The sequence below is a fragment of the Leopardus geoffroyi genome, chromosome B2 (genome assembly GCF_018350155.1).
Source record: "Leopardus geoffroyi isolate Oge1 chromosome B2, O.geoffroyi_Oge1_pat1.0, whole genome shotgun sequence".
Classification (NCBI taxonomy): domain Eukaryota; kingdom Metazoa; phylum Chordata; class Mammalia; order Carnivora; family Felidae; genus Leopardus; species Leopardus geoffroyi.
The window spans coordinates 114,954,108-115,074,591 of NC_059332.1; the positions used below are offsets into that span (position 1 = coordinate 114,954,108).

Genomic DNA, 120,484 nt, shown 5'->3' on the forward strand with positions numbered 1-120,484 from the left:
TGGCAGCAAGAATGGAGGAAGCAGAGGGGAGAATAAGTGAAATAGAAGATAAAATTATGGAAAAAGATGAAGCCAGGAAAAAGAGAGATAAGAAAATGCTAGACGACGAGCGGAGAATTAGAGAAGTAAGTGATTCAATGAAATGTAATAATATCCAAATCATAGGAGTTCCAGAAGAGGAAGAAGAGAGAGAAAGGGACAGAGGTTTATTTAAACAAATGATAACTGAGAACTTCCCTAATCTGGGAAAGGAAGTAGACATCCAAATTCAGGAGGTACAGAGAACGACCTTCAGATTCAACAAGAATAGGTCTTCACCATGGCATACTGCACGGAAACTGGCAAAATATAAAGATAAAGAGAGAGTTCTGAAAGCAGCTAGGGACAAACGGATCTTAACCTACAAGGGTAGACACATAAGGGTAATAACAGACCTGTCCACTGAAATTTGGCAGTTCAGAAGGGAGTGACAGGAAATATTCAATGTGCTGAATAGGAATCCTTTATCCAACAAGGCTGCCATTCAGAATATAAGCAGAGATAAAAGCTTTCCCAGACAAACAAAAACTGAAGGAGTTCATGACCGTGAAACGAGCCCTGCAAGAGATTCTAAGGAGCACTTTGTGAGTTTTGTGAGTGTTCCACTGCAAAGACTACAAAGGACCAGAGACATCACCACAAGCATGAAACTTACAGATAACACAATGATACTAAATCCATATCTTTCAATCATAACTCTGAATGTAAATGGACTAAATGCCCCAATCAAAAGACACAGGATATCAGAATGGATAAAAAACCAAGATCCATCTATATGTTGTCTACAAGAGACTCATTTTAGACCTGAGGACACCTTCAGATTGAAAGTGAGGGGATGGAGAACCATCTATCATGCTACTGGAAGTCAAAAGGAAGCTGGAGTAGTCATACTTATATCAGACAAACTAGATTTTAAACTAACAGCTGTAATAAGAGATGAAAAAGGGCATTATATCATAATTACAGGGTCTATCCATCAAGAAGAGCTAACAATTATAAATGTTTATACCTCCAACTTGAAAGCACCCAAATATATAAATCAATTAATCACAAACATAAGCAATCTTATTGATAAGAATATGGTAATTGCAGGTGACTTTAATACTCCACTTACAACAATGGACAGATCATCTAAGCAGAAAATCAATTAAGAAACAATGGCCCTGAATGATACACTGGACCAGATGGACTTGACACATATATTCAGAACTTTTCATCCAAAAGCAGCAGAATACACATTCTACTTGAGTGCACATGGAACAATCTCCAAGATAGATCACATACTGGGTCACATAACAGCCCTCAATAAATATAAAAGAATTGAGATTATACCATGCTTGTTTTCAGATCACAATGCTGTGAAACCTGAAATCAACCACAAGAAAGCCTCCAAAAGCATGGAGGTTAAAGAACATTCTACTAAAGAATGAATGGGGTCATCAGGCAATTAAAGGAGAAATTTAAAAATCTATGGAAGCAAATGAAAATGAAAACAAGACAGTCCAAACCTTTTGGGATGCAGCAAAGGCAGTCCTGAGAGGAAAATACATTGCAATCCAGGCCTATCTCAAGAAACAAGAAAAAAACCCAAATACAAAACCTAAAGGAACTAGAAGCAGAACACCTAAAGGAACTAGAAGCAGAATAGCAAAGAAACCCCAAAGCCAGGAGAAGAAGAGAAATAATAAACATCAGAGCAGAAATAAACAATACAGAGTCCCAAAAAACCCAGTAGAACAGATCAATGAATCTAAGAGCTGGTTTTTTGAAGAATAAACAAAGTTGATAAACCCCTGGCCAGACTTCTCAAAAAGAAAAGAGAAGACCCAAACAGATAAAATCACAAATGAAAGCGAACAGATTACAACCAACACCACAGAACTACAAACAATTATCAGAGAGTACTATGAGAAATTATATGCCAACAAACTGGACAGCCTGGAGGAAATGGACAAATTTAGACACCCATACACTACCAAAGCTCAAATGGGAAGAAACAGAAAATTTGGATACAGCCATAACCAGTGAAGAAATTGAATCAGTTATCAAAAATCTCCCAACAAATAAGAGTCCTGGGCCAAATTGCTTACCAGGAGAATTCTACCAGACATTTAAAGCAGAGTTAACACCTATCCTTCTCAAGCTGTTCCAAAAAATAGAAATGGAAGGAAAGTTTCCAGACTCATTCTATGAAGCCAGCATTACCTTGATTCCCAAACCAGAAGAGACCCCACAAAAAAAGGATAATTACAGGCCAATATCTCTGATGAACATGGATGCAAATTTCTCAACAAGGTACTAGCAAATCAAATTCAACAGTATATTAAAATAATTATTCACTATGATCAAGTGGGATTCATTCCTGGGCTGCAGGGTTGGTTTAATATTTGCAAATCAATCAATGTAGTACATCACATTAATAGAAGAAAGGATAAGAACCATATGATCTTGTCAGTAGATGGAGAAAAAGCATTCGACAAAATACAGCATCCTTTCTTAATAAAACCCCCCGAGAAAGTCGGGATAGAAGGAACATAACATCATAAAAGCCAAATATGTAAATCCCACAGCTAATATCATCCTCAGTGGGGAAAAACTGAAAGCTTTCCCCCCAAGATCAGGAACACGACAGGAGTGTCCACTTTCACCACTGTTGTTTAACATAGTGTTGGAAGTCCTAGCCTCAGCAGTCAGACAACAAAATGAAATAAAAGCCATCCAAATTAGTAAAGAAGAAGTCAAACTGTCACATTTGCAGATGACATAATACTCTGCATGTAAAATCCAAAAGACTCCACCAAAAGTCTGCTAGAACTGATACATGAATTCAGCAAAGTCACAGGATATAAAATCAATGTACAGAAACCAGGTGCATTTCTATACACCAATAATGAAGCAACAGAGAGAGAAACCAAGAAATTGATCCTATTTACAATTGCACCAAGAATGATAAAATAACTAGGAATCAACCTAACCAAAAATGTAAAAGATCTGTATGCTGAAAACTATAGAAAACTTATGAAAGGAATTGAAGAAGGCACAAAGAAATTGAAAAATATTCCATGCTCATGGATTGGAAGAATAAATATTGTTAAAATGTCAATACTAACCAAAGAAATCTACACATTCAATGCAATCCCAATAAAAACTGCACCGGCATTCTTCTCAGAGCTAGAACAAACAATCCTAAAATTTGTATGAAACCACAAAAGACACCAAATAGCCAAAGTAATGTTGAAAAAGAGAACCAAAGCAGGAGACATCATAATCCCGGACTTTAGCCTCTACTACAAAACTGTAATCATCAAGACAGCATGGTATTGACACAAAATCAGACACACAGACCAATAGAATAAAATAGAGAACCCAGAATTGGGCCCACAAATGTATGGGCAACTAATCTTTGACAAAGCAGGAAAGAGTATCCAATGGAAAAAAGACAGTCACTTTAGCAAATGGTGTTAAGAGAACTGGACAGCAACATGCAGAAGAATGAAATTGGACCACTTTCTTACACCATACACAAAAATAAACTCAAAATGGATGAAGGACCTAAATGTGAGACAGAAAACCATCAATACCCTAGAGGAGAAAACAAGCAACAACCTCTTTGACCTCAGCTGCAGCAACTTCTTACTCAACATGTCCCCAAAGGCAAGAGAAATAAAATAAAAGAAATAAAAGTGTACTATTGGGACCTCATCAAGATAAAAAGCTTCTGAATTGTAATAGAAACAATCAACAAAACTAAAAGGCAACTGACAGAATGGGAGAAGATATTTGCAAATGACATATTGGATAAAGGGTTAGTATCCAAACTATATAAAGAGCTTATCAAACTCAAACACCCAAGAAACAGAAACAAATAATGCAGTGAAGAAATGGGCAGAAGACATGAATAGACACTTTTCCAAAGAAGACATCCAGATGGCCAACAGACACATGAAAAGATACTCAACATCACTCATCATCAGGGAAACACAAATCAAAACCACAATGAGAGACCACCTCATACTGGTTGGAGTGGCTAAAATTAACAAGTCAGGAAACAACAGATGCTGGCGAGGATGTGGAGAAATGACAACCCACTTGCACTGTTGGTGGGAATGCAAACTGGTGCAGCCACTCTGGAAAATAGTGTGGAAGTTCCTCAAAAAATTAAAAATAGAATTACCCTATGACCCAGCAATATCACTACTAGGAATTTATCCAAAGGATACAGGAGTGCTGACTCACAGGGCACATGTACCCCAATGTTTATAGCAGTGCTATCAACAGTAGTCAAATTATGGAAAGAGCCTAAATGTCCATCAACTGATGAATGGATAAAGAAGATGTGGTTTATATATACAGTGGAATACTACTTGGCAATGAGAAGGAATGAAATCTTGCCATTTTCAACAACATGATTGGAACTGGAGGGTATTATACTAAGTGAAATAAGTCAGCCAGAGAAAGACTGATGTATGTTTTCACTCATATGTGGAATTTAAGAAACTTAACAGAAGACCATGGGGGTAGGGAAGGGGAAAAAGTAGTTTCAAACAGAGAGGGAGGCAAAGCATAAGAGACTCTTAAGTACATACAACAAACTGAGGGTTGATTGGAAGCGTGGGGGAGAGGGGAAAATGGGTGATGGGCTTTGAGGAGGGCACTTGTTGGGTTGAGCACTGGGTGTTGTATGTAAGCGATGAATCATGGGAATCTACTCCCAAAGCCAAGAACACACTGTATACACTGTATGTTAGCTAACTTGACAATACAGTATATTAAAAAAAGAAAAGAGAAGCAAAAGGGTTGGAGGCTAAAAATAAATAAATAAGTAAAATTGATGAGAATGGAAAAAACTAAGTAAATAAAAATAAAGTTATTAGAAAGTCAAGTAACTAAAAAATAAAAATAAAAAAATAAGAGATGAATAATGCTCAGGTTATAACCACTCCCACCCACCCCCCCCCCCGCGCTCATTTCAAGAATTGTAGAAACCATCCCAGACCTTTGGGTACCCATTTCCTTTCTCTGCTATTATAGCATTTTCTGAAACATTCAAGAAACACTGGTCTAGATGCTCTTTTACTTCCTTGAATACCTAGATAGTTAATTTGAGACTCTGACACTCCTTGAGTGTGAGTGGGAAAAGTGAGTTTCGGGTATTGGGGGGCCTTGAAGGATATCTGTGTGGCACAGATCATTCTGGAGGAACCTACTGCTCCCATGACCAGAATAGAATCGGCCATGGCCTGGAATTTCATCTTTTCAGACCCGGGCCTTTTCCACTGGAGGGCAGTGGAACAATACTAAATATTCTTCTCTAGGGCTACCTTTTCTTTGTCTCCATGAAGCCCATGTCTTTTCCATTCAGACAGAGCTTAGAGTAGGTAATTTTTTTTTAATGTTTATTTATTTTTGACACACACACACACACACACACACACACACACACAGCACACAAGTAGGGGAGGGGCAGAGAGAGACACACACACACACAGAATCCAAGGCAGGCTCCAGGCTCTGAGCTGTTAGCACAGAGCCTGACAATGGGCTCAAACCCACGAACTGTGAGATCATGACCTGAGCTGATGTCAGACTTTCAATCAACTTATCCACCCAGGCGCCCCTGGAGTAGTTAAGTTTTATCTTTAGTTTTAATTGCATTGTATTTCTTTTTCTTTGAGACAATATTCTATTCTCAGATGCAATTTGGGTGTTCCCTATGCTTACCCCTATCATGTATACAGACAATTTTTAGTGATTTTCTAAGTTTAAAAAAAGGTCTTACTCTGATTACGTGCCTGTTCTATATTACTATTGGAGAAAAATACCGCTTCCAATTTCTGGGATACCTATTTTGCTCTTATGGTCTATTATATGAAGGTTTAAGTGGCTTATTTTATCAGATTGTCTGGATAAAATTTTTAGATTTTGCTGATACAGTCACAACAATAAAGCAAAGGTGGAGAGTATCAGTCCACACGTAATCATCTTTACCTGTCTTTTTAAATCCCTCATAGTGAGGTCTTCTGATGCCCTCCTATCAATTCTAGTTCCTAAAAATATTCTGGATGAGAGCTCAAGATGCACTGAAACTCCATTTATTTCAGTTCTGCAGCGATTACACTGCTAGTTGTCTGCTAGCAATTACTGGGTCCTTAACTTGCTATCCAAGTCTCCTTGACTCCCAACTTCAGTAAAGATGTGGTGTACTGATGAAGACCTGTCCATTCCTATTTCCAATGGAAATACCCCTCCCTACCTCTAGCAGCATCTCTTCAATTTCTTACATGTTGGTCCCTAGGACAACGCTCTTTGATCTAGAGTCCTGCCTTTGACAGTTTCCTTTCAGGGTCAATTCATTCCTACCTTGGCCCAAGCATCAGTTTTGGGTCTTAGCTGCTTTATGAAGAATCTCCTTGTAGATGACCACTTGCCTGAATCCTAAGCATGGATTAAGCATTGGAATCTTTGATGTTGAGCTTTCCCCAGACCCTCGATTTGTCTGGGAAAGTCTAGTGCTTGCTTTTGCTGAGTTGAGTAACTTATGAATTCATATAGTTTTTGCTCCCTGGGCTGCACCATGACCAGCTTCCTTTTTAACAAGGTGACATGCTTAGTCTCAGCTCCTCTCTCCTTGCCTGGGATCTCCTAGGAAGAATCTTTATTCCCAACAATTTACCTCTTGAATTTTAGCAGGTAGAGACTATATTGCCCACTTTTACTCCAACATGTGACTTCTTTTAAAAAATATTATAAATGGTTCTCTGGCCTTCGTTGCATATTGAATATTTCACTCCAGGTATCAATTCAGAGAATTTTTTACTGGGTTAACTTTAACACAAAATTTTGTGCAAAGATTAAAAAATGTATATAATTCAGGTTAGATAATTTGGCATTATTTTGAGGCTGAACGGCATTATATAGGAAAAAAATCTACAGATCCCAAATAGCTGGACTGAATTTGTTTAATGATTTTTATAAAATTACATAAGTAATTAGAGGATAAAGCCTCAAAATGAAATTGGCAGATACAATTTATTTCAGAGTAAGATTATAAATTGGAAATAACTGCAAGCTTCAAGGGAAAGTTCTCATTTATTTTGGAATACATGTAAGTCCTATAGTATGAAAATTTTTCTATGATTCTTTTGAAGGTTGAGGAGATCAGGATTCACTTGGTACTATAGATGAGGATTGCTTTGGCTACTTATTAGTTTACCTTCAACATTTTGGCCCACATACAAAATGTATACAATATTAGAGGATAGGCATAAAAAAATGAAAAAAAATATTTTGATAAAGTAAGCCTTCTTCATGACTTCTTTAATACTAACTCTTGAAACCATTGAAACCATATAAATCATGAATGATGAACCTTGATTAAGAAAATTGAAAGGCAAAATTAAGAGAAACTCTCAATGAAAGCAAAATAAACAACTTGTTTCATGCATAAAACATAAGTGGAAAAGAACTGCTCTTCCTCTTTTTTTGGGAAAGAGCTTGCATTAGGAGTCTGGGCAACCACCTATATATTTCTCAGTATTATCTTGGGAAATATTTATTCTATTATCTTCATTACTTAATTTCTCCAACTGTAATGAGAAATCACAGAGGCCAGCCTGAAGTTTGTTGTAAGTAAACAAGTCAAGGAATATAAATGTGCTTTGTGAACCACCAAGTCATAGATGCACATAGGTGTACAAGGAAGGCAGGACACTGGTGTTGGAGGCCAGGTTGCTGCCCATCCTTATACCCTTGGCAAGCACACAGACCTCTCTGAGTTTCAAGTTTCTCCCATCTCCACGAGATTGTTCTGCATGACTTTTATGGTCCTTCCCATTCTCGACTCTTCCTTCATTTCTAGATTACATCACAGCTTCATATAAGCATACTATTTTTTTCAGAATTTGCCAAATTGTACATTTTGGATTAATAAGATCATTGCAATATGTATCAGATTTTAAATTTTTTTTTTTCCCTCACTGGAACAAAAATTATTTTCTATGAGAAGAAAAATTCCTACAGTTGAGTAGACACTTGCATGAAAAATGTTGAGTAGACACTTGCATGAAAGCTGCCCCCCAACTTTTTTTTTGTTTTAATTTTTTTACTTTATGAAGCAAATTTTTTTGAAAGACCATATTATGTGCTATATTAAGCATGTCATAGTTGTAAATTCTAATAATGATACTTGCTACTGAAGAAGAAACATGCAGAATTGGAAGCAAAATAGTACTATAATAGAAATCTGAATCTATCTAAAAATAATTAAACTAATTCCATGTGTAAAGGGAAGTTTCAAAGGAGTAATATTTTTCAAACAAAAATTCAATAAGTGGTTAAATGGGCAGAGTGGCTGTCCGGTATAAGAAATCATATGGGGTTTTGTGTGGCCAGGTGCAGGAATTCATACAGACGTGGCTTTTAGATTTTATTATGTAGAGATATTTTAAGAGAAGCTAGGCTGAAGTGTGATTTTAGACTTCATAAAACTTTCGGCTTTACTGGAGATCGCTATAGAAAAGGAGGAAAATCAAAATGTTCTCAATGTAGGCACATGCCACAGCAGGTGTTTCCATATCTATTTTATTTGATAACTTCCAATCACTGAAGGAGATTTTAATGTCAAGTAGTTGTTTGTCAGTAAATGTGCCTATGCCTGGAAATAATTTTAAAAATCTTTGTAAGGAAATAGATTCTTTTTTTAGGTCCAGATATTTTCTCAGAATGACATGGAGTCTGGCTAAATCCTCTATGTAGAGGTAAATCATGCATGATAATATCTGGTCATCTTCATTGTCTACGTAAAAACAAATGAAAGTTAAGGTTAATTTTTGATAAAGTGAATTATGCAAACATAATGTACATATTTATATTTGGCTTTGGTGATAAGGCAATATAGAGAACTCGTGCAAGGATTGTGTGCGCACACACACATGCACAAAAACTCAAGCACTTTTTCTGCCTTGTTCTTATTCCTTTCTGAGAGCAGACTCCTCAGTTGAAATAATGTAAGTTTTCTCCCCAATAGTCTGCTCAGGAAAACTTCTATTAACACAAGTGTTTCTAAGCAAATATTTCTGAAATGTTGACAAATGTCTTAAATCCAGCAATGACAGCATAATGAAGGGTATGTTGTTGGGAAGAACATGCTCATCCAAAGTAGAAAAACTACCAGTTAAAAATCACAATACATAAAAAAATATTTTTCAAGGATAATTGCCATTTACCTGATAGGTTTTTCATAAAAAATTATAAAATATTTTAAAAGAGAAAACAGAATATTTCAATAACTTTTGTTTTAGTTTATCGTTACAATCAAGGAGTTGGACTATATACTAAGTTTTTTGTTTTAAACTCTACCATGCTATGATTTTAGTCAACATAGGAAGGTGTTAAAATATGTCCCACTGTTTCATTCAAATGGTAATAGAAAAGGTGGTTTAAAATTGTATGCCTGATAATATAATCCTTTTCTTTTATAGGTAACAAAAGCAAGTCCCAGGGAAGCAATGTGACTACCCAACAGTACCCATCTATTGGGGCATCAATGTCACTGTTTCCAAATCTCTCTAATCATTAGATATTTTGCTTTCTTGTTGCTGTTGTTGTTGTTATTGTTTTATTAAAGACTCCAGATTCTCACCCTGCACCCTTGGAAATTCTGCTCTAGTAAATATGAAATGAGGTCAGGAATCTAATTTTTTTTTTTAAAGAAATCCTCAATATTCTGACTTGTAGTTAAAGATAGGAACTACAGATCCACATCAGACTACCTGGGATACAGTGATGGAGGGGAGCAGGGATGTTGCCCAGTTCTCGGGCAGTCTTTCCACTGTGGCATAGCAGCACCTTCCTAGCGGGTCTATTATTGTATGCCCAAAACTACCATTGTCCTAGTGTTTCCCCACTTCTAGATGAAAAGCATAAAACATAAATGACATCAGTTGGCATCTAGGTTATTTGTCTCTGATAGGTTTCCTATGGAAAAGGATATTCCTGAAAGAAACAAGAATTAAATGAGTGTATCTAAACACCAACCACAGAAATATAAACAATTATAAGAGAATATTATGAGAAACTATATTCCAACAAATTGGACAACCTAGAAGAAAGGAATAAATTCCTAGAAACATATAACCTACCAAACCTGAAACAGGGAAGAAATGGAAAATTTCAACAGACCAATTACCAACAAAGAAATTGAATTAGTAACCAATAACTCTCAACAAACAAAAGTCCAGGGCCAGATGGTTTCACAGGCAAATTTTACCAAAATCTAAAGAAAAGTTTATACCTGTTCTTCTCAAACTATTCCAAAAAAGAATGGATCTATAGCCCTTACTTACCATCTGCTCCATCCTCACATTCTAGAAGTTTAATTCAGCTCAACTCCTATAAACTCTCCTTATTGGAAAGTACAAATCTGTCCATCATCAAGCAACAGTCTTGAGCATTTTAAGGCAGTCTGGGATTTGGAAATTATTTACTTTACCTCAAGTCATGATGTATAATGAAATGAATTACTCTTAATTGTTAGAATATATCATAAGAAGAAGGTCATGGGTGCTTATGTCACAGGAATTTCTTAACCTTTCTGGTAGTAAAAGAAAAGCTTACATAGAAGTATCTACTAACGAAGTTGGTTTTATAGAGAGACCAGAGAGAGCAAAGGTGCTTCTAAGATCGTCCATGTAGAATTCCAAACACCTCAGCATTCATACTTCTTTCGGTTCTCAACATAGATCTTACATGTTCACTGTGTGTAAACTGTGGCCAAAATACACATTTCTGTTCCTTATCCTACTCATGGATGCCAAAGTTTACTTTAAGGCTTTTTTTTTTTAATGTAGCACACTATAAGAAATATATTATAATTCGGCTCTCAATGAAATATCATTTCTAATCTTCCCTGTTAATAAAAAGATGAATTAGCTTTTTACTACTAATTTTAGAGAAAATTAGAAAAAAAAAAAAAAAAGGAAATGACTTACCTCTAAATATGACTTCAAATGAAGGAGCTTAACTAACAACTTACTACAATTTAACAAAAAAGTAGAATTCAACATAACTGAATTTATTTTCATATCCTATTTAAGGATTATTTGTTACTGAAGTTGACAAAATAAGTTCATTTTTAAGTTCTGTTGTTTCTAAGGCAGTCTCATGATATGGCTCTGGGGATCAAGTACACGGTTAAAGCCATAATAGACTACCAAATGATATACAAAAGATTTTGTGAACATTTTATGTTTGCTTTGGAAGTCTGATCTATTAAACCTGTGACAATTTTATTTATTAAAAGAATAAACAAGGAGATCAATGGCATTAGTCCATCCTTACATTGGTTAAGAAACTATGAGTTGTATATAGAAATCTACCAAGTGTTATTAATGTGCATAATTCTTATTTTTCAATGTAGTTGGGACCAAGAAAGTGGTTAGTTAATATATGTACCTCAAATGCCTTAAGTGGATACCTATTAAAAGGTATACAAAATAGAAATAGTACTGTATATTTTCAAAAATTTTAAATAAACACAAAGAATATATAGGTATACATATTATAATTTCAAAGTCAACACTAGCACAGAAGTTTTTCTTATCTAAGTACATACTAGGATACTTCCTGTTTCAACACATGCACCTACAAACACATGGCCATGCACATAACCTTGCTTTCTGCCACTTGCAAGAAAGATAGAATATACAATATAATACATTGTTTTGACTTAAATCATATTGGCAAATTAATGAAGATGGCATTAAAAAATTCTGATCTAAGAAATCAAAATACAGGAAGATAATTATTCCATAGATTAAAAACACTGAAGACTGATGGGAAGTTAAGATTTAAACTGTCTGTCCCAGTGATCTTGAAAGACAGAGAAGAGACCGGATTGGCTGTAAACACTCAGAATGCTCTGTTTGGCAATTAGGACTTTTGTCATCTAGCAATCCAGGCCAGAGACTCAGACCATCGATGCTGCAGATTGCAGAGAAATGGTATAGCTGGGAGTAGTTCTCTGCAAGGCGGGGGGCGCCGATGGAGATCTCGAGGCCCATCTGGATGGGCGACGGCGATTTGCTGGTCTAGCAGGTCGGGAAAATCCTTTTCCAGGTGAAGATTTCACTGCCATGGATTCCTAGGAGACAAAGGAAGACATTTATCTTACTATACAAGCACAAAAAATGGGCTTAATATGTTATGGATCCCAACTACAGGGTTAATGTATTAGCATATTTATAAGCAAGTAAAAGCATCAATAACTAAAGAGGGTAACTGTCTAATATTTGTGGCCTTAAATGTTTTAATCAAAGCAGCTCATTTTTAATATGGAATATGACATTTGATAATCTTGTAGATCTTTTCACATTGCCAAATTTTAATACAACTGTTTTATAAATATTTTTTTTTCAACGTTTATTTATTTTTGGGGGGACAGAGAGAGACAGAGCATGAACGGGGGAGGGGCAGAGAGAGAGGGAGACACAGAATCGGAAACAGGCTCCAGGCTCTGAGCCATCAGCCCAGAGCCCGACGCGGGGCTCGAACTCACGGACCGCGAGATCGTGACCTGGCTGAAGTCGGATGCTTAACCGACTGCGCCACCCAGGCGCCCCATAATACAACTGTTTTAAAACAACAATTTTTTAAAACGATGAGTTCAGGATTCAAAAGTTTAATACTGTTTAATACAACTGTTTTAATACAACAATTTTTTAAAACGAGTTCAGGATTCAAAAGTTTATGTTAGATAAACTTGATGATGGAGCTCTAAATGTTTCTTAGAAGGATATTAGGATATTTTAGTGTTATTAAAAACAAAAAGATAATAATTTACAGAAGAAACTGTGCTCATTTATGTCAAGTTTTTGGAACTTTCAGAAATCATAAGCAAAATTGCACACAGATCACCAAATGATTTATCTGATGCTATCTTTTTTTCCAAGAGCTGTTGTCACTATTTCTCAAGTTTCAAAATTATCATGAACATATTTTAAAATATAGTTTTATTATAAATGCTAATAAAGAATCACTATATTGGTCATTATCTGAAGACTTAAACCATTTCCTTCCTTTCCCTTTCTTTTCTTTCATTTCTTCCTTGTTTTCTCTCAATTTTAATGGAAGAAAAACATTCTTAGACCCTTGCAATTAAAAAAATTCAAGTGCCTGGGTGCCTCAGTTGGTTAAGCGTCTGACATTGGCTGAGGTCATGATCTCAAGGGTCCTGGTTTTGAGCCCCACTTGGGACTCTGGGCTGACAGCTCAGAGCCTGGATCCTGCTTTGGATTCTGTGTCTCCCCCTCTCTCTGACCCTCTCCCACTCACACTCTGTCTTTCTCTCTCTCAAAAATAAATGAACATTAAAAACTATAAAAAAATATTTAAAAAATTCAAAAGGGGCGCCTGGATGGCTCAAAGTGTCCAGCTGACATCAGTTCAGATCATGATCTCTCAGTTTGTGAGTTTTAGCCCTGCACTGGGCTTGCTGCTGTCAGTGCAGAGCCTGCTTGGGATCCTCTGTCCCTCTCTCTCTCTGCTCTTCCCCCACTTGCACTCTCTGAAATGAACAATCATTAAAAAAAATTTTTTTTTAAAGCTTCCATGACACATATTATACCAGAGTATTATTACTGACCTTCTTAACAAAGCCTGTGCTCTTTCAGCTGAGATGGGTAGTGAGGATGGTCTCTATTCTTATGACAATAATCTGCATTTTCTTTTTCTCTCTTTGGAATCTTATTTTTTTAAAATTTCCACCAGCAGCAGGGTGAGGGAGGGGATGAAGAACTACTCTTAAGAATCTACACTATAGGACCCCTCCCAAATTCTCGGCCAGTGCAAAAATGTAGCGGATCAATATTTGGCTGGTTATTTTACAACACATTTTCTTTTGCCGTCTGAAGCTATAGGGCTTTCCAGGTATTTATGGGCTCAACTGAAACACAGAGAAATACAAAAGCAGGGTAATTATTTGTACCTTGTACAAACAGGCAAGGTTTCTGATAAAATAGATAAAAACTGATGTTTTTATTTATTTTAATTTTATTTCTTAAGTGGGCTTCACGCCCAGCATGAAGGGAGGGCTTGAGCTCACCACCCTGAGATCAAGATCTGAGGTGAGATCAAGGGTCAGATGCTTAACGGACTGAACCACTCAGGCACCCCCAAACTGATATTTTTATGGGGTCTGAAAGCCATATAAAAATAATTTTTTTACACCAGAAGAAGGCAACCTGCATAGCTTAAAACTATGCTGCACACACACTGCACTTTGCAAAACTAGGATTTTTTGAAGCATTAGCAAATGATAACAATATGTCACCATGTAACTTTTTGTAAATTATGCATAAAAAGGGACTGTTGGAGAGCTCTTTTTTGTAAACACCAATCTCTTCAACCTCTTTTTCTCCCATAACTAACAAAGAATATATTCTTTTGCGAACAAATTGGAACAAAGAAAGAATAACAGTTTTTTAAATACTTATTTTGGGGGAGCAGTTTTCATGCTAAGGATTTACACAAATAAGAATGGCCTTAAAAAATTTTAAGCTATAACATAATTTTATTTCCATGTACTCCCTTTCTGCTCCACAAATAAGAGAACTCTATGAGGCACTATTTTATGATGTGTTATACCCATAGTCACATTCATGTGACTAATCCCATGAGAAGGAAAATGAATCAAATGCTGGGAATGACTGCAGTAATCATGGCCAAGAAGTGAAAAGTTATTTTAAAAATATTTCCAATACTCTTTTCTTAAAAATATAAAAACTTTAGAAGAATAAAATTCTATAAACCAATCCATGCATTTTTGGAATGTTTTTTCAAGAAAGAAACTTAAAACAAACATTTCATCTTCTTGAGGTTCTTAAGCCCATTTATTTTACTTATGTTGTCCCATTTCAGAATTTTAAAAGAGTTGTCATGTACTATTCCCAGTCTTAAAAACTGTATTTTAAGAAGTCCATGTTAAGTTACAGTCCTAAGGTTTATGCTTATTCAGAAATAAAGGGTTGAAAAGTTAAGAAGATGCCAAAATATGTGCCTACATTTTATTTATAGAAATGGGCAATTGACTGAACTCTGAGCCACTGCTAAATATGGACACAGTTCTACCAACATGTGTTAATTGCTTTCTCACCTCTGTTATCTTTTTCCAATCTACTCCTCGTTTAACTTGCTGTGCTCCATACATAGCTGTGTTTTGCTGAAGCTCTTGTTCTAATTGAAGTATTTGTAAATGCTGACTTAATGTGGACCCACCACTGACATCAGAATTACATCTGGTCCAATTATCCTGGAAGCATTTAGAATTTTGCAATGCAGGCCCTGTTGACTTCTCATAGGTTTTCAGCAGCTTTTCCACAACACCATAATTTGACTTAGGATCAGCTGATCTTGGCCGGCCAGACAAATTACTTGGTCTCCAGTCGTGCTCTTGGAGCATACTCCGATAACTGCTAGGACTCATGTGTTCCTGCATTTGTCTGACGAGGCCTGTTGTGGATTTTTTGGTGGGATTGTCAGGCACATTTTCTCTGGGCACAGGCACAGGCACGTGGACACTGGTTTTCAGAATATCAGACACATCATCATTTTCTGATATGTTACCTGTATGAGTAATTAAGGTATCACAGGGCTTAGGATCTTCAGATGATTCTGAGTAGCTTTGATTTTGCTGTATTGCCTGACAATTTCTATCTGTTCTAAATACAATTCTGTTAAATTCATCAGTCTTTGCTGCCAGCTTTTCATTCCTAGTTGTCCTCTTAAAGTCACAACTGAAACTTCTAAGTGACCCACTGCTCTCTGTCACTGAAGAGCTACAGTCACTACTTATATGAAGATCAGGATGAGATTTAGCAGAATGATCTGGAATCATCTTTTCACATTTTGGCTTATTGGGAGTAGAGCAGATTTTCTGATACCACAATGTAGAGGGACTATTTTTTGCACTGATCCCTGTGTCATATGACCACATGCCAAGTCCAACACTTTCATCACATGGATGCTGGTTATCTATTTTGGTTTTGGGTGCCAACAAAGGGAACATGATACCATCTTTCAAAGTCTTCCCTTCATTTAGACACAGCCTCAAAAGGAAATCAGGACTGTAGTTCCTTTCACCTTGACCCTCTTGGGCCACGTGGCTGTTGTGGTCTAAACTGTCCTTCAAACTTTCATGAGCTTGTTCAGAAAATGAGCTGGGAAAATTTCGAGATGTGCTTCTTGGAGGAGGAAGTGGTGGAATTTCATTTCTTTGCAGATCAATTGTATCAAATTCATATTTTTTCATAGAATTGCTTTGGAGCGCATTGGAACAGCTCAGATTCTTTCTATTTTTCTGCTTTTCTTTTTCTAAATCAATCGGAAGAATGCCCTGGCCATCGTTGATCATGTGGTCTCTGTGACGCATATGAATTACATTGGGCATTTCCTGAAGAAAAGAATCTGACTTCATTCTAAACAATTATAAAACAAGATATATTAGTGATAACTTTATTTAGGACAAGATCTCAAAAGAAACCATGGCATAAGCAATGAATTTCTGCTATAAGGACTCACAACTTCCCAAACAGCATTTTCATATAAATTCTCTAGTCAAAACCCCCAAGTCCTTTTACTGTAGGATCAAGTCCACCTCTCAGTACTGCCCTCACAGCCTACATGCTCTGACCCAAACTATCTTTCCATTATATTCTCAAATTGTCTCTTACACTTAGACTATACTGTGTAGTCTCCTGAGTGTCTGCTACTGGGATTTCCATTTCTATGGGTTCCTTCCAGCCATTTCCTTACCTCTGCTCTACCTGCCCAATTCCTATTCATTATGTCACGTGAGCTCAAGTTCCTTCTCTTGACTTTGAAATGACATTCTAAGCTAAGTGTGACAGAAATCCGAATAAAAGTTCAGTGAAACATAAGTATTACCAAATGGAAGATGTATTTGGGCATCATGTGGGCAAAGTGAGCCACAATAAAAATAGGGTGGCTCTTCAAGGTATAGGGAGCACTTTGGTATGGACGGATCATAAAGCAGAGGGTGGAGGATGAAAGAAACATTAAGTTACATTGTAATGTACTTGAATTACATACTAAGGATTTTGAACTTTTTTCTAAAGTTTATGGAGTAGCAAGGAGAACTTGTATACCGGGTGTGGTTTGTAAAAGAAAATTGACAGGTGAGTCTTTTCTAAGTTTAATCAAAACAAAAAACCTAAATATAGCAACAATATAAATTCAACAATATCAATTAAAGTTAATTGATCATACTGATAAATATAGATAGTATTTATATTTCTTCAACTTGTAAAGTATTATGAAACAGATTACAATAAAGTATAGATAAATACTCATTAGTAGAGAATGGTAGGCAAAAGTGAAATGGGCAGGTAGAGGGCAAAATTATGTATAAAACATGGTTATATGAGAAAATCTATTGAGGTCAATACAAAAATTCTTTCTGAGCTTTTTTTTTATTTTTTAAAGTTTTATTTATTTTTGAGACAGAGAGAGAGCATGAATGGGGGAGGGGCAGAGAGAGAGGGAGACACAGAATCGGAAGCAGGCTCCAGGCTCTGAGCCATCAGCCCAGAGCCCGATGCGGGGCTCGAACTCACGGACCGCAAGATCGTGACCTGAGCTGAAGTCGGACGCTTAACTGACTGAGCCACCCAGGCGCTTCTCTTTCTGAGCTTCTTAACAGCTAAAGAAAAATATGGGCATACATTGCTGTTGCTTTTTAAGAAAAGCACATTCCCTCACTATGAGATAGATATTGATCCTAGAACAGTCTATCTTTACTTACCTTGTACAGCATACCAATTTATTTTTCAATTTGGTGAAAACTTACAATTATATAGGTGCTTCTAAATTGAAACGGCTTTTTAAAATATCATTATATGTGTGTGTACACATATTTACAATATGTTGTGTTGAGAATTATGTATGCTTCCATTATATACCAAATAAATGTAGAGAAATAAACGACTCTTAGGTACAAAAGACTGCAGTAGAACATCATTATATAATTAAAATTCCACATTGTTAAGTCTGACATGTTTTACAGGTGCATTTAACTGGATTAGCCCAGCTATAGGCTCTTCCACTGGCCAAACACTCAAAATGAAAAAGAACTACATTAGAATATAGTTGTTAATGTATTATGTATAGTATATCTTAACCAAATACCAAAAGAGTACAATATTCTTAACAGTCAAATTACAAAGAATGAGAAGATTTGGTTTAAAAATCAAAAACAGAGATATATTCAATTAAGGTTTTTATTTCCTATCTAAAATAACAGACTTTAATAACTCATTGTTAATTCTCACTTAACAAAGTGTAAGGAAAAGGCAGTTGGGATTCCTTAACTGAAAACAATATTTTTCTTGATTTTCTGATATGAAATAATCATAGATGTACCAGCATACCTTCTGTGGTTAGACTGCTTTCGGATTTCCTCTTGAAAGCTGTATAATTCTTCACTAACTTTTGCAAGTTCTTCCAGAGCCTTTATACACATAAGCAATAGCATGTTAGCACTTTGAAATGTAAATATTTCTTCAGAAACAGTTCTAGGCTAATCACAGTCCTACTTACTGTGTTGAGGGCGCCAGAACAGCTCCTGTCCTCTACCCTGGAAGGCCTCAGGCCAGGGCATGCCCCACATTGTTTTTGGTTATCTGTGGCCAAAGGATCCATAATCCCTACTTTTGACTTTTTTGTTGTTTTTTGTTCCTTACACATTTGATTTCCTTCACGGAGTAAGCTCTGCTCTGTTTTATTTTCTTTTTCCAGATCATCCCCATGATTCATCCCTGTAAATTCGCATTGTCCTGAATTGGGGTAATTTGGAGAAGATTCCACCACTTTATCTTGAATCGCTTTTTCACGATCGTGATCAAGGATCTTAGCACGTTCATTCATGTTGATTTTCCTCCGAAGCTTTACTTCATGGCAAAGCTGTAAGGAAAACAAAGATAAAACTTTTTCTCCCCCTAGTTTACTTTGTCATTTTTTTTTTTTTTTTGATACTAAGCACACCATTCTGAGTTCTCTTTGCCATTTCATGATATACTGCTCTGGGGTATTAATGTTCATGCCTCTGAGTAGTGCTTCTCAAATGTGATTAGCCAGAACAACTTCGATGAACCATAAAGACTAATTTTAGTAGGTCAAGGTATGGATGGTAATTTTTGTATCTTTGTGTAGAAATCAACTCTTCAAAAATTAAAAACAAACAACTTGTATCTATATAAATGTATATAGAGGTACATCATGATGATATAGAAGCACTGTTACCAACTTGAAATGTCCTGAATCAATTACTGGTCATGCTCTCTAACTGCTTTCAGAGAAAAGCAAGAGTTTAACTGATATTAAAGTGATGTTTTAAAAATATATGATTCCACTTGTATGCCAAATAGTTGACAATATCATGTGGATATCATGAAATCAAAAGAAGTTTCCTTTGCAAGTTGTGTTGATGCTACTGAAGTATTACTAGGAATTACTGAGATTTTTTTTAATAGCAACCCTATACACATTCAAAAAGGATTTCTCATCCTGATTAAAACAAATGTGACCCTGTTCTATGTGATATTACAATTCTAAGGCTTTGATCATCTATTAATCTATGTTAGAGTGGATCCCACATTATTTCCCTTTTTTTCCTTTTTTTAAAATTTTTAAATTTTATTTAAATCCAAGTAAGTTAACACATAGTGTAATCATGATCTCAGGAGTAGTATTTCTTTTTTCTTTTTTCTTTTTAATGTTTATTTATTTTGGAGAGAGAGAGCATACAAGTCATGCTCTCTAACTGCTTTTGGAGAAAAGCAAGAGTTTAACTGATATTAATGCTTAAAAAAAATGCATGATTGCACTTGTATGCCAACATTCCAGTGTCTAAATAGTTGACAATATCATATAGTATGTCAGTTCATTTCATTGCCTAAGTAGATATTGCGAAATCAAAAGATGTTTCCTTTGGAAGTTATGTTGGTGTTACTGAGGTATTTACTAGGTGAAAGGGTGGGCCTACGCCGGCCGACTCCATCCTCTTCTGTGTCCTTCACCTTGACCACGCCTCCTCCCCTTGAGTAACCTCCCGCTCACCTGCCTAACAGGACTCTGACCCTTCCCCAGCCAATCGGCTGAAGCCACAGCCATTACCTCACCAACTGCCCCTAGGCCCCAATAAAACCTTTGTCCTTTTGAAACTCGCTCTCTCTGGTATCTCACCATTGCGTCGTTGCAGGTAGGGGACTGAGCTCGAGCTAGCTCGAATAAAGGCTCTTTGCTTTTGCATCGGACTCGGCTCCCCGGTGGTCTTTGGGGATCACAAATTCTGGGCATAACACTAGGTATTACTAAGATTTTTTTAATGGCAGGCCTATACACATTCAAAAAAGATTTCTTACCTTGATTAAAACAAATGTGACCCTGTGCTATGTGATATTAGAATTCTAAGGCTTTATTATCTTTCAGTCTATGTTAGAGTGGATCCCAAATTTGTTCTTTTTTTTTCTTTCTTTCTTTTTTTTTTTAATGTTTCTTTATTTTTGAGAGAGAGAGAGGGGTCACAGAATCCGAAGTGGGCTCTATGTTGACAGCAGGGTGCCTGACGTGGGGCTTGGACTCACGAACCGTGAGATCATGACCTGAGCCAAAGTTGGACACTCAACCAACTGAGTCACCCAGGTGCCCCCATCCCAAATTATTTCTTGATGAAAGTTTCGTTTAATCTGCAGGCATGCACTCAGCTTACCCCTAAATAGAAGAAGTGGCTTTCTCCTCAGGCTTGAGTTGTGGGAAAGCTTGGCAAATTTCAAAGGCTTCTGTCGGATAACTATTGAAGCAAATGACTACATTTTACAGCCACAACCTATATCTACAGACATCTTTTAGTCAAGGAGGATAACAAAAGATTTATTGCTGCTCAATATTTACCCAAATCTCAGATGAAGGAAGCACTAAACATAATTGGTGTCTGAAGGACATACAATATATTTATTTCCACGGATACTTACATATCTATCATTGGATAAACTCAGGATAACATCAAATTACAGCCATGATTCAATTGTTTTAGCCCTCCTAAACTTACTTGTTCTGAGCTATTGTGAGCATTATGATTTGGGCTGATCTTGAGAAATATCATAAGAAGCAACCCACAAAAGTTAGGAATCCTTAGTTGTTGAATCTAAGGATGCTTATCGTGACATTGGTGACATTGTTCTTTTTTTTTGAGGAGCTATGGGTGAAAAACAAAATTGCTTTAGTTTCAAAATCAGGAACAAAAGTGCTATTTCTGGGAAATAGGTTTGCTTGTTCTGAATATTGGGAAATATGTTTCTGACAATTTTTCTGTTAGTTACCAGAAAGGCTAGCTGCATGCATTTCACATAAAATCCTCCTGTCTTCATCTCTTTTTTTTATTTTGAAATACTTTACCTTATATAACATTTTATATCCCACCTTAAATTCTCTTGAGATTTAAGTGAGGTATGGAGAAGCAAATAATATCATGCTATTGATGAAAAACAAATTTATTTTGTATAAGGAAATCTGTGTTATTTCATACCCCAAAAATTGTCAATGGTTATCTGACTATTTGAAACAAGGCAACAAATAGGAAAAATTGCAACATGATTAAAAAAAAATTCCCAGGTATTTAAGAACTCTGTCTAGGGCTTCTACTTGGATTAGTCCAGGTTTCAAATGATCCAAGTATGTACATGTTGGTTCTGCAATAGCAAATGCAATGATTGTGGATAGTGGCTGAGCAAAGAATCATTAGCATCTTAATACACAACACTGGGTCCTCTCACTAGAAGATATCACTTGGAATCACTATGGTTACATGGGCACATTAGGGAATCTAAAATTCTCTAGTACTTGGCTTAATAACTTGTGTCTGAATTAATACACAGAACCTAGTGATATATGGTAAACAAATACAGTCTGTTATGCTTGTGGCATGTTATATAATTTTTTCAAGTGTTGTTTAATTTTAGTTTTAAAAAATGTCTTGATTCTCTGTGACATGTGAGAATACTTTCCTCCTGTCTTCATCAAAATTATTTTACCCCCATTTGTAGCCTGTAAGATGAGTATATATATTTTTGAGTAGGCTGCACTCCTAGCGCAGAGTCCAATGGGGCTCAAACTCATGACCCTGAGATCAAGACCTGAGCCGAGCTCAAGAGCTGACTGCCCAACCGACAGAGCCACCCAGGTACTCCAAGATGGTTGTATTAAAAGTACATTCTCACAGGCTACAAAGTTGGAAGTAGAAAAATATATATTAGAATGATAAGGGGAGCACAATGTTAGTATTCAGGTATTAGAAAGCATTGTCTATCAGTATTCTGGGGTAAGCACATTATCCAAACATATTCTCAGTAATGGAGCTATATATTTCACGCTGCAAGACATAAATAGCTTACAGTTACTATCCAAGATGAAGAAAAAAATATTACAGCCTTCTATCTCCTTGATGCAGAAAGGAATAGTATTTCTACAAACCATCATCCTATTTTTAAAATATGTTTAATGCCTGCTAATCAAAAGGGTAATATTTACCATAGATAGAATTTACAGAGTTTTCAGAATAATTATTTGACCTTAAAATATTTAACCAGACAGCAGATTATTTTAGCTACATGGCTTAAACAATAGGCTAGACTAATCCTGACTCCTTTAAATTTTTTTGCTTTGATGCTAGACTTATCTGAGTGTCACTAACTGACTTTCCAAGCCTTTGGGAACTAATGACCCATGACTTCAGGTTTCTGTTTGGAATTTTGGATTCTTATTTGACTCAGACATCTCCTTGTTGATGCAATTTCAGTCTTTGGGTAAACGAGTTAAGAGAGTAAGCAAAACACATTTTCTAAACTATAGAGGTATGAGCAGTGGAGTCTCCTTTTAATATAATCATGTACTACATACCTGCCTTCTCAGTTCTATGTTAGAGAAACAGTTTAATAGCTACCCCTTTTAATTTTTCCTTGTAGTGTGCCAATTTATATTTTATTCACAACCAATTACATGGCTGTTAATGAGAAAAATATTTGTGCTATAAACACATAAAGCACCAGCTTTGATTGCTTGTGAATAAAGGTCAAAGTGTCTGTTAAAAATAATCACTTAGGCATTGTGCACAAACCATATAATACCATGGATGTCACTAGAAGAAAGCAAGGTAAGTATAAATAATTTTCAGTTGAAACAAGCTTAAAAATACATCAATGTAAACACTTAGAGGAAATATTCCAGGGCCAACAAGCCGAGGGATGGTTAATGGGGATAAAATGGCTGTTTGTATCAGAGTCACGGCACGTCGTTTTTCATAACCCTTTCCTCACAAACGTGCCAATAAATCTGGCACATTTTGCCAGATTAAATATCACTCCCGCTGCCATTTTCTGTTTGATATATGGCACTCCTTTTGACTATACTGACTTATCTAATATGTAATTTCCTTTAGTAGATATCATCCATAAATCATCTCAAGAAAGATCTGTATTTTAATGCCCAATTTGTAATATATGTTCCACCAATTATGCCTTTCTTAGATTTTCCTCCTGGACCCTGTGTTTGAAAACTCATGCAAAATACATACTTCACTTTTGATACCAAGGCACTTCAGTCAGAAAATAATAAATTGATACACTTTAGATTGACATTTTAAGTCCTTAATTTTCATGCAGGGCTATAAAAAAGCATAGTCCTTTGGATACCACTGGATAAGGTTCTGCTATTTTTGATCTAGCAAATATCACTGAGACATGCATCTCTTAGGCGGAATAAGGAAAAAAGAAATAGTTTCCAATACAACACAAATTTGAAACAGAATTTTCATTCTGAGCTTTAAGCTTCAATATATTCAAAACAAATCAACTTGTACCTCTTCTATCTTCTTCTGCATGATTTTCCATTGACTCTCCCATTCTTTCCTTTCATTGTCAAACTGGTCCAGTAACTCCATCTTTTCCTTGTGCCAGTTAGTCTCTGTGTTCTCCCACTGCTTATGCAGGTCCATGGCAACCGTGTGAGTGTTAGTGAAGGGGTATTTCTGCTTGTCTCTGCCTTCTTAACTGTTTCTTGGAAGCTTGGAATTGTTTTATTTGAAGCAGTCCCACTTGCCTTTAAAATAAAGCCTAATATAAACATAACAAGAAAGAGTTCCAAATCCATTTGCTTTTTGAAAACACATTATCATTTTATTAAGAGCCATGACATAAACAAACCATAGGAACACTGCCCTTAAAAGAAGAGAGGAGATGATTAACAATCTGCTTAAGAAGGACTAGCACAGTCAAAAAGTAAGTATTGTCCAAAGGCTTTTTTTCCCCCTTTCTGAAATCAGACAGCAAAATTAAATACATACGTGATATGTAAGCATTCTTTTTAACTATCTAATCTAAAGATGGAATTTTTTCTGTGACTATGAGTGGTAGTATGAAATTCAACTGTATGGCCATATATCTACACAACCGTGGTAAATTCTACTGCAACAGAATTACTCCTTTTCTGTTGCAACCAGAATACATGTTTCTATGAATTAAAGTCCTGAAACTGTTGGACTACAGTTTCAATTTTATATTCAGAGTTAAAGCCCATGCCAAATGGGATTATTGTATTAATAAGAAACCTGAGTTGGCAGTTGATCTGGGACTGATGTATCAGCAAAAAAAGACAAACTAAATCATAAAAATATCTTCTTTTATTTTACTTCTTCAAGGAAAATGTAAAAACAACGAAGTTATCCTGGGAGCCACATGTTAAAACTTATCTCTCATTTTCTTCTAATGGACCATATATTCATATCTGTTTAGGCTACTGAATACAGAGCACTGAAGAAAATGGTTTGCTCATTTTGCAAGGATATCCTTGATCACATTAGACTGTGACTGAAATAGATTTCTAGCTTTTAGGGTATGCGTATTTAGGGTTTGAAGATGAAATTTAAAATATCACATTGGTAGCTTTGTTATAAGTCATCTAAAATTTCTGAGATTTAGTTTATTTATGTTAAAATCGAAGATACTTACAGGGTTGTTATAAAGATTAAATGGCATATGGCATGCAAGATAGTTTGAAAATTTTAAACATTTTCCCTATTTTTTGCTTTAAAAGATATTGGTCTGACTTCTACTAAAAATAATTTTTATTAAGAAAGTCATATAGGGTGCCAGGCTGGGCTGGGTCATTGAGCAAACGACTCTTAATGTTGGGGTCATTAGTTCAAGTTGGGTGTAGAGCGTACTTAAAAAGAAAGAAAGACATAGACATTTATTAGTGGGTAGAAAAGCATATTTAAAATGTTTAAACCATCATCTAAGATAATCATGTCTATTAAAAGTCTATATCTTCAGGTTTCTAGGCCATGACCGAAATGTGTTCATTTACCAGGTAGTGGCTTATGCTAATTATGAGCAAAGTGCCCCCAGGGTCTATAGCTGTTTGGATGTTGGTGCTGTGGAATGAAGCCAACATAACCAGGCAGCAAGCCCCATTTTGTAGTTGCAGAAGATGGCTGCATATTTCGTGTCCCAAATATAAGATAAACATTGAAGATTAATTTAATTTTTATCAGACTGTTCTGAGCATGCATATCCAAGCGGTAAACTGTTCCAAACATAGTTTGAGCTGCAATCTATCAATGAATTATAACAGACTAATAAGGATAAAAAAAGTCAGTGCTATACGAGGGCTCCACCTTCAAAAACAGCCTAAAAATATTGAGATCTACATTGTTATTCTTCTCTTAAACTATTTCCCACAGACACTTTGGTCATTTTTACCTACTTCTTGACACTCCCAATACTATGACTAACCCAGTCAAGAAAAATAAGTAATTTCAGATTTAGCCACTTGAGATGTTATCATGTCTCATTTTATCCACTTAGCCATGCTCTTTTTCTAATCCCATTTTCCATCTTCTCTGTCATCCTTCCTTCCTTTGACTACCTCCCACACCAATGAGCCAGGGACCACATGTACCTGCCATTACCAATGCTAGTTGCCCAAAATAAATACGTCAGTGAAGACCTAACAAAATGAAGATAGTGAAGAATATACATGATTTTGTTTTGTTTGTTTTGGAGACTCCGTCATTAATCTTGATTACCTAGTAATCTTTTAAGTTCATCTAATAATTATTCACAGGAAATGCAGACAGTGCTTATTTTTAGACTGGTAGACTGCTTTAAAACCATATGTAATTAACTGTGAGCTGAAACTATCTTGCTCACTAGCAGGTAGTTAACACTAGGACTTCTTAGGAAGAGTGGAATGAGTGGTTTAAGACCTCAAGAGATAGTTGGAAACGAACCAAGGAAATTATAGGAAAAAAGCATACTTCTTTCAGGCTAGCTGGAAAAGAGGTGCTATGACCATCCATGATTCATCCTGTCTTTAAGCACTGCAAATGTTCAGAAATCATCATAAAGTTTCTCCTATAGTTATGTACAAATGGCCCCAATTTTTCTTTCTATTGCTAACTCTTCTAGAACCACTCCAGACCAGGGTTAAAAGGTTAAAAGATGCCAGACCCTTCCTCTTTTTTTCTTTTCTTTTTTTCTTTTTCCTTTCCTTTCTTTTCTTTTTTCTCTTCTCTTCTTTTCTTTTCTTTTTTCTTTTCTTTACAGTCTAACTCAGTCTAACTCAGGCTTGCTCCTTGTAACAGCACTATATATGAACCCAGGTAATGTTCCCAAAGCAGACAGAATCCTGCACTTAACTGCAAAGACCACTCATCATTTACTATGGACAAGGGCCAATCCACACAGCTTCCCCTCTCCAGGGCCAGACCCCTATCTAGTGCCAGGAAATGTAATGGTTATGGATCAAAACCAAGCCTTTGAAAGAAAATTCCTATAGAGCAGTATCTGTGCCAATTTTTGTGGGAGGATTTACACAAAATCTGTGCTGTGCCTTCCTAGCATCTATGTCTCGTTATAAATGTCAAATATAGTATGACTGAATTTATTACTTTCTCCTTTAAAAGTAAAATGGGGTCCATAGAGTCACTGCAGGGATTACATGAACATAAGAGAGAGAATGCTTAATAAAAGTCTCTCACATCATTCTGAACCATAGTGGGTGCTCAATAAATGCCTGTTCCTTGGTTTCTTCCTTCTGTCCTTCCCTCTTTTTCTTTTCTTCCCTCCCTCCCTCCCTCCTTGCCTTCAATTATCCTTCTTTATGTTTTCTTTCTCCAGAATAAAACTGAAGATTTTCATGTTTTTTTAGTTAGAAAATTAATAGAAGCAAATCTAATTGTGTGAACTCTCATGTTTTCAATGACTTTCGTTTGCCCTCATTTTTCAAGTATTTTAGGATACGTGGCAAGTTGAATATTCAGAAAATTTTGTATTGTTAGCAAAGATTTGGATAGATAAATCTTATATAAAACTTCTTTTATTATAATTCTCCTTAAATATTAAAAAAAATCAACTAATGGGGGCAACTTTGGAGGGACTTAATGTTCTATGATGAGAAGTTATGGGGTAAAGTGGTTCAGCAGATTCTAAAACTCATTTTCACTGCTCTCTACTGATGCAAATACAAAAGTTCTCTTTGTTTCTAGTTGTCACTCTTTTTCGCCCACAGATATTGGCATCTATGTGGGAGAGAAGGAAGGATTACTGCTATCTGCATCCCTCCCTGTGTCTCTATCAATTCACTCCATGCACAATTTCATTCAGAATAAAAATTTATTAGAGCACCTGTAAAAGGGTAGAGTGAGCTGCATTACTCAGTCATGCACACGTTCTTTTCTCAACAACTCCAAGGTAGCATTATACAAGCCATGTAACCTACTTCCGAGTCCCTGAGGCCGAGGCTGGAAGTCAGAATTGTTGGGTTGTGAGTGGGTTGCATGAGTATGGTGATGGGAGGAAAATAGTTCTGCTTACTTAGGCCCCACTAGCAGGCAGCATTTAAGAGCAACTTAGGAGTCTCACAATAAATTATTTTAATTTCTCAAATTAGCCTCCGTGTGGTCATAGGAACACTTTGAGGAGTGTTCCATTCTCACTACACCTGGGTCAGTACCATTTTACCCACCATCTCCCCAACTGGAAACTGGACATTAGCCAAACAAATCAGCATTACGGGAGCTGACTCTCTCGCTACTTCTCTCTTCTGAGATTTTTGTTCAGAGTATTGTTTCTTGCTCTCCCATCTCCTTTTTCTAAACATACTTTTCCTATCATCAAAGATTTTTCATTTGTAGGAGGTTACAAATGAATGTTGGCATGCTACGCATCGTGCTACTCAAAATTCCTAGACGAATCATTGGTCCTAGAGATGCTTTGCTTCTAACTTTGAGGGATTTAGAATTCCCATGCCTATACCCATCAGAGTTATGCATCAAGATTCTCTAGCTCTTCCTCCAGGCTATCAATCATTTGCATCATTTCAGCTAATTAACAGACCTATTCCTCCCCTATTGTTTTACTAGCAAATGCATCTTTCCAAAGACAACAATTTGATTTGATTGCAGGGCAAAAAGGAATATTTTTTTTATTGCTATTTCTTGCTATTTCAACATGTTCCTCATGTTCCAAAAGGGTCAAAGAGATACTACTACATGCAAGTCTGAAGAAATACTTTTGTCTTCTCATTTTATTACCTTCTTCTTCCTTGTTTTTCCCCCAGTTAGACACTCAAACTAGAAAACACCCAAAATATAGGTGTACTGATTTTACATCTCTTAAAAAAGAAAAGCTTTGAAAGAGACTTTAAGTATCTAAAATTAATTCGCTTAAACAATAGAAGATGTAGTGGTAAGGTCCCCTTCTAATTACAGATTAGTTGGTTATGCATGGCACACACTTCCACTAAAATTACAGAAACACGACTCATGTAGTGAGCAAACGCCATCATCTTGAATGAACTACGTTTATTTTTCTTTGTAATTTTCAAATACCAATAACCTCATGGGTTTTGAATTTTACTTGCAAATGTAAGACGTCTTCATCCTAATGAAAAACAACATTCTGATAAATACATTTAGTGAAATCCTACAGTAGGCAAAGTGCTGTTCAAAGTACTGAGAAGCAGTGTTTTAAAAACAGTTTCAGAGGGCGGATGTCATTGTCAGTCCAGAGTTGAGAAATCCACTCACAGCAGCTGGACCTTCTCATCCCTGGGCGTCAGTAAAATCCGTTATGCACCCCGCCCCACTGTTTTTACAGCCCAGACGCAAACACTGGAACAGGCGGATGTTGAAATAATCTTGCACTTAAACAGTGCCCATAGTTTAAAACACATCAGCAGTAGCCCCTCGATATTTTGCCACAATGAATCACTTGATTTCAAACGGTTAGGAAGAAACATACCTTTTAGCTCTGGGGAGAAATCCTATGGATGTTCCACCATTTGGTCAATCTAGCAATGGAAGGATAGCTAGGTTTTTTTTTTAAAGACAAAAGTCTCAGCTCGGTGAATTTTGCTTCTTTGCAGAAAATGGGAATGCAAAATACATCCAACCATGCAAGAGAGCAGTACTGGCAAATCCCTTTTAAACCTTCACTCCTTTCACAAATCAAGAAGCCGCTCAGGTCAGTGTCACAGCAGCAGCTGAGACTCCTGTGACGTCAGATACTTGGAGGCGGCCTTCAAGCCACTCTTCCAACCAGAGCTCTGTAACTTTAGAGCAGCTCATACTCTGGGTAAACAACTCCAGGTCCAGGACATTTTTAGCTTTTATAATGGAGCCCACTATTTTCAAACTTGCCAAAAGGGCTGGTGTTAATATCACACAATGACAATGGCCAATTTTAGAGGTTATTTGAAAAAGTCACCTCCTTTTTTATAGTCAAGAATTATTTCCTTGCATACTTCTCTCTTTCCCTCTTTCAGTGAGAATCAGAATGCACTCTTCAGTGCCTTGAGAAGTTGGTGTCTGGATGTGGCATAACAACATGTGCAACAATTATATATATATATATATATATATATATATATATACACACACACACACACACACATATATATAATGTAATATAATGTAATATATTTAATATATATATACATATATGTATATGTATGTAATATGTTTAATCTCCAAAGATTTGTGAAAACGTATCAAACTTCTGTCTTTAAATAAAGTAGGAGTGGGACATATATAAAGACCAGCCTCATACTCTTTGTGTTTCTATGACAGCTTGCTGTCTGTATGTCTGTATCTACAATAGTGATGTCTTTCTGCCAGAGGAAACCAGAGACCATAGAAAAGAATAACACTTATTATGGGAGGGAAAAAAACCAATGAGATGCCCATGTGTTTGTTTTCAATTGAGGTGTACCACAGCCCAAGTATATGGAGAGGCTCCCTAAACCATGACCAAATTGATCTCTCCTGGAAATGCCAGGGAAGATGCCTCTCTCCAGCATCATTTGCAGGTTGCATGTGAACTTGTACATGCATCCATCTGCTCATGTTTGGTTTAACTGAGTTAAAGAATTCTGTGTCTATTTTAGCAAATAAGCCATTTAAGGGTTTAAATACTAAGATCTTATCCTCAAGTCTGAAGAATTTCCTCTGTGTGGTCATTAAAATGTTACATATTCACTTTCACATTATTTTTGCCTGCTTCCATATGAATATTTCATGGGGACCTCAAAAGTTTAATTATAGTAACCTGCCCATGGTAACACTTTAGTACATATAGTACAATTAAAGGAAATCATGCTCTGTGTTTTGAAAGCCTGGCATCATAATTTCAAAAGCAATAACAGTAATAATAGTTATAGCAATAATAGTGATTACTCATAGAGAGACAGCTCTCTGCAAAACTCTGGGCTAAGTACTTAGAATATATCTTTATCCTAGTTCACCCTCATAGCAAATATATCTGTAGATATTATTACCCTGATCTTACTGATAAAACCATGGCTGAGAGATGTCAAGTATCTTGCTGAAGTTTGTAGAAAAACATCATGTGGAGGAATAGAGCTTCGAACTGGTTTTTCTTTTCTTTTTAAATTTTTTAAAATTTATTTATTTATTTTGAGAGAGAGAGCAAGCACAAGCAGCAGAAAGGCAGAGAGAAGGAGAGACAGAATTCCAAGCATGCTCTGCACGATCAACACAGAGCCCAATGCAGGGCTTGAACTCATGAACTGTGAGATCATGACCCGAGCTGAGATCAAGAGTGAGATGCCTACAGACTGAGCCACCCAGGCTCCCCAGAACTGGTTTTTCTAACTGGAGATGCGAGAATTTTGCCACAGAGGTCTTGGTTTCGATTCTATTGCCACCACTTATCTGTGTGAATTTTCAAGTGTGTTTCGTCTGTAAAGGGATAATTATATTTACTTCATGTGGTTGTTGTAAGAGTATGAGGGGACACTTTTAGTGCCAAGCACACAAAAAAAGTTGGTTTATTTCTGCCTCTAACCTTACCAGGACAGGAGGATAATCCTGGGGTGGGGCAAGGGATTGCCCCAAAGGACCTCTACAGAATTATCTAATAACATCGTTCCCCCTACACTCTCTTCCATTCCAAACCTCTTAATTTCCATGAGTCCTTTGTGAATTGAATCAAGACTTTTCTAAATCCTATCAGAACTTCAGATAATATGCAGCTAAGTATGGGAGAAATGATGTTGGGCTATACTCTATAGTATCACTCAATAGTACCTATTCGAATGCCCCCCTTCCATGGAAGCCCCAATAATTATTTATTGCAGGTGCTTCTATCTGCTTCTTTTCATGGTAAAACCGACCTTAAATTATACAGAATCAAAAACTAGGGAGAGACACTGACAAGAATTTCACTCCAGGTATATCACTTATTCTAGTATTTACCAACCCTTTTGTTGAATAATTTTTTTGTATGTAGTAGCTTCAATTTCCATGCTGTATTATATACCCAGAAGATGAAAGCATACAAAGGCAATGAATATTCAGTGCAGGTGCTTTTGAATCTTTCCACTAAAAACTTTTAAGAAAACTTTGAGAAACATTCCTACTGGTATGTATGTAAAATGAATGGATTAAAAAGACCGATGCTGGTATATTCAGCCCTTTAATGATATTCAGATATCTTGAAGTGCCTGAAATTTTCAAGCAGCTATCAGAATGGCTGAAAACATTATGGCAAAAATGCAATTTGTTGTATACTCTAGATTACTTTAAACCATTTCAATATTTACACCTTCAAATATGAAATTGGCCCAAATAATTGCTCTGTATATTGAAGAGAATTTGGAAGAATCATGCATATCTGGTGACATACTGATCCTAATTCAAAGTATAGCTAAGGGATAAGGACACGTATAACATAATATTTAATGTAAAGTAAACGCAGCAACATGAGCTGCTTCAAGAAACATAAAAGAGAATCCTCAAAAGGATTTGAAAAGGTCTACATGCATAATGATATTAGGCCACAAACTAAAACATTTTGGAAAGGGTGAAAAAGGAATATTGAGTACATAAATGTTTCTAGTTGAAGGTGTTTCTAGATTTAGAGAATTCTAGAGCCAGAAAGAACCTCTGAAATCATCTAGTCAACCCTCTCATTTTATAGCTGAGGAAAGAGGCCCTGATGTTAGGTCATCTGCTTAAGGTCACAGAGCCACTTACTAGCAAAGCCAGGAATAGAATTCTGGTCTTCTCATTCTTGGTGGAGTGCCTTGAAGTTTAAAATTCCATGGAGTTCAAGGGAAGGGAACAGAACCCAGGGATAGGGGGTTGGGGCATGAGAGGTTGAATTCTGGCCTTGTCAACTTTTAAATGCAGTTTTCTGTTAAGTCCATACGAGGGAGATGACATCCCATCTTCCAAGTACAACACAGGAATCAAATAGCAGAGTATTTACCTTGATGACAGCTTGTCTAAAGAGGCTGTGTCTTGAGATAATATAAATCTTGGGTCAAAATGCAAAGACAAATGGATTTTCATTTAGTGGTTGAAGGAAATCTGGAAATAGAGGCTCCAATTTTGCCTTTAGCAGGCCAGTACACATTTAATTTATAGTTTGCATCTAAGTGATGATTTTGAAGCATCACAAAGTAGTTATTTATTTAGTCTCTTTATGCTGTGACAACTATGGTTGTGTATGAGGCTGGGTGGCTTCTGACTTCTTGCTTGTATAGTTTTTCTGTTCCTTTTCTTTTCTTCTTGAACCATATCTACCAGTTGAAAGGGTACTGTGTTTCTACTTTCTTTGGCAAGGAGATGGAAAAAATTGGTAAAGTGATGACTTTGAAAAACTGAACTCGGGGCGCCTGGGTGGCTCAGTCTGTTGAGCGTCCGACTTTGGCTCAGGTCATGATGTTGCAGTCTGTGAGTTCAAGCCCCACGTTGGGCTTTGTGCTGACAGCTCGGAGCCTGGAGCCTGCCTCGGATTCTGTGTTTCCCTCTCTTTCTGCCACTCCCCCCATATGCTTTGTTTCTCTGTCAAAAATAAACATTAAAAAAAAAAAAAAACTGAACCCATTCTAATGCATATTAAAATTGAGATGCTCTTACAGATGTCATATTTAAAATAATCCTTTCCTTTAGAATAATGCACGTTTTGCAATTTTCATAATACTTTATGATATAGGATCTCAGTTGCTTAGCAGGACTCTCTTGACTCTTAAATTATCTTCCATTTCTAGGGAGAGGTCTTGGGCACTCCAATTAGCATTCCGTGTAACAAATATCTGTGAGCACCAACTCTGTGCCAGGCATACTGTCGGACCCTAAGGCCCAGAAGAAGAATAAGATAAATCCTTGTTTGCAGCAAGCTTGGTCAACTCTGAAGATTCCTGAAATGTAACCTGTGGCATTGACTGTCCACATTCTGAGCAGCCCACGACCTTGAAATAAACTTACAAATGAAAGCAAAGAGCCTTTCCTGGTGGTCCCCATTCCATCAAGGTGACCACAAACTTGTGGCACTCCCAGACTTACTGGACACTGCAATCACTCAGAGAATTATATATAAAAAATATTTATGAAAGCTGGAACTTGCCCTCAGATTTTTGGAATCAGGTCATCCAGTGATGAGGCCAAGGTTTCTTAATTTTTATAAAGTTCCACAGCTAATTCTGTCAAATTTGGTCCTGTGTTATTTTAGTCCTAGAATGACAGAGTTTGGATTTTGTGTTAGTGATAGAAATATAATTTTGATACTTATACAAGAGTCTGTTTTGGTTTATAAAATGATGAGAGTCACACACAGAGTATTTATTACCCATGAAAGTTACATATTTAGATTGTTGTGTTTCAGTGAATGTGCTTATTTCCCCAGTGCTGGATGTCTTCCCTCTGGAATCATGGGATGCTGGCTCTCTCTTCTTTCTGAGGGCTGGTGGCATGTCAACAGAGTTTTTAGCCAAGCAGATCTGTCATGGGGCTTATGTACAGGCATTTCCAGATGACAGAAATATTAAAAAAAAAAAAAAACAGTTTTAAACTATCTGTTCTTTTTAAGTACTGGTCTGTATTCTGAAGAAACAAAACACAAAAACATTTTAGAAGTATGGGCTATTTAAAACTAGAGATAGATCTTGCTTACTGTTCTCAAATTAGTTTTTAGCATCTCATTATATTATTTCCAGATTCTTGAGTTAGGAGATTTTGATAATGATAACAACAAAATCTAAATAATAAAAGGACTACCTCTTATTCTAGGGCTACCTCTTATTCTAGAAAAGAACCTTGGGAACGTCGGTCCACCACAAGAGGGCTGCCCTGAGTCACTTCTCTCTGGAAGGAAGTTCTAGCAATACTGTGGGGCTGAGAGAGGCCATTTAGCCAGTATAATTTGAAGATACAGCAATAAGTCCCCCGCCTTCTCCGAGAGTTGCTAGCCCACATATATCTTCTACCACAAATGTTCAATTTATCATCATTAGGTGGTAGCACTATATTTCCCGTTTGTGACTGTCTAATAAAATTTCATTGACAGAAGAAGCAGTTACATCTTGGCTAGTCACATCTTGGCACATAAAAGAAGAGCGAGAACACAGAAGCGACTGGAAGGAACAAATAAATATAGGTAAGCTTTGACTGCAGCCTGGGAAAAGAATCCGTTTCACAAGACATGGAGTGGGGAGACAGAGGGAAGATCAGAACAGGATGCTGTATGGGTGGGTGCCCAGGTGGAAAGAAATGTGACATCATGGTGTGGGAAGGCTACAGTAAAAAAATCTAAAGATAAGGGTATAGACAGGCCATAAGCCCCAGTTCAGTGCAGCCCTGCCCCTACTCAATCAGAGCACTCTCTGGAGCCCCCAGACCCATGGCCCACACCAAGGCCTCTCAATAAGTCCACATGAGACAAAAACACAGTACCCACAAGGCTGTGCTTGCCCTGACACTATATTCTTTTGTTGATGTTGTTGCCATTGAAATATTTTGCACAGGAAAACTCCCATGACTTCATTCTTATCTATTCTGAGTTTACCCTGCTTGTCTGAATCTATCCACTTTCTACAAATATCAGTACTTCAAACAAATAGCTACTTATGAGCAAATTATATTCCCTCTAAGGTGAGGACATGAGTTTGTTCTCTTGAAAAGCTTTCTCACCTCAAGATTTGTGACAGCCAAGGCTGAGGGATCCTTAATTTCCGTCAATACCTCCTTTGGCTGCTTCACTGTGGCTTTTCTCCCTACATGGACTCTAAGCAGTTAGAGTAATGCTAAGACCCTCCATGCAGTGGCCCTGGTGCCTCAGCAGATATGCAATTCCTTTCAGAAGGTATAGGAGCTCAGATTCCTGGGAGTCACCTAAAATCCAGAGTAAATTAGTTTTGCTGACTTGTTAACTTCTCCCTCTGAAGTTCTAAATGACTGACTGAAGCCGACACCTAAGTTGTTCTATTTAAAAAGTTGAGGTATGTGAGGGCGCCTGGGTGGCTCAGTCAGTTAAGCGCCCGACTTCAGCTCAAGTCATGATCTCACAGTTTGTGAGTTCGAGCCCTGCATCAGGCTCTGTGATGACAGCTCAGAGCCCGGAGCCTGCTTTGGATTCTGTGTCTCCCTCTTTCTCTGTGCTCCCCCGACTCATGCTCTCTCTGTCTCTCTCTCAAAAATAAATAAACATTAACAAAAATTTAAAAAGTTGAGGTCTGTTTTCCCTATCCGGGAGTTAATGATACAGAGGAAATGAGATGGATTGTGCAAAAGTTGCACATGTTCATGAAAAACAAGAAAGGGAATTATAAAGTAGATGCTAAGTGGAGTTTTCTGACTTTAAGAAATAATAGACTCTATCAGGTATATTTCAAAAAACAAGCTCTTAAATTCCCTTTCCTTACGAAATCATTTGAGGCCAGTAGGCAAACTGATATGCTTCTTTCTGCCCCTCACACCCTCTTAATTTTCAACGCATAGGTTAAGGCAGGTACTTTCAACATGAACTTAAAAGAGCTGACTTGTGGACTTTCAAGGTACATTATGTTGGACAACCTCAGAGACAAACACATGCTATTTGCCAGCCTTTGACAATCACTTAATGCGTCTTGTTTGTTAATGTACACATTTAAGCAACTCAACTCAAAGAACTCAGAAGGGACTACAGAAAATAAAGAACACACTTTTTTCAGAATCAATCATTTCCAGAGCTCCATCTCTGGCATATGCAGTATAAAAATTCCTGAAATAGTTGCATCATTTCTTCTCTCTCTCTTTTTTTTTTTTTTTAAGTTTATTTATTTTGGGAGAGAGAGAGCAAGAGCAGGGGAGGAGCAGAGAGAGGGAGGGAGAAAAAATCCCAAGTAAGCTCTGAACATCAGCGCAGAGCCCTACACGGGCCTCAAACTCATGAACCACGAGATTACGACCTGAGCAGAAACCAGGAATGAAACGCTTAATTGGCTGAGCTACCCCAGTACCCTGCTGCACCTTTTCTTAATACTGCCAGGACATTTGCATTTTAGGAAGTGAATTAGGGTTCTAAAGTTTTCTAAAAGGTTCTAATTTTTAAATTTATGCTATCCTCCATATTTAATATTTAATATTTATTTTGGTATAAGATAAAAACTATTTATTTAATATATCTAAGAATATACTAACAACTTAAAAGAAAAATAATCAAAACAAAAGCAAAATATTATGAACTGAGCTTGAATTTTGGCTTAGAACATTCTAAAACACAACATGAATACTTTTTACAAGGCTGAATAACTGCTAAAATTCACAATATATTCTTATATCACAGTAAAGTTTATATTTATAAAATTTTGTGATTTTTATTTTCAGATATTGAGTTTTGATGGTACCCTGTTTTGAAAAATAGCTATAGAAAAACTTATACAACTATGAACTAAAAGCGTTTTGTAATTTTAACAATGAAACTGAATAATCAGGAAATGTCAGCATATTTAAGTTTATTAAATATAAACATCTGAGGTATACAATGAAGCTCTTTAGGACGATATAGCCTGGCTTAACAACGGGCAGTGAAAAGTAGAAATTTATGAAATTTCTCTTCTTTTTTTAAAGAGGTGGATGTCACCCCTACTGCTCCTATTCTCTGATCAAGTGAAGTTATAACAGTACTTGAAAGTTGCTCCTGGAAATGTTTAAAATGTTTAAACATTAACTCACAACTTCACTAGGAAAGCCACAGTTATTTAAAAAAAATTTTTTTTTCAACGTTTATTTATTTTTGGGACAGAGAGAGACAGAGCATGAACGGGGGAGGGGCAGAGAGAGAGGGAGACACAGAATCGGAAACAGGCTCCAGGCTCTGAGCCATCAGCCCAGAGCCTGATGCGGGGCTCGAACTCACGGACCGCGAGATCGTGACCTGGCTGAAGTCGGACGCTTAACTGACTGCGCCACCCAGGCGCCCCTAGCCACAGTTATTTTAAAACTGAGAGTGAGTAGTGTAGAGTGAGTGACTGAGTCTCTAAGCAGAGAAGGCATGGATTGAAATGTATTTATTAGGTTCTATGGAAAGGATCTTAAAAGATTCTATGATTCTGAACAGACTGTCAGAAGGACCAACAGCTACCATCACTTCCCCGTGTCCCAACTGATCACACAAAAGTACTACTGAGAAGCATTTGGTATGTTATCACATTTATTATTGCCTCTATAAAGGATTTCCTGTCATGTCCAGGCCATAAAGCTTTCTTACTCTGTATGAGTTTCCCTTTGGAATCCCACAAGCTATTGAGAATACCAGGACGTACTCAAAGGTTAATCTAATCAAAATACGGATGCAATCACTTCCCCTACCAAAGCTAGTTCAAAACTACAGAGAATCAAAATGATCTCTCATTAGACCTGATTGGTTTATAACTAGAGTTTAAGCAGTAGTGTCTTTGTGAATACTCTTTTTGAGTTGTACCAAATGCCAGCAGTTTAACGAGCAGCCAACTTTTCTCACTTTGTGATATCATCCTCCACTACGTTGTCCTCAATCCTTGCATTCAATGAGTGCATCTGACCTGAAGCATGACTCCGAGATGGAAGCAGGCTGTAGTTCTACTGGAAGACAGCTGCGAATGCTGTACCAATATGGAGTTCAGACTTAGTTACCAAGCTGACATTCCCTGGCAGCCGATTAAATAACCATATCCCACTCTACCACACGAATTGAAGTGAAAGTTGGAGAATGCAGGCCAATACACATTCCAGGCTCAGCACTGAATTTTCCTTTGTTTTATGAGTTTGAGTAGTTCTGCTTAAAAATAGCCAACTAAATTTTTTTCTTAAATCGAGGCCAAATTACCAAAGACACTCCTTCCTACGCCCAAGAATGTTCATGCAAGGGAATTTTCTACAACAAGGTTTACTTGTTTGAATTATCTTCAGATCTAAGGATGAGGCTGGTGTTTTGATCAGCCCAGACCTGTCTTGGTTAGCCTCTCCTTTCTTATTCAGGCCACAAGACATGTTGAGGTATATGTAGCACCCCTGTATTTGTTTATTTACAGTATCATTCCATCCAAGAAAGCCTCAGGATTTTATTGTTTTCTTGGGGAAATCTGACATGCTGTCAAGTGTCCAAAATAAATTGCAACCACGAGCCTTTTTGTTTTTACACTGGTTTTACACTTAAACAATTAGCTGTTTACATATCTGTCCTGGTCAGGCAACCAATAAAAAGTGCTAATAGAGTAAAAACCAAATTTTACTTTGTACCTAACAGCCATCACTTTACAATGTTTGTTAAACAGACAAAGGATCTATGTAATCTGCTGCATTATCACATCTCTTGTGTATGCTTTCTCATCTTGGTTTGGATGGTAGAGTCAGTTGGCACTCATCATTCCCGGAGTGTTTGTAGTGCACCACATGGGAAGCTTTGTGGCAGAGATAACTATAAAAATCCACAAAACGGTAGATTGTCAGGGTGTATGTGTGGGGTCATCTTGAGACTTTAATGGAGCGCATGCATGTGCCTATATCGCCAGGTGTGTGCATGACCCTGCACATACACACTGCCCATGTTCATTTTCCTTTCTGTCATATATTATTCCTATTTGTCTACTCTGATTATGTATGTTGATTTTGAGAACCTGTATTATGAGTTTTCTAACACTGCACCACTGTGGAATTAGAACCACTTTGTCATAGTGGCAAGGGCAAATAATGAAACTTTAAGGTCTACTGAAACCTAGACAACTTTTGATTGTATATAGTGGGTATCACATAGCTTACCCTAGCTTTGGTTTAGGCTGTGTGTACATATTTTAGATAACTCAAACATCTCAAGAAATGATTCTTCAGGGTTTAAGAAAATACAAATACCTGGACTCAAAAATTCAGTTTCAGTTAGTGAGGTAGGGCCTCAATTTTAGAAACATACCAGGAATGCTGATGTGCAGATAGGATTGAAAACCACTGATCTAGATACTTAGTTCTTGATCCTTCTTCTCACGATAAAGAAAGTTAAAATTCTCAAGCCTGTTTCTTAAAGCCACACAGTGTAGTTCATATCCATGATACTTCTGAAGTGAACATGTGCACTGCATATCATGCTTCATCAGAGGGACAATATTAACAATTTGGGTGGGACAATTATTTGAGATTATGACTCGTTTCCTCTTACTGCCAATGGAGCTTCTCCATCATTGTCACAACTTATAACACCTCCATTAACCACCAAATGATCCATAAGTACCTGAGAATCATTGCTTTGGTGGATGTATCTGGCTTCAAAGGCAATAAACATTTCAGATACGTTTCAGCCATTAAATATTTACTTTCAGTTCTGTTGACAAAATGGTCTCGCTGAGATGGCAGACTTGAGGCTTATCAAGGATCTAACACACAGACTTTGATTTTTAAAGTGGTTGTTTCCACTGAGATTTTTTTGTAAAGTAAACTTGAATGATTTGATCGAATCAGTGATTGAATGATTGATTAAATAAATATAGCATTTACCTTATTTCATTTCTTTTTGTCATTAAGTTTTTTTTTTTTTAAGTTTACCCATTTATTTTGAGAGAGAGTGCATATGAGCAGGAGAGGGGCAGAGAGAGAGAGAGAGAGAGAGAGAGAGAAAGAACTCCAAGCAGACTCCGTGCTGTCAGTAAAGAGCCATACACAGAGCTTGATCTCGTGGCTGTGAGATCTGAGTTAAGATCAAGAGTCAGATGCTTAACTGACTGAGCCACCCAAGTGGCTCGTGACATTCTACCTAGCCTTTTGAAATTTGTTTTGTTTAATGTTTATCTATTTTTGAGAGACAGAGACAAGACAGAGAGTGAGTGGGGGAGGCACAGAGAGAGAGAGGGAGACACAGAATCTGAAGCAGGCTCCAGGCTCCCAGCTTTCAGCACAGAGTCTGATGCGGGGCTCAAACTCATGAACCATGAGATCATGACCTGAGCCAAAGTCAGGCGCTTAATTGACTGAGCCATCAGGTGTCCCATCTACCTAGCCTTTTGAATCTCTAAGATGAAAAGTCAGAAGTACATAGTGACAGATTCTGTTGAGTAACTACTCCTCACTGCAGATCTCTCTTCCTTCCAGAATAAAACAAAATAAAAACCAAAAAGAAATTTAAAAACATGGAGATTAAGAGCAGTTATTTTTAGTACAATTCTGTGCTTTATAGAATTAAATGAAATTTAACATACAATTTTCAGTTCTCAATAAATGTTAGCTATTCTTTATTATCATCATCTAGTTATTTGATTGTTAAAGTAAGATGTATTTATGTTCTCTTTCAGCATCATGTAGATAAAGGGTTATAGGAGCAGGCTCTGACCAGATCTGGCAAAGCTATTTCATGTAAATGGATTACCTTCACTGTTAGAAAGCTCTCTAGAGGAGGTCCCTTTCTTCAACTTACTATTTACTTTAATTATTAGTAATTTATACATATTGATATTTCCCTTGTAAGTTTAAATATATATATATATATCCATGTATTTTTAAAAGGATGTGGTTTTTCAGTTATTTTTTCTTTTTTTCCCTTTTTTTCGTATTTTTTCTTTTCAAACTTTTATTTAAACCCTAGTGAGTTAACATGCAGGGCAATATTGGTTTGGGGAGTAGAATTCAGTGCTTCATCACTTTCATACAACACCCAGTGCTCATCATCACAAGTGTCCTCCTGAATACCTATCACCTATCTAGACCATCCCCCACTCACCTCCCTTCCTCAACTCTCAGTTTGTTTTCTATCTGTAAGAGTCTCTTATGGTTTATTTCCCTCTTTCTTCCCCCACCCCCCATATGCTCATCTATTATGTTTCTTAAATTCCACAGATGAGTGAAATCATTTGGTATTTGCCTTTCTCTGACAGACTTATTTCACTTAGCATAATACACTCTAGTTCCATCCGTGTCATTGCAAATGGCAAGATTTCATCTTTTTGATGGCTAAGTAATATTCCATTCCATCTTCTTTACTCATTTATCAGTCAGTGGACACTTGCACCCCAAAGTTCAAAAGCAACATTATAAATAATAGCCAAACTATGGAAAGAACCCAAGTGTTCATCAACTGATGACTGAATAAGAGCAGTTATTTTAAACTGAATTGTCAACTATTGTGAAGTTTTTTCCCTTCTTCTTCCTCTTCCTCTTCTTTTTAATTAGTACTCAAAGGGAAATGGAGGTACTGCGGGATGAGGATTCAGGAGATTGTTACTAGAACCAATTTTCGTAGTAGAGCAAAAATTTTCCAATGTTATTCTTGATGCTAAAGTGCAAGATACCTCACTTTACCACAGATTTTCATATTCACCAACCAACCTGCAAACATTTCTGAGTACATAACTTCCACGAATGTTGGTATTTCTGAATCTTGGTGGCAGTGGTGCATTCCAGCTTTCTATTGGGTAAATAGTCAATAAGATGGACAGAATAGGACATTTCAGATATATGGAACCTATCTGGGCCATTTTAAGGATGAGGAGAAAGGGGGATGTTCAGTTTCACCTGAGTTTATACTAGAGATCCACTCCCGCTGGAACTCTGCTACTGGCCTTGGATTGCGATTTAATGAAATTCTAGAGAATGACCATATTTTCCTTACTCAACTGTCTGCTATGGAGGCAGTTCTGTGTGGTAATCTATTTATTATAGAGGACAGAACTCCAGACAACACATCTAATCAGCAATGAATGTCCAAGTATAATAGGTAAAGGCAGAAATGGCTGTTTTGACTGGAACTGGTTAAATGCAGTAGGAGGGCTATAACCATTTTCTCAATGAACTAAGGCCTAATTCACTCTCATGCTTCTGAACACATCTTTTTAGAAAGAATACCACCAGCATTGCAATAAATTATTGAGTTTCTGTGATGGTCACATTTCATTTGTTCACCATAGTTTTCTGATAGAATCTAGTTGGTTGTGTCTAGAGCCCCACCAAGAGGAAAAACTGGAAGCCTCTCCTTTGCCACAAATGGTGGTAACATGATCATTATTTCTAGAAACACATCACTGCCAGCTCTCTAGCTGAGAATCTCAGGACTGGGGAAGGAGTGTTTTACGTTAGCTTTAACGCAATGCTAATTAGTCTGATAGAATCTAGCAAAGTTACTAGTTAGTCTGATAGAATCTAGCAAAGTTACTTTATAAATCTGTCTATATTTTGAAATGTGACACCAACTCGTGAATGTCTAGGTTTTCAGTTATCATAATAGTCAGCTACTGAGAAATAACTGACAGACTTAGTCAATTTTTACAACCATTCTTACGATTATTTATCAAGAAGAGTACAGCTTAACATGCAAAAGAAAAATATTACAATGACTTATATAAAAAAAGTCACAATTACATCCTTACCTGAAATACTTTAATGCTTGGGCTTCTTATTGAATTTGGTAGTGGTAAGAGGTGTCTTTTTAAAGAAATAAGCAGTCTTCAGTGTTTTTATAGCATTGATTACTACAGAAATTATACTTCTTTTACTTCTTGTCTTGAAGGGTGAACAAAATAAACAAACTGAAAATACTACAATGAATGGTAAATGATGAAAGATTTACAGTACAAAAAACAGTGTAAAAAGGAAGACAAGTTTAAATATTGTTGTGTAAGAAAGTGATGAAAATAATACAAGAATGAGAATAAGTAAAATGATAGGCTGGAACATCTGGGAAGGTAAATGCAGAGACAAAGAGAAGAGTTAATTAATAATAATTTTTAAAACTTAAATTTATATTAACTAATCTAAGCATTCATCCGATTAAAGATGAAGAACCCTCCCTTAAGCCTAGACTTACAACATCTGAAACCTCTTATTATTATACACAGTGCTTTCTCCCACTCTGATCTCTACTTTTTCCCCCTGAAGGTATAATTGAAAACCCACATGCTCAACGTGTTCAAAAATCTGCTACAAGGAAACTAAAAACCAACTATTTGACATAATTAGAGAAAAAAAAATAAGCTTTAACATTTCAAAATCCAACAAGTTGTATCATAAAACTTTTTTTTTTTTCATAGCAAAGCAGAGCAACATGCAAGGTAAATAAGCAATAGGGTTGCAATTTTTCTAGTTGTGACTAACAGGCAGTTAATTTAATGTCATGCTTCTGTGTAGAGACTGATTTTTGAGTGTAAATCTCTTGCGTGTCTTAAAAGCCATGCATGCTCTTGTACTTCCGTGGCTTCTCCAATGGATACTGGACAGGAGGCTTGCCAGAAAGGTAGCAGTGCCTATGTTTTACAAATTCTCTTTTATGTGGTTAATTCTGACAAAATGCATGGGTCTTTGGCCACCATACCTGGCTAGAGCAGCTCAGTCCAATTCATCAGTTGTGCCTCTACAAATTAGGATGAAGGAAAAATGCTGGTTTTCCCTGTTCGGGAATAGTTATTACTATTTCTTTGAATTAGCGTTGCGTTAAAGCTAACGTAAAACACTCCTTCCCCAGTCCTGAGATTCTCAGCTAGAGAGCTGGCAGTGATGTGTTTCTAGAAATAATGATCATGTTACCACCATTCGTGGCAAAGGAGAGGCTTCCGGTTTTTCCTCTTGGTGGGGCTCTAGACACAGTATCACCTCTCTTTACTGCAGGTTTGTACATCTGTCAGTAGTTATACAATACTCCTGGATATTTAGTAATGAAAAAAAAAATTACTTTAAACCCAACTTGAATCTTGGGTTTAATCTTGAACCTGCAAAGCTACAACTGAAGATTCCCATTTGGGATCTTCTTGCAGCTTGATCAGTTAGAATCAGTAGAGTAGTACCGAACATGCCGACAAATAATGATGTATCTTCAACATCCTCTAATCTTGACACAAAAACTGAGGGGGTGTGTGCACATTTCCTTTTTAAACACAACAGCGGGGAGGTCGTTACTAAGTGACTGGGTTTTGGAGACCTGAGGCCTGAAGAAGGACAGTGTGAGAAAACAGTGTGCTGTGGGGCCACCAAGCCCAGTGAGGCTCTGAGCGGGGGGAAAGGGGGGGTCCCTAAAGCGGGGCGTGGAGGTCGGTGCGCGGAGACGCCCCGCCAGGGACCACGAATCCGCGGACCTGCCTCGCCATCGCCGTGGCTCGCAATAGGCAGAACTGTACCTGACTCACGGATATGGGCTCCTCGGCGCCGCGGTCTTCCGCAGACTTGGGCACCTCCAGGCGGTCGATGAAGGTCTGCAGCTCCTTGCGGAAGGCTTTCATCTGCGCGTTGATGCGGTAGAGCAGCTCGTGCTCGCGGATGCGGCTGCCGTCGTCCTCCTCATCCATCAGTCCGAACAGGTCCCCGTTGGCCACGTAGATGCGGGCCTCGGTGATGATGGTGCTGGTGTCGGCGATGAGCCGGTCGATGGTCTTGCCCAGGCGCTCGGCCTCCGAGCGGATGTCCTTCATCTGCTGCCGGTCGGAGAAGCTCTTGGGCCAGGGCCCGGGCGCCGGGTAGAAGGAGCGGGTGGGCGTCAGGCAGCGGATGTTGCGCACCTCCTCCGAGTCGCTCTCGCCGCCGATGGGCCCTTCGCGCTTGCGGTGCGGCGGCCGCGAGTCGTCGTCGCTCTCCTTCTTGCCCGCGTCGCTCTCGGCGTCGCTGTCGCGGGGGCTGCCGCGGATGCCCAGGTGCGAGGCCAGGTCGTAGCGCTGCATGTTGGACATGAGCACGCGGTTCTCGTACTGCAGCTGCATGACCTTGCCGCTGAGCTCGTTGATCTGCAGGCGTGCCGCCTTCAGCTCCTCCTGCAGAGCCTCGGTCTTGGCGCTGTCGTGGTGCCGCGCGCTCTCGTGGCCGCCGGACTTGTACTTGTACTTGTTGAGCTCCGCCGTGATGCGTTTGTTCTGCTCCTCCAGGTCGGCCACGTTCCGCCGCAGCAGCTCCGTCTCGTCTTCCACCAGCTGCAGGTGCTGCCGCAGCTCCGACAGGGATTCGCTCTGCTCCCTCATGAGGGGGTTGGCCGAGCCGTTGAAGTCGTCCCCCCTCAGGTCGTCCAGTTCGGCCTTCAGGCCTCTGTTCTCCACCTCCAGCTCGACGATTTTCCTGCCCAGGATGTTGGCTTCTTCCTCCACCAGTCGCAGCCGCAGCTTGAGTTCAGCCTCCCTGGTGCTGGGAGGGCCCCCCGCTTCTCCTTTGGGCAGAGGACTGTCCAGATCCCCATAAAAGGATCTGTACTTCTGAAGCTCGTGTTCGAATCTGTCCTTTTCTTTATCAATCTTGGCCATCTTCTTTCTCATCAAAGCGGCTTCTTCCTTCACGAACTGCAGCTGGCATTTTAGATCTTCATTGTCCTCCTCATTTGAGGAAAAGAAGGGAAGAGGAATAGATCATTTTATGTAAATCGAGAAAACAAAGAGGACACCTGCAAAAATAATGGCTTTTTCTTGTAATTAAGATTCAACGAGAGAGAGACAAAGCGCGAGAGAAAAGTAGATGACGGATACTTTCTACAAATCATTTAAAATTACTTGGCAGATAAAAAATTAGGACAGTAGCACATCCTGGAAACAAAAAGAGAAAGAAATATAAAAAGAGAAACACTGTGGTCATCACTATTCAGCGATTATCATATGTTGTAACTGCACACAACTGTTGGGATGTCATTTCAATAACGTTTGTTTTGTATGTTTTACATGATATGAATTCCCCTGTCTATAAATATACGTGAAACCTATTCCCTGGAAGGAACGTGGACTTAACATGCACTCACTGCCATTTACTGAGCACTGACTCTCAGCCATTTTCTGTAAAGTTCTTTATACATGTGACCTAATTTAATGTTAGTAAACTTACTAAGTGGTATTCATTGAAATACTTGGTTTATCTTTTAAAAATTTTTTTTTCAACGCTTATTTATTTTTGGGACAGAGAGAGACAGAGCATGAATGGGGGAGGTGCAGAGAGAGAGGGAGACACAGAATCGGAAACAGGCTCCAGGCTCTGAGCCATCAGCCCAGAGCCCGACGCGGGGCTCGAACTCACGGACCGCGAGATCGTGACCTGGCTGAAGTCGGACGCTCAACCGACTGCGCCACCCAGGCGCGCCCCAAATACTTGGTTTAAAGATGTTCAATAACTTGTTCAAGGTTACAGAGCTGGTAAGTGGCAGAAGACAAAGGTGAAATTTGAATTCATTTCTGCCTGACTCTCAAGCTTATGATCACCCTAAATGGTCAAAGAAGGTAATCTCTTCTTCCATCTTTATTCAAAGCAGAATTGCCTTTTAAAGGCGTTAAAGTACGGGAATTTTAACACCGGCCTGGCACGTCCAAGGAGAAACTGGACAGTGTTTCATCCAGATCACTTGAAAAGTAAAATGTACTCCCCATCAGCCTGAAATGGATAAAGTTGGTTCTGTCTGGTAAATGGACAGTAGCACAGGCTCAGAACTAATATCAAAACACATTTGTCCATGGACACATCTCCCAGAGACAGTTTCCCAAAACTCTCTTCTAAGTACATACTTTGGGTCACTTATGTAACTTCTGTGGGTTTTGTTTTCCTCATGTTTAAATGGAAATAAAAATGCCTTCCTTTCTCAGCCATGAGTCAGCGGTGTTTGAGATGAGTTGTGCTAAAGTAGCAGCAACCACTGGTGGTGAAGGTGAGAATAATAAGCTTCTGCCAGAGATGCTCATTAAATATGAGATGAAAGAGATGAAAAGATGGAGAGAGCAGGGCACAGGTCTCCTGTCCTCCCATCTGCTAATGAGAATTAGTACGGAAGGGTTGAGAGCTGCTGAGTGTGCAGAGCCTGACCATCCCATTCTTTATATTATTATGCCCTGACATTAGCCCTGTGAGGAAGGTGATCTAGGTCTACTTTATAGAAAAGGGAGATGAGCTTCAGAGAGGTTAGTAAACCAGTAGAGCACAAGTTAATAAGTGACAGAGCACATCTGTATTCTGACTGATTCCAAAACTCTTATTCTTTCCACTGTACATGTTGCCTTTAGAAAAGCAGCCCAAGAAAAGAAAATTAGGATATTGGGGCAAAATTAAAAAAAAAAAAATTAGATGTGTTGGCCTGTATGCTTTCCTCTAGAAGAGGTTTAGAAGAAAGGACAGAAGCACAGAGAAAAGACAAGAGAGAACCTCAGGAGCACAGCAAGAGAGAAGAATGAGAATGTATGTCACAGGAAGAGCTGACATGAGAATCCATTTCACAAGGGAAGAGAGAAGGTGCTTTGCAAGAGACTATGGGTTGGGCCCTCACACTAATTCAGTGAGGATAAAAGCAAGGACACATTACAATGTTTAATAGCACAGCAACAGGAGGAGCAAAGAGAACCCTGATGTTTCCAGCTTAGGTGTCTTGATGGATGAGGCCACTAATAACAGGGATGGAGAATGAGCCAAGAGGAGCAGGTATGAACACAATAGATCTAAGTGTATTAAACTGCTGTCTTTGAGGGATGTCAGTGGAGGGCCATCTAGTGGAAACATCTATCAACAGGCAAGTGGAATTTCAGGCCCAAGATGACAAAGATTATACTCTGACCCTGCAGAGACTTCAGGTCCAAAGGGGAGAACATGAGAATGTGTAGAGGTGATGGTTGAAGCTATGACAATGGCTTTGAAAGCAACCAAAGAGAGGAGGAAAAGAGAGACCCAGAAGAAATGGTTAAAGGTTTGGTTGGGGGCAGGAGTCAAATATCATGTAAGAATTTGAAACGATGTTTGAATAGAAACGTGATGCCGCAGTATGCTTATCAAATATGCTTTTATATAGACTAGGCTTTGTTAGGAAGTAAGAGTAGGGGAGACCTGGGGGTTAGGTTGAGCTACACGTATGATAGAACTCCTTGATTGCAAGGCAAGGCATTTATTTGCTAGTAAAAAAAAAAAAAAAGGTAAAATGCTGCAGTTTGAATCTAACCCAAACAGCAGTGGATGTGATATAAGCCACAGATTGGAGCAGAGTAACACCTTACTAGGCTATGTTAAGCAAGTATAAAAAAGAAGGATATCTGATTTGTGTATATGTAAGCTCTCCTGCCCAAAGGAATGAAAACATAAATATTATTTTAAGACTTGGACATATACTACATGTAACAAAGTCACTATGAGGGAAGGAGAATGATGGGCATGATAGTCACTATTTTTTATTTGTTTAAAAGAAATCTTCTCAAGATACAAAATGATAGTTTCTGCAGTGCTGAGAACTTAAGAACCCTGTACGCTAATGTGCCCTGCAGGCTCAGCCTGTAACCTAACTATTGTAGCTGCATTTACAACTGAGCAGGGAAATACATACTGTATGTAAATGCTGAAAATGTTAAATCAGAGATGGTAGGGAAAGTGTCTGGTTGACAGTAACTGAGCAGTACATGCTTGCTCTCATTTTCCACAGTGAATGCTAGGCAAGAAACATTGTAATGCTTTGAAATGAGAAGCACGTTGCCTCTTATTTTTGTGTATGTTAAAGACATACTCTTGTTTTTAAAGTTGATTTATTTATTTATTTTGAGGCAGGGGGAGGGGCAGAGAGAGAGGGAGAGAAACCCAGAGTTTGCTCTGTCAGCATGGTGCCTGATGCAGGGCTCAATGTCACGAACCATGAGATCATGACATGAGCCGAAATCAAGAATTGGATGCTTAACCAACTGAGCCACCCCAGCACCCAAAGACTCACTCTTAAGAAAGCACAAATGACCTGTGAAGAAGGGGAGCATAAAGATGATGAGGGGCCAAAAGAAGTGAGAGGAGTCTGGCTTTGACTCAGCCACTGTCAGAAGCTACATTACACTCTAAATGAATTACCTGCATTAAACTCATTTAATTTGTACAAGAATGCTCTATTACGATCCCATTTTATAGATGAGGAAACAAAGGCATAGAAAGAATAAGTAACTTATCTAAGGCCATACAGCTGGCATGCTACTGTTCTTAATTGTCATGCAAAACCATTTCTCAGTAAAGTCACTGTGCTGCTGAAGGAGCATGTAAACAATTCATCAGAGAAGCTGAAGCAAATAAAAATGAAGTACAAAGCTGTACAAATAATAGGAGGTTGAACCGTATGAAACTGCTTGGGTCAAAATCACAGCATGTTGACAATTTCATTTGGCATAACCTAGCAAAAGGGGACACAGGAGTATCCAAAAGTGCATATTGAACATGCGGCAGTGTCAGACACTAGATACACTGACAAGTTAAAGATGAATAACATGACCCATGACTACAATCTCCCCTGGCTAAGTATGGGAGCTGAATATGTAAACAAGAATTACAATAGAATGGGATGCTTGCAGTAATCTAAGAATCAATGGTCCTCAACCCTGACTGAGCAATAGAATGATCTGTGACTACTTTATAATTGAAATCTCCCACCCGAGACAGTTCCGACCAATCTGCTGGGGTGGGTTTTTAAAAACCCTACAGGTAATAATCTCTGAAAATAAATGAACCGGAAACACTAGCAGGGACTTCAAAGGCCACGACAGCATACTTAGGAATTTCCAGGCATTTGGGCCGTGACATAACAACTGGTGGACTGCGATGTTTCTTGACTGCTGTAAGATCCCAGGTCCCACTAACAAACTGATGAAAGCTGTGGATGTCTTTTACAGAAAGGTACCGAAGTGCACATGGAGTGGGAGGGTCATAGAGTTAGAAACAAACAAGTTAGAAACAAAAGAGTTAGAAACAGATAAGCATTCCTGGATAAGAGAGTATGGTTGAAAAAAAATAAACTTTAACACAGGAAGTATAAGAATAGGCCACGTGTGGGTTTTTAAAAAAGTAAACTGCTGATTAAAGCTGACTTAGGATTTTAGAACAGGGAGAATATAGTCCCTTCTCCTTCAATGAGATGGAGAGAATTGATGGCAACATGTGAAATGATCCTTAGCAAAATACATGGAGACAGGTGGCTAAAGTTATGGCAAAGACAGAGTGAGAAAGTTGTAGTGATAGAGCATATTTGCATTTATTAAGGAAACCATGAGAAAGATAGAAAGTGGAGTAATGATCTTAATATGAGACTGTCGGGGATTTTTGAACTGCCGAAGTCTATCAATGTCCTTTTGCCAGAACCAGGAGAAATATTAACCAAGAACAGAGCAGGAAGAGAGAAGAAAAGGAAAGATAAACATTCATTATGCTGTGCTTTAAAAAAATGGAGGTAAACTTTTTCAAATTTTGGATATTTAAACATTGCTTCAGGTAAAATTACTATCTAATGAGAAAATGCCTTGTAAGAATTTTTTAAAAAGGTATGCTATAGTATGAGATTCCAACTTATGCAATTAAAAGTCCATGACTAGCCAAGTGTTTTTAGAGAGCCGTAATGCCACTTCTGCCCCCAAATATTTCCTCTTCTGGCTTAAAATCTCCTTCATTACATCCATTAGTACCTTCTGCTCACCCTGAAAGCAGAGCTTTCAGAGTCTTTTCAGAGTCTTTACTGTGGCTATATTTCTAAAGTTCTTAACAAGCCCATGTTGAATACATTTTTTAAAAGATTTTATTTTTAAGTAATCTCAGCGCCCTATGTGGAGTTCAAACCCACAACCCCAAACCCCAAGATCAAGAATCTCATGCCCCACTGACTGAGTCAGCCAGACACCCCCGAATACATCTTTTAAGTTTTATTTTTATTCCTTTGTTTCCTTTTTTTTTTTTGCTTCTCTAATCACCGGCATAGATAATTACTTCCTTCTAGGGCTCTCATCACCAGCCTCTCTCTCCCCTCACCACCTCTTCCTACAACATTCCTTTCTTTACTCACTCCTAATGCTATAGGAACACCCATTCTATTGACTTTATTAATTATGAGTGAACAAGATTAGCCCCATGCGTACATTTCTCAAGCATAGCAATACATAAGGTACAAATGGCATATTGCTATGTGCTTATTGTGTAAAAGCAATAATAGGGATGTTAGTTAGTGTTAACATTACAAGCAATGATACTGAATGCTTTATACTGCCTGTATGTATAGTACATAATGGATGTAAACTTTCCTTTGCATGAGTGCATCTGGCTACCATGTCCACTTACAGACGAAGATCGTTATTATGTACATTTGCATAACACTTGATGTACCAGTTGAAATTTTATCTCCACATACCTCTGTGGGAGTCTGTTGAGTCTTTTTTTCGGATTTTGGCAAATCTTTGCTTCCTCTTCTTTTTAAGGATAGCTGAAACAAAGCACGGATGTATTTAGTTTGGTGAACTATCATTTTAACTCCATTTTATGTTTTTAAGTGTCTAATGTCATGTGACCAAGCCAAGCCAAATAAAAAGTGTTAGTTCAATAATCATAAAGGAGGAAAAAACACCAAACCAGGTAGATTTTTTCTTTGGACTGGGAAATACTTCACAGTAGAAGAGTAAGTGGCAATCATCTAAATAATCTGAGGAAGGGCAGGAAATCTACCGCGGAGCTGCAGAGAACAACCTGGGTAAAATTCAGACTGATGACCCAATATGCGATATATTCCAAATGAAAGCAAATCCTTGTTAGCATTCTACATCACCAAAGGGAGAAAAAAAAGAGGAATAGGGTATTTCCAGTCAAAGGCGGGTTTCTATAAGCTTGTAAAGACAAACTTTTACTGGGTTTGTGTAGAATTGGAACAATTTTACTCTTTCGTCACCACACATCTACGCAAACAAATACAACACACAGATACCCATACAAACGTGTAGTATGTAGGGGACGGTTACAGTGAAATGGAGAGGACATGTTCTTTCTAAAGGAGCAGGCTGACTGGGTGACTCACTCGGTTAGGTGTCTCACTTTGATTTCGGCTCAGGTCGGGATCTCGCGGTTTGTGGGATCAAGCCCTGCATCAGGCTCCACGTTGATGGCACGGAGCCTGCTTGGGATTCTCTGTCCCTCGCTCTCTGCCCCTCGCTCTCATGCCCCACTTGCATGCTCTCTCCCTTCTCTCTCTCAAAATAAATACATAAAGTTAAAAAAATAAATAAAGGAGCAGGCTGGGTGGGAATTAGCTTCAGCTGATTGGTACAATACAGGAATGTGGGCTTTTCCTAGAGTAGCTAGGAATCTGGATTTTGTATTGGTTGGCCGTAACTGAAATTCAGACAAACAACACTTTGTAGGTCAAAAAAATACATATCTAGTGCCAAATCCTTTCACGGAACAGCAATATATGATCTCTGGTACTCTGTTCCATTTCTCAGCACCAATATAATAAGGGTCCTTCTGTATAAATAATAATCCATATGTATGAATACCTACCATATACCTAATATTGTACTGGATATCCAAATATCAATTAAATAGTACACTTATCATCAGGAAGCTCAGAATACACCATGGGAGACAGAGAAGCAAACAATTATACTGGTTGGTAAATGCCATGCTTTAGGTTCTGTGAAGCAGGGGCTTTGTCTTAGTGTGGCATCACCACTATTAGGATGGTACTTCATCACATGACAGAAATTGGGAAAAATATTTGCTGCACTAATGAACAAATATAAAATAGGAGGTTGTGAGGTCAAAGAGGAAGATGGGGATATAGAGCGAATATAAAGGCAGGAAAGGCTTCTCAAAAGAGGAGGCTTCATGAAATTTGCAAAGAACTTCAAATTACATTTTTCCCATGTTCCTTTCTAACCCATATCCAGTGTTCAATGTAGGCATATGTTCAGGCCCAGAAGGCAGAGGCTGCATTGCTGCAACTGTTTTCATTCAGTATGAAATTTAAACTACAGAGCCAAATGAATGGCCTGTGTGCTTATTTCCACTTCTTTACAGAAAGATGCTATGTTGCTTGTATAATCTTAGAAACAAAAGCTGTGGGGACTGATTCGCCATAACCAAAAGTGGTTTACAAACCAATCAGCAAAAACAGTCCCAAGAAAACCCCAGAATATAGCAAGCTGAACTAGGGAATCCTGGAACAGTCTGCGTAGGGGCTACCTACAAAGAAGCACTCAAATTCACTTTATTAAATATTTACTGAATACTTTTATTTCGAATATATTTTTATGCATTTATTAGTGCTTACTAATGCACTTCATAAGGTACCTGTGATACAATAATAATAAAACCAGCATAATCACTGCTTATTATGAGGTTCCTAATTTACCTGGTAAATGGTCTTTTCGGTCTGCAATTTACTACAGTGTGATGAAAGCAATGATAATGTAAAGATAATATTAACTGGCATCGACTGAGCACGAATTCATGTCAAACACTTTACATACATTATCTCAATTAATTCTTTTTTAAAAAAAAATTTTTTTTTTCAACGTTTATTTATTTTTGGGACAGAGAGAGACAGAGCATGAACGGGGGAGGGGCAGAGAGAGAGGGAGACACAGAATCGGAAACAGGCTCCAGGCTCTGAGCCATCAGCCCAGAGCCCGACGCGGGGCTCGAACTCACGGACCGCGAGATCGTGACCTGGCTGAAGTCGGACGCTTAACCGACTGCGCCACCCAGGCGCCCCTATCTCAATTAATTCTTAAAACATCCTTTCAATTTAACAAGCTCTCCAGGTGATCCTGAGGCATGATAATTTTTTTTTTAATTTTTTTAATGTTTATTTATTTTTGAGAGAGAGAGAGACAGAGACAGAGCTCCAGAGGCAGAGGGGCAGAGAGAGAAGGAGACACAGAATCAAAGCAGCTCCAGGTTCTGAGCTGTCAGCACAGAGCCCGACGTGGGGCTCGAACCCATGAATCGTGAGATCATGACCTGAGCTGAAGTCAGCCGCGTAACCGACTGAGCCACCCAGGCGCCCTGAGGCATGATAAAGTTCGAGAAGCATTGGTCTGAAATCATTGCTTGATAAGTAGCAGAATCAGGTTTTGACCCAAGTCATTTTGATCTTTATTATACTAGATCATAAGGAGAAAGGCTTAAGTCATTCTGGGGAGGAGATGGTGTGGGGAGCTAAGGATAATTTCCAGAAAGAAGTAATATCTTATCTTGAATCTGGAAGAAGAGGAGTAAGCCAGTCAAAGAGAAGAGCAGAAAGGGTAGAGCAAAGCCTTCCATGTGGAAAAACCATTTCTGGGAAACAATTCAGTGTGTCTGTAACAAAATGTAAGGAGAATAAATGATGGTGATGGCATGAGTCAGATCTTGAAGGATACTGAATAGGGTTGTTTCAAGAAAAAAGCATCCATAATCAGACTGCCACAGAAGAAACATACACACAAAAGTAGAAGTTCCAATGGCCATGAGGTAAAGGGCCATCATACAAGGGAAATGAGGGGAGGTATGTTCTAATTCTGAGAGCTTTTTGGAGGGGGTCTTTATTTTTCATTCATTCCATAGATATTTGTTGGGTTCTGGCATATAAATGATACTACATAGTTATACAAATATGACTGAGCAATATTTTATTCTCCTCCCCACCAAAGAGCTAACTTTATGATGGTTAAAAGCATGCAGATAATTAACTAAAACAGTAGACAGAATTAACTAAGGGCAATAAATGAAGAACAAAAGATCAAGAGGACAAAGAAGCAGATATGATCCCAGATCTGGAGAAACTAGAGGAAATCATCTAAGATGGCTGATCTTTGAAGGATGTACAAAATGTCGACAAACATAAAACCAAATAAAAGAAGAAGCAAAGAGTCAGGAGAATAGGTGTGTCTTTATACATTCACTGCCTTTCTGACAAAAAGTAATGGAGGCAGAGGCACTACAGAGGTGAGGCAGAAGAAGACACTTACAGGGCTGAGGTCAGCTTGTGGAGCTGAGAAATTTAGACTTTATCCTGTGGGCAATGTTAAAATGAGCCCTCTAAATTAATATAGGAGAAATGCTGAAACCAGGCCATCGTTTCCTAAGAGGCATTTTCTATTTTACTTTTATTTGAATAGCAATCAAGCAAAGTGTCAAACCCACAGCCCTGAAAAAAGATTTCTTCCTGAATAAAGGTACACAGCCTTTAAGGCACCTCTAGTTCAAGTATCTTTAATAATCACATTTAAATGTTCAATAAATATTTCGTCATCTTTTCATATTCCAGCAAGTTTTTATTAACTTTCTGACTCCAATAAAACAAAGATGAGGCTCATCTGGATAGGGAAAGTTGGAGAAATAATGTAAATCCAGTCTCTTTCTTGTGAGTATAAATTTTCATCATCTCCCCCTCGTCATCTGGGCACCTCTTCAGGGAAGCAGTTTGGGATGCTAGAACTAAATCTCACATTTCATCTTTGCTCTCGAAGTAGGCGCTTCCTACTAGAGAAATATGTTGAAAGCATGTCTTGCCCATGTCTTAATTCTTTGCATTCCCTGCCCCAACTAGCCCAAAAGAGACTGCTGTTCTTTTTATCCATGTGAAGGCCAGGAATTCAAGACTTTTTCCCAAAAAGCATGTTTGCACAGCAATTATATAAAATGGGTTGTTTGTGTTCTAAACAAACAATTGTTTGTTTTGAGACTGCCCTTTTCCCTCGGTTGAAATTCGGTCCGCTTCTTAATAGGTAGCATCTTGATGTTCTCAGCGATTAAACAACCTGTCTGAAATGGCACCGAAAGACAGAGTATATGTAAAAGTCTCCTATGTATTTGATAAAATTAAAGAGATCTATTTGTACAGTGATGAAATCAAGAAGGAAACCATAACTGTATTAATATCTAGGATTTATGAGCACTAAATGTCTGCTGTGCACATTTCTAATTGCTTAGTATGTAAGTACTCATTTGATCTTGCAACCGTCTTAGGAGTTTGGCACCATTATCTGAAGCACACCAAGGAAAAATCATCAGCTAGTAAGTGGCTGAATCCCGAGGTAAGTTACCCAGCTTCAGAGCTCTTGTTCTGAACAATGACGTTACAATGTTCCTCCAAAGGAAGAAAAGTACAGGGTTATATTATTTCTGAGCATATTCTTCTCTATGCTATTCCACCACTGCTGCATGGGCTTGGGGCACTAGTTTACATACATTACACACAATCAATGTATTTTTCTATTTTTAACATAGGAGTCACCAGAAGTGACATACACACTCATTGATTCTCACAGTTGTCCTATAAATATTGTGACTTAGGGCAACATTGGGAAGGAGACATGGGGATTACCAACTTAAGACTGGAGGAAAACTGAAAGAAGCAGGAACTTGGCTCTGCTATGGTCTGAATGTTTACGTCCCCCCGCCCTGCCCCCATCCAAATTCCTATCTTGAAATCCTCATGCCCAATGTGATGGCATTTGGAGATGGGGCCTTTGGGAGGTGCTTAGGTCATAAGGGGATGGATGGGTCATGGATGGGATTAGTGCCCTTACCAAAAGAGACTCAGAGAGCACCCCAGGCCTTTCTGTCCAGTGAGTATACAAGTCTGCAACCTAGAAGAAGGCCCTCACCTGGCCATGCAGGCATGCTGATATCAGACTTCCAGGATCCAGAACTGTGAGAAATAAATTTCTGTCGTTTATAAGCCACCCAGTATGTGGTGCTTTGTTATAGCAGCTGAAATGGACTAAAACAGGCTTCATCCCGTTTTGAAGGGGAACAGGAGAGGCTCTAGGAGTCCTCCCTCCTTCCATCCTATTATATCCTGGATGCCTACCAGAGAGTCTGGCAGAGGATAGACTGGCAAGAGTGCCCAGAGATCTTGCTCACAAACATTCTCCACCATCTCCCTTAAAAGGGGGAAGCAGGATCCCAAGCTCTATACGAAGACAGGATCTCGGGGCCCAAAAGGAATGTGGGTGAAGGAAGCGAGCTAGGTCGTGCCATTCTGTACAAAATCTCCCAGCAGTTTTCCACCTCACTCAGTATCAGAGCCATGCTTTACTAAGGCACAGGAGACCTCAATTACACACTGGATTTATCCCGGTAATGTTTTAAAAAGACTTCACCAGACTTCAACCAAGACCAATTAAAATATTTCACTGTTAGGCCCAGGCATTTTTTTTTTTTCCCCAAAGTTCCCACGGTGAGTACAGTGTGCTCTGAGAATCACTGTTCTGCTCCACGCAGACCCTCCGTCACCTCCTCCAAACAAGCTCTTCGGCCTCATCTGCCGCCACTCTCCTCCCCTGTTTTCCTTGCTCTAGTGTCACCAACATCCTGGCGGTTCCTCAGACATGCCGAGCATGCTCCAAAGAGGGGCCTTTCCTCTGCCTACAAGCACTCTTCCTTCCTACACTCCCATATCCACCCCAGCAACTCCTTCGGGGTCCCTAATCAGAGTCCTTCCCCAACCATTTCATACAAAACAACAAATAACTCCATACAAAATACCTCCTCTAGTCTCTTGCTCCATGCACTGCTTGTCGGCCTAACCTCGCTTTATTTTTCTCCATAGCTCCTTTCACCATCTGACTTGTGTATTCGATTCATGCCTATCTCCTCATTCTGCAACATGAGCTCCACCCACGCAGGAACGATGTGTTGTTCCTTACAGCTCCGGCTCTTAGAAATATACCTGGAATGAAGTAGTTGCTCAGACAGTATCAACTGAATGCAGAGACGACCACTTAGACCTGGTTTCTTACACACTTGTTTTCGAAGCATTCGAATCCAAGAAGTTGGTAGAAGGTTAAAACAAAGAAATAAAAGTCCAAAGTTCCATTTAAAGCTTATAAAAATAAAACTTTTCAATAGAAAAAACCTAAAGAGCAAAAATGTATGAGCTGAAAAGTATTTAAAATGGGACATACGATATACCTTCACGGCGCTCTAATATTTTTCTTGATTTTTACCAATCCCACTTTCCCCGGTGTCAAAAATTAAGATTTTGGCTCTCAAATTCATTTTGTAAAGGATACCTGATACCAACATTCTTTGGTTTTGTGGCCGATTTTGTGGTTTCTACTCAGCAGCTCCTCTCACACAGTTTGTCTTCTGGTGCTGACCTTCAAAGTCTCCAGAGCCTTGGCTTCAAGCCCAGGTCACAGAGACTCTTCTCCAAGTTGCTTTCTAAAGTGCCTTCTCTTTGCTCTCACTCATGGAAGGACCAAGTCAATGACTCTCCCACTCTTTCCCTTTTCCTCACCTTGGAGAAACACCAAGGTGAATATTCACCAATATTCACCAATATTCACCAATGTGAATAGTCTGATGTGAACTAAGTTATTTTCCGTGTTATCTAACTCACCAAGGGTTTACAAAAAATAGTCTGGAAATTATCGGCATAAAGGCACCTAACCTTTGGGTTGCAACCACTGTCTATTATACGTTAGACTTAAGACTTACATTAGTGATTAACGTTTTCCACAGTAAGACTGTTCACAAAACTAGTTGTATTTCTCCCTTTCCAGTAGGCAGTCCATTTGCAATGTGCCCCATTAAGAGGCAGAGTCTCTTTCCGTGGCTCTTCAAACAGGGCTGGACTTGGGACTTGTTTGGAGTAATAAAATATGGCGGGAGTAAAATGTGGTAGGAGAGGTGACGCTGACGCTACCCTCAAGAGACGCTTGCACACTCTGCTCACTGTATCTTGGACACATGCTGCCCCATGTGATAAGCCTGGGTGGAACAGTTTGCTGGACGGAAAGAGTCACATGGCTTAGTTATTCCCACTGACCTGGACGATAGGCAGCAAACTTCCAGATGCAGAGCCTCTGAGCTGACAGTCAGCTGGCCAAAAGTCAATGCCAGGACCCAACTGAGAGCACAATAATCCATATAGAGGACCATAGAATTATGTAAATAAATGACTGTTGTTTTAAGACACTAAATTTTGGGATGGTTTGTTACAAAGCAAAAGTGGATACGTTTATCAACTATGTTTCACCATTGGAATTGAAAAAGCCCCAGGTGATATTTATGAAAGAAAAAAAATCCCTTATTCAAATTCCAGAAAAGCAAATGGCCCATGTAAAAGGTCAAGAAAAAGAGAAGTGGATTATCAAACACAGGAACTAATAAAGCTCAATGTACTTTCCTTGTTTTTATTTTTCCCCTGCCTTTGACAATATTTTGATTCCATAGAGTATTTTTTAATAAAACTCAGCTTTAAATAAATTGTTATAAAAGGTCACCTTTCAGTTCTATACTGCAGATGCTTCTTTTAGTAAAAGTAGGTGTTCAATTAGCACCAAAGGTGTGACAGGAGTTAAAAGCTAATAAAGTTCATCTTAACAGTCAAGTTTATTACACAGTCCGTCTCGGCACATTTCTGAAGTATTTTTTCCATTTGAACTTAGCTTTTATTCTTCCTTTTAAGGAAGAAGTGATGTATAACATTGACAGTGCTTCCTTAGATCTAGGTTTCTTAAATATATCTGTCAATTCCACTAAAACTAAAGTTTTATCAAATTGTTTGTTCTTTTGTTTGTATAGCTTTCCCAGGCATGGGAAGAAAAATAACTTTAATTTTAAAAGACTTTCTACTTAAGCCAATTTACAGAATAGAAACATAAAGCATTTAAAGGAAGCTGTACCCAGACAATCCTTAATTGTAACGTAAGGATTAGATTTTGCAAATTTCTAATGATTGTTAGTTAAGAAGACCAGAATTCAGAAAAGAACAGAATGGAGAAGAGAGTAAAAGAAAGAAACCATTAATTCATTTATTCCAAGAAACAACGTTGGAAGATTCAGAAAAGGAAACTGATCAACAGTTTAAATCCGGAATTTGTTCTATAAGATACTAATAAATTTAAAAAGCTGTGCACTTTTCATTCTTAGGAAAGATAGTGATCCCCTTCTGCATGTTGACACAGAGGTACGTGTCACAGAGGTGGAGAGATAGATCTGGCATACAGAAGTGTATATCATGGAGGTGGAGCTCCAGTTCTGCAGGAATAAATCAACCTTCTTCTGCCAGGAAGTCATCTCCTTTTCTATCCTACAAGCCCATTCCTATCTTCCGAGTTATGAAGCTTCCAAACCTTGTGTTTTTTTTGTTGTTGTTGTTTATTTTTTTTTACCTCCAGTGAATGCCTAAATGAACACTTTTAAAAGATGGAAAAGCTCCTTTTCTTGCTGTAAAACCTTAAACCAGTGCCAGATTTGTCTTAGTTATTTTATTTTTAAGTAAAAGAATCCACTAAGTTTTCCTTTCCTTGACTCCTTCACCTTTCTCCCTTTGTGCTAAGGTAGATATCTACAGCAGAGGTCAGGTTGACTAGAGAGTTGTATAAATTCTTTATTCCTAGGGAATACTAATGAGTGAACTTTGTAGAGCATGCTAGGAAGCCAGGCTACCAATGAAAGAGAAACATTTGAATCTTTTTGTCTTTTTAAGAATCAGGATTATCTCAGGGCCACATGGCTTTGAATGGCTCTAGAGCTGCACAGTATCTTTCTTTCATGAAAGTCATGGTTTGGTACGAATAATTACTTTGGAACTCTTCTGTTTTTTTCCTAGCATATTGCTTGCTAATAGCGCTTCAATGTTTTTACATTGGAACTCACTTTCCATGATTAGTAAGTACAGTGAAATTCAGGTAAGCCAGTAACTTGAAGAGCAAAATACTGAATTTAATCCCAGAAAATTAATTTTGAATTTAATCCCAGAAATATTAGAGAGAGAGAAAGAGAGAGAGAGAGAGAGAGAGATGGAGGTTCATTATTTAACGGGATGTGGTTACTATAGAACCAGAGGAAGTGAACTTGGAAGGAAGCTGGAGTTCATATTGTAATAGTTGGGTCTTATAAAAAACTTTTTTATGAAAAATATCCCTTTTAAAAGTTAGGTTTGGACCCAATAAGGGCACCTAGCTGGCTCAGTCGGTAGAGCACATAACGCTTAATCTCAGGGTCGTGAGTTCAAGCCCATGTTGGGCATAGAACCAATAACTGCTTGTTATCCATTGTGTGCTTCATACCATACCATCAAAACAACTCCTGGATCCTTAGGAAGACTTAGTCTTTGTATTCTCTGAGCTACTGTAGGACCCCCAAGGGGCTCAAGGCTACTGTTGAGAGAGTTTCTTTCTTTTCTTTTTTTTTTTTTTAATGTTTATTTATTTTTGAGACAGAGAGAGACAGAGCATGAATGGGGGAGGGTCAGAGAGAGAGGGAGACACATAATCTGAAACAGGCTCCAGGCTCTGAGCAGTCAGCACAGAGCCTGACGTGGGTCTCGAACTCACGGACCGTGAGATCGTGACCTGAGCCGAAGTCAGACGCTCAACCGACTGAGCCACCCAGGCGCCCCAAGAGAGTTTCTCATATAAGAAACTCCCACATCATTGTAGAAACCCTATTTTGGAGCAGGGTATAGGTTGTTAGTGGGTCTTCCAAATTATGATAGTAAATTGATCCCAAAGTAAGACCAGCTTGCTTTTAAAAAGCAGACAACATAATAAGAAATGCTTCTCTGCTATTCATATCATATATTACACTTGGATAGGAGCCATGCAAATGCCTCAGAAAGTCTCACACAAGCAATAGATTTAAGACACAAAGCTTCCCGAGTTGAGTTTATTTTTTTAAATCTGAAAGCCTGGTTAATCACTTTTGAAATAATATTTGTTAAAAAATTATTTTATGCCTTAAACCCTTAATCCACAATATAGTATACTTACTTAGTATACTTACTAAGCTATGAATATCTTCAACAAATACAAAGCTTTATATTCACTTCTAATTTGCTATAGCTCATGAATTGATTTCTAAGCACCATTGCATTTGGCAGCTAAAATGCATTTAGAAAATTATGGCTCTGTAGTGGTAGCAGGTCTTTATGGCCTTTTTCTATAATGACCCGAAGGGGGGAAACCTGCAGCCAGCATTTATAAGTTGAAATGATGATTTGTCCTCTCTTTTTTATATGGCGTCTCAATAGCTTCTACCTTATTAATACAGAAGATTTTGTTCAGAATCTTGTGAGAAATATGCAGAAAGTGCATTACAATTGCCACTGAAGTGGCAGGATGCTAAGGGGTGAGTACTTAGGTACTTTAAAATGATTCTTTCTACACATTTAAGATATTTTATGATGAAATTTTAAAGGTCAGAATTCTCCATCATTCTTGAAATGTACTGAAAAGGAGCAGATGTAAATTTATGGAATAATTCCTACACTAGGTTAAAAGATGACAGCCCATAGTTGTGCCTGAAAAATTTTGGAATTAGTTGCCAATTTTTAAAATGTGGACAATTTACATTTTAAAAATCAAGATCTCCAGTTGTGCTTGAAAAATCTGAAGGTCTGGTAAAGTTAGGTCTGATTATGGCATGACATCCTTGGGTTGGAACTAAATACTAAGACATCCAGTTTGCTCCATCACTCTTAACAAAGCAGCTTCCCTCATTTATATAACCTGCTTGGCCCTCCAGTGGCAGTGGACCTGGACCACTGACGTCACATATGTGAAAGGTGACTAAGAAAAGCAATCTTCCATTCAGCATCCTACAGGAATCCTTTATATACCACCTAGTCTTTTCTTGTGCTTTTCCAGGAGCTGGGCTTCTACATGTGGCAAGTCACCCAATCCCTTTACAAATGGCTCTGATGGATAAAATGTCTGTATTTTGATCCCAAATCTACTTAAAAATCACTTAAAGTGATTCAAAGAATAAATCTACCTTTCCTTCTATATTAAATCCCCTCAAACATTAGAAGAGAGTGATCACATGTCAAGTATTTTCTTCTTCAGGTTATACATATTCAGTAAAACCTTGGTGTGCGAGCATAATTCATTCCAGAAACATGCTTGTAATCCAAAGCACTTGTATATCAAAGTGAATTTCAAGAACCATTGGTTCAGTTGTGATCATGTGACGTTTGGCCTCATGTACTACTCGTATTGAAAGACATGGCTCGTTTATCAAGTTAAAATTTATTAGAAATGTTTGCTAGTTGCAGAACACTCGCAGAACAAGTTACTTGCAATCCATGATTTTACTCTGTGTGTGTCTGTGTGTGTGTATGTATCTATGTATGTGTATATATATATATATATATATATATACATAAATACTGCATGTATATACATATATATACACACACATATATACATTTATATATGTATACATATACATATATAAACACACTCTCCAGTTCTTTTTTTTTTCATGTTTTTTTTTTTTTTTTTTGAGAGAGAGACAGAGTGCGAGCGGGGGAGGGGCAGAGAGAGAGGGAGTCACAGAATCTAAAGTAGGCTCCTGACTCTGAGCTGTCAGCACAGAGCCCCATGTGGGGCTCGAACCCACAAACCACGAGATCATGACCTGAGCCAAAGTTGGACGCTTAACCAACTGAGCCACCCAGGCGCCCCACTCCCCAGTTCTTTTAAGCATTCATCATATGACATGGTCTCACATATAGCTTTTGGTCAATGAAACTCCCTTCGCCTCTTTTTGTGTAAATAGCTATATTTCTATCCTTTTGTATTTGTGTAAATTAAAAAAAAATCACATTATAGGACCTCCACATTTAGTCATATAAATTTCATCTTATTAATATGCACTCTGTTATGTCGACATCATTCTGATTGTCTTTGCCTGTATCTTTTTTTTTTTTTTAACGTTTATTTATTTTTGAGACAGAGAGAGAGCATGAACGGGGGAGGGTCAGAGAGAGGGAGAATCTGAATCTGAAACAGGCTCCAGGCTCTGAGGTGTCAGCACAGAGCCTGACGCAGGGCTCGAACTCACGGACCGCGAGATCATGACCTGAGCCGAGGTCGGCCGCTTAACCAACTGAGCCACCCAGGCGCCCCTGCCTGTATCTTTCTTGATTGCTACTAAGGAGGATTCCACTTAGATATGCTTTAGAGTATAATAGGTATTTATGACATAGTTGAAATAATGTGAAAAGAAATGGCATAAGAAGAAAGACTAAGTTTAAAAAAAAAGAAGACTGAGTTAATTTCTTTTAACGAATTTATGAAAACATGAAAATATTTATGACTAAAGCATGACAATCACAGTCTTTATAGTCTCTCTGATGTGCCAAGAAAATAAAAATCATGAATAAAGTATGATTACACGAGTTTTCTCTGCAACTCTTAAATTGATTAAAAGAAAAATCTTGTTTCCATGGTTTAATTCAGTGACAATGAACTATTTCTGGGAACTGGACCTTTTCCATTTTTAAGGACAGAGAAAGTAAGGGCAGAAGTAATTGGTTTAATAAAAAAAACCACAGAGTATGTTTTAAAAAGCTTCATCCGAAGCCAGACATAATAGACATATATTGTAAGATTCCATTTATATGAAATGCCTAGAAAAGGCAAATCAATAGATATAGGAAAAAACTGAACCCAAGCTCTTAAAATCAAATAATACATCCATGGAGTGTGTTTTGTGTTTATGTGTATGTTCACATTCATAGAGCAAACGAGTATGAGTATGTGTGCATGTCTATGTGCATATGTGAATATATGTATATATGTGTTGGAACATACATGTGTATATACGTATGTGTTTTAGGTCCTGGAAGGAATTTCAGCATATCTTAAACACTGCTCAGTGGATTATAAAACACAGGGACAAACAGAATCTCTGCAACTTCTATCTATATACCATACAATTTGAAACCTATTATAGACATCACTAGAGAACACATACTCATTGAAATGTTACAATCTGCTTTTACTTCATATTAAGAGGTACTGTAATATCCTTTGGAACTGTATTGTATTTGACCAAATTAGTTCATTTTAAAGTAATTTTGGAATAAATGGACAATCACTAGATTTCTGAAATTTGAATTTGAACAAAAACAAGGACCATACTCTAGGCTAAGTAAATCTACTTAGTCCCTTGATATAATCCTAAAGGATATACACATGTGGACATGCATCTTTTTTAGACATGAGAACAACTTAACAGCTACACACATAGTAGTGCCTTTATAAATAATAAATAAGTACTTACCTAGGGGGAATACATGCATGAATAGAAGAGCATGAGATATAAATGGAATAAAAATAAAATATTCCATATATTAAGGAAGTTATGGATAGGAATCACAGATGAACCAGATTCATTTCTTAAGGTATTATTATTTTTTAACTTTCTTTTTTCTCATGTTTATTTCTTTAGTTTTGAGAGAGAGAGACAGCACAAGTGGGGGAGGGGCAGAGAGAGAGAGGGAGACACAGAATCCAAAGCAGGCTCCAGGCTCCGAGCTGTCAGCACAGAGCCCAATGCGGAGCTTGAACCCACGAACTGTGAGATCATGACCTGAGCCACAGGCGGATGCTTAACAGACTAAGTGCTCCCTCAGGTATTATTTTTTAAAGAAAACTTACCATTTACATTGCTGGTCAATTAGAAAGAATTTAGGGTGAATATAAGGGTGCCTGGGTGGCTCAGTTGGTTAAGTGGCTGACTTTGGCTCAGTTCATGATCTTGGGGTTCATGGGTTCAAGCCCATGGGTTTGAGCCCCACATCATGCTATCTGCTGTCAGCATGGGGCCTACTTCAGACCCTCCTCTTCCCTCTCTCTTTCTCTCTCTCTCTCTCTCAAAAATAAATAAAACATTAAAAAAAAGAATTTTGGCCAAATATAACACACATTTATCACTTTCTCTCTACTAAGATATACTTGAACACAAAGATAAAAATATAGATGCAGGAACACTGGTAACTGAGGTTAACAGTCAAGCATTTTCCAGAATCTGAGAAAAATTTCCTTCAACAGTAGCATCAGTGGAATTCAACAAAGAAACATAATGTATCTATGTGTAACCTTTACTGTCTGAAACAGAACTGGAAATGCAGACCAATGAAAACCAAGCATCCCTGTTTCTTAAAAGGTTAAACACAAGTTTGCCATATGACTCAGCAATTCCACTTTCAGGTATATATCCAAGAGGAATGAAAACTTGTATTCACATAAGGCTTTACACAAGAATATTCTAGAAGCATTATTCATAATAGCTCAACCCAAATGTGCACCTACTGGTGAATGGATAAATAAAATATGGTGTCCATACAATACAATACTATTCAGCAAATTTTTTAAAAAAGGAATGGTACGTCTGGGTGGCTCAGTCAGTTAAGCGTCTGACTCTTGGTTTCTGCTCAGGTCATGATCTCACAGTTTTGAGTTCAGGCTCTGTGCTGATAGTGTGGAGGCTGCTTGTGATTCTCTGTCTCCCTCTCCCTCTGCCCTTACCTTTCTCTCTGTCTCACACCTTCTGTCTCTCCCTCAAAGTAAGTAAATAAACTTTAAAAAGTAAAGAGGAATGAACTACTGATACATGATATGACATGGATGAATCTCAAAAACATTACGTGAAGTGAAAGCCAGATGTAATAGGCATGTATTGTATGATTCCATTTATATGAAATGTCTAGAAAGGGCAAATCAATAGATACAGGAAGCAGATTCATGGTTGTCTGGAGTCGCAAGAGGGAGGGAAGGATGGGGTTTAACAGTAAGTGGGTATGAGAGATATTATGAGGTAATGAAAATGTTCTAAAACTAATTTATTGTAGTAATTGCATGCCTTGGAAAATTTACTTAAAGATCACTGAATTGCATAGTTGGAATGGGTTGATTATATGACATGTAAAAAACATGATTATATGACATGTAACAAACATGCCTCAAAAAAGTTATTAAAAAACAGACAACTAGCCAGCCAGCACTTCTATATCCCAACCCTACTTGCCCCAGCACATGCATAGATATTGCACAGGTACTGCTTTATCATGTATCTGGAGAAAGAGCTCGGCTCATTTGCAATCAGCAGCTCTCAGGCTGTTAAAACTGCAATACTCCAATACTCTAGCAGGGAAAGAGCTAGATGATTAATTGGGCAATGAATCATTAGATATATTCTTTTCTTTTTTTTTTTTTTTTTAAATAGTGTTTTTTGTTTTGTTTTGTTTTGTTTTGTTTTTTTTTTGAGAGAGAGACAGAGTGCGAGTGGGGGAGGTGCAGAGAGACAGGGACACACAGAACCTGAAGCAGGCTCCAGGCTCCAGGCTCCAAGCTGTCAGCACTGAGCCCAACTCGGGGCTCGAACTCACGGACCGAGAGGTCATGACCTGAGCTGAGGTCAGCCGCCCAACCAACTGAGCCACCCAGGCGCCCCAGATATATTCTTTTCCTACTCGGGGCTTCACAGGCAGAAACACAGGCAGAAAAGCCTTGGGAACACCCAAATTGGGGTTTGTTATTTTTCACATACTAAAGGTAAGAAAAGAACAACTACAAGATGCTTCAAATTTTTCTAAGATTCAAATTTTCGTCATAACATGCCTGAGCGCTACAGTAGTAGAATTTCTCACATTCCTTCAGAAAAGGCCAGAACTAGATAGATGTCTACCAGCCATCAGACGTTGGGTTAGGGCTGTGCATATCAAGTTGTGCTATAAGCTCTGGGTCTGAAAGCGAGCAGTGAGAGGAACAAAGCAAAAATTGCACAGTGAGTATCTGGAGCCAACACTGAATTTAAAAAGAAAGTTTGACATTCAACGATATTTTCTAAAAGGAAAAAGAAGTGGACAAAGAGATAAAAGTGCATTGGACAAAGGCATTTCAGTGGAGAAAGGATCTTACAACAAACGGTGCTGGGGCGATTGGAGATCCGCATGCAAAAAGATGAATTCAGATGCCTAACTCACACCATACACAAGAGTTAACTCAAAATGGATCATAGGCCTGAGTGTAATAGCCAAAAGCAGTAAAACTTTAGAAAAACAGCTGTCATTTTCCTGCAGGTTAGACAGAGATTTCTTAGATATAACATGAAAAGCATAAATGATATAAGAAAAACATTCATAAGTTGGACTTCATCAAAATAAAAACCTTTTGCACTGCAGATGGCATCATAAAGAAAGTGAAAAGACAAGCGACACAGAAAACATTGCAAATCACACATCCGATAAAAGACTTGTATCCAGAATATATGGAGTTTATATTAAAACTCAAGAATAAGTAGACAAACAATCCAATTAAAATGAACCAAAAATTGAATGGATGTTACACAAAAGATGATACATGAATGGAACATAAGCACAGGAAAAGATGTTCAACATTATTAGAGAAACACAAATTTAAGCCACAATGACATGCCACGTAAATAAACCTCAAAAGAAGAGCTGTAATAAAAAAGATAGACAATAAGAGTTGGCCAGGGTGTTGACAAATTGAACCCTCCTCCTTTGCTGGTAAGAATGTAAAATGATGCAGCCACTTTGGACAACAGTTTGGCAGTTTCTTTAAAAAGTTAAGCATAACTGCATCGTATGACCCATAAATTCTCTTAGATACCTACCCAAGAGAAACCAAAACAGAGGTCCACACAAAAACTTTTATGTGAATGTTCACAGTAGTATTATTCATAAAAATGGGGGGAAAAAACTAATGTCCATCGACTGATGAATGGATAAACAAAATGTGGTGTATGTATACATGTATATTCAAATATTATTTGGAAATAAAAAAGGAATAAAGTACTGATATACATTACAAGGTATGTGTAAGCCTAAAAAACATTAGGCTAAGTGAAAGAAGCCAGATGCAAAAGGCCAAAACTTGTACGATTACAGTTGTATGAAATATTCAGAGAATACAAGCCTATAGATTTAGAAAACAGATTAGTGCTTGATTGCGGTTAGGAGTGAGAACAGGAGGTGACTGCAAGTGAGCACTATAGATCTTTTTGGGAGCAATAGAAATGTTTTAAAATTGTATTATGGAGATGGTTCCACAACCCTGCACATTTGCTAAAAAACATTAAATTCTATACCTAAAATGAATTTATGGTATGTAAATTACATTTCAATAAAGCTGTATACAATAAAATATATTGGGGAAGCTAAGAGAAAGGTATTCAGTTAAAGAGAAAGGGGGGAAAAACCCAAAAAGTAAATGTCTAAAAACTACTCTGGAAAACAGAAGATAGCTTTAGGAATATTGTATCCTTAATAAGATAATGAACATGGCCTCTATAAACTAAAAATAGAAGATGATAGGGGAGATTAAGATCTGAAAAATAGGAAGGTGTTGGGAATAAGAAACCTCACAGAGAACACTCAGCTTCAATGCAAGAATCAAATTTTGCACTGGAGTCTTCAAACAGCACGACTGACATACCAGAAAATTAACTCCCTGATACTGAGAACAAACTTGAGAAATTGTCCAAGGACACAGGTTAAAAGGACAAAAAGAAGGTGAAGGAATGAGAAGATAGTCATAAGGGGCACAAAGTGAAGAAAATGTGAAGGAGAGAAAATAGAGTATGTGTGATTGACAAGCCTATACTACACGAATGCTCCCCTGAGATAATTAATAAATGTTAATTTTCAGATTAAAGAGTCCACAAAAACCATCACCTAGATATGTCCTGGCAATAATTTTGAACTGGTTATTCTCCTTAGCTATCCAGACTCATTCTTGCCCCTTCTCTGTCCTGCTCTGTGCTTCAGGAGGCTGCCCTCTGCATATATTTCTGCCCAGGCTCTCTTCCCTGCCACATGCCTTCTGGTTGAGTTTGGCCAATAGAAGGCACTGGCAGAAATGCTGAGCAATGAGGGTAGGAGGAGAGATAGTTCACAGTATCTCTCCTCACTCCCTCACTTTGTCAACACCATATCGTGCTGAGAACCCTCCAGAGGACAACTCCCACCGGGTAGCCCCTCCTCCACAGTTCCAGCTTACGCCAGCCCCTGTAACATCATTTCCTTGGCAGCATTTTTATATCTAGAGGTGGTGATGGTTTCTATGTGTTGCCAGTCTTCTCTGAATGCCTCACCAGCCCAAATTAAGAGCATGTTCCCTTAATCCTGCCCACACCACTGTGAGTAATCTTATTTACATGATCCATCTACTGGAGGATCCTGATTGATAGAAAGGGTAAAGACAAAATATCCATAAATATGTAGAGAGGAAACAATCTGACCCACAAAGGAATCAAAGTCAGACTAGTCTCGTATTTCTTCACTCCAAAACAAATGCCAGAAGATAATGGAGCAGAGTGTATGATGTGAAAAGAAAAAATTTTGACTCAGTAATGCCATCTTGTCATTCCTGTGTGAGGTCAAAAGTACAAAGGCTCTTTTCAAAAGTACAAAAACTCAGAAAAAGTATAACCTCTACAAACTTTTCCTGTTTAAAAAAAAAAAAAAAGTCAAGATCATTACCTAATCAACTAAAGATTATTTAAAACTGAGGTTTCAGAAATTTAGTTGTAGTTTAAAATCATTGATAGTTAAGTATTGAAACTGAATGTATATTGTTTGAATTACATATGAAGCAAAAGACATTCTTTAAATTCAAACTATATACTGTAACAATAAATAATAGTAACAATCTTATCTTATAATCCTATGTTAACAAAGATCAGACAGTAATCCAAGGGGTTGGGCTAACTGAAATAACTCTTAATTCCTTATTTTATTCTTGATTTTAGTAGTTGAGAAAATTGAGAATCATACATGTATTACCAAAAAAAAAAAAAAAAAAAACAACAACAACAAAAAAAAACCAACCTCAAAAAACTCTTAGGGTTAACACTAGTGGAAGTAAAAACAGAATAACTACCTTCCAAATCATTGTAGAACATAATTATTCTATTTTAAATGTAGCCATGTCTCTAAAGAAATGAACCTGAAAGCTGTATTTTATCCTTGAAAAACAATACTTTACATAAAACAGATCCTCTTGAATACACACAGGTGGCTACCATTTGATAAAGTTCAATGAAAATCTTTTCTTCTATATGCGAGGGCGTGGTGGATACAACCACATACTAGCATATTAGCCACTCATTATGCACTTGAATACAATAATTAATTGGGCTGTCTAGTTATTTCTGCTATTATTCAAGGTTGCTGGCCAATGTAATGGTAAGAACGCTTACTTTGTGAAGGAAAGAAAAAATAATGTAGTTAATTTTATTAACCACTTACCACCATGATTAATTGGCTCGACAAATTGGAAATAACTGAGCTAGCCAGCAGATGAATATAGAATACTTTGAATTTTTAATTTTAAGCAGTTCTGAGTTGAATCACGCTGAATATAAATGACCCCATTAAGTGAAATATATAAGTATAAAATGGAAAATGTCAGGAGAGAAGCTAAATGACATCTTTAAATGTCATCTTCAAATGTCATTTACCATCTGGATAAAGATCAGTTTAACTGACCCTGAAATGTAAAAATGGAATTAGAATGGAGACATCAAATAAGTGACTGTATTTCCATTAAAATGCAATGAAGTCTAAAATCTTCAAGATATAACTGAATTTTCAATTTGGAAAATACTTCCTAATATACAGCGAAATTGCATGGTATATTTACTCCAATGTAACACAAGTATTGGAAAACAAAGGAACCGAGTAAATTCTAATTTAAGAGCTAAAGATGAGCTCCTTTGACAGCAATCATATCTTCCTAAACACCTCTTCTCTTGGGCAAGCATTTACAGTTTTTGTATCTATAGCAGTCTTTGTGTGTGAATTAAATAGAAATACAGTTCTTAAATTCAGAGAGCATAGAATTTAGCTGTGGAGTCACTGAAACACACAAAGCAATCTAAAGTATCTTGAACCTGAATACAATAGCCCTCCTCTCTCTGCTAAGATGTTTCTCTGTAAGAAAAATATTTATAGAGCAGCAAAGGTAGGAGAGGCATTTATCCAGACAAATCAGTGGTCAGTCCCGTTGGCGAGTGCAGGGGCAGACAGTGTAACCGCATTGTTTGCACCTCCCTTGAGACCTCTGCAAATGAAAGGTCCTGGATGGTGAAGCAGTAAGGACTAAGGACATGTCTTGTGGAAGACAGAACAGGAAACATAGAAGTTAGAATGGCTCTACAGTGAAGTGACCTATAAAGAGGAACTTCACGGTCATACACATTCATGGGGAAAGAGAAAGGAAAAGTGTTTCTAAGCCCACTGTAAAAGAATTAAACTCCTGGGTAGATCCAAAATTTCACTCTCATGGATTTAAACATTCTCTCGCAGAGTTAAGTTTTAATCAGCTCATCTAGAACTATGTGATAACAAGAACATCTGATGTCCACACGACCTTACGGTTTATAAAGCACGCCACACATATTATCTTCTGTTGTCCTTGTGAATGGGTTGCCTAGGAAAAATATTTATTTTCCTTTAAGAGGTGATTAAATTGAGAGTCAGCTATTAAGTGACTTATCTGAAATAACACACGTATTAAGTCTATAAAAAGAAGAGACAGCATCAACAGACCTGAAAACACATTTTTTAGACCTATGGTCCCAGTTTCTTTGTTCTCTCCAAAGACTTCCTTTCTTTCGGATAAAATAGAGTTTCCCTTTAGATACCTTGGAAGTCCTTGCTCCATGCATTTTCTAAATGTGTGCTAGAGATTCAGGACTCGGAGATTCTAGGAGAATCGAAGTCTCTAAAGAAGGCATGTCATTTGTGGGTCAGGAGGACATGTCATTTGTGGGTCAGGAAGATAGAAGTGGCTATGCGGAGGGGACTCTGAGTCCCAATAGTGCAGTTGTGCAGCACTGGCCGATGGAGACCATGGGCTTGGAGGCAGGGGGATCAGTATGGACCGTGCCAGCTTACTAGTGCCATTAGCCTTGTTGAGCTTTGAGTGTTTATCTCTAAAATGAAACTGTTAGCAACATAACTATACCTACAACATCTGGCACAGTGATTGGCACTCATCAATGGTAGCGGCGGCCCTGGGGTAATTTTCCTTAGTTCTCCAGTCAAATTAACTGCTAAATTGACTATCCCAACACTGAAGATTTAAAGCAAATAGTTTGGGAATGACAAGACCTGCAGCCTTCTCTTACTCTCTAAAGCAGCATTTCATATTGTCTCACCAAAGGATACAGAAGTCAGATGCAGAGCTGAGGTCTAGGGTGTCAGAGTTGTCCTGTCGTTTTTGAGCCCCTGTACTCATTCCCCATCCTGAGAAGCCTATAAGACCTTGTTTTAGGGAAGACTTGTTGTTTCTGGGGAATTACTGGGGTTTGGGAGAAGCATCGTAGAGGACTAGAAGTTTCTAAGAGATACCAGTATCAAGAGATCTCTAGTTCTGGAAGCAGGGTGAGGCTGGAGCTCCTTTGTAGCGTGTTTGTATTATACTAAGCCCCACAAAAAAAGCCTTGTTTCTGAGCCATAGTTCTTGTTCTCTCCACAAAACATCTCTCCTAACTACATTCTCTCATTCAAAATTATTTAGCGCTTATCAACTTTGTGTCAACAATTTCTGGTTGTTGTGGACACTATGATGAGTAAGACAAGATTCGGTTCTTACTCCCAAGGGATTTGCAGTCTAGAGTGGGAAAAAGATATATAAAAATTAAATATGGAATAACAGTTGTTATAGTATTACAGAAGAATGTGGTCTGATTACATGCCAAGTACTGAAGTGGATGTTGAGGGTGCCACAGTGAACAAAACAGGTGTTGGCCTCATCTACTTATAAGAGTTTCCCCTTCTGAGATCACGAACATCCAAGTATTCAGTACAGTAATGTATATGTGTAAATATTGTCAAAGTACACCTTCTATAAGAAATTAACTTCAGGTAGAGACTACCCTCATAGTTACACTGTTATCTTGTTATACGTAATATATATACACACTCAATATGTTTGCTAAGTTAAAGTCATATCAAAGGTTTGCTGAGACAGACAGCAGACGCTATTTTCTCCACCACTAGAAGCACAGCCCTTATCAGGCAGCCAAGGTTGCGGGGAGTGGTAGGGAATAGTGTTAACCACAGCCCCCAAAACTATAGGCATCACGGGAACCAGTTAGGTCACAGCCACACCCATCAGAGTCCCGTAAGGAAAAGACTAGGTTGTTTAATGGGGATCCGTTCTACATGAGGGTTTTGTCTGTCACACACATACAAAGGCCTAACGATCTCAAAGAGTTTTTTATTATGTTTTTGGAAACATAAAGACTTTCACCTTCAGAAAAATCATATTATTTCAATAATAGCAAAATAAAAACGTTTGGATGTTTCACTGATGACAGTACTCATTTAGTACAAAGTCTGTGTAATGCAACACCCTGATATCTGTATCTTTGTATCCTCTGTGGTGTCTGTAGGCCATACTACAGTGGGTAATACGTTACTATTCAATAAATATCTGTTGGTTGAATAAATGAAAGAAAATAATTATAGTAATAAAATAATAGTAGTGAAACAGACTGGCATACCTGGCTATAAATAAAACTTATGGGGAGAACAGAGATGAGTAAATGACAAATCAGAAAATGACATTTTCACAGGAGCCTTTGAGAGTATTTAGGTTAACTTCAACATTTATGAAAAAAGAAACCGAAGCCTATAAATTTCAAGATATTTGCTCAAAGTCACAGGGTATGGGAAGTGGGCTTCAAAGTCAGTTTCTAGACTTCATGACATATGTGCTTTCTAACAAGCCACACTCAAATTCACAGCTAATGACAAGATGTCTAAATTTTATTTTCTGCAAAACTATAATTCTTAGTTTATTGATTCTATAAATGAAAATTGACAGTTGTTATGAAGGCTCAGCCATCCACTGGTTGTCCTGTGAGGTCTGTTTATGATTAATTTTGTTCATGATTGCTCTGAAAACCTGCTATGAAACTGGGTATTGCCTCATATCCAGTCACAGTTAGGAAAGAATTACTTTCAATATCTCTCTCCCTGCCTTGATTGCTCTCAAACTCAGAGCTGTTTCCCGGCAATGCATACCTCTTGGAGTAAGTGTTTCCTCATCTTCCCAGAATTCTTACTTGACCAAAATTTTAAACCCTGATTGCAACAGTTATGATTTTTTGAGAACCATTTCAAATTCCTTTTTAAGGTAGGTGGGAGAAAGAAGTCAGAGAGGTGAACAACTCTTTAATACGTGTGTAGGTAAAGTAGCCCCATGGAGATATTTAAACATACATAAGCTGCTCATCTCTTACATGCAGATCACTCAAAGTCCAGCCTAGAGCCCCAGGACCCCTGTTAAACTGGCAGAGTCCACGGCTGGAGACTTATCTCTCATCAATATGGTTTATCAGCAAATGCAACAAACATTTCAACATGCATTTATTGAACATTTTCTGTGAAGCCATGCCATTGCAAACATTGAACTTAATAGATATTTGAAATGGGAACCTAATCTGTAACCAAAAGGAGATGCCTAATAAGGTAAGATTTATATTCATACAGTGCCCTACTGTTTCAAGAACATGAAGTGCAAAATTCCAGCCAACACACAAACTGGCTGAGGGAAGAACCTTTACTTTCCAAGCTTTGAAACCCTTGTGCTCTTCACATAAATATACAGAAATTTGAAGTTTACAATAAAAGTTCTGTATGTCACACAAAATACTCCACCAACATTGATTTTCTTATCTGTGTATACTACTTTGCTTTTGCTGGGAGCCTGGCATCTGGGTGAGAGAAAAGAGCCATTTACATAGGACCGAGTCCTGGGAATCACTTCACTGTGCATACAGCTGCATATGCAATTTCATGAAAAAAAAAATCCAACGGAGTTTATGAGTCCTAAATAAATACGACTTTGAAAATACAGTCACGACATACAGTAACCTGGAAAACGAACTTTCCTCTGTTTACCTGGCATATTATTTTTTGCTTTTAATTTAGTCTGTATTATTCATTCCTGTGTTATTCAACAAACTACCACCTCTGAAAAGATGTGACTAAAGTAATAGTGTTTAATTGATACATTTAAAAATATTTATGGTAATTTCATTTAAAAAGGTCAGTGACTGTTCTTCTATTTTTCAAATTATAACTCACAGAACCAGGGGAAAAATATTTGAATACCAAAGAAATTCCCCCTTAAAGGGCTGCGTCTTTGCTGATTTATCACCCAGCTTTTTTTTTTTTTGCACTTTATAACTTAGATAAACATGCCCTATCAAAACCAAGTAAAGTTATACTCAATTCATTATTTTATATAAGAAAATAAATAGGCAATGGTAAATGTGCAAGACAAGCATTTGTTTATTAAAGTGTTCTGTCCATAAAGAGAGTCTGAGCAGACATATTCTTTTCAAAGAGAGAGAGAGAGAGAGAGAGAGAGAGAGAGAGAGAGAGGCTACTGTTGAAATTTATGGTACCAATTATTTTTGTGTTCTAGAATGAGAGTTCATTGTAATAGATAGGATATATTAACCAAGTGCACAGAAAATAAACGTCCCAAGATAGATAGTGCTATTGCAGTAGGCAAGTTAAGAGCCCTCTAGAACAAAGACCAAGAAAAGTTAAGAAGATTATTTTAAGACTTGCATGAGGTTAAGGGACAAAACATTACAAAGAGTATAGATTCTTAAAGTAAAAAGATCAAATAAACATTTGTCATCATTATCTCAGTTAGTTTTTCTTCCTTTCCATCTTCAAAGGTCTCTACTGGTTATTTTTTCCCTCAAATGTCTGTCATCAATGCTTTTCCAAGTGTCAGATCTTAAAGGTGACGTGAGAAGACCCCTCCCTTCTGAAGAGAACAGTGTTTCAAAGCTCTCAAAGCAAAGTTTCTTCCTACAGCAGAAGGACTTCATGAAGGACAGTGACCTCCCATTAACTGTAGCAGAGACCCATGCCACACAGAGCTTTCTCCATATCCTTCCTCAGTTTATGCTATTTGTACATTAACCTGTCCAGGAATTCAAAGTGCAAGCTATTCATAATTTCCATGAAAAAACTTTTGCAAAAACCAGTCTCTGAGTGTTTGTGATGCTGAAAGACCATCATTTTTGCCAGGTTATATAAAAGAAAGGCATTTTTCTACTGCAAGAAAGCATAGAGCTAGTAGCAATCAATGTTTTGTAATCGGATGAAAATACCATTAAGATTCTAAGGCAGCATCCTAAGAGGCCCCTCTTGTTTGCAGTTGGCAGACAACCAACTGTTTCAATACAAGCAATGAGTTGCAGTAGACTCAACTAATTATGTCTATCCTGCCTCTACACAACTCTTCTTACCCCCCAGTGCCTACTCCATACTCTCAGAGGAAGAAGATACGCAGATGGATGTGAGCAGGTGCACAGGACCTTGTGCAACCACTAGCCTTGAGAGCAATTGGTCAAAACCCTTGAAGCCAATTAAATTCTTAGTAAATGGTTTCCAAACTCCAGCAGATGGCCTATTGGTCCCAGTTGCGCAGTTCAACATCTATATGACTCCATATAAGAAACTAAAAACTTGGAGTTAGAGGATTGCTTCTCTCAAGTATATCCTACTTACCATTTTATAATTTACTCCATAACTTTTGTCTTTTCTTCATAATGCAAAGCTTGGCCTGATTCTATTTTCTCCACTGATTAGAATGCCACAAAGGGATGACAGTTGTGTGTTTAACCCTATCCAAGGACTTGAATATGTTTTCATTTTACAACCAAGGAAGCAGATGATTAACTGAAGCTGTCACAGTTATACGAGGCCAAGTTAGGCTTCAAACTCACACCTCCTACCCCACAAAGTGAGCCACTTATTACTGAAACTCAGTTTCAATATTCATCTTCTTGGTAGATAACAAAGTTACCATTACAAACATCTCATTTTAATAAAACATTTTTGATTTCCAAATAAAACTACCTTTTCTATTCCTGACACTTTTCTAGACACTATGAATGTCAACCTCAGATAAATGATTACAGAACTTTCCTGCCAGGATACTTTCCATTTTTCCTTTATTACATTTAGAATCCCCCAGATATTTACCTTCCACTCTCTTGTCCTTCCTCTCTATTTCTATGTTTTCCTGACTGCCACCCACCTTCTCAAACTGGGAATGCTAGTTTAGAGCCCATCTTTTTAATAAAAGGTTACTTTAAATGCTGACATCCCGAATATATGTTCCTACATTCCTTATACTTTTATTGTTGTAGTTTCCAATTAGGGATTGGAGTTTGCTTTTATAACTCCAAGAGAATGTGAGTTTCCTTTTTGGCATGAACTTATACCCACATTGCTTGGTGCTGTAAGACTGTTTTCCCAAATCAGAGTTAGAGCCCTGAAGGAGGAAATAGTTATAGGGAAAAGCGTAGGGAACAGAATCAAGGAAATGTATTTTTATAATGATTTTCCTGAGGACATTCTCAGGTTCCAGCCCTTCTCCTTGGTAGCCAGATTATTTTGGCTTTATTTACAATGGAAGAGGTCCCATCTGTCTGGCTAATGGACAGCAGTCTATAGGCATTTCCCCCTTTTCTGGAAACAGAATAAAATCAGAAAGCTCTTATACCATTCTTAAATCCAACTTTCCAGATCTTCACTAAAAAACATTTACATGATATCAAATCACAAAGTATTTCTCTTTTATACTTAGTAATCAAATGAAGTTTGTTCTGACTTGAAGCCTAATGGAACTGACAATGAACTTTCTCTTTGCTTTCCTATAAGAAGAAAACTTTCTCTTTCCTTTGTTTAATTGCTATGGTTGAATTGTATCTCCTCAATTCACATGCTGAAGCTGTAACCCTAAGTATATCAGAATGTGACCTTATTTGGAGATAGGGTTTTACGGAAGCAATCAATCTACAATGTACAACCTAAAATTAGGTAGGCCATAATCTACAACAACTGGCGTCCAGAAAAGGGGAAATTTGGACATAGATATAGGGAGAATGCAGTGTGAACATAAAGATGACCATCTACAAGGAGACAGGCCTGGAACAGATCCTTTCCACACAGCCTTCAGAAGGAGTAAACCCTACCTACACCTTGATTTTGGACTTTCAGCTTCCAAAACAGTAAGGAAAACAAATTTCTATTGTTTATACCACACAACGTGTCGTGGTGTTTCTTTACGGTAGCCCTAGCAAACTCACATAGTCAGCTACTTCATTTTTTTTTCCTGCAAATTAAACTTTCATTTTTTGACACACTTCAACTCTACATTATTGTTTAAGAAACATATACTTGTACATATATAATTTCATATTTGATCTCTTAACTTCAGGGAAAAAAAATCTATGCTACTCTTTAAAGATAATGTCCTGGATTTGATGATAAAAGTCATGATAGCTTCAGGAGATGTTGAGAATCATTAAGACAACATTTTACAACTGAATAAACTGAGGCAAGTTAGAAACCTTTTAAAATCGCCCCATTGGTTATTGGTGAAGATAGTCATATAGCTCCCAGCTTCCATATTGGAGAATACAGCCATCCTTAGGCATTAACCAAGAATTATATATCATTAAAATAGTTTTTCCCTACTTTGTCATGTTAAAAAATGTTTAAAATCAGGATAATATAACAACAAGTAGAAACTTAGATCACAAAATAGTTTACCCCACTGAAACCATCTTCTACAAATTCCTGAAATATTTTATTTAAGTTTATGTCTTTAGAGAGAGAGATGGGGAAGGAAGGGGTAGTGAGAGAGGGAGAGAGAGAATCTCAAGCAGGCTTCTCACTGTCAGCACAGAGTCTGACTCAGGACTCGATCCCACAAACCCGCGAGATCATGGCTTTAGCCAAGATGATCAAGAGTATGTCATTTAACCGACTGAGCCACGCAGGCATGCCCTTGACACCTTAAGCAGACTTGATTATTTTCACTGTTACATGGTAAATATATATTTATACCATTTTGACATAAGCATAGCAATGAAAGGTGCAATATCTCATTTAGTCCATGGAAAGATTCAGATTTTCATTTAAATTCTTCACAGTTAAGCAGAGGAAAATGTCCAGAGGACCACATGTGTATCAGCTAATGCTCAATAATAGCTTCCACAAATGCACTGCATTCTCAGACGGTTTTCAAATAATATTATTTTAATTCAAATTGCTACTAATCACAAAGCTAATTACTTCCTGATAAATCTTTTCTGTGTCTTTTTCTCCTCCGATTTATTTCCTTTGATACTAGTTTTGTTCTTTGAGAAGATCTAGGAGAAACATAGTAGAAACTTCAAATACCTAATGTGGAAGAGAACTCTTGACTCTTCTATACCAAAGAGAAAGAACTAAGATGAATTGGCTAAGGTTACAATGAAATAGATTTCAACTCAAAACAGAAAACCTTTAAACAGAGATACGCTGTGACAGAATTGGATACTGCAAAAGATCTTAAAGGTTAGTCGCAAGAGATGTTTTAAGCATTAGATCATTTGGGGGCTTTGTTATACAGAGGATTGAAGCAATGATTTGACTCAATTCGATTCAATGGTTTTTTATGGTCTTTTTACCCCAAAAGTCTGTGGTTCTATGAACTCATTAATAATCACAGGACCAGTTCTTCCTCTCAACTAACACAAGGCTTAGTCCTTCATACTTTTGATATCCTGCGTGTCTGGTATAGCTGTGTAATTTCTTTAACACAAATTTGGATGACAGGATGAAACCTCAGTCATAGCTCATATATTTTACACAAGAGGCAGGCCTGAGGTCAGTTTTCCTTTGCTTATTATTAATTAGTATGAAATCATGTATCTGTTAGCATATTGGGTGAGAACAATGAACTGTTCTATAATCATTAAAAAACAGAATTATTTTAACAGTCATTTTAGTCCTCGGGATTCTTTTGTAAAGAACTACATATATATGGGGGCACCTGGGTGGCTCAGTTGGTTAGGCGTCCCACTCTTGATTTTGGGTCAGGTCATGATCTCATGGATCCTTCCCCATCCCCTGCTCACATTTTCTCTCTCCCCCTCTCTAAATAAATAAATAAACTTAAAAAAAAAAGAGCTAAATATATATGTTGCATACCATGAGATAATCAAATACTAACCTCCTTCATTTTTTCCAGTTCATTCTGTAAAGCTTGTTTTGCAATCTCAACTTCTATAAGCTGTTGCCTCAGTTTTTCATTTTCATCTTCTGTTGTGGTTCGCTTTTCTTCTACATTTTCCAATTCATGGTGAAGTCTCACAGATACATCCTTTGCAACCTAAATTGAAGAGTTTTAACAATAAAATATAGTTAAAGACAGTACAATAAGTGAGCTAAACTTATACTCACGTTAAAAGTACTAAAAGCCAATACACAAATAGTTTCTATACTATACCAGGCATCTTTACAGATGCTTTACATATAAGTCATTCACATATATAAATTATTTAACCCTCACAACAATCCCATGAGATAAGTACTATTATTATTCCTATTTCACAGGTGAGGAAAGTGAGTCTCAGAGATGTGAAGTAATACGCTCAAGGTCACACAGCTAACAAGTGGTCAAGTAGTCTGGCTCTCCACTCTGTTTCCTCAACCTCTACACTACACCATGGTAATAGATGTTCAATCATGCTTTATAATGTGTATAGAAATTTCACATATCTCCTCTAATTCTACAACAAAACAAGATGTTTCCATTATCACTCATTTTAAATACTGGAAAATGGGGGTGTCTGGGTGGCTTAGTCAGTTAAGTGTCTGACTTCAGCTCAAGTCATGATCTCGCAGTCCCTGAGTTTGAGCCCCGAGTGGGGGGCTCTGGGCTGACAGCTCAGAGTCTGGAGCCTGCTTTGGATTCTGTGTATTCCTCTCTCTCTGCACCTCCCCTGCTCTTTGTCTCTCTCTCAAAAATGAGTAAACATTAAAGAGTTTTTTTTTAAAAACTAGAAAACAAGGTTTTCTAGTGGGAGTGGGACCTGAATTTTAATCCTATAATGTCAGGTGCTTACTTTTAAGAAATATGTCAGTCCTTGAGATTAAGTTTTTGTTTTTGTTTTTTGATTACAGTGTACATTTTTGCCTTTTGTTTTGAGATTATCTTGGAAATTCAGGGTTTGGAACAAAACCCTATGGTGTAGTATGATGTAGTGGCTCAGGACATAGACTGTGGTTTTATACTGGGTGAGGAGACAGCTTGGCCACCTACTAGCCTATATCCATGGGTAGGGACTGGGCACTTATAACCTCTGTAAAAGGTTCAGCTACCGTATAAGATGATGATAGGATTAGTAATCCTAACCTCATGGGTGCTTTTTTTTTTTTTTTTTTTTTTTTTTTTTTTTAAATCTTGAGCTAACATTTAGATAGATAACTAATGTTAATGTATATAACAATGTTTCCCACCGTGCTTGGGACATAGTGAGCACTCAACAAATGATAGGAAAAGAAAAAGAAAAAACAAAAAGAAATAATACAATGACTTTCATCAAATGTTTTCTCACATCTTTCTTTAAAACATAGGAAAATTACACTTGATTTTTATATATTGATGAGGTTAACATAATTAAAACTTTGTTTGGTGGTCCAAGGTTATGAAGATAACATTGGGTTTGCATTGTCAATGGATCTGCCTACAGTCAAACTGAACTGAACAGACCTCATCTACTTACAAAACTTATTTCAAGGTTAAAATTTCTCCACTGGGGGAAATTCTAAAGGAACAACTTCACATTAAAAACGAGGTTCTTTCACTTACTGCACTCTTTACTTCTCCAAAAGGGGCGGCAAGTGGGACAGATTTCTTTTCAGGGAGTTAGCAAAGTGGTGAGTACAGAAAGGAAGGAGGTTAGGGAGACTTGCGGAGAGAGACCTTAACTCGGATATCGTCCCAATGCTGTTCCTATTCTGGGCTTGAATTCCTCTCTCCGCAGGAGTCTACATCCCGCTGCTCTCGATTTCACCTGGCCTTTACTTGGAAGACAGCCTCTGGAGGCCAGGTCGACGCCAGAGCCTGCGCTCTGCCACACCCGCGTTTCTGCTGGGGGGGGAGGGGAGACGCCCTCTGCCACCGTCTCTGGAAGAGTCGCTGGGACTCCCTAGAAAGCTCCCAGAGCTCGCTCTCCGCGAGGCACTCCACACACCCTAAACCCCTCAGACCCACTGGTCTGTTCTTTCCCTTCCCCTGCCCGGAACCTGATACTTTGTGGTCAGCGCTGCGAAACTCCGTGTCTTTGCCAATGACCACTGAAGGCCTTTCATAACAAAGAGGTCCCCACTTGCTGCCCCTACCCCGCGCCTCCCAGCCCCAGCGCTGCAGACCTTGAGGTCCTGCTCCAGGCTGCGCAGCAGCTCCCCGTCGATTTCCCCTGTCTGTGCGTAGCGGAGTCTTTTGCGCTCGGCTTTGCGGAGGCGGTACTGCAGGATCCGGCAGTTTTTGTTGGCTCTCTCCAACTCGTGGCGCATTTCCTGCAGTTGACAGGCATCCTCTTCGAAGAAAGTGTCCCTCATCTCGTCCATCTCGGTCCTCAGCTCATCAATCTCGTTCTGAAGCGGTAACAGGCCGCGGGTCAAAATTAACGTCGCCCCCCGGCACTCGGACATGTAAAGTGTACACCCCATGCCAACTCCAAATTCTCCGTTTTATTGCCCCCTCTCCATAAGACAGGAGTGACAGAGCTGCATGAAGAAGAAACTATAAAAACGGGCCTTCTTTGGGCCTTCCCCAGCTCTCCTACTCAACCTCTCTCCATGAAAAAGTGGGACAACCCATGATAATTAGAGAAACGAAGGACCAAATTTGGATTTAAATTAAACCTAAGGCTACTGATCTTAGGCTGCTTTAAATCTGGAAAAGGCCTAGGAACCCCCTCCTCTCAATTCCTGTTCCCTTCCCTCTTTAAGGCTCCCTAACATGTTAACAGCCTCTCACCCTCGCGAGACACGCCCTAATCCTCCAAAGCCCACACCTCCCCTCCCCCAGCCGGGTTCCCCCACCCTTCTCACCTTGAGAGTCTCGTTTTCCTCTCGGAGCTTCTCCATTTCCTCTTGCATTTCTTCCTGCTCCTGGAGCTGCTGCGGGTGCGGCTGCGACGAAGGAGGCGCCGCCGCCTGCATGCCCCCTCCAGTTGCGCTGCCCTCTGCGCTCTGCTGGGGGCCCTCCGCTGCCGCCGCCATTGGGGAGACGGAAGGGACTGCAAGAGGCTCGCAAATGGCAGGGGCGCCAGAGACCGGGGAGCTGCGGGTGCTGCTGCCGCCGTTCTTAGTGTGCATCTGAGCCGCGGCTGCCGCCGCTGCCGCCCGCTCTTTCTTCAGGTGGAACTGGATGAGCTCAGACTGCAGACATCCTTCCTTCCAGTAGCTCCCTCCGCCACCGCTGCCACCCCCCACAACACCGCTTCCGGAGTTTCTGCTGCCGGGGCCTAGGGTTTTGCCCGCAGAGGAGGATGGTGAAGGGGAGGCCCCCTCCCCGCCGCTGCCGCCCCTCTGCTGAGCTCGTACGCCTTTCCCTCGCCAGCCCCTGGGCGGCGGCGGCGGCTGCGGAGCGCCCCCCTCCCTTTCCCCGGAGCCGCTGCCGGCTCCTCCTCCTTCCCCACCCCCTCCTCCTCCTTCCCCTAGCGGAGGGGGTTCCCCGAGTTTAGCGGACACGGGCTCTAGCTCCCGGGGAGGCTCCTCCGTCGGGCCAGGCCTCCTGCCGCCCACCGGGGCCAGGGTCGCCGCGGGGGCCGCTTCAGCACCAGCCGTGAGATGGACAGCTCCCGGCACGGCCCCTTTGGGCGCCAGGGGCGCAGCTTTCTCCGCCCCGCCTCCGCCTCCGCGGGCGCTGGCCGGAGGCACCGAGCGGCTCCCGGTCTTGTTGCCTTGCTGCTGCTGCAGCTGCTGCAGTCGAACAGAATTGAGTTTAGTGCCGGTCCCCACGGGGGACCGGGTGGTCGTAGTTGTCTGCCGGACCGAATTGTCCCTTAGTCTAGCAGGTGATTGTGCACGCTGCTGCTTTCTGCTGCTGCCCTCTGGGTGCAGGCGAGCCTCAGTGGCAGAGGTGGCGGCAGAAGCTGTAGCTGTGGCAGGGGCAGCGCCCCCCGTCGGTGGCTGACTCATGGCGGTCTAGGAAGAATCTATCAGATGAGATTTAGAATAGTCCATCACCAGATCATTCTTATTCTCTTCCCTCCTCAAGTCCTCCAACCTTCCTTTCTAATCTGGGGTAGAAACAAAAGAAGGGAAGCACACAACATGTCTGCATTGTTACAGAGCAAAGGGTGATTTCCCTAGAAAAGAGAAGTCCTAGAAAATAATGAGATTTTAAAAGCACTTAATAGAAACCCTGACTTCAGAAATAGGTGCAGAATTGTCAATTCTCATTTTGCCCAGGGAAGCGCCATCTCCATTTAATTCCATCTCAGTAAAATGGTGATGATCTGAAAGAAGCTTAATGTAACATTCTCATGGTTGCAGGTTCTGGCAACGCTGAGATATGGATCAGAAAGGAATTGGTAGGAAGGGAGATTTAAGGGAGAAAAAGGTTAGGGGATAAAGTCAGGCAAAAGCTTCAGAAGGAAAAGGAGGTGTCCACATGTTAAAGGTGAATCCCCTTTTTTGACTTTGGATTTCCTCCTTATTCAATCTGTATTTTAAAGCCTAGTTTAATAGAAAATGTTTTATTTAATTATTATTCTCAATTAGAGGAAAAGGGTCATGATGTAGGCTTCTAGAGAAAAATTTCCGTGGATATGTGGTGCTTTTCTCAGACACCTTTAACTCTTCATGTTGTTCTTGGTTAGAGAAATGCACCCATTTTCCTTTAGACTAGAGCTAAAATAAAAGTAATGAATGACTTTAAATCAACTTCAGTTTCAAGAAAGTAATGGCATTCAGAATCACCTCTGTGGTGTAGTTATTAGTACCCCTAAAGGTATTCTTCTTTAAGCTTTGGCAAATAATTAAAAAATATATATACTTTTGGAAAGGTTCATTGGTGGCTCTGCACAATTTCTTAAATTATAGGTGATGGCATCTATATTTATCCAAATTTTATAGTTTTTGTGAGTCATTTTGGTTTTAAGTGTAATTGCTAAATAGAAAATATTTTCATTCTTAAGCATCTTATTACATGTTATATATCATAGATAAAGTTGTACTTTTAAAGTGCCCAGTTCCTTCTATGGAGACAAATTCTGAGACAGAATGACCCTGCATCCCAGAAACCTGGTGCATCCTCACTCATGGTGGTAAGGTAAACCCTTATTGTATATTTTTTTTACAAGATAAATCCATCACTGGCTTTTAAAATCCGGAAAATAGCAAGCCATTGCTTTATGAGGTTCTTCTCCCTAGTGATCCATCTACCTAGTTAGTCAGTTTGGTGCTTTTTCCTTAGAAATATCATCTCTCTCTAACACAGTGAAAAGAGTATGACTAGGCAGAAAGTTCTGCTTTAAAAAATTCCTCCGATGAGGAGAGGAGATGCTTGCCAGTTACTTTACTAGCATTATTCCTGTTATGGCCTATTTTAAGTATCATAACTTAGTCAACATGCATCAATTCCTCATTTTATGAAGAAATATTACTAGAAGTTTCCTTCTCCACCTGTCTTTCTTTTTCAGGGTCTCCTTCCAACTCAATTTGAAAAATAATAGTGAATAAAGAAGACATTAGGGGGAGAAAAGTTATCCACCAACTTATTTTCTATATGTTCTCGGGAGACTCATGCTCCTAGAATGTCTGGCCTAGTTCATGGTCATGGGTCACACTAATATGGACCACCTAAACAAGTTATATTGCCAAAGCAACCTTATTTTTGTTTTGTATTAGGCATAATCACTCCGGAGCTGAGAGCCACCAGACAACGTTTAAACTCGGTTCTCAGACAGCTTTAACCCAGGAGAAAGCTCAGGTTCCAGGAACTCGTCTCCCACAATCAAAGGTACCACGCTGTCACGTGGTTCTCACAAAGTGACAAGATGCTGTGCCCCTTCAAGGCTTCCCCCGTGGAAATAGCCGACCACGCAACCCCGGATGAGCACAAACCAACAATTTTAATCTCAAATTTTATCTGCCCACCGACCCTCCCCATCTCTCATCCCCACCCTTTTAGAAATCCAGAAGAACTGCTCACTTCTCAGCAGACGCGATGTTTCGAAGTTGATGCAAATGAACAGCGCTTTCCTTCTGTTCTTCCGGCGACCTCAGCGTTTATTTTTATGCCTTTTAAAGACAAGGAAAGTTTAACTTCGTGGTATTATATGCGACTTTCTGGCTGAGCACGACTTTGGGCTGTCTTGCCTCAGTTCCACACCCAATTCTCCAAACAATGGCGTTAACGTGCAGACTCGGCGGCCCCCAGAGCCGGTTACTTCCCGCGGCCCGTGACTCGGTTGGAGCTGCGGCTCCGAGCAGGCGAACACGAGAGGTACCAAGCCGTGCCAGACGCTCCCCAGGAAGTGCACTGATATTCATGAGCTGACCTCACCGGACTGGGCAGGGGAGAGGGCGGGATTGCAAGGGAGGATAGCTTAGAAGTAACCAAAGAGAGGCTACTTTCAAGAGGAAAGAGAAGAAGGCGGGGACGGGCCGGGGGCGGAGGATGGTAGGGGAGGTGGCAGGAAGACAAAAAGGCCGGAGCCACACCCGAGATGGAAGATCCGTGGCTGCGCTCAAAGTCCGTGCTGCGCTCTCACATCCCGTACTTGGCAGAAGATTCCAAAACCGCTCGAAATCGGATGCACTGGTTTTCTGCAAAGCTTTGTCCTGGACCGATCAATCTCCATCAATTATTTACTTGAGCTCTTTTCTCAGGGAGGCGTATTCGAACAGCCTTCCTGGCGTGACTGACGTCTCCTGATGCAGCTGCGAGGAGCTGGCGGACGGCTGCTGGGAGTTCTCTTTGTTCGCTCACTTTAATTCCGGTAGAGCTCTCCACGCGGTGCACCCTCCCCACCCCCAGCCCGGGCGGAGTCATCACACATCGCTTTCCCCAGTAGATAATGGTTGCCAGACCCACCGTCCCACAGACAAAGGGCTCTTGTGATGCCTCGACCAATTTAGTACAAGCCGACTAAATATCCCTTTACAGAGATCGTTTACAGACGGGTTTGTCCTCGGTACATTTCCTTCTCTCCTTTATTGAGTTCTAATTTCAACTGTGAATACAAGGCGTAATTGCTAGCATCCATAATCTTTACCGTAGTGCATGTGATTAACGGGAATCATCCAATGTGTTTATAAAATGTGAGATTAAAGGCAATTCATGGGGAAAGGAGGTAATTCAGAATATATGTCTTTACAATGTACACTAATCCATACTGTTCCATAGTAATATTTTTAAAAATCCGAATAGAAATGCTTTTCCTGGTTTTTTTTTTTTGGGGGGGGGGGGGAGATGGTTGGCATGAAGATCTCCCTCCTACCTCAAAGGATTCCATCGTGAACTTGGTGATTCTCATCTTCAAGGAGAATAAAAGTAAACACTGCTTTAGAAAGGGTATTTTTTGTTTTAAAATTTTCCCATATTCATATGTGATTTTGTAGGTATAAGGAGCTCAATATATTGAACTAATAATTTTTTATGCTAACATGAATTTTAGTATAAGACATTTTATTTTCTGAGCGTAACATCTAGCACTAAAAATAAAATAAAAACAATTTAGTAGTAGTTTGCATACAAGTAACATGATTACAGCAAAATAAAAAGATGTTCAAGTCCTGGTGATTAGTATCTCCAGCCATCTATAAGACAAATGTAGTATCAGGACAAAAACATTCATGTATTCATCTGCTCTAGAATAGAGAAGTGCTTAGTATATGCTGGGCACTGTCCAAGGTGCTAAGTATGCAAAGATTAAAACAAGAAACGAGGCTCCAGCATATTGAAAGGAATTAGGATAATTTCCATATAATCCTTTGAGTACTTTTTGAAAGTGGAAATGCAGTATCTGTGACATCTATAATGAATAGTTCAGACCTCAACTAGGGTACTAAATATAAAGGGAAAAAAAGCAAAGTAAAATGCAATCACAATTTATTTGGAATTTATAGTAGACAATTTGTCATTATGTACCCAATCTTGAGTTGTAATTTCCTTAAGAAATACCAAGATCAACAGGTATCATTCAACCAAACTGGATAAATTGGATAAAAATATTTTTTCACATTAATCTTTACAAATAAAATAATATCATTAAAATTTTTTTAATGTTTATTTTTGAGAGAGAGAGATGGAGCATGAGTGGGGAGGGGGCAGAGAAAGAGGGGGACACAGAATCCAAATCTGAGCTGTCAGCACAGAGCCTGACAAAGGGCTTGAACTCATGGACCATGAGATCATGACCTGAGCCGAAGTCGCATGCTTAACTGACTGAGCCACCCAGGCGTCCTGGTGAAGGTAATTATTATCACAATGCATGGGACATGTACTAATCCTAACAAATTATAAGTGATAACTACTATGTGCCTGGCACTGTAAGCTCTCATTAAATGTTAACTATTATTGTTGTTTGTATTTTCAGGATATTATTACATTAGTTTACACAAATTCTCCCATTCTTGAATTTCTTGAGGACACTTGGTTAGTCTTGGGTTATTTTATAATTGTCCATCCAAGGTAATGTAATATTATATGTTAACTATAATTATACTAAAAATTAATTGTAAATGTAGTAAATGTTTTCAAATAATACTCTTGTTTCTCTAGCACATAGTTAGTACAGGGGCTGGATTTTTATTCGTAGGCTTCAAGTGACAGAAGAAAGGTGATATTTTCAGATCCATTCTCTGTTTTTAGAAAGTACTTTACCTTGGAGATATGCTATTGTCTTGACCTTTACTGACATATGTATGCAGTCACAAGTCACATTTGTTCTCTGGACTACATTTCAGATAATGATTTATGAATCCTAGACTCCTTGCATTGTAAACATCACGATTCACATTTTTCCTTCTAAACAGATTATCCACCATATTATATATTGTGTTTAGTCTAATTTCTAGTCTACAATTTCTCAAAGTAAATATATGCATGTTGTAACTTAACATTGTGACCAAAAACTAGTAGTTTAATTCATATCTTGGATTCAGGCTGCCTTGTGAATGGCAGAAATTGCTACTCTACAATAATGCTTTAGTTACTCATGCATTTGCTGTTGTGTAAGTTTGCAGTTAGGTATTGCATACTCAAAATTCTGTTGCATTACTTCTATAAATGCTCATGAATATTCACCCTTGGTAATTCAAACCAGTGTCTAGGCACTCATCATAGCCAAAATGCTGTCAGATGTCTGATTTCAACATAGCCGCATTGTCAATCTTAATCTCAGTGGAAAATTTTAAGAAGTCTGCTAGTTATTATGCAAATGCTATACATATTTAAAATCACCATTAAATTTCCCCTAATATCAAAATCATTCATTTTTATAACAATGTCTTAATAACTCTTTACCTCACCCCTAAATCCTTCTTCATCAATAATTAAACTGACCTAATATAAATATAGTAGGCTAATTCTCATTATGCCAAACCAACAAGAATGGCATCCTAAACTACCTTACACTTCATTAGGAAATTTTAGTTCAAGTTTTTCTTTTCTACTTCTTACCTTCCCCATGCTGTCTAAAAAAAGTATCTAAATGTCTTCCTCTGCATAGACATAATAGAGAAAAGATTCTACTAATGGCAAATAGATTTGCTCTTTTTTTATGTTATTATATGCTGACTATTTGTTAAATAAGCTGCAAAAGTAATATTTCAACATTTATTTGATCCAGTTATAGAAAAATAAGGAAAATCCCACCTATATTTTATGTTCTAGTATCCAGTTTTTTGTTGTTCTTAAATGTCAGTGAGGTTTTTATTCAATGTCTAGTCACTAAAGTTTTGGATATTATAATATGCTATGCAAAAATCAGGGCATTCTTTTATCTGATGAGCCTAGATTGCTTTGACTTGATTTATTCTTCACTCAATGGGGTTTTTTTAAATGAGATTATTTATAAGATGTAGATTGGATATAGGGGAAACCATAATGGATACTTCAATAACTTGGGGTTGAATACCAGGCTGGAGCTATCCACACACTTTGTAAAAAAAATCAAGTTACCATTGACAATAGTATTAAAAAGATAAGAGAACAGAGTGATCATTGGAACCCAGAAAAAATAATTTTGTGTAGAGCATGCCACTTGAGAACAGTGATTTTCTTTTTCTTTTTCTTTTTCTTTTTCTTCTTCTTCTTCTTTTTCTTTTCTTTTCTTTCTTTTTCTTTTTTTTCTTTTCTTTTTCTTTTTTGTTTTGAGAGAGAGAGAGAGCACGAGCTGGGGGGACAGGCAGAGGGAGAGAGAGAATCTTAAGCAGGTTCCACACTCAACATGGAGCCTGACACCACAGGGCCCAATCCCACAACACTAGGATTATGACCAGAGCTGAAATCAAGAGTCGATGCTCAACCAACTGAGCCGCCCAGGTGCTCCTCCCAACCCCCACCCCCCCTTTTTTTAAAGAGGAGAACAGTGATTTTTCTATTGGGTGACATAGTCAGCTCATGATGACCTGACTCTCCTCCTTGCCTCTGGTCTTCTGCTGGGGCTCTCCTTGATTGAACCAATTAAATCCAGAGGACTATGGAAGTATGTGATGTGAACCACTCATGCCTGCTTCTCCTGGTTGGAGAGCAAATTCGAAGTAGTCAAATACAAGATTCAGCACAGAGTAAAATAAGTCAGACAGAGCAAGAAAAATACCATATGATTTCATTTGTACATGGAATCTAAAAAACAAACGAAACAGAAATTGAGTCATAAATAGAACAAACTGTTGGTTGAAGGAGGGGGTAAAATGGGGAAATAGGCAAAAAAGGTGAAGGGGATTGGGAGGTATAAACTTCTAGATATAAAATAAATAAGTCACCAGAATGAAAAGTACAATATTGAGAATATATCCAATGATATTGTAAAAGTTTTGTATGGTACAGATGGTAACTACACTTTATCATAGTGAGCACTTCCTCATGTATGTAATTGTCAAATTACTAATGCTGTACACCTGAAACTAATCAAATGTCATATGCCAGCTATACTTCAATTAAAATAAAAGGGATATGTTGGGAATGCAAGCTGGTGCAGCCACTCTGGAAAACAGTATGGAGGTTCCTCAAAAAACTAAAAATAGAACTACCCTACGACCCAGCAATTGCACTACTAGGCATTTATCCAAGGGATACAGGTGTGCTGTTTCAAAGGGACACATGCACCCCCATGTTTATAGCAGCACTATCAACAATAGCCAAAGTATGGAAAGAGTCCAAATGCCCATCGATGGATGAATGGGTAAAGAAGATGTGGTATAGCTATACAATGGAGTATTACTCGGTAATCCAAAAGAATGAAATCTTGCCATTTGCAACTACGTGGATGGAACTGGAGGGTACTATGCTAAGTGAAATTGGTCAGTCAGAGAAAGACAAAAATCATATGACTTCACTCATATGAGGACTTTAAGAGACCAAACAGATGAACATAAGGGAAGGGAATCAAAAATAATATAAAAGCAGGGAGGGGGACAAAACAAAAGAGACTCATAAATATGGAGAACAAACTGAGGGTTGCTGGAGGGGTTTTGGGAGGGGGAATGGGCTAAATGGGTAAGGGGCACTAAGGAATCTACTCCTGAAATCATTGTTGCACTATATGCTAATTGGGATGTAAATTTTAAAAAATAAAAAACAAAACAAGTTAAAATAAATAAATAAATAAATAAATAAATAAGATATGCAGCAAATAAGCAACAATATGATCAAGAACTCAAAGATTTTAAAATTACTGTTTCTCACAAAGTCATATTTTTCATATGTGATAGAAATCTTAAAATTTCCATTTTCAGAAAAAGCATACATTTTGAGATATTACTTTCAACACTGGTAATGAATTTTCTCTATTGTCATTTTCATTGGAATTACACATTAATCAATTGAAAAGATTATAATTTTGGGGCACCTGGGTGGCGCAGTCGGTTAGGCGTCCGACTTCAGCCAGGTCACGATCTCGCGGTCCGTGAGTTCGAGCCCGCATCAGGCTCTGGGCTGATGGCTCAGAGCCTGGAGCCTGTTTCCGATTCTGTGTCTCCCTCTCTCTCTGCCCCTCCCCCGTTCATGCTCTGTCTCTCTCTGTCCCAAAAATGAATAAACGTTGAAAAAAAATTTTTTTGAAAAGATTATAATTTTTATGATATTAATTTTACCTTTACATTAACTTAGTACATCTTTTTATTTAACAAGATTGTCTTTCTGAATATGAATAATTTTTTGTTTTCCCAAAAAGCTTATACATGCTTTATTAGATTTGTTCCTAAGTGTTTGATATTTTTATGCTATTATTAAAAGTGTGTTCTTTTTAAACACATTTTAAAAACGTTTTTATTTAAATTCCAGTTAGTTAATGTACCGTGTGATTTTGGTTTCTGGTGTATATAATAGTGATTCAACACTTCCATACAACACTCAGTGCTCATCACAAGTACACTCCTTAATGCCTATGACCCATTTAACCCAACCCTCCATCTACCTCCTTTCTGGTAACAATCAGTTTATTCTCTCTAGTTAAGAGTCTATTTCTTGATTTGCCACTCTTTCCTTCCCCCACCTCCCGCCCTCTGCTAATATGCTTTGTTTCTTAAATTTCACATATGAGTGAAATCATACGGTATTTGTCTTTCTCTGACCGACTTATTTCACTTAACATAATACTCCCTAGCTCCATCTATAAGCACATTTTAAAATTGTGTGTTGTTAGTGTATAGAATAGCAATAGACTTTTGTATAATAACCTTATATGCACATGTCTTGCTGTATTCTTCTATCATTTCCATTTTTTATTAGATGATTATATTATGTAAAAATAATGAATACAAGTTTCTTCTTTCCAATCCTTTTGCCTTAAATTTATTTTTTTTTTCATCTTATTATACTGGTTAGGACTTCTGGTACAATATTGAATAAAAATAGTGATGATGGAATATTACTAAATTTGGAATAAATGAGAACATTCTCATCTTGATATAGTGTATCCACAAAAAATTATCTCACGAATGGTGAGATCATGACCCGAGCCGAAGTTGGAAACTTAAATGACTGAGCCATCCAGGTGCCCCAATAGAAAATATTATTTAAAAAGATATGTATCATTATACCTACAAAATAGGTAATATGTATCTCAATACACCAAATAAGAAATGCATACCTTTTTAAAGAAAATGATGAACTCTTATTCAGAAAAATTATATTAGGCCTATGTCAACTAATAGATTGATATTCACAAATGTTAATAGGAGGACTCAGTATCTTAAACATTTTTATAATGAATTAATAGAGAATTAATAGTTCAGAGAATGCCAATCAAAATCCCACAATTTGCTTTTTGAATTATAGCAGTTTGATTTTTGTATGTAAAGTGTGAGGGTCAAGAATAACCATGATACAGGGGCACCTGGGTGGCTCCGTTGGTTAAGCATCCAACTTCAGCTCAGGTCTTGATTTCATGGTCCATGGTTTCAAGCCCCACTTCCGGCTCTGTGCCGACAGCTCAGAGCCTGGAGCTTGCTTCGGATTCTATATCTCCCTCTCTCTCTGCCTCTTCCCAATGTGTGCACTCCCTCAAAAATAAATAAACATTAAAAAAAAAAAAAGAATAACCATGATTCAAAGTGAGTTAACAACCCTTATGAGATATTGATATTTAAACTTTATTTTTTAATGTTCATCCATTTTTAAGTGAGAGAGAGATATGCAGCTTATTTGCTGCATATCTTTTTATTTATTTATTTATTTATTTATTTATTTATTTATTTTAACTTGTTTTGTTTTTTATTTTTTAAAATTTACATCCCAATTAGCATATAGTGCAACAATGATTTCAGGAGTAGATTCCTTAGTGCCCCTTACCCATTTAGCCCATTCCCCCTCCCAAAACCCCTCCAGCAACCCTCAGTTTGTTCTCCATATTTATGAGTCTCTTTTGTTTTGTCCCCCTCCCTGCTTTTATATTATTTTTGATTCCCTTCCCTTATGTTCATCTGTTTGGTCTCTTAAAGTCCTCATATGAGTGAAGTCATATGATTTTTGTCTTTCTCTGACTGACCAATTTCACTTAGCATAGTACCCTCCAGTTCCATCCACGTAGTTGCAAATGGCAAGATTTCATTCTTTTGGATTACCGAGTAATACTCCATTGTATAGCTATACCACATCTTCTTTACCCATTCATCCATCGATGGGCATTTGGACTCTTTCCATACTTTGGCTATTGTTGATAGTGCTGCTATAAACATGGGGGTGCATGTGTCCCTTTGAAACAGCACACCTGTATCCCTTGGATAAATGCCTAGTAGTGCAATTGCTGGGTCGTAGGGTAGTTCTATTTTTAGTTTTTTGAGGAACCTCCATACTGTTTTCCAGAGTGGCTGCACCAGTTTGCATTCCCACCAACAATGCAAAAGAGATCCTCTTTCTCCACATCCTCGCCAACATCTGTTGTTGCCTGAATTGTTAATGTCAGCCATTCTGACAGGTGTGAGGTGGTATCTCATTTGGTCTTGATTTGTATTTCCCTGATGATGAGTGATGTTGAGCATTTTTTCATGTGTCGGTTGGCCATCTGGATGTCTTCTTTGGAGAAGTGTCTATTCATGTCTTTTGCTGATTTCTTCACTGGATAATTTGTTTTTTGGGTGTTGAGTTTGATAAGTTCTTTACACATTTTGGATACTAACCCTTTATCTGATATGTGGTTTGCAAATATCTTCTCCCATTCTGTCGGTTACCTTTTAGTTTTGCTGATTGTTTCCTTCACTGTGCAGAAGCTTTTATTTTGATGATGTCCCAGTAGTTCATTTTTGATTTTGTTTCCCTTGCCTCTGGAGACATGTTGAGTAAGAAGTTGCTGTGGCCAAGATCAAAGAGGTTTTTGCCTGCTTTCTCCTCAAGGATTTTGATGGCTTCCTGTCTTACATTGCGGTCTTTCATCCATTTTGAGTTTATTTTTGTGTATGGTGTAAGAAAGCGGTCCAGGTTCATTCTTCTGCATGTCACTGTCCAGTTTTCCCAGCACCACTTGCTGGAAAGACTATCTTTATTCCATTGGATATTCTTTCCTGCTTTGTCAAAGATCAATTGGCCATACATTTGTGGGTTCATTTCTGGGTTCTCTATTCTGTTCCATTGATCTGAGTGTCTGTTCTTGTGCCAGTACCATACTGTCTTGATGATGACAGCTTTGCAATATAGTTTGAAGTCTGGGATTGTGATGCCTCCAGTTTTGGTTTTCTTTTTCCAAATTGCTTTGGTTATTCTGGGCCTTTTCTGGTTCCATACAAATTTTAGGATTGTCTGATCCAGCTCCGTGAAGAATGCTGGTGTTATTTTATAGGTATTGCATAGAATATGTAGAATGCCTTGGGTAGTATTGACATTTTGTTGATATTGATATTTGTTCTTCCTACCCAGGGCCATGGAATCTTTTTCCATTTCTTTGTGTCTTCTTCAATTTGTTTCATAAGCTTTCTATAGTTTTCGGTGTATAGATTTTTCACCTCGTTGGTTATATTTATTCCTAGGTATTTTATGCTTTTTGGTGCAACTGAAAATGGATTGATTCCTGGATTTCTCTTTCTCTTGCTTCATTGTTGGTGTATAGGAATGAAATCGATTTCTGTGCATTGATTTTATATCCTGCAACTTTGCTGAATTCATGAATCAGTTCTAGCAGATTTTTGGTGGAATCTTTTGGGTTTTCCATATAGAGTATCATGTCATCTGTGAAGAGTGAAAGTTTGACCTCCCTCTGGCTGATTTGGATGCCTTTTATTTTTTTGTGTTGTCTGATTGCAGAGGCTAAAACTTCCAATACTATGTTGAATAACAGTGGCAAGAGTGGACATCCCTGTCTTGTTCCTGACCTTAGGGGGAAAGCTTTCAGTTTTTCCCCATTGAGGATGATATTAGCATTGGGTCGTTCATATATGGCTTTTATGATCTCGAAGTATGATCCTTCTATCCCTACTTTCTTGAGGGTTTTTATCAAGAAAGGATGCTGTATTTTGTCAAATGCTTTCTCTGCATCTATTGAGAGGATCATATGGTTCTTGTCCTTTCTTTTATTGATGTGATGAATCAAGTTAATTGTTTTGTGGATATTGAACCAGCCCCACATCCCAGGTATAAATCCCACTTGGTAGTGGTGAATAACTTTTTTAATGTATTGTTGGATCTGTTGGCTAATATCTTGTTGAGGATTTTTGCATCCATGTTCATCAGGGAAATTGGTCTATACTTCTCCTTTTTAGTGGGGTCTCTGTTTAGTGGGGTTTTGGAATCAAGGTAATGCTGGCTTCATAGAAAGACTTTGGAAGTTTTCCTTCCATTTCTATTTTTTGGAACAGCTTCAAGAGAATAGGTGTTAACTCTTCCTTAAATGTTTGGTAGAATTCCCCTGGAAAGCCATCTGGCCCTGGGCTCTTGTTTTTTGGCAGATTTTTGATTACTAATTCAATTTCGTTACTGGTTATGGGCCTGTTCAAATTTTCTATTTCTTCCTGTTTCAGTTTTGGTAGTGTGTATGTTTCTAGGAAGTTATCTATTTCTTCCAGATTGCCCATTTTATTGGCATATAATTGCTCATAATATTCTCTTATTATTGTTTTTATTTCTGTTGTGTTGGTTGTGATCTCTCCTCTTTCATTCTTGATTTTACTTATTTGGGTCCTTTCCTTTTTCTTCTTGATCAAACTGGCTAGTGGTTTATCAATTTTGTTAATTCTTTGAAAGAACCGGCTTCTGGTTTCATTGATTTGTTCTGTATTTTTTGGTTTTGATAGCATTAATTTCTGCTCTAATCTTTATTATTTCCTGTCTTCTGCTGGTTTTGGGTTTTATTTGTTGTTCTTTTTCCAGTTCCTTAAGGTGTAAGGTTAGGTTGTGTATCTGAGATCTTTCTTCCTTCTTTAGGAAGGCATGGATTGCTATATACTTTCCTCTTATGACTGTCTTTGCTGCGTCCCAGAATTTTGGGGTGTGGTGTTATCATTTTCATTGACTTCCACACACTTTTTAATTTCCTCTTTAACTTCTTGGTTAGCCCATTCATTCTTTAGTAGGATGTTCTTCAGTCTCCAAGTATGTGTTACCTTTCCAAATTTTTTCTTGTGGTTGATTTCTAGTTTCATAGCGTTGTGGTCTGAAAATATGCACAGTATGATCTTGATCTTTTTGTACTTACTTAGGGCTGATTTGTGTCCCAGTATATGGTCTCTTCTGGAGAACGTTCCATGTGCACTGGAGAAGAATGTATATTCTGCTGCTTTAGAATGAAATGTTCTGAATATATCTGTTCAGTCCATCTGGTCCAGTGTGTCATTCAAAGCCATTGTTTCCTTGTTGATTTTTTGATTAGATGATCTGTCCATTGCTGTGAGTGGGGTGTTGAAGTCTCCTACTATTATGGTATTACTATTGATGAGTTTCTTTATGTTTGTGATTAGTTGATTGATATATTTGGGTTCTCCCACATTTGGCACATAAATGTTTACAATTGTTAGGTCTTCTTTGTGGATAGACCCCTTGATTATGATATAATGCCCCTCTGAATCTCTTGATACAGTCTTTATTTTAAAGTCTAGATTGTCTGATATAAGTATGGTTACTCTGGCTTTCTTTTGTTGACCATTAGCATGATAGATGGTTCTCCATCCCCTTATTTTCAATCTGAGGTGTCTTTATGTCTAAAGTGTGTCTCTTGTAAACAACATATAGATGGATCTTGTTTTCTTATCCATTCTGCCACCCTATGTCTTTTGTTTGGCGCATTTTATCCATTGATGTTTAGAGTGAGTACTGTAAGATATGAATTTATTGCCATTATGATGCTTGTAGAGTTGGAGTTTCTGGTGGTGTTCTCTGGTCCTTTTTAATCTTTGCTGCTTTTATACTATATACACACACACACACACACACACACACATATATATATATATATATATATATATATATATATATATAATCTTTTCTCCACTAAGAGAGTCCCCCTTATAATTTCTTGCAGGGCTGGTTTAGTGGTGAGAAACTCCTTTAATTTTTGTTTGTCTGGGAAACTTTTTATCTCTCCTTCTATTTTGAATGACAACCTTGCTGGATAAGGAATTCTTGGCTGCATATTTTTCTGATTCAGCACATTGAATATATCCTGCCATTCTTTTCTGGCCTGCCAAGTTTCTGTGGATAGGTCTGCTGCAAACCTGATCTGTCTTCCTTTGTAGGTTGGGGACTTTTTTTCTCTTGCTGCTTTTATGATTCTCTCCTTGCCTGAGTATTTTGTGAATTTGACTATGCTATGCCTTGTTGATGGTCGGTTTTTGTTGAATCTAATGGGAGTTCTCTGTGCTTCCTGGATTTTGATGTCTGTGTCTTTCCTCAGTTTAGGAAAGTTTTCAACTATGATTTGCTCACATAATCCTTCTTCCCCTATTTGTCTCTTCCTCTTCTGGGACCCCTATGATTCTGATGTTGTTCCTTTTTAATGAGTCACTGATTTCTCTAATTCTTAAATTGTGCTCTTTTGCCTTAATCTCCCTCTTTTTTTTCTGCTTCATTATTCTCTATAAGTTTGTCCTCTGTATCACTGATTCTCTGTTCTGCCTTGTCCATCCTTGCCACGGCTGCATTCATCTGTGATTGCAGCTCAATTATAGCATTTTTAATTTCATCCTGGCTATTTTTTACTTTTTTTATCTCTGCAGAAATGGATTCTAATTTATTTTCGACTCCAGCTAGTATTCTTATTATCGTGATTCTAAATTCTGGTTCATACATCTTGCTTGTATCTGTGTTGGTTAAATCCCTGGCTGTCGTTTCCTTGTGCTGTTTCTTTTGGGATGAATTCCTTCATTTTTTCATTTTGAAGGGAGAAAAGGAATTAATGAGGTAGAAAAATTGAAATTAAAGAAAACTACAATTGAAAAAATATTAAAATTAAAAATTAATAATTAAAAACACATACACACAAAAATATAATAAATGATGCTAGATCCTAGATGTGTTTGGTCTGGGTGTTGAAAGTGGTTTGGCGATTAGAGAAACGAAAAAGAAAAAAAGGGAGGGTTAAAAGGAAATCGTTTGAGAATTTGAAAAAATGAATACACTAAAGTAGACTAAAATGAGATGATATGGGTAAAATAGAATTTGAAAAAATATACACAAAAGTAGAGAATATAGTAGAGAAAAATTAAAGAAAAATATTTTTAATAAAAATTAGAAAGAAATATGAATTTTTTCATCTTCTGTATTTAAGAAAATAGAAAAGAAATGAAAAAGAGAAAAAAGTAAAAAAAGAAGAAAAGAAAGGAAAAAAATAGTTTGAAAATTTTAAAAGTGAATACACTGTATTAGACTGAAATAAAATGATGGGAGTAAGATAGAATTTGAAAAAATTTACATAAAAGCAAAAAATACAGTAATAAAAATTAAATAAAAATGTTTTTAAAGGAAATTGAGGGTAAAAATGAAGTTTTTCTCTTTCTTCATTCAAGAAAAAGAAAAGAAATGAAAAAGAGAAGAAAAGAAAAAGAAAGAAAAAAGGAAATTGTTTGAAAATTTGAAAAGGTGAGTACACTGACGTAGACTAAAATAAAATGATGTAAGTAAAGTAGAATTTGAAAAAATTTACACAAAAGTAAAAAATATAGTAATAAAAATTAAAGACAGATATTTTTAATAAAAATTGAAAATAAAATTGAGTTCTTTCTCTTTCTCTATTCAAGAAAAAGAAACGAATTGTAAAAGAGAAAAAGGAAAAAGAGAAAAAGAAAGAAAAAAAATTGAATAGATGAACCTGCTAACAGATTGAAGTAGGACTGAAATTGCTTCGTTTTCCCCTAAAGGTCAGTCCACGTAACTCTTTATAGTCCATAAATTAAGTGGATGGCGACGTTTGTGTTCTTGAAGAGCGAAGTTGGCCCTGTTGGGCAGGGCTTGGTGTAACAGCTCTGCTCTCCACTAGATGGCGCTGCTAGCCTACTGGGGTGTATTGTTGTGGGGCTCGTAGGTGTGCATGCACATGTGTGGGAGTGGTGAAAATGGTGCCACCCACCTACCCAGTCTGTTCTCCCAGATCAGCAGTCGTGCACATGTCCTCCGTCTTCAGCTCTCGTCCACTCCCTGCTTTTCCACTCTCTGTGACCAGGCCCCAGGCAGTACTGCTCTCCCAAGTTTTGTCTCAGATGCAACTTTTTCCCTGGCCCTTTACTTCCGAAAGACTGCAGCTTTGATCTGGTCCACCCCTCTGCAGGAGGGTCTCACTGAGCAACGGATGAATGAGCAATGGCTGAATATCGGCTGCACCCAGGTACGCCTGCTGGACCCTGCTGTTGCTGGTGCCCCGAGACTGCGGCCAGGCGCCAGCCTGCCCCCCAAAAAGATCGCAAGACAGTGTAGCATCACAGTTTCAGGGATTATGGAAAATCACAACACACATCTGGCACCAGGCTTCACCCTCAATGACCTTGCCCCAGCACCAGTGAATGCGGCTGCCTTCAGGGGTCTGCTGGGACCAGGTGGCTTCAACAGTCTCTACCAAATGTCCTGCCAGCAGTGGAACCCCTTTTCCCTGTGTGGCCCGAGAACCTCCTGGACCCAACTCTGTTCCTGGGGATTCACCTTTCCCACCAGAGCACCGCCAGGTATCGAGCTGTGGAGTTGCAGCCTTTGTGCTCCCCTTGTTTACAGTCTTAATGAAATTTAAACCCTCTCCTTTCTCCTTTCTCCCTTTTTAGTTTAGTCCTGGTGGCTGTTTCCAATTTTCCACTTTCTCTCCAGCTGCTTTTGGGGAGGGGTGTTTTTCCCGCATGCTCCCCTCTCCCCAGTCTCTGTCCTCTCTTTGCCCACAAAAGGGGTTCCCTACCTTTCATGGCTTCTTGCTCCCCAAATTCAGCTCTTTGTGTCATGTACCTGCTGAATTCTGTGGTTCAGGTTGTGCAGATTGTTGTGTTAATCTTCCAATAAATTTTCTAGGTATGTAGGATGGTTTAGTGTTGGTCTGGCTGTATTCCACAGATGCGAGACGCACAAAAAGCTTCCAAGCTGTTCAGCCATCTTGGCTCCTCCCCCTCAACTTTCTTTATAAAGGCAGGTATTACTATTATCTCTGTGCTGTTTTAATTACTATGAATTCAAGACCATTGATATATGGTAGGGCATATCCCCTCTTATTTATTTACATATTTTCTTGTCTATTTCCATTTTCTCCTTCATGGCAACTTTTAGAATTAGCTCATCAAGTTTTTTGGAAACTTTCTTGATTATCTGACTTTATACATTTATTTGAGATAATTAAAGTCTCCCTAATATTAGAGTATTTTTATATAAGAACATAATCTACCCACTGATTTTGAATTTTTAAAATTGATCCTAGGGGTGCCTGGGTGGCTCAGTCAGTTAAGCATCTGACTTTGGCTCAGGTGAACACACAGTTCATGAGTTTGAGCCCTGAATCGGGCTCTGTGCTCACAGCTCAGAGCATGGAGCCTGCTTCAAATTCTGTGTCTCCCTCTCTGTCCCTCCCTTGCTCATGCTCTGTCTCCCTCTCTCCCAAAAATAAATAAATGTCAAAAAAATAAAAAATAAGTAAAATTGATCCTTAACGATGTTTCTTTTCTTTTCTTTTCTATTTTTTTTGTTATAGTCTTGCACTTTTATTTACTTTTATTTTTCAGGTATTTCAACTGTTGAAATAGCAAATTTTCAACTATACTTTCTAATTATGTATTATTATGTATGAAAACTACAATTTTTTGATTTTTGTCTCTGCAATGCAGGTGAATAATCTTTTAAATTCTATTTGTTTTTGCATTTACTACTTTACGTTTCTTTTAGAAATGAAGACTGAAAGCCTTTTGGATTTCCTTTTGAAATGAAGAATATATAATTGTTACACAAATGAATAATTTAAAAAAGAAGGGCAAAGGGAACTATTATGTTCCCTGAATCTACCCATTAAAGTGACTAAATTTTATGTATCTTGAGCTAGTCCATGTGAGTGTAAAACAATTTTCCTCACTTTAATTTTTTTCTTTCCTGTCCTTTTTTGGCTGTTTCTTTTTCTTTTGCATGAAAAAGTGTAAGAAAAAATTATATGTCAATTTATATTATTATGGTAATCTCAAATCTTGATTAAGCAACTAAAGTATGCCTTACTCAAAGTGAAAACATCAACATTGTGCAATGATTTCTTTATGATTTGTGAATCTCAGCTTCTTTAAAAGGCAAAAACTTCACTCTATGAATGTCATTGATGGTCTGAACAACCTAATGAATACTTCATTTGAAATACACACACATACACACACACACACACATCCCACATTAACCTATACCTCTGATGTGTGAAGTGCAGAATCAGCAAAACAGTAAACCGGTGACATTCATTTTAGATGAAATGCTCCATTTTAACCAAGAGCATCTTTTCAGGAGAAGACAACTAGCAGAACAGCAGGTTTTAGTGATTTCTAAAAATATGCTGCCTTTGCAGAATGCCTCAAACTTGACAGTGTTTTCATACATTGCTATTTTTAAATCTTTATCACAAAGTGATAGTGGTTTAAATTAGAAATATTTCAGGGACGTCTGGGTGGTTCAGTCTGTTAAGTATCCTACTCTTGATTTTGGCTCATGTCATGATCTCACAGTTGGTAAACTGGAGTCCATGTTGGGCTCTGTGCTGGCATCGTGGAGCCTGCTTGGGATTCTCTATGTCCTTCTCTCTCTGCCCCACCCCCTTTCAAATAAATAAACACTAAAAAAAGAAATATTTCAGAGAAAAAAATTTAGCACAACATGCAGTGCTGGATAAAAGGAATCTTTACATCTGAACACTACCAAGGGCTACTTAATATTTTCCTGTAAAAAAATTGAATTTTATGTTCAGATTATTATAGTCTATTGCTAATGTGGAACTGATGATACGGTTTTGAGCAGAGTTGATCAAAATCAATTAAGACAGTGTCTTCAGAAGGAAAGGAAAGGAAGCATCTGTAAGGGGAACAACTGAAAGGGAGGAGGCAGATATTCTAGGTGAGGGACAGGATGGAATATTGGAAGTGTGAGTGTGTATGAGGGAAATTGCAGATAGAAAGGAGGAAGCAGATGGGAGAGAAAGCTCAGAAAAAATAAAATGGATTACTTGATTGATGATTAGACAGGAACAGAGAAGGAAGTTCAAAGCTAAGTTGAAGGACATGTTTCTATCACTTATAAAAAGTTCCATAAGTCAAGGATACCGTTTCTTTTTCAAAGGACTGTAAAGAGAATGAAGTCTCATTGGAAAAAATTTGCTCTAAATTTCCCCAACAAGAGTGCTTAATAAATTATGTTCTCTCCATACTATGCTTAAGATAATTTAACTGTTGTAGAAGAGACAATATTCACAAAATATTTAGTTTTAAACCAGGTGATAAAATTATGTATTGTGAAGCACATTTAAAAAATATTTTGGGGACCCTGGGTGGCTTAGTCGGTTAAGCAACCAACTTCAGCTCAAGTCATGATGTCAGGGCTCATGAGTTTGAGACCCACATCCAGCTCTGTGCTGGCAATGTGGGGCCTGCTTGGGATTCTCTCTCTCTCTCTCTCTCTGCCTCTTCCCCACTTGCTTCCCACCACCCTTCAAAATAAATAAATAAATAAACTTAAAAAAATAAAGAATATGTTGTGTGTATAAGTATGCTTAGTAAAATGGGAAATGTGTTGACTTCCCCCCCAAAAAACCCCAGATCCTCACACATCTCATAACTCATAGAAATTGTACAAAATATGTGCAAAGAGTACAATTGCTTGATTTAAAGTCTAAGAACTAAAATTCTAGAACAAGTATTTGACTAAGTCTCTTGAACATTTGGTGGATTCCAATTTTGGGCTAAGATAGATAGTTGACAGATAGATAATAGATAAATAGATAATTAGATAGATAGATAGATAGATAGATGATAGATACATAGATATATGACACACATGTATACACACACACATATACACAGTTTATTTATATACACATACCATATGTATGTTATATATATATATTATACACACACACACACTCCAAAGGATGAAGTTTTCTGTACTTTTTGGAAGACCCCTTACCCTCCCATACTTCTTTTCTAGAATCATTTTAATGTATTGTAAGATATTTGATAATATTCAGCATATTTTATAACTTTCTCACAATATTTATGTAGTGTTTCTAAAGTTCAGAGAAAATTAAATAAGATGAAGCTCCTGCTTTTAAATTTACACTCCAGAATATAACTAATGTACACTTCTCAGAAAGCATCAATGTGCAGCGCCTGGGTGGCTCAGTCGGTTAAGCGTCCGACTTCGGCTCAGGTCATGATCTCGCGGTTTGTGAGTTCGAGCCCCCTGTTGGGCTCTGTGCTGACAGCTCAGAGCCTGGAGCCTGTTTCAGATTCTGTGTCTCCCCTTCTTTCTGCCTCTCCCCTGTTCGTGCTTTGTTTCTCTCTGTTTCTCAATAATAAATAAACATTAAAAAAAAAAAAAAGAAAGCATCAATGTAAGTGCAGATCAGGCTAGTACTGATTTTATGCAGGTGCTGAGGAAGCTCACCGGAAAGGCACTTGGGTTGGGCACAGTATCATGGATCAGTAAAATTCAAGCTGGCCTGGAAAGAACCGCAGGCTTGACCTGTTTCTTGAATTCCCCTGGCTGACACGATCTCTTTCCACTTTAATCCTGATGTGTCCTTCTTTTCATTTTGCCACTTAGCGCCTATTGCAAATCTCTTATATGTCAGCTGTGGAAGGGTAACAACACTCACTGAACTCTCAGCAAATGGCTCTTGAGAACCAGCGCCATGTTTTGCTCATAGTTACATCCCTGCTGTACCTCTGTACCTATTCAATATTCCTTGCTCACAAAGGTAATTTATTCATAAACATTTGCATGTTGAAATTATATTGTTTTATTATCCCAAATGTATATATTAATTTTCTCAGATGGATTGTTAGAAATGTATGAGGAATCTTACATATTTTTATTTTTCTAGTTTCTAGCTCAGGGCTTTGCAAATTATGAATTCTTCATAAATATTCTCAGTTGAATGAATGTGTTGTGCGTGGCAGATGGATCAAAACAAAGAAAGTAGGAGATACAGACAAAGGCAGGAAAAGAGCCAAACTGAAAGATGTAGAATCTTCCTGTTAAGGGGAAATTGGTATCTTCAGCAGTTCTCCAATATCAGTTAGGAGAAACGCCATCTTTCCAGTAATTTAGTTCAAATTTTTGACCGTTCTCTGTCTCCTCATATGCCACCTCAAGCAATCAGGTAGTCCTGTCAACTCTAAATACAACACAAATTCTAAATGGACCCATTTCTTACCACTGCAGTCCAAGGGAAAATCATAACTTACCCGAAAGTATCTCCCTGCTTCTACCTTTGTTCTCTTGCTTATATGAGTAATGTCCACTCGGTGACCAGAGTAACCTTTTCAGTTATAATTCAGACTATGTCACTCCTCTGCCCAGCCCTTAAAATGGCTTGCTATCTCTCCCAGAGCAAAATACGCATATAGGGCATACATGTGGCCTGGGCAGCCCTTCATGATCTGGATCCCTTGCTCTCTCTGTCTTGCTCTCCTCCCGTTCTCCCTCTACACTGGCCTCCTTGCTCTTCCTTGGACACTAAAACACACCCAAGACTCACGATTTTTGAAGCATTATTTCCACTCCAACAAGAAAGCTCTTCCCCAAAACAGTCTCTTGCTTCATCTCCGTGTCTCCTCTGGTCTTTTTCAAATGTCATCTTTTCTGACTGTCCCAATATTCTGACTTCTTTATACAAATAAATATATGCCTATTCAACAATCTCAATCCTTTCTGTTGTGCTTTCGTTTTTTTCTTCACAACATTATGTCCATGTAACAGATTCTGTATTAATTGATCTGTTCCCTGTCTGCCTCCCTGCTCTAGAATGAGAGCTCCAAGATGATAGGGTTTTGGCTTTTTCCACTTCCACCCAGGGCAGAGGATGATAGTAAGGCATTCAAAAATGTTTTTACTTATGGAATAAATGAATGAATTAATAAAAAAAAATAGATGCTTGAATAATAAAGAAAGAACTGATGGAGATTTCAAATGCCAGGACAGAGTTTTGGCAACAGGGATACACTATGGATATTTGAGGAAGGAAGTAGAGGTTACCTACAGTCAGAGAGAGAACAAATCAGGAAGACAGAGAATAAGGGCGGGGTTGCTGTCATCCAATCTGAGGTCCCTGGAATCTGATTCAGGAGAATGGTTATGGAAATGGAGAAAAAGTAAAGAATTCAAATGGAACAAGTGAGTTGGCTAAATTAACTATAGGGGGGTGATTAGACGTAGCATTTCATAGACACGCCTAATGCTGTGACCTTAGAGAGCTGTTGTACCACTGCCCACAAGGAGAAGTTGGAGGCGATGGCGTTGCTGTTATGGAGGAAGGGCTATGGCTTACGGATAGTTTTTTAAAAATCATTTTGAACCCATAGTACTCTCTATTGCAATGAGTTAGAGAAGAGTGAATGAAAACAGAATTTTACCATCATAAAGGACTTTTTCAAACCATGTTTTATTTTGTGTTTTATATTGCTCCTCCTTCCTCACATATCAGACAGCTGTACTTTGACCCGTATACCAATTCCCAGAGGGGTGAGTCTGTATTGCTCCAAGTTAATTTAGGGTATGCTCCTGCTGGGTCTGAAAGAGTCATAAAACTAAGAGATGAGTCCTTAGGTTCTCCCTGGTCTTACCACCCTGCCAGTGTGCCCATTTTAGGACTCTGCTTTTATAGACAGCACGTTGGCATAATGGATTCTCAAGGTCTCACGTTTTTCCCCCTGAGGTACAGAAATAGAAAGAGAGAGAGAAATCTGATCCCAATTTGTTTACTGCTTTGCACTGAAACCCTAATAACTTCTGCTATTTTGTTTAGTTTTAAATTTCTGAGAATGTAAGAAATATATGTCTACTCTATTAGTTTATAAAGGAGGAATCAAGACCATTATAAATTAATGGAATAAAGGCATACCACTCACTGAACCTTCAAAACTATTGAAATGCCCAGTAGCATAAGGTCTGGAAGGACTGAGCCATCTAGTCTTGTAAGACCAAAGTGATGGCTGTAAGAGGTAACATCCATTCACAAAGTGCTTGGCACTTCTGGCGGGGGGGGGGGGGGGGGGCATATCCCTTTAAGATTCTACTTACTCCTAAAGGATCATAAGTATTTTAACTTACTCTCCTTATTTCATCTTTTGTTTTCTTTGCACTTTTCTCTTTTGGTATTATTACATACCATGGCAGTGAGACTTGAACAGATATGTGGGTAAGGACTTAAACCACTTGGCTACACTTTTGCGTGGATAAAGTAAGCCACCACCTTGATTAGTAAGAATTCTTTTGGTCAAAGTGATGATAACTCAATTCAAACTATCTGGGGCAAAAAGGTGTATTTATTGGAGGAACACTTTGTGGTCAAATGTGGTTAAAGCAGTGTGACTAATCAACCTCTGGGAGGGCAGGGCTGACACCAACGCCAGGAACAGCTGGAACTGGGGACACAAACACTACCAGGACTCAGTCTTGGCCCTTGGCTCTGTTTCTCTGCTTTTCATTTTTTCCTATTTGAGACCAGCTTCCTGTCCCATTTTCCCAGCGCCTGTATCCCACTGCTTGGTGCTCCTTGTACCAGGGAAATATTAGCTGGCTTTTCCTAATTCTAGTTTGAAAAAAAATCCCAGGAAAGGATTCTAAGTTGCTCTTTTATTCTCTGATTGCTCTAGGCTTCCCCTTGCTGTACTCATCCAGGGTCAAGAGGCCATGATGTGGGGTTCTGCAAGAGAACCAGTGTCCTCTGGCTATTTCATAGATGAGGAAACATAGATGAAGCACAAGGATAAGGGACTTGTCCAAGGTAGCTCCGCTAGCACAATATTATTTGATCAGTGTTTGTAGAAGTTATTAAATAAATATGAATTATAATTGCAATCATTGAAAAAAAAGCCATATTGAAAGAGGCTGAAACAGCAGCAAAACCAAGGGGGAGCAGACTACATTTACTAGGTTTTTTAGTACCATCTAGTGGTAATCTAGAGAATTTCATCATTGTTCATATTTCACACTAAGAACTGAGGAAATTGTATTTTGCTTAAGGTAATCTTTAAAAAGGCACTCTATAGGCAATATATTTATAATCGAATATTTGCATATTTTGTGGGCCCAGTAAGAGAGCAGCATACATTTAAAGGATTTTTTTTTCCAATTAATATTCAAGAAACTAGCTTTCTAGCGCTGATGTTGACAATTATTTTGAAATTTAAAAAAAATTGGGAGAAATTTTCTTGCAGAAAATGGGAATTTGCTCTCAGATGCAATATAAAATGAGTCAGATTTCAAGGTTTGTGACAGTGTGGTATGTGAACCCTCTTTCTGGGAAGTAAATAGTTGCTACCAAGAATGAAGTAAAAAGACAAGCCTTCCTTGGGGGCCTTCCTGAGGACGTGTTCACTTATCCCTCAGGCAGCACTGGAACTCCTCTGCAGTTTGCTGCTAGGATAGGAGAGAGGGAGCCACAGGGCACAGAGCTGGACAGTCAACCTGCTTGTGAATCCACCTGTCCACTCTGGTCCTACCAATAATTTTGATACAATGCAGCCATACTGTTCTCTTTTATAAATGTGTGATTTTCAATAACATAGTTCTGGATTAAAAAAAAATCTTTCTCTTTTTTAAATGTTTATTTATTTATTTTGAAAGAGAGAGAGAGAGGGGAGGGGGAGAGAGAATGCCAAGTGTGTGTGGGGAGGGGCAGAGAGAAGGAGACAGAGAATCCCAAACAGACTCCACGCTGTCAGTGCAGAGCCTGACGCAGGGCTCCATCCCATAAACCATGAGATCATGACCTGAGCCAAAATCATCAGTCAGGCACTTAACCAACTGAACCACCCAAGCACGCCCTGGCATTTTAAATTTCTACATATTACAGCACAATTTTAAGGTAAGGGAAACCTGATAGCCTGATGTAAACATATTGACCATTTGACTGAATATTTTTAAGATTACATTTAGTTTATCATTTGATTATTTTTTAGTATAAACTTACACTTCTATTGTGGAAATGATATTTCACAGTGCATGTGATCACTGAATTTGTTCCTGGAGTGTAACAAGAGATTTTACATATCTTTAGAGATTCACCAAGCTCTATAAGTTCTATAAGACTGAAATTAAGCTAATATTCATGACTTTCTAGTTATTTGATGAGGTCATTCAAATCTTGATATGCTCCACAAGGGGAAAAATCATGGGAAACTATGTAACTTGAACATGATGTTTTCCTACCTTGAGGTGACAAGATTTCATCCTATGTGGAAATATTATCATACCCTTCCCCCAGGTTAAAAAAAAAAAAAAAAAAAAAAAAGAGCTGCTACTCCAGCTTCTTAATTAGTTTAATTTTTAATTCCTGTATCAACCACCAGCATGGGAGCAGTTTTAGTGTCATTGGGAAACTAAGTGCTAATGAAGCAATTGATTGAGTAGTAAGATTTAAAATTAGATACACTTTAAGTGTTAATCACATTTGTATGGAAGCAGAAGTTTGTTTGTTTTTTTTCAAATGGAGTCTCAAAACATGAAATGTGTACCTCTAATCATTAACGTACTTCTTTAGGATAAATTTGTGGGTGATATATTTTACTAGTATGTCTGGAACATTATTGAAACCATTTGGCTTTTTATTTATTTATTTATTTATTTATTTTAATTTTTTTTTTTCAACGTTTATTTATTTTTGGGACAGAGAGAGACAGAGCATGAACGGGGGAGGAGCAGAGAGAGAGGGAGACACAGAATCGGAAACAGGCTCCAGGCTCTGAGCCATTAGCCCAGAGCCCGATGCGGGGCTCGAACTCACGGAACGCGAGATCGTGACCTGGCTGAAGTCGGACGCTTAACCGACTGCGTCACCCAGGCGCCCCCCCATTTGGCTTTTTAGTTAGTAATTTTATTTTATTTATTTTTAAAATGTTTATTTATTTTTGAGAGAGAGAGAGAGAGCAGAGGAGGGGCAGAGAGAGAGGGAGACACAGAATCCAAAACAGGCTCCAGGTTCTGAGCTGTCAGCACAGAGCCTGACATGGGACCGAACCCACAAACTGTGAGATCATGACCTGAGCCGAAGTTCGACGTTTAACTTACTGAGCCACCCAGGCGCCCCTGTTCATTAACTCTTTAAAAGACTTTTTTTTTCTGGGACACTTGGGTGGCTCAGTAGGTTAAGCGTCTCACTCTTGATTTTGGCAAAGTTGGTGAGTTAGAGCCCACTGATAACAAGGAGCCTGCTTCAGATTCTCTTTGTCTCTCTCTGCCCCTCCCTCACTTGTGTGCACATGCACTCTCTTTCTTGCTCTCAAAATAAATATATACATCTAAAAAAATTTTTTTAAAAAACTTTTTTCTTTTTTGCTTAGATATAGAATTTATTTTTCTGAGGTACTGGTCTACCTTGACTTTTAGTTACTTAGACCAATACATTATTCAAAAGCCAAAGTGGTTTGAAAGTTCTTTTTCATCATGTACCAAATTGCTTCCAATATTTGGGCCAATTTCTGGTCTTTCTTTTCTGTCTCATTTATCTGCTTTAGCCATTACCAAGTGTCTTATTTACTTTTCTGTATTCTTTTGTTTTATATTTTATTTCTTTTATTTTTCTCAGATATAGGAAAGCCTTGAATTGTCCATTTTTATCCCAGGAACACATTGCCATTCTAATTTCTCACCTACCCTGACAGTTCTTTATTTGATTTTATAGGTACATTATTTTACTGTTTGTAAATAATAAATTTGACTCTTCTTTTTTCATATATATATATGCCCTATTGATGTTCTTTCTTTTTTCATCCCTCCCTCTTTCCTCCCCTTTTCCCCTTCTTCCCTATCTTTCTTTCATATTTCTTTCTTCCTTTCTCCCTCCCTCATTCCCTCCCTCTTTTTCTTTCTCTTCCTTCCTTCTTTCCTTCATTCATTTGTTCATTCCTTCTCTCCTTCCTTCTTTCTTGGTTAAAATTTTCTAAACAAAGCTGAACAACAGTAGACAATGGTGCAGCCTCATCTTACTTATAATCTTCATGATTCTAGTGTGATTAGCTAGATATGTTTTGGTTTTGTTTTTTTTTTTTAATTTTTTTTCAACGTTTATTTATTTTTGGGACAGAGAGAGACAGAGCATGAACGGGGGAGGGGCAGAGAGAGGGAGACACAGAATCGGAAACAGGCTCCAGGCTCTGAGCCATCAGCCCAGAGCCTGACGCGGGGCTCGAACTCACAGACCGCGAGATCGTGACCTGGCTGAAGTCGGACGCTTAACCGACTGCGCCACCCAGGCGCCCCTTGGCTTTGTTTTTCAATAAAGCATAATATTTGCTGTTGGGGTCACTTCCCAGTGTATCGTCTGGGCCAAGTGCAAGAAAGAAGTAACAGCCTGTGAACAAAACCATTTCCATGTACTTCCGTAAGATGTATGTAGGGTGAGGTTGAGAAATCCCTTTCCTTTCCTCACTCATCACAAGCCCTGCTTTAGGTTAGGCTTGCCGACACTCCTTGCACCTTGGAGCTTACCTGTCTTTTCAGATCTCTCTGAAAACTGCCTATTGACTCTCCAGGTGGGCTAGTGAACTGCTGGGTGGTTTGCCATTTACCAAATTCATCAGTCTTTCCAAAATTGCTTGCAGTCACCTTTCTCTGATTTCTCTTAAATTGTTAATAAAATTATTTATTTGGAATGTGAATGGAAATTAAGTAAACAAATCAGCTCAGCCAACTTGAAATGGTGAATGGTTCTTTTAAAAAATAAAATCTATCATGTTCAGTTCTCGAGTATCAAAGCATAAGTGAAACTTCTCTTAAGTAATAAGGACAGACGGAAATAATACATTAAACCTCAGCTCCTGCCACACATCAGTGGTGGTAGCTTGCTTTATAATGTTATTCTGCTTAACCTAATTAACATTAAATTACGAGCTGTGATTCCAAAGTGAAAATATGAATATAAATTGATTGTTTCTTTGCCCAAAAAGTGAACACTAAGTGAACACATGTGTTGAAAGAGTGCTTTTTATTCAAATTAGTCTATGAATTATTTTCCTTTTTTTAATGTTGGCAAAAAACCTTCCTAAGAAACAACATTGAATTTTAAATCAACATTGCATCGTAATTGGGGGAACGAAATCCTCTCTTATTATGCTCGCTGAATAACAAGTATTTTTCCAGGGGAGCCACTGTAGGTTTGTGCATATCAATGCCTGATTTTTCAACAGATTTGTACTCTGATCTATGTTTTGCAGCATTAAGTCTCACTGTGTCTTTCACGGTGAAATGTCGTCATTGTTTGAATTACATTTTTGGCAGGATGGTGCTGTTACATTCCATGGGAATCGTGGGAAGCTGAAAAATGAGAGCGATAAACTTATTCACGAAGCTTATGCTTGGATTTTTGTTTTGATGTGCAGAAAGTTTGCTCTTGGGCATGACAGAGACATAAAATATTTCCAAAAGTCTCGATAAAAAAGTTTAGTTTCTTGCAGCAGAAGGATACCACATATCAAGTAGCTCTTTTCTCAGTCGTTTATATGCTTTAAAACTTAGTTTAAGGGGCGCCTGGGTGGCGCAGTCGGTTAAGCGTCCGACTTCAGCCAGGTCACGATCTCGCGGTCCGTGGGTTCGAGCCCCGCATCGGGCTCTGGGCTGATGGCTCAGAGCCTGGAGCCTGTTTCCGATTCTGTGTCTCCCTCTCTCTCTGCCCCTCCCCCGTTCATGCTCTGTCTCTCTCTGTCCCCCCCCCCCCCAAAAAAAACAAAAAACTTAGTTTAAAATACAAAATGAATTTGTTTTATAATTATTTTTTTAAGTTTATTTGCTTATTTTGAGAGAGAGAGAATGAAAGCAAAGGAGGGGCAGAAAGAGAGAATAGAGCAAGAATCCCAAGCAGGCTCTGCATTGCCATGGCAGAGCCCAATGAAGGGCTCCAACTCACAAACCACGAGATCATGACCTGAGCCAAAGTCCAGGGCTTAACCCACTGAGTCACCCAGGCATCCCTGGAAATTCTTTTCAGGAAGGGAGCAGTGTGCCCCCTGCTGGCAGATTGCCTCTCTGGTGTGGCCACTGTGCTGGTGGAAAGGCCCATCAACTGTTTCTTCTTCCGTAAGGCCAGAACCATCTCTAGGTCGGTCTCCTGATTGATCCATTACTACAGCTTTTTAAAGTAGGGCATTCTTCTTGCAAACAAATATGCCAGATGAAAGAACTTTAATATCTGCATTTAATGCATGGTTCTGTTACAGGTTTGAGTAGAGTCCTCCATTCTTGTCTTCTCGAAGGAAAGAATTCAGTTGAGAGGCAGTGAGTGAAGCAGCAAGAAGCTTTATTGACAGAAGCAGAAGTACACTCTCAGGAAGGGAGAGCTGGAAGTCCCATACACGGCATTGCACTGTGTTTTGTTTTCCAGTCCTGAAAGACTCTTGATGGGGGGAGGTTTCTCAGGTTTCCTCCCTTTCATGATCGACAGGGCCTCCTTTTTCCAGGGTGCAAGTGCTAGCCAGCCATTTTCCCATGATCCTCCTGAAAAGGCCACAGGGGAGAGGGGCAAACCACAATGTAAATGGCAAAGTTAATTTAAGAGCTCACCCTAGGACACCTGGATGTTCTTTTCTGTGAGCATGTCCTTCCTTCGGGGACATACATACATCCTGGCTATCAGGATGTTGGTGACCAAAGCCTTGGCAAGTTCTGAGGTGAGCTTCTGACCAGAGGTGTGGTTTGCCATGGAAACCAGCCCCATCTCATCCCCCCAGGTCCTTTCCTGCTCATGTCTAAACTTTCTACCTAACAGTTCTTGTTTTGTGGTTTAGGTTTTTGTTTTGTGGTTAGCATGAGGCTTACCTATAACAAATTACATCTCTAATAGTCTATTTTAAGTTGATTACATCTTAAATTTGATCCTCTTCGGGGCGCCTGGGTGGCGCAGTCGGTTAAGCGTCCGACTTCAGCCAGGTCACGATCTCGCGGTCCGTGAGTTCGAGCCCCGCGTCGGGCTCTGGGCTGATGGCTCAGAGCCTGGAGCCTGTTTCCGATTCTGTGTCTCCCTCTCTCTCTGCCCCTCCCCCATTCATGCTCTGTCTCTCTCTGTCCCCCCAAAAATAAATAAACGTTGAAAAAAAAATTGATCCTCTTCTAACACTCAATTTTTTTACTCTCCCTCCACACTTTATGTTTTTGAAGACCCATTTTGCATCTTTTGTTTTCTTGTGTGTCTTTTGTAATTGTTGTCATCACAGTTATTTTTACTACTTTTGTCCTTCAGCCTTCATATTAGCTTTAAAAGTGATTAATCTATGATGTTTACTCTATATTCATCTTTCTAGTGAGATTTATTCTTTCACATGTTTTCTTGTTGTTAATTGGCACCCTTTCTTTTCCACTTAAAAAAGATCCCTTTAATATTTCTTGTAAGGCTGGTTTAGTGGTGATAAACTCCAGCTTTTCTTGTCTGGAAAACTCTTTCTCTCTCCTCCAATTCTAAATGTATTCTTGGTTGGGAGTTTTTCCTTTCAGTATTTTGAATATATCATCCCACTTCCTTCTGGCCTGCAAAGTTTGCGCTGAAAAATCTTTTAGTCATATGGGGATTCTCATATACCCCCAAAGCTGTTTTTCTCTAACATAATGTATAGACTTGTCAAATCACTATGTTGTGCACCTGAAACTAATGTAACATTGTGTGTCAACTATGCTTCAATACAAAAAGTTGTTTTTCTCTTGCTGCTCTGAGGATTCCCTCATTGTCTTTAAATTTTGACATTGTAATTATAATGTGTCTTCGTGTAGGTCTCTTCAGTTTCCTCTTATTTGTAACTCTCTGGAATTCCTGGGTCTGGATGTTTCTTTTCTTCCCTAGGTTAGGGAAGTTTTCAGCAATTATTTCTTCTAATAATTTTTTTTTGTCCATTTCTCTTTCTTCTCCTTCTAGGAGCTTATAATGCAAATAGTAGTTCACTTGATGTGTCACAAGACCCTCAAGCTATCTTTACTTTTTCATTCTTTTTTTTTTTTTTTCTTTCTTCTGCTCTGATTGGGGGAGTTCCACTGCCTTGTGTTCAGGTTCACACTTCTAGACCATTTAATTTATCTACCTGATGATCAAAGGTTAAAAAAGTGACCCCTACTTCCTTCAAGAGGAGGATTTTTTTTTTATCAACCTGAAATGATAAACTTCCTTAGGGAAAATGATACACAATCTAGGGTCTGTTTCCTAACATCAAATTCCAGATGGTGGCTGGCATGTTTTGACCAAAGGACGAACCTCCTTTTATTGATCCAGTATGGGAATGACTGGCCTGGAGTTACTAGAAAGTCAGGAAAGCCAGGAAATTAGAAAAATAATTGGAAAACACCATTTTTCTGGAAACTTGTATGTAGACCAATTTATATCTTAGAAGACTAAAATATCTATATCTGCTGTGTTTCAGTTTAATAATCTATGAGTAAAGTTTGAAGTTATCTAATTCCTCAATATTCAGATAGTATCATCGATGAAAAAAATGTCATTTGATTGAAGTTAAAACACAAACAGAGCAAAGTTTATTTATTTATAAATCTGAATGTGTGTGCAAAATGAAACTGAAATTTCTGATTGTCTGGAACTCATTGTACTTGAACAGTGGAATAGAGTTCTGATTTCTTCCCCTTTCTCTCATTTGTCCAGGCTGACCCTGTGGGTCACTGGACACGTAGGCTGGTTACAGAGCCGTGGGGAAGTTCAGAAGTTGAGGTGTATGAAAGGACGGGCAGGAGCATAAAATAAGGGGGTGGGAAGCCGAGGCTTGCTGGGACTTCTGAAACAAAAACGCACCTTGTTTGTGGGAAATTAAATAGCTCTGTTCTGGATAAGATTGTAGGGAACACATTGCAGAGCAGAACACTGCTTTCTGGCCTTACAGAAAACAGTGGGCTACACTTTGCTTATCTGGTTAATGTATGTCTAGGGGTTAGATCCTGCCTATGCTCATAAATTCCTTAGACCATGTTATCACATGGAATATTTTATCCTGTCTTAACTTTTTTTTTCTGCATGTTTCCAATTGGTTCTTACTGGCATGTAGCCCACTGACGTTTTGCACAATGTTTCCCTGCATGTATGCTTAATAAATAATATAAGCTCCAGAGCAGCTCGGGAAGACTTCCTTAGCCTCCCTCTCACCTCTCTGGACTTGCATGGAGTCTTGAGTAATCCTTTCCGCCCTCCTCAGCTTTGCTGGCCAAAGCTGAGAGCCGAACCCATAACTGGTGACCCTGATGTGACAGTGATAGCTTTGAGAGGAAGACTTTCAGGCGGCAAAATAGACACGTTCAAGAGAAGAAAGTGAAATTGTCCAGACTTCAGACAGACCTCATCCCCCTAAGGGACAGCATTACCTATTTGGGATAGTTGCCAAAGTGTCTAGTATCCAGTGAGAGTATTTCTTTCCTGTTCTTTACCAAGGGCCAAAGGAACAATGACAAAGGAACAGCTATTATATTTAAAAACTTTACAGCAGCCTTTAAAGGCGGCTCATTGTACTATTACAAAAGATCAATTAAGTGAATTGCTACAAACAATTGATTCCCTGGTTCCCTGGCCATGGTACAGTTGCTTTAGATCTGTGGGAACAAGTGGGAAGATATTTTAAAAGAAAACATGAAAAGAGAGAGAGTTCCTGCTTCCATTTTAGTGACCTGGAGTTTATTCTGTATGGCATTTATGTTCATTACATGTATCTCCAGAGAAATAACAAATTAAGAAAGCCTGACACCCCCCTTTCCTATGGCACCTCCTACCATGAAGGATGACTTCCTTGTCGCCACCTCCTGTCCCAATTCCTCCCCATCACTTAGAGCCAATACCTATATTGGAGGCACATAAACCATCAGTTATGCAGCAATGTTCACAAGAAGAATATGCTGTTGGAGAGTTTCATGCATTCCCTGGTCATTACCACTGCTGGACATCAACCTAGGCATGAGTCCCTCCCTTTTATTGTCTTTTAAGGAATTGAAACGATGCATTGCTGAGAACAGTGTCCAAAGCTCCTTTACTAAGGGGATAATTGAAGCAATAGGAAATGGATATGAAATGACCCCTTGGGATTGAAAGGCATTAACAAAAACTATACTTCCTCCAGCTCAGCATGCTGTGTGGACTTTAGAATATCAAGAGGGCTGCATCACACAGACAATTGGAAATCGAGAATTGGGTACTCCGATAGGAGTAGAAACGCAGCAGGGCATCGGCTGTTATACCAGGGCTCAAGCCCAATTCCAGGATGATCACAAGTTATTCCAACAATGTTCTACTACTGCAATTGCTGCCTGGTCCAGAGTCCCTGACACAAAGACAAAAACAGGTTCCTTTGTCACTCTACGTCAGGTGAGCCACTGAGCCTTATGTTCATTTTGTGAATAAGTTACAACAGAGTATTTTCAGGCAAATAGATAATGAGGAAGCTGCTCAAGTTTTCCTGCAGCAACTGGCCTACGAAACGGTGATGTGGACTGTCAGGCCGCTCTCCCTGGCATTCGTACTCAAGCCAGAGGTATCGCTGAATTCGTTAGGGCGTGCCAAAGTGTGGGATCTGAAACACATAAAGCACAAATTCTTGTGGCCATTATGAGGCCATCTCCAGCCTCACATGCCTGCTTTAAACGCAGAAAACCAGGGCACATGCAAAAGGACTGTCACCAACAAACAAGAGGACAAACCAATAAGTGACCCAGATGTCCCAGATGTAGAAAAGGAAAACACTGAGCAAATCAATGTTGATCTAAATTGATGAGGAAGGAAGACCCCTCTCTGGAAATGAGGAAAGGGGCATCAGTCTCGCATGCCCCCAATCCCAGGTGGAGCAAAACCATACAGAACCCTGTTCCTCTGTCTCCTTAAACCAGGTCAAAGATGGGCTATAGACTTCTGAGCAGCCTCCACAGGAAGTGCAGGATTGGATTTATGCACTACCTCAGAATTACTTAAAAAAATTTTTTTTAATGTTTATTTATTTTGGAGAGAGACAGAATGTGAGTGGGTTAGGGGCAGAGAGAGGGAGACACAGAATCTGAAGCAGCTCCACGCTCCGAGGTGCCAGCACAGAGCTTGACGCAGGGCTCGAACTCAGGAGCTGTGAGATCATGACCTGAAGTCAGACACTCGACCAACTGAGCCACCCAGGTGCCCCAACCTCAGAATTACTTTTAAAGGAACAAGATCATATCTATACAATAACCACTGGGTTATATGGCCCCTTATCCCCTGACGCGGTGGGGATTATTCTAGGAAGATCTAGCCCGACAAAAAAAGGAATTCTTGTACTACCTGGAGTCATTGACTTAGACTATACAGGGAAATTCATGTTATGATAAAGGTTAATGGGTTACATACTATCCCCCCTGGAACACAATCAACACAACTACTTTTAATCTCTTTTAAAATTCCAGGAGCTTTAGCACAACAAAGAAGAAATAAAGGATTTGGCAGCATAGGATCCAAGGAATTCTATTGGATTCAGATCATTCAATCTGACAAACCTTTTTAAACTATTACTGTGAATGGAAAGCAATATACAGGATTAATTGCTACTGGAGGTGATACCTCCGTCATAGCTTCTCATGAATGGCCTAAATAATGGGAAAAAAAGACCTACCCTCCTGATTGCTACTGGAGTGGAAGTCACCCACATTCCATTACAAAGCAAAAGGCCCCTCACATGTCCAGCCAGAAGGATAAACAGGTTGTGTTCAACCCTTTATTCTACCTGTTCCTATGTCTTTATAGGGAAAGGACTTAAACAAACAATGGAAAGTAGTCATTCAGTCTTTTTAATAGGGGCCACTGTTAAAATTCCTCCCCTTCCACTGGTATGGAAATCTTCCACACCTATTGGATTCAACAGTGGCCCCTAAAAGGGGAGGGATTAAAACAGGCTAAGAATTTAGTTTTACAGCAATTGGAGGCGGGTCATAATTGCATCTTCCACTAATCCTCGGAACACACCCGTTTTTACAATTCCTAAAAAATCAGGTATTGTTTCTTGGAAGATTTTTT

General features: G+C 38.4%; 2 protein-coding genes and 1 long non-coding RNA gene across 5 annotated transcripts; 1 reads left to right on the forward strand and 2 right to left on the reverse strand.

Moving 5' to 3' along the window:
- Window positions 1-6,984: 6,984 nt before the first annotated feature.
- Window positions 6,985-24,098, reverse strand: KIAA0408 (KIAA0408 ortholog). Its single transcript, XM_045499511.1, has 5 exons — window positions 23,963-24,098; window positions 18,649-19,011; window positions 18,480-18,559; window positions 15,188-16,508; window positions 6,985-12,178 (listed from the first exon to the last, which is right to left on the reverse strand). The coding sequence occupies exons 1-5, from the start codon at window positions 24,095-24,097 to the stop codon at window positions 12,005-12,007; spliced, it is 2,073 nt and encodes a 690-aa protein (XP_045355467.1). The 5' UTR covers window position 24,098; the 3' UTR covers window positions 6,985-12,004.
- A 17,214-nt stretch (window positions 24,099-41,312) lies between these two features.
- Window positions 41,313-60,489, forward strand: LOC123608993. Its single transcript, XR_006717564.1, has 3 exons — window positions 41,313-41,579; window positions 57,144-57,151; window positions 60,479-60,489. It is a non-coding gene; the product is annotated as an uncharacterized LOC123608993 (long non-coding RNA).
- On the reverse strand, window positions 43,263-88,166 carry SOGA3 (SOGA family member 3). Of its 3 annotated transcripts, XM_045499509.1 has the most exons (8): window positions 87,397-88,166; window positions 84,288-85,480; window positions 83,604-83,828; window positions 81,400-81,558; window positions 51,963-52,034; window positions 45,007-46,182; window positions 44,208-44,246; window positions 43,483-43,573 (listed from the first exon to the last, which is right to left on the reverse strand). In XM_045499509.1, exons 2-7 carry the CDS (start codon window positions 85,377-85,379, stop codon window positions 44,235-44,237), a joined length of 2,736 nt encoding a protein of 911 aa, XP_045355465.1. In that variant the 5' UTR covers window positions 85,380-85,480; window positions 87,397-88,166; the 3' UTR covers window positions 43,483-43,573; window positions 44,208-44,234. The 3 variants fall into 3 exon arrangements, with proteins under 3 accessions (XP_045355463.1, XP_045355464.1, XP_045355465.1); XM_045499507.1 differs by lacking the exon at window positions 44,208-44,246 and having other exon boundaries at window positions 43,263-43,573; XM_045499508.1 differs by lacking the exon at window positions 44,208-44,246 and having other exon boundaries at window positions 43,454-43,573; window positions 45,016-46,182.
- Between the last annotated feature and the right edge of the window lie 32,318 nt (window positions 88,167-120,484).

What these genes read in the sequence shown, in the direction of transcription:
- KIAA0408 (XM_045499511.1), bottom strand. Translation starts at nt 24,097, where the DNA reads ATGGACCTGCATAAGCAGTGGGAGAACACAGAGACTAACTGGCACAAG. An exon ending in GTTCTGGCGCCCTCAACACA is followed by an intron (nt 18,560 to 18,648) that starts GTAAGTAGGACT and finishes ATGTGTATAAAG; the next exon opens with GCTCTGGAAGAACTTGCAAA. An exon ending in AAGCAGTCTAACCACAGAAG is followed by an intron (nt 16,509 to 18,479) that starts GTATGCTGGTAC and finishes ATAATTGTTTAG; the next exon opens with AATGAAGTCAGATTCTTTTC.
- SOGA3 (XM_045499507.1), bottom strand. Translation starts at nt 85,379, where the DNA reads ATGAGTCAGCCACCGACGGGGGGCGCTGCCCCTGCCACAGCTACAGCT. An exon ending in AGGAAAACGAGACTCTCAAG is followed by an intron (nt 83,829 to 84,287) that starts GTGAGAAGGGTG and finishes TTACCGCTTCAG; the next exon opens with AACGAGATTGATGAGCTGAG. An exon ending in CTCAACAGACTCCCACAGAG is followed by an intron (nt 46,183 to 51,962) that starts GTATGTGGAGAT and finishes TCCTCAAATGAG; the next exon opens with GAGGACAATGAAGATCTAAA.